General features: G+C 37.5%; 11 protein-coding genes across 19 annotated transcripts in view; 8 read left to right on the plus strand and 3 right to left on the minus strand.

The window, feature by feature from the left end:
* Positions 1-413: 413 nt before the first annotated feature.
* On the plus strand, positions 414-10,609 carry fgf10b (fibroblast growth factor 10b). Its single transcript, XM_056746661.1, has 3 exons — positions 414-936; positions 9,492-9,595; positions 9,943-10,609. Exons 1-3 carry the CDS (start codon positions 633-635, stop codon positions 10,132-10,134), a joined length of 600 nt encoding a protein of 199 aa, XP_056602639.1. The 5' UTR covers positions 414-632; the 3' UTR covers positions 10,135-10,609.
* Positions 10,316-23,118, plus strand: mybbp1a (MYB binding protein (P160) 1a). Its single transcript, XM_056744841.1, has 28 exons — positions 10,316-10,331; positions 12,553-12,800; positions 13,391-13,486; positions 13,573-13,656; positions 13,754-13,828; positions 14,253-14,360; positions 14,484-14,674; positions 14,844-15,011; positions 15,775-15,892; positions 16,580-16,872; positions 17,090-17,200; positions 17,284-17,409; positions 17,536-17,742; positions 18,076-18,184; positions 18,290-18,380; positions 18,460-18,623; positions 18,901-19,044; positions 19,389-19,526; positions 19,600-19,773; positions 20,034-20,191; positions 20,298-20,432; positions 20,707-20,788; positions 20,885-21,016; positions 21,602-21,670; positions 21,765-21,878; positions 21,983-22,081; positions 22,174-22,298; positions 22,532-23,118. Exons 1-28 carry the CDS (start codon positions 10,316-10,318, stop codon positions 22,857-22,859), a joined length of 3,903 nt encoding a protein of 1,300 aa, XP_056600819.1. The 3' UTR covers positions 22,860-23,118.
* A 1,046-nt stretch (positions 23,119-24,164) lies between these two features.
* paip1 (poly(A) binding protein interacting protein 1) lies at positions 24,165-32,105 on the plus strand. Of its 2 annotated transcripts, none has more exons than XM_056747030.1 (11): positions 24,165-24,504; positions 25,593-25,717; positions 25,805-26,002; positions 26,469-26,581; positions 26,781-26,892; positions 26,972-27,097; positions 27,545-27,651; positions 27,790-27,907; positions 28,066-28,120; positions 30,241-30,319; positions 31,264-32,105. In XM_056747030.1, exons 1-11 carry the CDS (start codon positions 24,384-24,386, stop codon positions 31,352-31,354), a joined length of 1,245 nt encoding a protein of 414 aa, XP_056603008.1. In that variant the 5' UTR covers positions 24,165-24,383; the 3' UTR covers positions 31,355-32,105. The 2 variants fall into 2 exon arrangements, with proteins under 2 accessions (XP_056603008.1, XP_056603009.1); XM_056747031.1 differs by having other exon boundaries at positions 24,456-24,582.
* Positions 32,106-32,404: 299 nt separating this feature from the next.
* On the plus strand, positions 32,405-39,843 carry c4h5orf34 (chromosome 4 C5orf34 homolog). 2 transcript variants are annotated; one of them, XM_056747283.1, is made up of 12 exons: positions 32,405-32,809; positions 33,516-33,605; positions 33,700-34,241; positions 34,473-34,571; positions 35,716-35,836; positions 36,172-36,263; positions 36,429-36,498; positions 36,577-36,735; positions 37,357-37,442; positions 37,678-37,800; positions 38,981-39,021; positions 39,112-39,843. In XM_056747283.1, exons 1-12 carry the CDS (start codon positions 32,609-32,611, stop codon positions 39,282-39,284), a joined length of 1,797 nt encoding a protein of 598 aa, XP_056603261.1. In that variant the 5' UTR covers positions 32,405-32,608; the 3' UTR covers positions 39,285-39,843. The 2 variants fall into 2 exon arrangements, with proteins under 2 accessions (XP_056603261.1, XP_056603262.1); XM_056747284.1 differs by having other exon boundaries at positions 36,580-36,735.
* Positions 39,844-39,883: 40 nt separating this feature from the next.
* On the plus strand, positions 39,884-47,678 carry LOC130418760 (FYN-binding protein 1). The gene is made up of 18 exons (XM_056744842.1): positions 39,884-39,922; positions 40,714-41,047; positions 41,508-41,637; positions 41,814-41,878; positions 42,156-42,178; positions 42,460-42,500; positions 43,296-43,455; positions 43,589-43,748; positions 44,405-44,507; positions 44,593-44,603; positions 44,716-44,764; positions 44,872-44,912; positions 45,656-45,716; positions 46,118-46,193; positions 46,269-46,431; positions 46,712-46,742; positions 46,848-46,879; positions 46,966-47,678. Exons 2-18 carry the CDS (start codon positions 40,804-40,806, stop codon positions 46,986-46,988), a joined length of 1,413 nt encoding a protein of 470 aa, XP_056600820.1. The 5' UTR covers positions 39,884-39,922; positions 40,714-40,803; the 3' UTR covers positions 46,989-47,678.
* Positions 47,679-48,079: 401 nt separating this feature from the next.
* On the plus strand, positions 48,080-68,658 carry rictora (RPTOR independent companion of MTOR, complex 2 a). The gene is made up of 38 exons (XM_056745938.1): positions 48,080-48,203; positions 48,325-48,372; positions 49,040-49,137; positions 49,935-49,999; positions 50,171-50,302; positions 50,426-50,489; positions 50,586-50,712; positions 51,610-51,779; positions 52,520-52,587; positions 52,869-52,936; positions 53,028-53,110; positions 53,366-53,453; positions 53,550-53,640; positions 55,152-55,218; positions 55,319-55,399; positions 55,646-55,746; positions 55,881-56,040; positions 57,188-57,289; positions 57,410-57,456; positions 57,552-57,687; positions 57,769-57,968; positions 58,224-58,350; positions 58,977-59,141; positions 60,433-60,509; positions 60,611-60,689; positions 60,770-60,879; positions 60,965-61,052; positions 61,144-61,236; positions 61,315-61,421; positions 61,897-62,126; positions 62,981-63,965; positions 64,591-64,768; positions 64,983-65,067; positions 65,144-65,350; positions 65,431-65,586; positions 65,670-65,793; positions 66,454-66,592; positions 67,293-68,658. The coding sequence occupies exons 1-38, from the start codon at positions 48,134-48,136 to the stop codon at positions 67,359-67,361; spliced, it is 5,085 nt and encodes a 1,694-aa protein (XP_056601916.1). The 5' UTR covers positions 48,080-48,133; the 3' UTR covers positions 67,362-68,658.
* A 9,576-nt stretch (positions 68,659-78,234) lies between these two features.
* LOC130418761 (cystatin-B-like) lies at positions 78,235-79,696 on the minus strand. The gene is made up of 3 exons (XM_056744843.1): positions 79,600-79,696; positions 79,316-79,417; positions 78,235-78,372 (listed from the first exon to the last, which is right to left on the minus strand). The coding sequence occupies exons 1-3, from the start codon at positions 79,669-79,671 to the stop codon at positions 78,235-78,237; spliced, it is 312 nt and encodes a 103-aa protein (XP_056600821.1). The 5' UTR covers positions 79,672-79,696.
* A 3,540-nt stretch (positions 79,697-83,236) lies between these two features.
* LOC130418762 (putative nuclease HARBI1) lies at positions 83,237-84,809 on the plus strand. The gene is made up of 5 exons (XM_056744844.1): positions 83,237-83,672; positions 83,747-83,862; positions 83,968-84,079; positions 84,164-84,444; positions 84,795-84,809. The coding sequence occupies exons 1-5, from the start codon at positions 83,237-83,239 to the stop codon at positions 84,807-84,809; spliced, it is 960 nt and encodes a 319-aa protein (XP_056600822.1).
* Positions 84,810-101,047: 16,238 nt separating this feature from the next.
* Positions 101,048-108,203, minus strand: LOC130419169 (cystatin-B-like). Its single transcript, XM_056745674.1, has 4 exons — positions 108,182-108,203; positions 102,557-102,635; positions 102,304-102,405; positions 101,048-101,463 (listed from the first exon to the last, which is right to left on the minus strand). The coding sequence occupies exons 2-4, from the start codon at positions 102,626-102,628 to the stop codon at positions 101,326-101,328; spliced, it is 312 nt and encodes a 103-aa protein (XP_056601652.1). The 5' UTR covers positions 102,629-102,635; positions 108,182-108,203; the 3' UTR covers positions 101,048-101,325.
* Positions 108,204-112,106: 3,903 nt separating this feature from the next.
* On the minus strand, positions 112,107-135,894 carry LOC130419168 (cytosolic phospholipase A2 gamma-like). 7 transcript variants are annotated; one of them, XM_056745673.1, is made up of 16 exons: positions 130,611-135,756; positions 130,414-130,444; positions 129,858-129,883; positions 129,553-129,673; positions 127,622-127,764; positions 127,241-127,442; positions 126,612-126,714; positions 122,694-122,834; positions 121,135-121,188; positions 120,985-121,041; positions 120,403-120,528; positions 114,419-114,553; positions 113,559-113,636; positions 113,312-113,466; positions 113,064-113,232; positions 112,107-112,986 (listed from the first exon to the last, which is right to left on the minus strand). In XM_056745673.1, the coding sequence occupies exons 3-16, from the start codon at positions 129,881-129,883 to the stop codon at positions 112,832-112,834; spliced, it is 1,665 nt and encodes a 554-aa protein (XP_056601651.1). In that variant the 5' UTR covers positions 130,414-130,444; positions 130,611-135,756; the 3' UTR covers positions 112,107-112,831. The 7 variants fall into 7 exon arrangements, with proteins under 7 accessions (XP_056601651.1, XP_056601648.1, XP_056601649.1 ...); XM_056745670.1 differs by lacking the exons at positions 130,414-130,444; positions 130,611-135,756 and adding an exon at positions 135,813-135,894; XM_056745671.1 differs by lacking the exon at positions 130,414-130,444 and having other exon boundaries at positions 129,553-129,691; positions 130,611-135,757.
* Positions 135,895-139,371: 3,477 nt separating this feature from the next.
* Positions 139,372-143,055, plus strand: part of LOC130418763 (uncharacterized) — a 13,830-nt gene continuing 10,146 nt past the window's right edge. The window contains exons 1-2 of the mRNA XM_056744848.1: positions 139,372-139,395; positions 139,729-139,844. Coding sequence (XP_056600826.1) covers positions 139,372-139,395; positions 139,729-139,844 — 140 coding nt within the window. The remainder of the gene's footprint in view (positions 139,396-139,728; positions 139,845-143,055) is intronic.

Raw genomic sequence — 143,055 nt, forward strand, 5'->3', positions numbered from 1 at the left:
TCCGCAGTTCATCCGTACAAACCGTGAGATCAATGCAAAGGAAAAAGCCGGCTGTGTAAATCACACCGTTCTATCTCAACCCACGGATCGCACATCACGCGAATGCACATTTTCAAAACACGACGATTAGCAAGCTTCTTATCTTCAGACGGGACCAATCAAAGGTGGCCTCCGGTTAGGTCTGTTGGCTTTTTCAGCGTCTAAGCTTTTCTTCTCCTGTCCACTATCAAAGAGTTTCAGATAACAGTCATTCACAAAAGCCCTATCACACAAACCCTGTACCTGCAGACCACAGACGGAGGGAATTCTGGAGGGGGGGGAGGCGAGGAGGGGCGAGCGGTGTGTGCGCGAATAGAGGAAGGCAGTCAGGATGACAGACGGGATCAGGGAGGGGTGAGGAACGCTGTGAGAAACCTCGCTGGAGGTAGATCACATCAAGAGGAGGCATGCCAGGAACCGGCTGGTTTTGACATTCGCCCGTGGAATAACTCACTGGAAATCCGAGAGGAATAAGCACTGTAACGATTCCCAAATGGGATCGGTGAGGTTCCCGCGTGTCTAACCAGAATCTTTATAGTTCGGTTCATGTTTTTTGGGAATCCACGCACGTTTCATGAGCAGCATGTTGTTCCATGTGGAATACCATGAGATGGACAGTGAGTAACGCCGTGTCTGGATGCCGGACGGCGTGTGTCGTTTATCTTCTGCTGGTGTTTGTCGTCCTCTCATCGGGCACCGCGTGTCATCGCAGAGGGAGTCGGGCGAACCGGCCGCACAGGGTCACCAACTCCACCATCTCGGGGCGGCATGTGCGCAGCTACGTTCACCTGCAGGGCGACGTGCGCCAGAGGAAACTCTTCTCCTTCCAGAAATTCTTTCTTAGGATCGGGAAAGACGGGAGAGTCAACGGCACCAAGAGCAAAGACGACCCCTACAGTGAGTTCTTATGAGTTTAGTCATCATTTACAGTTTGGGGTTTGACAATTACATGAGCAAGAAAAATCATTCTGACGTTGAATTTAGAGGAGAGAATGTCTGGAAATGTGGGTGTGCAGATTGTTGCAATTCGCAAAAATGTTAATAAAACCTCAAAATACAAAGCTCAGGATGAAATAAAAAGTGTATTTGCACCTTTTTTCAATTCCGTTCAAATGCATTTTTATGATTTAAACAATTTATATTCCATTTTGCAAAACAGCTTTTCAGTAAATATTAGAAAAATTGTGAACATAAAATAAAAAGAGGAAAGTAATTAATTGAATGATTCAGCATAATTGTCTGTATTGTAAACAGACCACAGTGTCTGTCACAAATAACACAAGAATATTAGTTTGAAATATAAGAGTATAATGAGTTTTTTATGAAGTTTGTATAAAATTATACCATAAACACTTAAACGATTCTTTAATTTAGATTCTTTAAATTAATGTAGTTAATGTACAATCCAATTCAAATATAGGTTTATAAATGTATATATGTTTAATTAACCCATATTTTGTTTGAGGGTACATTCATGAATTCCTATAGCCTAATTCCTATAGACTAATATTGTTGTGAATGTTGAAAGTGTAAGACTGTTATAAACGTTCCTCGATGTAATAGTATTGCAATTCTAAAACATCACTTAAAAAATTTATAACAATGATTTAAAAAACATTTAAAAAAGTCTATTTTTAATGTGAATATATTTGTAAAAAAAAAATCTTGCCATTTCTGTCTGAATCTACATTACAGACTTTAATCATGATTGACTCAGAAGTGTAACCCATTGATGTTATTGGGCATAAAAGGATCTGTCTGGATGTGAGTCGACATGTGGAACCAAACAGGAATAATAATGTTGATGTTTAAACTCCATCAATAAAATGAACTGCGTCAATAAAACAAACAATGAATGGAGCGTCTGAGGAAATGTGCAGTTGGGTGTAAATCTGCTTTATTTTTGTCCTGACTAACACACAGAAATCTCAGAGTCATTAACCCACATACTGTCAGACATTTTTTAGTCGGATACGGCACATAAAACATAAGTGACAATTCATAAACGTATCCTAAAGACTGATGTTTGAGTTTCCAGGATTGTATATACTGTACAGTGTCTGTAATTATAGAAGTAATTTGGTGATGTCTTGTATTTTAGTGAGATGCAGAATGTGTTTTACCCACAAAAGTTTATTAGGCTTTGCTCATATGGAGTCCATGTGCAGATAAGAGTCTTCCTGTTTCCTCTGTGCGTGCTTGTGTATGTGTGTGCGCGTGTGACATCCCTTCCTTTTCCAGGTCATGGCAGGGGGTCATCTCTCTTAGACACATTTATATGTTTCTGGTGCTTAGTAATACTTAGTAATAAGTAATATAAATTAAATTATAAAATAGAATAACATTTTTCCCCATAAGAGTGAATAGAGTGATGAGATAAATGGAAAACAAATTCAGCTTTTGCTCATGTCTCCTGTTCCTTAAATATTTCTCATGTAAAAAGACCCACTTTTCTCTGTAATCACACAAGTATGGTCTATCCAAATTATTGGATACATTTGGGTGAGAAATTGGATATCGATCCAAGGTTTTATCCAAAAGTGACGTCTTAAAAGTGTTCGCTAGACTTTCAGACGCGAGCTCGGCAATGTCTCAAACTTTGCTGAAATATGTGATTATGATATTTGAGCAAATTCTTGAATTAAAGTTTTTTATACAAGAATAAAATGATCTTAATTATGTTATGGATTGGAATGACAGTTTATCGTAAAGAGGAAGTTTATATATTTACCATACAATTTTAAGGAGAAACATTTGACTGTAACACTTTACCCACTGTAACACATTTTTACAGTAATGTTTTTTTACTGTAATACCTTAAAGTGTTACAATTTTAAGGAGTATCATATGAGACAATGAGATTTACTATACAACTTTTTGAGTGTAACACTTTACTCACGGACACACATTTTTACAGTAATGTTTTTTTTACTGTAATACCTTAAAGTGCTATAATTTTAAGGAGCATCACATGAGACAACGAAATTTACTGTAAAACTTTTTGAGTGTAACACTTTACTCACGGAAACACATTTTTACAGTAATGTTTTTTACTGTAATACCTTAAAGTGTTATAATTTTAAGGAGTATCATATGAGACAATGAGATTTACTGTAAAACGTTTAGAGTGTAACACTTTACTCACGAAAACGCATTTTTTCAGTAATGTTTTTTTACTGTAATACCTTAAAGTGTTATAATTTTAAGGAGTATCATATGAGACAATGAGATTTACATTTAAATTTATTCATTTGGCAGACGCTTTTATCCAAAGCAGCTTACAAGTAGGGTGCAGTGGGCAGCTATCACTGCAGAGCAAACAGGGGTAAGGTGCCTTGCTCAAAGGCACTTCAGTCATTTCCTGGTGGCACTGAGAATTGAACCAGCAACTTTCTGGCTATGAGTCGAACTCCCTAACCACTTGACCACAACTGTAAAACTTTTTGACTGTAACACTTAACTCACTGAAACGCATTTTTACTCTAAGTTTTTTACAGTAATTATAAAGAATAACCTTAATAATATAGAGTAACACCTTTTTTACTGTAACACCTTTACGTTTCAATGTGTGTGTTTGTGACAGTGGTTGTGTGACAGAGGAAATATCTATCAGAAACTGTGTGTGTGTGCGTGTGAGTCCGTTTCCTACTGATATCCTAATCTCTGATAACATCACGCACACACTCATTGAGTCTTTTCCAATTTTACAACTCATTTACAGCATTCACAAGCATGTCTCTTATTGAAGTGGTGTACAGCACAGCTGCTTGTTCTTATGTCTATAGGAGTTAACACATGTTTCTGTGAATTTACAAACGTCTGTTTGTGTGTATGAGAATCGGCAGCAAAGACACACGTGTTCTTCATCAGCTGCATTTAACTTTAAGCGTCTCAAAGCGTCTCATGAGAGGCTAAACATCAGATTAAACCGAAGGTCTTTACCGTCAGACTTGAGTCAAATGAATCGTCGTCAGATATTTTGAGGCGGTCGACATTTTGATCCAGAAGGGTAACATTCATGCTCATAGGTTGCTCTTTCAAAGGGAAAATATTGCTTAATCTCATCTGCTTCTCAGATCCTGAGATAGAGGCAGAAATGTTTCAGAAGAGATGTCAACAATGTTTAAAACTGAGCTTGGATTTGTCAAGTCCGCAAGCAAAAGTTCATATTATTGAAAATCTCAATATGAACGCAAACATTTCTCATCACATTTACTGAAATCCAGATTATTTTACCATTGACATTATCGACACATCCGGCCAGAGACAGAGAAGCTTCTGTTAGTGGGCAAGGTTTCATGAATGGCGTGATGTGAATATCACCGCAGACACATCAAAGGTGAGCGTCTATTCACCATCAGCAATGGGATGCGGACAGAAGAATAATGGCGAGCGGGTGAAATTACACGAGTCTTTCTAGCGCAGGTCCAGTGTTTATGGAAATGGATACTGCAGAAGTGATGCTCTCCTCAGGCAAGACATGCTTTGAGATACCTCTGAATGATGTCACACGTTTGAAAGAGCCCCATTGGCTGGAAAAGAGAGAAACAAAGGGTTTTGTGAGGTGAGTGACATCATGCCGATTACCGTGATGCAGAACGAACAGACGATAATTGAATTGATAACACTTTACAATAAGGTTACTTTGTTAACATTAGTTAACTACAGTGAACTAAAAAAGGAAAAATCTGCTTAAAATGATTTATTCATGTCAAACCCGAATTACTTTCTTTCTGCAGACCACACCAGAAGATATTTTGAAGAACGTTGAACCCCTTTGACTTTAATTGCATGAACACAAAACCACTGAGAAATTCTCAAAATATCTTCTTTTGTGTTCCACTGAAGAAAAACTCATATGCAGGTTTACAGCCACAATCTAGAAAATCTATTATACACAGTAATGTTATACAATATCTATGTATGATATCTCAAAATTGTTTCAAATAGCTTTTTTGTGGGATTCTCGCGGAGATAATCATGAATTAAACTTTTTTTCCTGTAAAATTACACTTTCCCCCAGTTTTTCTTGTAAATTTGCTGTCTTTTTTGTAATTGTACAGTTTGGGACGGTATTTCAAAAAATACATTTAAAGTGTGCAATTTTACTGCAGTAAAACTATGGTGAATTGAAGCACTGTCTCAATACCAAATGTGACCCTGAACCACAAAACCAGTCTTAAGTAGCACGGGAACATTTTTAGTAATAGCCAAAATTACGTTTTATGGGTCAAAATTCTAGATTTTTCTTCTATGCCAATAATCATTAGGATATTAAGTAAAGATCATGTTCCATGAAGATATTTTGTAAATTTTCAATGGTAAATATATAAAACTTTATTGATTATGTGGATGCAGCAAAATCGCTAACAAAAATGGCCGGAAACACACCTACAAATTTCCCTCGCTGCTGCCACCTACGCAAGTTTGGTATCTATGTAAAGTTTATAATTTCAGCTTTCAGGTTCATCTATTCTCCACAACGTCATTGCACCAGTAAGCCAAAAGAGAGTGTTAAAATAAACCTGTTTCTTCTTAGTAACAGTCTGCAATGGCGGCTCTGATGGACAGCTTTAAAGGCGATCTTCGCAAGAAATAGATTTTTTGCACACTCAGATTCTAGAGTTTTAAAAAGTTGTATCTAGGCCAAATATTGTCTAATCATACATCAACGAAAAGCTAATTATTCAGCATTCAGGTGATGTAAAAATCTCAATTTTGAAAAATTGACCCTTAAGACTGGTCACAAATTAGGGGGAGGGTGGGTCCAAGGTTATTTTAGTTTACTAAAATTAAAACTTTGAAAAGTTTCTATTCGTTGAAATTAAATAAAGTATTGGCATACAAATTATGAAACTTAACGAAAACAAATTGACTCAGAAATAAACTGAAATAAGTTTAAAGCACCAAAATTATAATATAAACAAAATTTCATATAAAATAAAACTAACTTAAAATGTATTCATCTATTATAGCAGCATAAAAAAAAAAAAAATAGTGAAATGACAAAATCGTAAAACAAAATATATAAAACTTTAACTAAAATGAACATAAAAACAGAATCTAAAAATGAAAGCTAATTTCTGAATATTAATAAAACTAAACAAAGTTAATAACTCTGGGGTTGTTTGTTCTATATCTGATAGGCCAATTTTTTGTATGTGATTCTGTTTTTTCAGAAAGACTGTAAATTGTGACCGCATATATTGACACTTTTTGACAATATTTAGAAATGCACACACAAAATGTCAATCATTGAACAAAACGTGTCAACAAATGTTGAATGCTCTCTTACTTGTAAGTCACTTTCTAAAAAAGCGCCTGGCAAACGAATAAATGTAGTGGAACTCAAATCTTTATCTCATGTTTTAAGGCAACCTTTATTTGTTGCGTCTCAATTATCATGTCCTCAAACATCGTCTTTGTAGTTGTCAGCGCGTCTGGATGCTTCAGGCATGAGCCAGACGTCCAGGAGACCACCAGTACAGAGCGAGACCGCTGCCATGTGTTCCACAGATGGCGTCGCGTCTCCACCGACACAATAAAACAAAAGCAGACTCCCGTGTATCAGTACCAACAGACGTGATGCAACATTGTTTGGTGCTTTGCTACAACTGTTTGTTTTTCATGGCAAAAACAACATTTTCAGGCACCAGACACAGATAGCTATAAAGAATGGTAGATTTTGGCAGAGCGCTGTGGAAAATGCACCTCCACAAAACAACTTGAACCTAACGTTGAGTAACGACGTGCAGCCGAGCGTGGCATGCTCCAGAAAACATGCAGCATGCAAAGAAAAACTGAGCGTTTAATGTTGACCTCCCGCCGTGATTCTCCACATCTGCTGTGATCTCTCTCTCTCTCTCTCTCTCTCTCTCGTGCAGGTGTTTGGATTGTATGTGTTAAATATACATACAGGCGATTACAAACAGGTTTACTGTAATGACTTGGCTTGCTTTCTCTGGCTTGGCTCTCTTGGGGTTTGTTTAGGGTCGAACTTAAAAATAATGGTGTCATGATTCCAGAAGAACCTTTTTTGCTACACAAAAGGTACTTGATAGTAAAAATAACTTCTTTATATTATGAAAAAACGGAAAGTTCTTGTGATCTTTGATGGAGATTTAGTTCTTCTATGGCATCGATGTGAAGAACTTTTATTTGTAAAGTGAAAACTTTGAACCTTTAAAGTTGTATGTAGAGACACCAGTAGTTATTGAAAGTTTAGATACACCTACGTATTCTTTGTATTGCCTTTTCCTCAGTTAGAAACTATGAAATAAAAACTAAAGTTTCTTAGTGACTGAAAAATGTTGATCAAATAAAACCTATAGTTCGTATTTTTATTTCTTTACGTAGTGTACAAATCAACTTCAGGTGCCACTTTTTGAAACGTCTTATTAAAATAAACACAAGTTTTTTGACATACGTGACCCTGGACAACAAATTATTATATATATAAATATAAATAAATAAAAATTTAATTGAGATTCATAACCACCCATTGATACTTTGAGATACACATGAGATACAGCCAAATATTTGAAAATCTGGAATCTGAGTGTGCAAAAAAATGTAAACATTTAGAAAATCACCTTTAAAGTTGTCCGAATGAAATCCTTAGCATAGCATATTACTCACAAAAATAAAGTTTTGATATATTTAGGGTAAATGAACCTGATCTTTACTTAATATCCTAATGATGTTTGGCATAAAAGAAAATTCGATAACTTTGACCCAATCAATGTTTTGTTGGCTATATCACTGAAAAATGTTCCCGTGTTTAAGACGGATTTTGTGGTCGAGGGTCACATATCAATTCCAGTTTGTATAAACACAGTTTTACTGCACATAACATTGATACTGTAATAAACCCACGGTTCATTTGTGCTTACCATGGTTTTTATTTGTAAAAAACTGATGACAGGATTTTAGTCAGTTGTATCCAAATGAGATTTGAATGTGTGTGGTTTTAAACATATGGGAGGCTTGTATGTCAACATCATATTTACACCTGATTTCACCTGAAATTGTTAGCCGTTCTTTCTGTGTGTGTGGGAGAGCTCCATTCATCTGCAGTCTGGTGTCTCTCTGCTCTTTGATCACCGATCATTGAAGCTTCTATAATCCATCTCAATGTCACGCTGTCTGTGTTTCTCGCTCTTTCATGCTTTCATCCTGAGCTGATAGGACACAGAACAGTCAGATAGTTTTACCGTCTCACTTGATACCTGGAACCCGAGACTTCACACACACACTGACAATACATGTGCACCCACACGCACACATTCACTCTTTCACATCCACACATTACAGATTCATGTAAACATTTGTATAAAAGCAACTACCTTATAATTGTTGCGATATCATATATGATAAAAATGAAGATGGTTTATTTCTTTTTTAACAACCTCATCCATTAGAAAATGTAACAAAATTGTTTAAATGCAAATGTAACTGAATCAAACATCATAAGTGGACACAAATGTAGCGGAATCATAAGATAGCACAGATAAGAGGGATAAAAGTTGATTCTGAAGTTATTTAGAAGCGTTTGTGGCTTTATAAACCTCATCCCATAATAGGGGGCAACAGAACTGTTCCGAGCAGCAACTTTAGCTATCATGATAATAATGTCTTTCAACACCATTACACTGATCAAAGAGCAACATCCCCCCTCCAGCCCGAGGGTTCACACCCGTAACCAGAGGGGTTATCAGGCCATCACATGACATCCAGAGAGAGAGAGAGAGAGAGAGAGAGAGAGAGAGAGAGAGAGAGAGAGAGAGAGAGAGAGAGAGAGAGAGAGAGAGAGAGCTGTGTTCCCAGAGGAAGATTTCATTGCTCAGATGTTGCTCTATCATCAGGAGATTTGGTGGAGTTTTGAGTTGTGCTTCTTTTAAGGTGATAGTTCACCCAAAACTAACAAGAATCTGTAATAACTGGGTACATTTCTTTATCCTGCTGAACACAAAAGGAAGATATTTGGAAGAATGTCAGTAACCAAATACAGTAGATCTCATCAATGGGGGATGAGATCTGTTTGGTTGCTGACATTCTTCCAGATATCTTCCATTCGTATTCACCAGGATAAAGAAATTTACCCAGTTTGGAACAATCTAAAGGTTGAGTAAATGATGACAGAATTTTCCTTTTTGGGTGAACTATCACTTTAATTTATTTAGTGTCAGATGTCTCTGCTAAAGTTGCTAGAGAGAAAGAAAAAGAGAAAGAAATGAGAGTGTGATGGTTGAAACACGTGAAGAGCATGGAGGTGTAAATGAACGTACAGTAGGTTGTAGAGGTCAAATATTCTGGATGAGTTTGAGATCTTCAATAATGGAGACATTAGTCTGAAACGTAGATGTGTGACTTGAACAAAAATAATTATTTAATCTCCATTGCATCTGATGTCTAGAAAATGAGAGGATTCTTACGTGTTCGTTGTATTTCAGGTATTCTGGAGATCACATCAGTGGATATCGGGATCGTCGCCATCCGAGGTCTGGGCAGTAACCTCTACCTGGCCATCAGTAAGAAGGGAGAGCTGCATGGGGCGGTGAGGACTCAAAATAATACGAAATCACAGATGAGAGCTCTGTTTGATCTCAAGTACTTCTCCTAGACAACAATGAAAAAATGGAAAGCAAATGAAACTTTATTAGGTCTCGTCTGCATCTCAAATGTTTCTCCTGAGAGACAGAAATGTCACAAATGTCTCCGTCAGTAGAGTTTCAGAAGAGAATATCTCATTATCAGATTTACAAAAAAATCAAGATTATTTGACCTCTACAATCTACGTTCATTTTACACCTCCATCCTCAATAAAAATCTAATTTGAGACTAAGTTGATACTTACGTAAATGAAACTCAACAGAGAACTCCATCTGCTTTGTATATTTCCAGAGAAGCTACGGTGTAAACTGTCGTCTGAAGGAGCGGATCGAGGAGAACGGGTATAACACGTACGCATCTGCCCAGTGGAGGAACAAGAAGCGTCAGATGTTTGTGGGTCTGAGCGCTCACGGCAGGCCTCTCCGCGGAAGAAAGACTCGCAGGAGGAACACGGCAACACACTTCTTGCCCATCGTGGTGTGACTTTCAAAATGCTGCTGAGACAGAGAGAGATCTTATCCAGATCGAAACGAGATTAAAGACTTTGTCTCCTCATAACGTCTGTGCTCATTTGAGATGTTCAGTGTTTGTTTGCACCTTTCTTGCTCTTCGGTTGCTGGCACTAGACATTATACTCTCACACAAATTTATATTGAGTTGTATCATGTACAGGAGAGCAGGTCAACGAACGAGGAAAGATAACCGCAAAACTAAAGTTGTGGATTTTGTGTGCAAGAATTTCCTTTATGCTCTTAATAATAGAATCACATTTCTTAACAGGTCTGTTTACTTTTATTTTTTTATTTAATGGACTGTTGAACATCTTGTAGCTGCACTCAAGCTACACGTACTGCACGAGAGAGAAAGAGAGAGAGAGCGAGAGAGAGAGAGAGAGAGAGAGAGAGAGGAACTGGGGATATGTGAAAACATATGAGAAATTTGTATCTGTTCTGAAGCACTGTTTCGGACTGCTTTAAAGTAAATTATTTATTTGTATTTAAATAAAATACTTTTAAAAACATATTAAATGCATATTAAATGGATAACTTCCTTTAATTCCTGTGAAATAAAATCTATTTTGTTATGCTCCTAGTTCTGTGTTTTCATACTTTTTAATTTGATTGTTCAGGCCAAAAGACATCTTAGACTCTGGATGTAGTTAATGGTGTAAGAAAAATCTAATAAGACATAGGTCACATTTGATCTGAAATCTTAATCAAATAAAATATATATGATAAAAAAAAATGTAATTTAACAAATTATATTACAAAATTATATATAATTTAATTAATTACATTTTAAAAATAATATGTAATTAATCATAAAATGTATTTATAAAAATATAAAAAGTAAACACAAGTTCTTCTTACCCTAAATCTTCCATATGTTTTATTTTTCAATTTTTTTTTCATCATAATTCTCGAAAGTGACCCTCAATACTGTTGTTAAAAAACAATGTAATGATTTGTACATTTAAATCAGTCCAAATAAAATAAATATTATCTAAGTAATGCTTTATTATTAAAATATTATTTAGATAAAACTTATAATATTCAGACTGATTTAGTGCACAAATCTTTATATTGTTTTTTAATAACAGCATTGAGGATCACTTTCGAGAATTATGATTTAAAAAATCATATGTAAAAAATAATATATGAAAATCATTATAAATATTATCTTAATAATATTTTCATAATACATATTATTTAGTTAATATTTATAATATTCAGACTAAAATAAAGTCCATTATATCTTAATGTTTTACAATTAAACATATATAATCTCCATAATAATAATGACCACATTTTTGCATTGCAGTTGTTATCTTGTAAGACTACATGTACATTTTAAGTTGACAGGGTCATGGATGCTACTTGGTTATAAATGATTATGGGACAAACAAGTGTGACCTCAAATAAAACGTCAACATTTAGAAGAATGTTACTAAAACATTCTAATGAATCCCAAAAACCTCATTAAATTTTCCACTCGCTCCTCAGTTCTTATCACAGAATTTGTTAAGTATCACACTTTTTGCATCCACTTGCATAAACATTTGTGTTATTTCCATTACACTCAGCCATTTACAGAAAGAAACAACGCTCTGTAACGGGAAGTTAACCTCTCTATCTTTTATCTAAATAGCTGTTGAAAATTTAGAAGCAAAAGGCACTCAGTCAAATAATGTGATCCAGCTTAGAGAAACATGTGGAAAAAGACTTCAGGCCAATCGTCTAATGAGAAATGCTGACACACGTGCGCACACACACACACTCGGTTAACTAGGGTGGGCAAGCCGCTGTGGCCCCCTGAAGCCTTTTGGGGAGGTCAGACTTGATTTAAACGGCCTTTCCTTATTAGTGGTTGTCATGCTGGTTTACTCAGGATATTTCTAGAGTTTTAGAGACTGAATGACCCCCGCTGTCATCAAACATCAGATATTAATTTGTCTTGACATTCTTGTTAGTACAGTGAATTTCTGATGTATTTGACTCAAGGCCCCCCTGTTGTTTTACAACAAATTTAAAGCTCTTTCCAAAAATAAATTATAGAATTAGGCATAAATCAAAAAGCTTGTTTTGTTATAAAATTACAAAAATCTTTTTTGAAGTAAAGTATCTTTATTTTATATGATTATTTTGTCTTATCCAGAAGCCCCTTAGAATAGATGATTGTATTGGCCTTCTTTTATCAAAATGCATTAGGCAGACATTTTTAGAAAGAAACTTAACAAAAATCAAACCCATGACTTTTGCATTTCTGAAGAGTCCTAGAAAATGATTCCCCCCCATCTATCATCAATAAAAAATCTCGCAATATTCAACTAACCCTTTCAAACAAATTCCCACGTCATTTAAGCTCGAGTGCTTTTATTTTGAAATCGCGCCTATGCGGAAGTGCCGCCGGAAGTACACGCCTTCCCGATCTCTCCCCACGTGTGCCACACTCTCTTGGTCGCAGTGATGCACATAGACATGGGAGAAGTGGATACCGAAACCGTGAGACCTAAAGTGACCGATGCCAAAGGCATTCTTAAACAGAACCGGGAATTTCTCGATTATTTCTGGGACATCGCGAAGCCCGAGCGCGAGATCCGCCTCGCAGCAATCGAGAATCTCGTTGAACACTTGAAGAAGTCTGAGAAGGTATTGGGGCGAAAGTCACGTGTGAACATCTTGATGTCCACTTTACATTATTCTTTATTTAGTTTAACTCTTGTTTGTTGCTGTCTGTAGTGTTTATCTGCTATAATAATTTGTCAATAAAACGACATAGTTACCAGCAGTAAGTTGTCGATGTACCCACGTGGACTGTAAGGATAGATACAAATGTTGAGTGTGTTATATATTATTAGAATCATTCATGTAATATATGTTGCTTTGAAGTTTTTATGTCTGATTCTTTCAAAATTCTTCGTGTTAGAGTGTGACGATTTTTTTATTTGCACTAGATTTAAAATTATGTAATTAATAAGTTAGCTGGCCAATATCCTCCTGTCATTGCCATCATGATAATCCTATTGATGAAAATTGTGCACTTCATTGGCAGGTTGACAGCTTGTAAATCTGAATTCAATGTCAAGAATCACTTACATCTGACATGTCCTGTATGAAAACATCTTAAATCAAAATATCATCCCTTTATTGTCACTCAATCATATACACAAGTGCAAAAGTAGTCATCTGTGGCTTCGAGACAGTCTCCTGTCATTTTCATTTTTATTTTGTTTTCGCAGTCGGATGAGCTGAAATATTCTCTGAAGAGGCTTGTAGACGGTCTGTCTCACACAAGAGAGGATGCACGCTCCGGGTACAGCGTAGCATTGGCTCAGGTAAGCTTTTGTTACATCCACACACCTTTTTTTTACAGGAGAAGTGTGGTTTTAATGTCTTTGACCGTTACTGCTTCCCCATGAAGTTGCTGAGCGTCTTCGAGGAGGTCTCTCTTAAATCAACGCTGGACAGCATCAAAGAAAAGCACAAACCCCAGACAGCCAAGAAGGTGAGGAATACATCTCTCACCTGGGAACATAATATCCCCTTCGTGGTGAATTGTTTTTACATACCCGAGAACACAATGCAAAACTTTTCTTTGACAGAAATTGATCCGAAATGCAGCGTTCGGAAATTTCTTTGGAGTTCTCGCCCTGTCTCAGTCTACACGTCTGCAGAAGGTAAAACTTCATACGGATATTTGAACTCCGATGGCGATGGGGGACGTCCATACCTTTGAATATTTAATTTGACATAAGCGGCATTTGCATAATATCACTTGATATTAACACGTTTTGATTCCTTGTAAGTGTCAGCATCTAAATAAATTCATTTCTATATCCCAAGGTTTGCATTATTGAAGGGTGAGAGAGTTATATCTGATATAACCTCTTTAAAGTCAGCGGTGAAGATCTTAAAATGCTTTAAATCCGCCGTCCTTCCCCTCTTAGTCATATCAACTTAAAAGGAATTACACGAGAGTATTGTAGTTTTATTTTTTTATTTTATAAGTGTGCAATATAAGTCAGTGTGGATCATATGCGTATGGAGTTGGTGGAATAAATCCAGCGACTGCATCTCATCCATCTGTCATGTGACCTTCAGGAGCCGCAGGTTCTGCTGGAGTGTGTGCAGGTGCTACAGAGTCTGTCTCAGTACAGAGAACACCTGAGAGATCTGCCCAGAAAAACCTTAGTGGACATTCTGACACAGGTGAACCTTTCCTTTAATTGGCTTTATTGACCTCATGCGTGTCATCGAATTCTTTTTTTAAAATCAGATGAAATGTCAAGGTGTTTCTTTGAGGTCTGAATTGTGTTTTGGTGTGTTGCGCAGACGTCTACGGAGGTCTTCGAGGAGGTGCTGTTAAAGGCCCTGAAGTCTGACCTCACCTCGGCCCTCAACACGCCTGAGCAGTTAGAGCTCCTCCTCGTGGCCATACACAAGTTTCCCTCAGTCCTCAAACCCCAAAAACTGAAGAAACTGTTGGGAACCACAACCGTCATCACCGGAGAGAGTTTGCCAAAGTCAGTCTTTCTCTTTTATTACATCATAGTCCGGTTTATCTTATTTCCCACGGCTTATTACATGCCCTTTATATTTTCTCTTTGTTATATGACGAGAAAGCACTGAAACTTGTTTGCTTAATGCGTTATAATATCACAGTTTGTCTGACGCGTGTTTGTGTTCTCTCAGGTTGGTGGGTGTGTTGAAGATGGCCGCTCGCTCTGTTAAGAAGGAGGCGGTGTTGCCGCCGGTGGCTTTAGATCTGCTGCAGGCGTCTCTGCGTGAGGAGAACTTTGAGATGTTCTGGACCGAAGCTATCATCAAAGGCATGATGTCTGAGACGCCCGGACACACACAGTGAGTTTAGTGTCTTATATTAAACCAGGTCGACATCACATGAACCAATACGAGTAGATTAGCACCCAGAGAAATGCTCAAACTCACCTGATGCTGATGTTTCCTGTGTACAAATCATTCAGCTGTTAAATTCAGTGAAATGGCCCATTTCATTTCAATCGTTAACATGTTAATATTTGTACATTTGTAAATCAAAGGCGTGTTATTCCACATTAAAAATACTGCATTATGCTTTATTATTTACTGTAATAAGTTGTTGTCATATTCCAAAGTATTGTAGTGTCTTTGCACCTTACCATAGAGAACATTAAAATATACTACAGTATTAACAACAGTCGATCAATTCTTTGCAGTTCTAGTTTTAGGGCTGTCAAATGATTAATCATGATTAATCGCATCAAGAATAAAAGTTTGTGTTTACATAATATATAATACATAATATATGTCTGATATATGTCATAAATAAATGCATGCATAGATTAAAAAAAGTTAAGCAAAAATGTAATAAACTCGTATGTTATTTCAATTATTGATAAATACTAATAAATACATTGAAATGTTTCCTAATTATACATTATATACATGACATGTATGTTTATGTTTTTGTGTTAATGGTTCTAGGATACTCGTACAAAACATTGAAGTATTCCTTGAATTTTTTTATTAATAAGTACAATTTACTACAGTTTAGTATAGTGGAGGCTTAAGAATACTAAACGTACAGTATTGTTTTCACAAATGTTTTATTTTCTCTGTTTCTCAGTTATTTGAGTTTTCGTCTGCTGGGAGCCGCACTGCCGCTGTTGTCCGTCTCTCAGCTTGAGTTTGTTTTGTCCGGTGATGTGATGAAACATTATGGCGGACACGTGCTGTCTGCGCAGGTCTGTCGTCTGTATCATCATCACACTCATTCTCGATGATCTCTTTATCCTTTCTGTTTAATCCACTGTACAGGTTTTATATTTACATTTAGGTATTGGATAATGTAGCCTTTGCATTTTTAGCTTTAAAAATGATTTATATGATTGAGATTTTGATCTCTGCAGTCCAAGCAAGTGCAGGTTATTTGGTTTGATAACAACCTGTAACCTGGATGCTGCAAATCTTTTTGAGCTGGACAGTTTAATATTACATTAAAATGAATTAGAAATACGTCTTTTAATAACATACATGACATTATATTTGAAAATGATTAAACCAATTTGCCTGTTCGTGACGTTTGAACGTCGTTTCTTATTTTAAACCGAAATTAAATGTCTTTTCCTCGCGGACAGCAGCATTCGGTAAAATCTAGCAAATACAATATTTCAAATTTGATGTCCAGTTTTCTGTGGCAAGTAGCCGTGTAATAAGCGGGATAATGTACAAGCAGCCGACAGTTATCACGAAATAAGCCTTAGGGGCTTATTTGATATCGACCGGCTGCCTGTACATTATCCCTTACTTAACCTATGGCAAACCATAGCGATATTTGATATATATAACTTTTCACTATTGAACACAAGTTCGCTCAGTTACTTGTAATTCAAGTATTGTATTGATTGTTTATTGTGTGTGTTTGTCTTCAGTTGCCCGATCGGTTCAAGTTCGCTCCAGAGATGGCGAGATACGTGAGCGAGTTCCTCCAGCGCTGCAGTGATGTTGACAGACAGCTGAGCGTCGTGGTGGGTTTCTCTCGACTCACTAACCGAGGTTTCCCCGTGGTTCCGTCTCACTGGAAGGTGCTCGAGCACATGGATCCGTCCGCACTGCAGCGATACACGGAGTGGCTTATAGAGGAGTTCTGCAATCCACAGCTGGACGCGTGTTTGGATTTCACCACACACAGACAGAAGGGGAACCAGGACACGACTGAAGTCAAGTGAGTTCACCGGTCATCCTTTATTCATGTGCGAATCAAACCCTGTGACAAAAGAAGATATTTTGAGAAATGTCTCTGTGGTTTTGTTTTCAGTCAATGTGGGCTAAATTTGTTTGCTTCCAAGCGTTCTTTAAAATCAAACATTGTAGTAATTGTCATCTTAAAGCATTTTTGCTTCACGTCTGTTTCATATTAAATTTGGTTGTTTTTTCTGTAGGACCGAAGACTGTTTGACCCGCTATCGTAAATGGATCATACAGCGTCTCGCCTTCATCGGTGAAGACCATCAGATTAAGAAAGACGAGGATCTGGTCATGAAGATCACGAGGTGATGCATCTTTCTCTTATGTATGTTGCTCACGTGACCTCTGTTGTTCTGATCCTATGCGATCATGTTGTGTTGTTCTGCAGGTTTATTTTCTTCCATGCATTTTTTGATGTGAAGAAACCCACCTCAGGTATTCCAGAAACGACACGAGCGCTTTCAGTGCCTATAGACAAGCAAACACGAGCCAGCATCGCTTCTGCTTTCTTCAGGTATGACCCGCCGTTCAGTTTAGTTCGAAAATGCATCTTTTTCTAATGCATGTTAAAAGTCGCGTTTGATAAAAACACCTGATAAATGTAATTCATGCTGTCCCCTCACACTTCACGTGTCCTCAGTCTCCTGCAGTGCTTGAACTCGATGCCCGTGTTAGGAGACGCCTCGGAGACGGAGGGTCAGAACTCCAGGAGGATTCTGGGAGTGAAAGCAGATGGTACTTTGTGGATTTATTGTCTGGTGCAGTATGCTGCCACACTCCTCAACCAGAGCAAACACGTCCAGATCATTCAGGGCTTCAGTTCTGAAGAGAGAGAGGGATGGGACAGGTACTCGATCAAATCTTACAATAAATTAGAGATGCTCTTTTTTTTTTCTAATGGAGAACCGATGATCGTTATTAACCATTAACGGAGAAGATTTTAGCATTAAATTGGAATTTTTATAAAAAACATGCTGCGTCTTATAGAAGGTTGTCGTCCGTATGCGACATCCGGAGGATGCAGACTTCAAAATGAGCGCTAAAGTTGACGAGGGTCTGTGACCGGTTATAACAAATACGAAATTGACAGATTTAATTATGTTTTGAGAATTCACGACAATATCATTTAAATGAAATAGTTACAAATCTCTGAAATAACCGTGAACATAACCGTGTGCAGCTTGCTGGAGTCTGTGGAGGCTTTGAGAAAACAATGCAAGAAATCTCCGTCCCCCAAACACGCCGCCTTCCAGCATCTCTTTCTGCTCATCGGCGTTCAGATGTTCAAGGTTTGAGTGATTCGTGTTCTACACGACCATTTGTTTTCAATGTTTAATCCAAATAAGAACTCCAGTGTCGAGTGTTTTGAGAATTGATTTTGACCATGCGTTCAGGATCCGAAGGAGAGCGTTGAGCTGTTGACGGACCTGCGGAGCTGCATGGAAAAGGCTCAGGCTAAGAAACCCAAAAAGAAGAAAGCTACAGGTATGACATCTGAGGATTCAACAGGTACCCACAGTTTGTGGGTAAATACAGCCTCTCTGATGATTGTTGTGTGTTACAGGTAGTGTGAGCTCCGAGGAGGAGCCGCACTGGGTGGAGGTGGTGGTTGAAATCCTCCTCTCACTTCTGTCTCAGCCCAGTCGACTCATTCGTAACGTGTGTCGTATCGTCTTCACCCGAATCTGCCCTGAGGTTAATCAAGGAGCGCTCGACTCTATCCTGAACGTAAGAGAACTTCTAAACATCATCAAACACACAATAACGTCAAGATGAAAATGGGCTTTTACAGGTTTTCGATTGGATCGTGGAAGTTAGCCCGTGTTGCTATTGGTTAGTTTTTGTTCTGTCCCTCCCATGTGCCATTAGTTACATCATCAATATAAAGTTTTGCAGGTGGAGATTTGTATTTTCTTTGGAAATGATGTGTCGCATGAATTGTGCACAAAAGCTGGGTTGTGTATTAGGAAATAAAAACGGTTCATTTTGGGTTCATATTCATCAGGTTTTGGATCCCAACAAAGATGAGGACGAAAGCGGTGTTTCGGTGACCGACGAGAAGGAGAAAGGGAAGAAAAAACACAAAGTTGAGGAGGATGAGGATGAAGATGATGAGGATGAGGATGGGAATGAAGACGGCAAGGATGAGGTAACTTAAGTTTACTAGAACTATTAAACTATTCTTTGTTCATTAAAACTAAATAAAATATTGGCACAAATATAGATTTAAAAAAAATAAACACAGAAATAGATTAAGGCACTAAAATTACCTTAACATATTTTTTTAACCAAGCTAGAACTAGGAATAAAAAACAATTAATAATTTAAATAAAAAAAAAAAAAATTGTGCATTTTCAAACGCCAATTAAAACGAAAAATATTCTTAGAAATTATAATTCTAAATAATAACAAAACTACATAACGGCTCTGGATGAGAGACATGGGAGACTGTCCCACACAACTGTTATTTTAATCTCATTCTTATCTCATCAGGGTGAAGAAGACTCTAATTCCTCAGATGATGATGATGATGAGGAGGAGGATGAAGATGAGGCTATGGAGGAAGGAGAGGAGATGGATCAGAACTTCCGGCTGGAGTTGATGAAGGTTCTGCAGGGTCAGAACGCTCTGGTATGAACATCAACACTTTTGTTGTATGATAAAATGCATCGGCGATGACGGATGTTCTGGTGTTCATTACTAGCCCAAAGAGGAAGACGGGAGCGATGAAGATGAGCTGGATGATGAAGGTATGATGAAGCTGGATGGAAGTTTGGCATCTCTCTTTCTGGAGCAGAAGAAGAGGATGCAAGCCAAAAAGGACGAGAAGGACAGACTGCGAAAGGAAAAGGCCCTCGTACGAGAATTCAAGATTAAAGTAAGTGCTATTGTCCGCTCGACGCTCAGATGTCGCTCTTTTATAGCTCGAGAGATTTCATGGAGTTCTCAGATGTTTCTAATTAAGTCAAAATAAAACAAGTAACAAATGAGATGTAAATTATAAGAATATATGGAGGTGTAAAACAAATGTAGATTGTCGAGGTTAAATAATCTGGATTTGAGTAAATCTGATGAGAAATGTTTGATGTTTAAACGTTTAAATAACATCTGAATCTCGTGTTTTGTGTTTAAATTCAGGTTCTGGATATGGTGGAGATTTTTTTGAATAAACAGGGCAGCAGTTGTCTTGTTCTCGGGCTGGTGGAGCCGCTGCTCAGCGTGATCGAGAACGGCATGAGCTCGGAGGCCAGCCAACAGGAGCAAGACTACCTGCGCAGAGCCGCTGACATTTTCAGGTGACATTTTCAATGTGTTTTTTCAGTTCTTCATTTATTTGCAGATACAGATGTTCTTTTTAACTGGTGCTGTTGAATAAAATCAAGAAATCTTTATGATTGGCAGGAACCAGCTTTGTCGTGGCAAATATTACTGCAGGGACGCTAAAGGACGAGAGGCGGAACTTTATGAGATGCTGGAGCGCCTGATTGGTCGAACTCAAAAAATCACAGACTCATCTGTGTCGCTCTATTACTTCAGGTGAGTGGTTCTGGAATATTTATTAATAAACGGACGGTTCACTCCAAATCTGTATAAATGTCTTTGTTGTGATAAACACAGAGAAAGATATTTGGAAGAATGCTCGTAACCAAACCATTCTTGGTCACCGCTGACTACCATAGTAGAAAAAATGCTGTCCAACATTCTTCAAAATATCTTCTTGCGTGTTCAACATAAAAATTACGTTTTCGATTACGTTGAGTATCTTTTTATTCTTAGTGGTTTTGATTGACCGTTACTTGTTTTTTCTCAGCGCTGCCCTGTATGTAGTGAAAGTGTTAAAAGGTGTGAAAAGCGAACAGGACTCCACAAACGAAAAGTCAGCAGAGTCTGAGGTACGAGACCTTATTTCACATCATGCTTTTAATATTCAGTGAGGATCTATACTGAGGACGACTCTGTTTGTCTGCGTCTGTGTGTGTTGTGTACAGGGTAGCACTATGGGTAATGTGGATGTAGAGAGGGTCACGTCTTGCTTCAGAGATGCTTTGACGTCCTTCATGACACGGAGGAAAAGTTCTCTGACGGGAGCCATGTTCATCGACCTCTTCAGCCGCTTGCCTGTGAGTCCACGTGGCTTCTAAACAATACCATAGTAAATATTATACAGGATTTACTACAGTTCATGAGTTAACTGCTGGATGCGCTGACCTGCCGGACTTTATAACTGTATATGGAAGATGCATGTCTGCGCAGCCGGCAGTGTATAAAGAAGAATGTCTGCGCAGCTAGCGTTGTGTAAAGACGTCCCTTGCTTTAAAACTCTTTTAAAGAATATAAAATCAGAAAAACTGTGGCGCTCTGGTTTATAAAGAGGATGTGCAGTTTGCGCGGACCCGCCTCACTTTATAGCTGTATAAAGAGCATGCGCAGTTTGCGCAGACGGCAGTGTATAAAGATTAAGCGTGTCTGTGCACCTCGCATTGTAAAAACCCTACTAAATTGATTTAACTTCTGAAGAACTTTGGAAGAGTAATATTTTTATTGTGTCATCACATTTTCTTGATGTGTTTATTTGATGAAACTGAATATTTCTGAAATAAATATCTTAAATAAGCCATGGTTTATATTGAAATCTGCTCTTCTTGTGATGTGATATTCTACATGTAGTCGATGCGTCACATGATCTGTTTTTCATGCGTTTGAAGGTTTTGTGTGTGAACCTGTTGGACACTGCGGTGGAAAACATCACCGGTGGACTGAGAGACCATCAACAGGTACATCAAATGCTCTATAAACGGAAATCTTTGGTTGTGTTATTGACATGACGTATAATGCTCACTTTTTTGTCTGACTGGTGGGTTGTTTTAGGGTCAGGCGTGTCTCATGGTGCTCAAAGCCCTGCAGTCGAAAGAAGTGAAGAAGCTCATGTCCGACAGTCAGTGGACTGAACTCTATCAGAAGATTGTGAAACAGATCACTAAGGTACGCTGAAGTTCACGCGTCTCAACAAAGTTCATATGTTTGTAATCAGCTTTCTACCCGGGAGCAGTCTCAATGGGATGAGTGACTTTTTCTCTTTCGTACAGGTTTTTGAGAACGTGCAGGGCAAGAGCAAAGCGCTTCATGAGAAAACGGTCAAAGCTCTGGAACTCTGTCAGTATCTTCTGAAAACCGCTAAGAATCAGGTTATAAATCCGCTTTCATACCGTACAGTTCTCATAATCAGAGATTCAGCATTTGCATTCTGAATAATATTTTTTCTATTTTGTCTGAGCAGAAGATGGCGGTTGATTTGGATGTTCTTCAGAACGTTCTCAAGGCCATGAATGCAGATGGATGTCTGCAGAAAGCAGGACAGCTGGAGGACACGTACTGGAGCGTGATGAGAATATTTGGCGTTCTGTAAGTCATCGTTTTGTTATTTTAATTGTAGCGTCGGTGGTATAACGTTTGCATTTACATTCATGCATTCGGAAGACGCTTTTATCCAAAGCAACTAACAAAGCTTAAAATGTTATTTCAATTTGATAATTGAAAAGACGTCTTTGCATGTGTTTGTTGTTGTAAATTCAGTGCAGTTGCACATATAATCATGAATTTGTATTCCGTCACGTTAACATCTCTATATTATGTAGAAAACCGAAGATAGAGAAGGTGAAGAAAGTCGTGGAGGCAGAGAACACCGAGAAGCCTGCAAATAAGAAAAAGGGATTCCTTCCCGAAACAAAGAAACGCAAGAATCGGATGAAGTCCACGGTACTGGAGGGAATAGAGACGCCCGCCGCCGAAAGTGCTGAAGCAACAGCTGGAGAAGCAGCGAAGAAGAAGAAAAAGAAAAATAAGAACAAGAAACGTAAACGGCAAGAAGAAGAGACGGCAGCTCAGTTGCCTGCTAAAAAGGCCAAAACACAGCAGAATCAAAACAAGAACAAAAAGAAAAAGAAGGGAGGGGATGAGAAATAAGTGGACGGTGTGTGAGGATTACTGGACTGGTGTGATGTTTTTTCTGCTTGCAAAAAGATTCCACATGGATGTTTTTCTGTTTAAAAGTGTTGATAAATCCACTGCTGTATTCACATTTAAGACATCAGCTCTTCTGTTTAATAATCTCAGCCTATGTGAGAAGTCTGTATTGATATTTCATATATCTGTATTTGCCTTTTGAATGATACAGCTTTTGTAAAAAGCAATAGATGAAAGACTAAAAGGCTTTTATTGTTAATATGCAGTGTCTGTGTTTTTACTTACAAACTGATATCTGTGTGTGGCAGTCATTGCATTTCGATTATGTTTTTATTTTAATGAAACTGACTGACTAAGGAATTATAATATCTGTAATTACACCGAAAAAGTAATGAATTACTAGTTACTAATAACATATTCAATTGTGTAATTAGATTACTATACAAGAGACTCACTCCAAAAAAGTATTTCATTACTTTTTAATAATTACTTTCTATATTAACCTTGATTTTAATTTATTCAAGGATAGACATGAAATGGCTTTGTAATTCATTCAAATAAATAATAAATAACCACATAAATGAATCTTGTTTACTGACTAAACAATACACATGTGAGGAGGACACATTAAAACATTTTAAAATTAGACTTATAATTTTGATGTCATTTTTACTTTTAAATATATTACTCTGTATTTAGTTCAATTACATCAGAAGCTAATTACAGAAAAAGAATCCCTTAAATTTACCCTTTCAAGGGGAAAGTAATTAAATTACAGTAACTAATTACCTGTTACACCCAACACTGGCCAAGAATGATAATTATTTTGTAATTTATTAAAATTAACTTTGACTTTTCTGCAGAACACAAAAGAAGATATTTTGAGGAATGTTGATAACCAAACTACATTAGACCCCGTTGACTTTCATTGTGTGAACACAAAACCACCGACACATTTCTCGAAATATCTTCTGGTGTGTTCAACAGAAGAAAAGTCATAATACATAACTACAGTTCTTATTCATACCCGCTGTCATCAATATGATCAGGATAATTATTTTGATCTTTAACTAAAAAATGATTTATATATATATATATATATATATATTTCATACGTGGGAAATGTTATTAAATAAATGTTTTTCTCTAATACACATTGCTTAAAAAAAATAATATTACATTTATGTAACCTTTATGCCAAGATAATTGAGTTTTCGAGACTCAACAGACCTTCATCTTCTCGCTCCTTCTACGGTTTTTTAAAAGTGGAGTAAACGCGATCACCGGTAGGTGGCGGTGTTCGAGTACGCGGGTCTAAATGGAGAACGAGCGAGGAAGAGATCAGGGTGTCCTGTCCAGATGCCAGAAACAGAAATAGTAAACATGAAAGTGAGAAGCAGTGCGAGAGATTAAAGCTGTAAGTGTTTTTAGCATTCAGCGGCCTCCAGACGTTAGAATCAGCGCTGTTGTTCGCGTCTCTTGAGCGGAAGTTCGTATCGGAGCCGTGAGATCAGACGGAGCGTCATGTTCAACAACATCACACCGTCGCTGTCGTCTCCATCTGATGCTGGAGATGTCAGAAGTTCGGCGTTTAATGTGGGCGAACCTCTCCGACAGCCGCGATCTTCTCCTCCGATCAGCGCAGGTGAACTTCACGTCACTGCTAATTAGCACGTCTGCATGCTAGCGGCTAATGACAACAACAGCATGTGTAACACATACGGTGCGAAATAAACACATGAAATTTGCATAGATCTACAATCGCACGATTATTTGACATCTTTAAAGCACATTCGTAAATTTGATAAGTCACCCCCCCCACAATTTGGAAATCTAACAACGGTTTTGTTATTGTGAAATTGCGGTAAACATGTTTTTGGCGAAGTACTATTCAACCTCATTGTTAAACCAAGGTCACTGTGGGAAGTTTGAGTTTTATATATAGACAAATACCACAGTCAAGTTGTGGTTACTCCAGTTAGAGGTTTGAGTTTACCGTGGTTTTACTACAAATCGTGGTTAAAGTATGGTAAGACAATTGTAAACCTTGATTTATGACAAATATTGTGGTTTAACTATACTGTGGTAAAACAGTTTACCATGATTTTACTACGAATACTGTAGTCAAACTGTGGTTACTATAGTGAGATATTTGGGAAGTCTGAGTTGACTATGATTTTACTACAAATATCATTGTTGAACTAAGGTGGCAATGTGGTAAGCTTAGATTTACTACTAATATTTTATTATTATGCTTACTATAGTAAGATAATGGTAAATATAAGTTTACTATAATTTATGACAAGTATCATGGCTGAAGCACGGTTACTATACAATGGTAAAATTAAGGTTAACTATAATCTAACTACAATTACCACAGTTAAACTTGTAAAATAATGGTTCATTTTAGTATGTCTGTATTGTTGTAAAAGGTAATTGATGAATGGTTTTTGTTCTAGATAGATGGTGATGTTTAATGATGTGTTGATGTTTATGTGTATATATTTTGTTTACCTAATTCGTGTTCATTTTGGAGATTTTTTTTCATTTTTTTGGGGTGTTTTACAGAATCAATGTTTTTGTCTGTATAGTTTCGTCCTTAATTGGGAACCAACAGAAAATCATTACGTCATAAGGAAATTGGACCCAAACACTCTACATGTAGAAATAATGTGTTGGTTTTACTGGTAAACAGCTAATGTTTATTGTGCTTCATCTTCTGTTGTTTCATAGCTTCACAATTAGTTCACAACAGCACTAGTGGCACGGCATTAAAATCTCCAGATTCACTGGTGAAAAACTCCAAACTGTCCGCTGCCGCTGCAGAGTTTATCCCCAGCGGTTATGCATCATATCAGGTGAGTCGAGAAAATTCAAAACTTGGTTTATTTCTTTAATAAATATTGATTCAGTCATGATGAATGTCTATGTTCATGTCCACACAGGATGCTGTGTATTCAGATGGATCTGAAGGTCAATACCCTGAAGCCACCCTGGATGATTTTGTGCATGATTTTGTAAGTATTTTGACTTCGTCGCCGGGTTCCTTCGAGTCAGAAATCGATTACATCACCGACACGCTGAACAGCTGGGTCACCACAGAGGAAATTCTGAAGGAGCTGGTGGAGCTCATCTATGTACAGGTGAATTACTCACAACAGATCATAGAACATTTCATACTTTACAGGCTAAGCAAAATAAAAATCTACTGTCAGTCTCGAGGGGGCTAATAGTCTTTTGATTGTATTCAATATTTATTTTGATATTTGATATGAGCAATTATTAATTTCTTAAATCCATTTTTTTTGTAGCAAGGTCAGAGTTTACCGTAAACTTTGTCACCAAATAGATTCTGGGTTTAGTAGTCTGGGTTAAGTAGTCTTAAATCAGGAAACCGTTAAATATAGTGTTTCTACATAAATTGGTACATTTCAAAAAAATGTTTTCACATTTACAATTTTCTTAAGTTGTGTTTTGTGTGCATGAAATGTTTTGTTCAGCTAATATTCAAGGGACTGTGTCAAAACACATCATAGACATCATTTCACATCATTTTCTGTGAATTGAATGCATTCACAGTTCAAAATAAAACGTGTTTGTTCTCCACAGTCCACATCCATCCCTAACTTTGCTTATACGGGAGCTCGGATCTGTAACCATCTTTCTCAACACATCAAAATCAGTCCACGTAACGGAAACTTCCGGCAGCTGCTGTTAGTCAGGTAAACCTCTGTCTGTCAGTCATGCTTGTCAGGAGGTAATAACTTGAATGACACGAAAAACCCTGATATCTTAGAGAGAATCTACACTTTTTCCTCTCATTCTGGATCACTTCACTCCCTCTTAATGAACAACGTCCTTTACTTTTAGTTTTATTTTCAGCTGAATTCTGTGCTGTTGTGTATGTGTGTGTTTGCGTAGGTGTCACACCGAGTTTGACCAGAAAGATCGAGCTGTCAGAGGAGATAAGGAAACTCAAAAAAAGTTTCACTCGTATGTGCTGTTTCTAGGGGAGCTTTACCTGAACCTAGAGGTCAGTTCATTATCAACATGATCACATAGTATGATAAACATGAACAATAAACGCCAGAGATGTAATCCATTTCTTGCAGGTCAAAACCCGTAACGGCACCATGGGGCGAGCTGACGTGTTACTGGGAGCCCTGAAAGATCTCATGAACACACTTTTCTCTCATCCTGACGACCCAAACCTAATCTGTGCTGTCAAATTACTCAAGGTTTACAATATTCCCCTTTTCTAGTTAAACCCGACATGTTTGTTATGGACGATTTCCATTCAGATGATCAGCACCTTCATACAAAGCATATGGAGGTGGTATTTTGCTAAAAATAATCACCTCACTCTCCTGTATATTATTCCGCTTATTACACAGAGATCCACTAAAGATAAAAATTGGACATGAAGAATTGATTTGAGTAAAATGATAATACAATGTTAGACAAGACACGAAACACAAATACTCCTGTAGAGACCTCTAGACTCAGTCTTGATGTAAAGACCATGAAGTTTCTGTGACTATAGAGTCACTTGATGCAATATAAAAATAGCACTAATAGGACATTTTAGTTCGACAGGTACTGTATCAGTAGAAATAAATGAATTGGACACAATACATGGTTGTGTTGACATTTTCACTGTTCTGATCTAATTTAAAATAAAAAAGCTGTGCGGCTCAATTCTGGAGGACACGTGGAAAGAGAGACAAAAACCGGACATGAATGAGATCATCATGAAGATTCAAGAAGTTGTGTTAGATGCCAACTGTAGCAGGTAACTGAATCCGGCGAAAGTAGAATCCGGTTTATAACCATTGAGTTCACAAAAGGATATGAATTTTAGTCTAAATTAGCATTCACACAGATACTGTAGCGATGACACCTTATATTGTGTGTGTGCGTGTGTTTGTAGAGATGTGAGACAGATGCTGTTGAATCTCGTGGAGTTGAGGTCGAGTAACTGGGGACGAGTTCACGCGGCATCTGTGTTGCGTGATGCTACACCTGACAACGACCCCAACTACTTTATGGTGTGTGTACACTGTAAAACACCTGTTCTTTTAAACACAAACAAAACAAATACTGGATGGCACTCAATCAGATTATTGATGCAAGACTTGATTTGTGTTTTTTATGAGTGTGAAGTTTCTACATACTTCAATACAAATGTTATACTTGTGCTTCTCAGAATGAACCGACCTTCTACACGACAGATGGGACTCCGTTCACAGCAGCAGATCCAGGTGAGTGTTATCAATGTCTTGAGTCTTTAAAACTGTGTCAACCAGAGGTGGGGGACTCCAGTCACAATTTTCAGGACTTGGGACTTGCTTGATTGATGTAAGAAAATGACTTGACTTTGACTTGAGAGCAAGTGACTTGAGACTTGACTTGACTTAAAGTGGAAGTCTCGACAATGACTTAAAGTAAAATAAAGTAATACAATTTGTTTTAAAAATAATTATTGTGACTCAGCAGCAGTAATCAGCGCCTGTGCCTTTAACGCTGCACAACTCAAAACGAGCCAAACATGGCAAACAACAGTAGAGATCCACAGATAGTCACGTTCGGCTATAAGGACTTTGAACTTTATTGGACCGTGCCAATTAATAAAGATTTGCCAGATGCAGAGTATGCAACGCAAGAATATCTGACACGACAACCTCAGGGTCAAATTTCATCCGACATTTCAAGAACCACAAGGAAAGATAAGAAAGTAATTTATTAATAGTCAATGTCATAAAACGATTACTAATAATATAATTGGGCCTTGGTTGGTTTTTTATTAGTATTAGAAATGTGATCATCGATCATCACAGCCTACGTCTCATCTCATAGATGTTTTGGGGAATTTGGCTGTAACAGTGGCATTGCCCGAATTTTAATGTTGGGGGTCATTTTAGAACGAAGGGGCTTCTCTATATTACATGTAGGTTAATGTCTATATTAAATGTGCGCATTTTCAAGTGTTGGTGTGGACTGCGTGTGGAAGCTGAATAGCAGCTCGCTTGTATTGCATGACAGGCTGATGGATGCGCCGGTGCGATCACTTCTACTTAAAAAAACTCTTTAAAACCTTTTCGGTCAAACTGACAAGAATAATTCATCATTCATATCGTATAACCGTCTACATTTTTTTGTGTACACTCACAATAACAATATAACGTTTTCTGCTGTAAAATAATGAAACCAGTTCAAATAGAAAACTAATTATATATTACATATGAAACGTGCATATTGCGTGTCCAATGCAGACATGACGATTAAGCTTTATAACTTCATCACTGGGCTATATTAACATACATTAACATTTTATTTATATCCTGCCGAAATGAAAAAGATCTGTTTATTTTGATTAACGAGATTCAAGATCGAAGTCAATAAAATGATCTGAGATTCCCATCACTAGATGTCAATTCCCTACTGTGACCTATAGTGGACAGCACAATTATTACAACATCATCATCATTTCACTCACAATACTTCGTTTATAAGCTTCATAGCCTGTATAAATGCTTAAGTCTTACATTCTGTCAGATACAAGTATTTCCATTTCTGTTTCTATGTAAATATATGAAAATGTGTGACTGCTGTAACCAAACTTTAAGCACACACATAGGCAAATGATCAGCATTTAGAATTAATTTATGTTTACATTTGATTTTCCTTAATATATGTATATAATTTCATCTTTTTTTTTCAAAAATAAACATGTATCGTAAAAATATACCTCTGTTTATTTTAGTACTGAAACGTATTAGTTTAGAAACTTATGAGGACTCGACTTGACTTGCTTAGGGTGAACCCTTGACTTAACTTGCTTGATTTGTCTAAACTGTGACTTGAGATTTGACTCGAAACTTGATGGCTAAGACTTGAGACTTGCTTGGACTTGACCACATGTGACTTGTCCCCACATCTGGTGTCAACCATCCATCCATCCATTTTCTACCGCTTTATCCGAACTACCTCGGGTCACGGGGAGCCTGCGCCTATCTCAGGAGTCATCGGGCATCAAGGCAGGATACACCCTGGATGGAGTGCCAACCCATCGCAGGGCCTGGTGTCAACCGAACATTATAATATATATATTTTTTTTTTTGCTGGACCTGTGTTTTTTTTTGCTTTGTGACTGTAGAATAAAGACCCAGAATAAAGAGCATTTCTTTTTTAGAAAATGATTCATACACATTCATGACAGGATTCCTTGAGAATCAAAAGGCTCTTTATCCTTCATGTTTTCTAGGTGTCTTCCTGTGAGACATCCAAATACACACAATAGTAAAATGGAAGAAAAAGACAATTCTTTAGAAAGTGGTTGTGTCCGTTCAACCAAGTGGTCTTGTGTTTTTCGTCACTACAGACTACTCCGAAAAATATCAGGAGATTCTCGACAGAGAAGACTTTTTCCCTGACACGTGTGAAGAGAACGGAACCGAATCGTGAGTAGACTTTTTTGAATCCCAATATTTCTAGAAGTATATCACGTCATATGTCCGATAAGTTTTTTGCAAACTCTGTTACATGCTGAAGTCTCTGTGAGCAGAGACACGCAGCAGCAGCAGTTAGTGCTCAAACTCCAGTAATTGTTAGTGCTCAAAATCCAGTAATAAAACTCAAATTGTGAGCGGAGTCTACCAGCAGATTTCAGTGAAGTCAGCAGTGTAGGTAGAGAGGGGGACATTAAGGGATGGTTCATCCTATTTTTTTGTCATCCTTTATTCACCCTCGGGTTGTTTCAAACCTGTATAAATGTATTTGTTCTGTTGAACACAAAGATATTTGGAAGAATGTGAGCAATTCTATTTCTGGGTCATCATCCACTACCATAGTGAGAGAAAAGTCAAACAAAATGAGATATTTCGCAGCATTTAGAAGCACCAACAGTTCTGGAGCACTTTGACTACCAGTTCATTTTTCCAAACATGGTAGTCAATGATGTCCCAGAACTGAAAAATTGCTAACATTCTTCCAAAGATCTTTCTTTGTCTTCAGTAGAACAAAGCAATTTATACAGGCATGAATCACAATGGGGGTGAGTAAATGATGACAGAATTTTCATTTTTGGGCAAACCATCCCTTTTAAAAGAACTGACGGATTTGCCGTATATCGAGGGTTCATTTGCATTTATGTTCATTTAGAGCTTTCACACCATTGCTTGATATTCTAAAATAAAATAAAACCTAAACAATGATAAGGAGAGACGAAACAGAAGCTAAATTCAGCAGAACATTTTAAGGTCGGATGCACTAAAAATACAATTTATTTCAATTATTAAGAATTATCCTTCAAAATGTGATGGTTTCCGTGACAGCCTTCGATGAAGAGTTTGGAGTGTTAATACACATTATTTGAAAATGTTGTGTTATTGCTTCTCTATGCCAGTTTTTGCGCTGAGGAGGATGAAATGGATCCTGAGATGGAAGAGGCTTTTGAGAGATTTTGTATGGAATCGGAGTCGAGAGAACGGAAATGAGATCCATGAACCACAAGATCGCCATCATACCATCCAACCAGCTGGAATGTTGGCAGAACCAAAAAGTGTTTGGGTTGATTTTTGTTGTTGTGTTGTTTAATTTTCCAACAAGAACTTCACGGCTACAATGTCATTGTGTTTTATGATAGGGTTAGTTGTTTGACTGTAATGCGACATTTGGCAAGTCCGTCAAGCCACTGGTTTGCCATTTGCCTTGTGTGGTTTATCATTTTTATTTGTGTTCTGATTCGACAACCATCCAAACAAGTTTGCAGTGAGATTTTAATAGAAATAGAGTAGAAGCATCGAGTGAATGACTGCCGTTTGTTTGCAAATTCATTTCTTCATCTGAAATAAATCCCAGGAGACGTGAAGTGTGCAATATCAGTTTGGTTTTATGTTCTAACTAACTTTCTGTTTAGATTGTTGATTTGCCATTCAAATGCTTAACACAACACAGGTAGAAAGACAAAAATGTTTATTACTGTTCTTCCCTTCACAGATTCAGTGCAAACTATTTTACAGTTTTACTGTCATGTAATGCACGAGGTGAGGGTGAAGAGAAGCTTGTTTCACCCAGGAATATGTGTTAACTGTCAATTGCTGAAGAAAAGCTCTGCACAGGTTAAAGAGCACTGTGATTTTCTTCACTAACATCTCACAGATCCCATATAAAAGAATGTTTATTTTAATATAGTTGTAAATATTATTTACTGCTTTGTTTGCCTGCAATAAATCTTCTTTAAAACGATGTCATCGTCTTTGAATGGTGTTTTTTGTTAAATGATTATATTTAAAAAACAACTTTTCTTCATTATGTAATTAAAGGGTGAATTTAACGAAAACAGAATCACTAAAAAAATTTGTCCTAGAGTTTAAAAAACGTCGAAGCACAATATAAAAGCTTATCTTTATTTAATCAAGCATTGTTTCTACTTATTCTGTATTGTTTAACCACAGGGTGGCAGTAAAAGACCGTAAGAGCGCTCATGCTCGTCAAAACCGGCGAAGAAGACAGTCGTCCAATCAGCGTCGTTTTCGTCATCGAGCTTGAATATTTACCTCAATGTAACAGGTGTAGCGACGCTGTGTTTATATGTTGATATGTCAGTCGTGTGTTTGTTGTGAAGTTTATATGTTGATATGTCAGTCGTGTGTTTGTTGTGAAGTTTATATGTTGATATGTCAGTCGTGTGTTTGTTGTGAAGTTTATATGTTGATATGTCAGTCGTGTGTTTGTTGTGAAGTTTGTTAATGATGTGTGCGGTTAGGTTCATGGTGATGTATGTGGATGAATCCGTGGATGTGTTTTATACAGACGGCCGCAGACTGCAGCTCTCACCCTGCGGCTCTGAGTTCATGATAGACAGACACCCGCTGTCAGCCTCTGCTCACCCGCTACACACTAGAGAGAGAGTGAGACAGAGAACACGATTCACCATCAGCGAGTATAAGGTAACACACATGTTTATAAACACACACGTGTTTATCTTATATACAAAAGGGTTATGTTCCAAAATCATGTGTTCTATTATGTTAGTATTTTTTGAGTCATTAAGGCTTAAATCAAAATAAAACCAACTGCTGTTTTATTGATATTAATTGGAATGCACAATAAAAAACATGATGTTTGACATCATTTTGGAACCAAACTCTTTATATGCCAATGAGAACATTTCAAAGACACAACTAGCTTTAAATACTGTTATTTAAACGCACCTTACCCCAAACTCTCAACAATAAAAGAAAGCATTTAAGCAATTTTACAATGAATACTTTTTCATTTGCTTTTACAAATAAGGATCTCCCCAAAGAAATTGGTCGGGTTTTGTTCACTTTTGTGTGCACATTTGTTAAAATATTTAGTTAAGTGTATACTTACGTTTACAATATACAATACAATGTATAATGTGTATATGTGTATTGAATACACATATACACATTTCTACTTCAACACATTGATACACAGACACGCATTTATACACAAATTTATGCTCTTACAGTATTCACAAACTTAATATGCGGACACGTATTCATATCCACATACTGTACATATTTACACACATTCACACACACACGCAAACAAACATACATAGCTGTATATCTGTCTTGTATAAAAAGTAAAATAAACAACATATCATTTGTTTTCCCTTTTTTTCAGACATTGGTGGTTAATGCGCTGGAGTTCAGAAATAAATATTCAACTCTTCCATATTTGCCTGAAGAGCTTATAGCAGTGGAATTTAAAAAGGTTGAGCTTCTGATTTAAGATGAATTAAGGTTAAAGTTTCTTATTTTTATTCCTTTCTCAATCGCTCATATAAATGCTCTACTCTCCCGTCCAGACTTTCAGTGAAGCAGTGACCGAGGTACAGTGGCCCTCATCTGACTCCTGCAACATTGAAGGTGGATCTGAAGGGGAGATCTGTGTCTGCTCTCTAGATGGACATGCTAAACTTATTCTGTCGTCTTCTGGAGAGGAGTTCACGGTGGAGTTCACCTGCAGGTCCAGCCAGAGGGAAGCAGACACACAATATCAGCTGCTTCAGGGGATCCAACACAGAAGCACATGTTTAATTAGTAACCTATCATCAGTTAATGCTGTAAATTTCTCAGGCGCCTCAGAGGATTCTCGCCCACACAGCGCAGAAAGTGTGAAATCCAGAAATCTGTACACCAGAACAATCCAGCAGTTTTCTCGAACATCTCACCCACAATCATGGCACTATCCTCTACTGTTAGCTGTCAGGCATCTGGAATCTCAAAAAACTGAAAGAACCGCTGGACAACGAAGAACAAATCATGCAGATTTACAAGACAGACACGTTCCGACGTCTAAACTGCCTGATGCTTTGCCTGTCAAATGTCCTTCTCCTCATCAGCACAGGTGATACACAACCAGAGCGATGCTGTTTACAGTGCACCTCAGTTATTCAAATGTTTATGTTTTAATGAGAATTGCTGGGCTGTGATTAAAATAATTTCATTTTAATTTGATTTTTGGGTGAAACGTGACCTTAACATGTTTACATCAGATTGATCGGTATATTATCTCTCAGTATTTTGTGTTTGGTGCAGCCAGTATGTGGTTCAGTAATATTGATCATGTGATGCTCAGGTGGAGGTACGAGAGAGTGAATCCCGATTCACTGGAGCAGGAAGTGGAAGTCACCACAGAGCTGGTAAAAGTGGTCTGGTGTAACGGCGTCATATACCGGTGATAATCTTATTTCATCTATATTAGCAAATAAAAAATAAAGGCATAAAAAGATTCAAAATAATTTGACTTGTCTTTAGCATAAATCAATTTTTTTTTGTCTTGAGCATTTGTTCACTTCACAGAACTCATTTCTGAACTCATTCTCATTTGTTCTTCTCAACAGCAATTGAGCCTTTTCTATAAAGAAATGAAACAGTTATTTAGTTTTTTCTTTTTTTTTCTTTAAAAAAGGTTTGTCTTTAAAGGCCACGTTTCTGTTATTAGTGTTAATTAATATAACCGGTCTGATCCCATTCGGTCCGGTGTCATTTCCATCGCCATAGTAGGAAACAAATGTGCGATCTATAACAAAGATTGACGTTTGAACATGCACTAGCAGACCTCAATTACACTTTGATGGATCAGCATGTTTTTAACTGATAAAGTTGATGCCATTGTTACTGTTTATTGCTTAAAGCCAAACTTTATTAACACACGTGCACTGAGAGGGAGACCGACCAATCACAACAGCCTGAGATGCGGAAGCTCGCTGATATGTAATGGGTGGGACATCTTCACAAACACACTCTAAGCGGGGAACCAATCACGACAGACCTGGTCAGCTTTACCAATCAGAGCGTTTGGGAAGGAAGGACTTTATATAGACCGGAAGAAATCCAGTCGTTTTGTTAAAAGAGGTACAGCAGTGAACAATAGACTTAAAATATGTGTGTTTTTTTATTAGAAACATGAACATCCATTGTTAACCACCCAAAAATCATAACCAAAGCCTCTAAAACAGAAGACTGGCTCTTTTAAGAATCTGTTCTTAAGACAAAATCTTAGATTGTTCTTAAGATAAATTAAGGGAAGTTCGTAAGCAAATGTGATTCTCAAACATTTCTCAAAAAGTGGTCAAAAAAGACCATCTTAATTTTTGTCGTAAGGATAAATCGATATGTTTTGTCAATGATTACACTCGCTTGTTTGGTCATAAGCATTCTTCCAATGTTAAGAAATGATGACAGAAATTAAATTTTTGGGTGAACTGTCCCTTTAAGAAGAATGTTCTTCTTAAGAACGTTTTGGGAATCCGGCCCCAGCTAAACAATGCGTTTGATACTGTATTTTTTATTTGATATTTTAAATGTTTTTTCCCCAGTATAATTGATGGAGTGACAGCAGTGGTTGAGGTCTCACCTGGTGACGGTTCACTCATCCGATCTAACGGAGCTCTAGCCAATTACTTCACACATCACAAATCTAAAGCTGCTCACAGAGATGTAAGGACCTACTTTAATCTCTCTCATCACGCTTGGTGAATCAGGTAACTTCTCAAATGTATGGCTACGAAAAAAGTACTTCTGACATACATAACCGGTGATGTCACCGGCCCAGGAAGAGCTGTTTTCAATAACATAAGGGTACATGGTGGTGGAAATAGGGAGGGGTACATGACCAGCTGAATATCTTTTACTCTTGTGTAACCCACAAAATATCAATGCTGTTAGTTGCAGAATAATTTCAGCAAGGGTGAGACCTTTTGGACGGTTGCTCTTGTTTGTTCATGAGTCTACTATACAAAAGGTTGTGTGTAAGGATTCTTGTGTGTTTGCAGACTATGGAGTGTGTGTATTACCTGAGTGGTCTTCCACCTGATGTACCTGGGCAGCTGTATTCTGTCAGATCGGTGGTCACACGGGCCAGCAGGTGAGACGCAGACACAATCATTCAGATAAAGCTGAAGTCATTCTTTTACAAAGTGCAAATGCTTTAAACCAGATGTGATCCGCAATATTATGAAGAATGCTAATAGTTAAGCTTGCTTTTGAGTACACAACACGAGTATGAGAGAAGTGACGTGTGATTCTTTAGGATTCTGGAATGCTATATCCAGGCTAGAACGTCGCTAAGGACGCAGGTCTCTGCTTCCTGTTGGAAGAAGGTGAGTGTCACATTTGTTTAATGTTTGGTGTACAGATGTGTGTTGATGAGACAGGAGTTTGTATTCTTGTGTTTTCAGCAGGCGGCAGCGTGTGATTGTGTGAACGTGGTTCACGAGGTGAACGTGGTCGGTACGGGACATTTTAAAGCTCTCTCAGATGGAACTGCTGAGGTTTTGTTTGTGAATGGGGTCAGAGCTCAGATGACGTGGACTTCAGACAAATACACACCTGCACAGGTCTCATTTTTAGCATCATTTTTATCAAAGTCAACTAGGGCTGTCAAACGATTAATCGTGATTAATCGCATCCAGAATAAAGATTTTTGTTTACATAATATATATCTGTGTATATTAATTTTGCATTTATAAACACAAAACATAAACTTGTCCATATGTTTAGGAGATAGTTAAATGTGTTAATTTAATATTGACCAATAATTGAATAAAATAATTTTAAATAAAAGTTAATTACTTGTTATATTTTAGTTTTTCTTTAAAATATGCATTTATGTGTTCATAAACTTTTTTCTGGATCTGATTGTTCACAATTAAAACATTTTTAAACAAGAATGAACATATATTTAAACAATCACGTATTGATTAATAGTGAATGTATACAACATTGAATATTGACTTCCCATCAATTATTTAATGAATTTACCAAAAATATTGTTACTAATATGTATAGATACTATAATAATAATAATAATAATACAACACGTTAAACAACCTGAGCCAACAAACAATTCGGACAGTGGTGATGATTTTACAAGATTACTGCATTCATTTTATAGTTTAGAATATAAGGTAAAAAAATTTGCATTCAGTTTCTCTGCTTTATATTCCTTATGTACGCAGAGAGCTTCTGAAAGATGGTGTCAGATCAGTCTGCCCGACGGCCATCAGAAGCTCGTCCAGGTGGACACAGACACAACTTATCAAAGGTAAAGACCTTACCACATAAAGGTAAACACGTAACTCTGACAATGACAATTCAATGCAGTGGCTATAATAAATAACATAAAAGGTGTAATGAACAATCTTTGGTCATAACAGAAAAAAAACAAGAGAAGACAAGAATCTTTTTTAAATGTATATTTTCTGTTTTCTATCATTTCAATATTTTAGAGTTCAGGTTGTTTGGGCACTGCTGTAAAATGAGTGTTTTCTCCGTCACAGGAGTGTTTCAGCGTTAGTGGAGTGGTGTGATTGGGTTAAGCAGACAGAACAGAGCAAAAGTGCAGAGGGTGTGGCCATCTCAGACTCCGCCCATTCTATTACACATCAGCCAATAACCTGCAGGTATAATGGGACTGTTATTTGCTGCTGCATTTATTTCGCTTCAATTTTTACATTTTCTTTATTAAGTTTAAAATGCTGAATTTGAAAACCATGTTAAAATGTTTTACCATCCACTGTCCTCAAAAAAAAATCTAAAAAACATATTTATACATTTCTGTATTATTACTCGTATGCAGAAATTATGAGGTACTGGCAAAATATTGTGCTCAAAACAACAGTTTACTAAAAATGAGTTGTCCAAAACTTCACGAGTGTACATTTGATGGTTTTTGTCTTTAATGACAAATTTTGTCCTCATGAAACCAATTTCCTGACGTTGTCACCCCTCATCGCTTCATCCTACCTTCCCTGTGCTACAGACATTTCTAGAATTTCTGACGGTGGCAATTGGAGAATACATTTTAAAATATGTGAAAATGTATGATATGATTAATGAATAAACTCAAAATGTACTGAGCTAAGTATCAGGGTGTCCGTTTAAAAGTATTCTTTAGAGAAAATCAAGGGCCTTAAGAAGTCTTAAATACCATTTTACAAGGTATTCGATTGTGTATCATCGTTTCATATTCGTCCAGAGACATATCCTAAAGTTTGTCTGAATGTAATCATTGCGTAGGTGAATAGTGGGTGGTCCATTCACACCCGTTGTTAAACAACATCGTTGACCAATGGAGAAATGCAAGTTTCACGCAAGTGGTTGGAGGATAAAGAGTTGGAACTATGACTGAAGGTCTCTGGGAATAACCGTTAGGCGTAATGCTCTGTGAAGGCGATTAGCGTAGCCTCGTTTGTCTTTCTAATGAACCTTGCATTGGGTTAGTCACTCAATTAATTCTCTAGGGACGTCATTCCGAGCCTTCTCTGAATTATGGTGAATTAATTAGCAGTTATCAAAAACGAACTTAGTTGTCTTACAATCAAAATACCATAAATGTAAGTTAAAGTGTCGCTAATGTACGATCTTGACATAAAGTGGTGATGAGGTCTTAAAATGTATGGAATGAGCCTTAACAAGTTTTCAATTTAGCTCCATGATGTCTGTATATACACCAAAACATGAATGCTACACGAAAACAAATATGACCCCGATAATGAGCTATAATAAGGTTGAGCGTTACGTTACAGTGTGTAATCGTTCATGTGGATTGTTTGTGCTTAATTCTGTCTTTCACCCTTGCAGATCTGTCGTTTCTGAACTGGAAAAGATAAAAAGGTTTAACTGTATCCTTTATCTGTGAAACGTATGTAAATGTGCCCGTGTTGTTTCATTCATACGTCATTCACAGTTTTTCTTTAATTTGGCCATATCAGTCTTGCTGGAGAACAGCCCTGTCTTGCGTTCTACCGGACGACCTTTGAGAGACGAGCGTTCCTCTGACCTCCAGGAGATCGTACTCACAGAGAACTGTATCTCTGACGCTTTGCAGAAAACATCTCGAGCCATACGGGACATTAACACACTCTTATCTGAACAAGAGTTCTGAAGAAGACGAAACTAAATGATATCAGAAAGTCATTCTGGCATCTACCTGAATCTAATTTTATACTAATGCACATGTTTGAATTACACAGCATATCATTTATTTGCATTAATAAATAATAATTTATCAGTTTTCTACTAATAAATGTTTCTGAATTATTGGATCGTTAACATAAGGCATTTTAAGAGGAAGAAGCAGCGCTGTGGCAGATATTTCACCATCAGTTCTGCTTGTGTTGTCACCCCATTCACAGACAAATTCACAACTTTTTTATCAGTTTACTGATCTATTTATACGCTTTAATAACACCAGTTAATCTGAACACTGTAGATGCTTTCTCCTTGTATATGGTCAAATCAGCCAATGAGAAGATCATGATTCTTTACAGCTTCTTTAAATGAAAATGAGCTGTTCTCGAGTCCCTGACCACTGAATTGTTTCTTGTACATCTTGGCGTTCCGTATGATAAGAAAACGATAAACCTGACATCAGATCAGGCTGTGGCACATTGTGAGAGTGAAACCCTGGTCACACCTCTTTCTTATTAAAGTGATGGAAACATGTATTTCCCCTTTGTCTATTTGAGATTCTCAGCAGCTTCACACACACTTTTCCGTCGCTATTATCTGACTGCTGTGTGGGTGAGTAGGCAGAGCCATTCTTCTTTGTGATGTTTTTGCATCTTTATTTTCTTCAATATTGCTGAAGTGAAGTCAGATTTGTTTCTATAAAGTGTTTTTCACGGTGCTTTACAGAAAATAATCATGCAGGACTATCTGTATGTGCAGATTTGCTTTTGCAAGAAGACATACTGCTTTCAGAATCTGTAAAAGCTTTACGCACTTAAATAACTCGCGTATCAAATTATTTCAACTCATGCTTGGGTAAAATATGGACAAACCCATCCATTGGGATTAAATTAATCAACATGTACGTTGGGTTTCAACCTGGGGTTATAGGTTATAGGTTTCTACATTTTAAGATTTGACCCAACCATGTGCTGACACGACTTCATTCTAAAGGTAACCTGCAAAACATACACCCTAAAAATTTGATTTATTTTTATTGTTTTATGTTTTAATCTAGACATTATACACATGACTGGATTTTTTAGAGTTTCAGATAGAAACACACTAACTGATCAAATCTGCAGACTGCACAGACTTTCCACAACAAGTCCGGACTGAAAATCTGAGCAAAAGTCTTGTAGTGTGTTTTAGCCTCTAGTTACAAACGTTTAGTTTTACTAGCAAATGAAACAGAATCCTGTGAGAATCTCATTGTAGCTCTGAGAAAACAAGTTAAATTCTGGTCTTCGTCCTATTCTGATCCAAAGAAAGGCAAAATACTTCATCAATTAAATTGAAAACTCAAACCTTTGTTCTCCACTTAAACTGTATCGAACGTTGTGTTTTAACCACCTTTCCTGTAGAGACATCATTATAGGTGTGTAAACACCTATAGGCTGCTGTATAACTACACAAACTGACTTCACAAGATCTCGCACTGTCCACCCTTTGACATGGCATCGATCGGAACAAGACAGCCGGGTCTTCCCATACCGCCCATTCCATGGAAAACTGGTTTTCAGGAAGATATGAACACACCCATGAAGCTCTCCGGCCGGCCGCAGAATGCTTTATTAATGCCAAAAAGAAAACCTCTCCCCAGTGTGTTTGCTTTGGGAAAGTGTCCTCCTAAACCCCAGAGACCTACGCATATCAACTGTGATGTGTTCAGAAGAAACGCTACGAAATCATGTCCAAGTAAGTTTAAAAAGTGCTTTTTATTATTTATACACATTAAATATCTGGATTAATCAGGAGTACAACAGTGTCTTCTGTAAAGTTACTGTAAATACCTGTAAATAGGTATTGACGATGACCATGATTTTATGAACCGTTATTATTGACGTTGTGTTATAAACAGAGATATCAAAGCAGGCAATTTAATTATTTTAAGCAAATTTTCTCAACCAAACATCGAGCAGCAAGAAGTTAATTGATAAGACCATTGATGGTGTTAAAAACAGAGAAAGACCTACAGTAAGCAAAGTTTCTGGTCGATCTAAAACTAAAACCAGCGATTCTTCTTGACCTGAAGGTCTCTAAAAACTTTCCTGTGGCCACTGTGATCCATAACTCAACTTTTGCACATTAGATGATCAATTAATTTAGCTGTAACAAAAGTCTGTGTGGTTAACACGCGTCACTGCTCTGTGTCCAGCTTTATCAGAAACCAACAATACAGAATTATTCCTATTCCCACCACCACCTCCTCTTGATCTCCTGTCAATCACATCTGAGACTCCTCCTCCGCCAGATGACTTTACATTTCCTCCTGCGCCTCCTTCATTGTGAGTGTATTTAATATTGTACACAATACTGTAACACTTGTCAAATATATTATGCTACAACGGAACATTTCATTTTATGGTCATAGAAGGTTTGGATTTAAGTGTCTGCTAAATGTAAATAAGTTTAGACATGTCATAGTACGATTCATGTCTTTAACCCGTCTGCTGTAAAACAGGGATCCGGATCTTCTTGAGGATTATGACGATGTGGAATTCATGAACACAACACAACCTTCATTAGGTCATCATCTGTTCCTGCATTCACAGAGAAGTTCTTCAAACTAATGCTTGATATGTGCAGCACATTGACATAAAAAGTAACCGTTGTTAAAAACACTTGAATGTCTTAACAACTGAGATGTATTTTAAACGTGACTTCCAAAAAGTTGAAGTGAGTTCTGAACTTATTTTGGTGTATTATTTTGTTGTCTGATTCAATGACGTTTAGACATCAGACTTCACGTGTTCAACCGTTAGCAATGCTTGACTCTGAATTAATCGTCTCTTTTGTGTTTCAGGTAAAAGCAGCAGTGATCTTCAGGTAAAGATAAAACCTTAACTTCATTTACTTCACTGTACAGCTGCATGTCCCCGCTTTGTGAGACTTAGTAAAAATAGTCAGAGAAGAAGCAAACATGTGAACAGGAAGTGACATCATCAACAACATTCAGTTTGATTATGCAGAAAACCAATGAATGACTGTCGACTCTGTTATTGAACTCTGTTTTTGTTTAGTTTTTAATGATTTTATTAGTTGATTTTTATGTCTGGTATACTGTGAAGTTAATGTTCTTACTGAGTTATGTTTCGTGGCTGTTGTAGGAGTCGAATGAAGAAACGTATGATGATTGTGACAGCTGCCGGTGAGATCCACTCGCACTTCAGCTTACAGCTAATTCAAACCTTTTAGTACTTTAGATGAGCGTTCTATAAGTGACAACCAAATACAGTGAAAATGTATTTCTGAAACGCCTGATGATTCAAACCATCTGGACTCAAAAAAAAAAACTTAATTAAATTAAGGAAGACTTAATATAATAATTTTTTGTAAACGATTAATTATAATCTTGTTGTGTGAACTTTTTCTGTTGCATTTTTTTTATATTATACATTTTTAACATGAACAAGACATTATTCCATTTAACTTCAATAAGAATATATTGAGTCAATAGATCTCAACTACTTGGCAAATAAAGGATTGTAACCGGCCACGACCTAACCAAAAGCAACGCCTATCTGAACAATGGAATCCACAAAACTCAAAAATATAAACTCTTGAAAACCTTAAAGATACATGAACATTTAACACTAACAAGTGTTTTTTTTTCTGAAAAATGCTTAAAATAACCCTTATTGAAGAAATTAACTCTCAAAATGCAGTTAAGCGCAAAGCATGCTGGGAAATATAAGTCCTCTGCACAATTATTAAAATATGTATGGTAACACAACACAACTTCTTTATGTTGTCCCAACATGAATGGATTCAATTTTATGACTAAACTTAGGACTTTTTTTGAAAAAATCATGTTGTGACCAAGTTGTGTTGATTTAACTTAAGCAAGTAAAGTAAATTGAACAAGCAGCAAAGTGTGGGCTTCATTTAATTTAAAATCGGTTCAGAAGAGATTATGTGAAAACCACGCTCTCTACCCACACAGGCCCGAACCCGACAATGAATCCAGCGAGAAAACGAAAACGAACGATTCGAAAGCAGTCAAGAAAAGACTTGATAAAGACGAGAAGAAACGCTTGGAACAGGAGAAGAAAGAGAAGAAACTGCAGGAGAAGCGAGAGCAGGAGGCCAGGAAAAAGTTTAAAGTGATTATGAGCCTTATAAGAGAACATCGAGAACATTTCATCACACCCAAATCAAAAGAAAAACGAAATAATGCTATGTTATTTGTGTTGATCGTGTGTTACGATGTTACATTCCTGTGTTTCTGTGCCACAGATCAAAGGTCCAATCATGGCGGTTTCAACAGTGAAAGCTAACATAGACCGCAAGAGAGGTAAGAACAAGCTTCCGCTGAAAAGAGGCGAGACTATGGACATCATTCGCAAAACTGAAAACCCAAAGAGCTACTGGCTGGCCAGAAACAGAGAAGGCCACTGTGAGTCTGTCTTTTACATGTCAAATACTCCATGTGTATGTTGTTATGCTGCTTGAAAATACACAGATGATGACAGAATTTTCATTTGTTGGTTACTGTCCCTTTAAGTTACCTGAAGATCTCCAAATATGGGTTGGAAACTTCAAAGGGAGCGTGGCACGATGTGCCTAACCCTACACACCTACTCTTGGGGTTTAGGAATTTTAAGATCTCAAGTCTGCTGTTTTATCACCTTGAACTCAACACTAGTCAAGATGAAACATTTTCAGCTGTAATGACTTGTATAACTATCGTGAGATTCGGCTGTATCGAGTGATTTTGAATTAAAATAAATATACTCTATATGAAAAGTCCCTTAAGAAACAAACTCCCTAAATTATAGTCTTCAATCATATTTCTCAACATAACACTAACAGACATTTTTATCTAAAGTGGAGAGCATTTAACATTTTGTCTGACAATACTTGCAGTAGATAAAGCCTTGTTTAAAATCAAGACTTAAATTGAACATCAACGTGTAGCACTTCACATATGTGACAGATATATTTCCTGTGGTTCTCTACTGCAGCATCGGTTTATTTATTCTTCAAACTTCCTTTCTGCTTTAACCTTTGCCGTGATGCTATTTTCACTTTGTGCGTGTGTGTTTGTTACAGATGGTTTTGTAAAGCCTGACACGGTAGATGAGTGCACTGAAATAATCACAGACAATGTACTGTATGTTCACAATAACACAGGAACACATGATCACCTCCAAAAGTAAGAAAGCAACCTGGACACTCCTCAGATTATTTGCATCCCATTCTTTATTGAATTATTCATTGAATATTGTCTTTTTTTTCAGTCTACCTGCTGGTAAGCCACAACTATCACTTTCTTTATGTAGGAAATGCGAATGGACCATTGCGATATTTCAGCATGTATTAATAGAAGGAAATGCAAATGAGCGTGATTTTGTTTTTAACAGTAGATGAAAGTGAGTCTGATGTGTATGAATGTGTGGAAGAGGATTTCAGGTGAGTATTTTTTTTAAACATCCGTGCAACGGATTTGAAAGCAATCTTACTAAAGGCTCACTTGCAACCTGTCTCATCTCTACTGTAATTTTACCGTGATTTGGCAGCTTCCCCCCACCACCCCCTGACCTTACATTTAATAGTGAAGGTGAGTCAAATGCACTTTATATCAGGCGAATAAAGTTGTAAATCTTGGATTTTTTTCTTTTGTAACGTACACTGTAAAATCTAATAGTTGTCCTTACTTACAAATTATTTGTTAACTTTACTCAGTTGTCAAAATGTATACATTTTACTAGTTTTTATTAAGATTTCTTGCAGGGGAAATAAAACAACTTACTTTTCGCCTTTAGTATATTTTACTTAAATCAAGCAAGTAGCGGCATGCAAAGCAATTACTTTACTACACCAGCGAGAGGCAGTGGAGAGCAGATCCTACATGAACGCAGAAAAGCAGAGCATAGTCTGTGCATACAGTTCTGAGATAAGTCTCCTCTTGCTCATTTTGTGTTGCACAAGTCAAGGTGTTTGATTTATGCATTTTTAGAATAATATTTATGTGAAGTAAAAAATTTTTTTAGTGAATTTAAACTCCAATGATGGATGCAATAAATCCAATGGAAATTCTTAAATTGGTAAAAAAAAAAGGTAATTCTGAGTACTCCAAACTAAGACACAAGTACATCTGAACTTATATTTTAAGTTACTTGAACTCAACAATACCATTTCACTTTACTTAGTTTTTTAAGGCAATCGGTTTTGCTAGCTTTTTTTAAGTAAGATCAACTAATTAGATTTTACAGTGTAATAAACCGACAAACTTTTAGATATGAGACATGACATAATGATGTATTTACTTTTAAGTTGTATTTAAACCATGTAATTATCCAGTAGGTGACACGGATGATGTTGTGAGTTCAACACACCTCCATCCACCACCCTCTTCTGACAAGTGAGTTCACACACGCTACAAAATATATTGTTTTGTATTACAAATGTATTGTTTTTATTTTGATTTGTCTCATGTTTGTTGCACAATGCATTCTGTAAAGCTGCTTTGCAACAAAAGTTTTACAAAATAAATCTAAATAAATCTAAATGTTTCTTTATAATATATGAATACATAAAAAGATTTGTATTTATTTATTTGGATCTATTATTGTGTGTGTGCGTGTTTGTGTGTGTGTCTTCTTGTGTGCATGCATGCGTGTGTGTTTGCTTAAAAACAAACTGTATTTACAGTACATTGTGAATATTTTCTGCATCCGGGAATGAAACTTTTCATTTTATATTTGATAATGTTCATTTATTATTTAACTTATTTCCCATTCACTCCGATATTCCAAAATTAAGATCGACACGCAGTATGGATGAGACCTCAAAGAAATGTTTTGAAAAGGAAGAGAAAGATTTCAGGAAGCAGTTTAAGGTAAGATGTCTCAAGATAAGAGGATAGTTTTCTGATTATGAACGGAGTCAGTGAGATGATTGTCTCTTTCTGCAGTATAAAGGAAAGATCAGAGTCCTTTATCAAGCTACTGTCCTGCCATCATTGCCTATAAAAATGTTTGGTAATAAAGATTTGGTTGTCAAACCAGGAGAGATCATTGATGTGATAGATCATCCAGCTGGAGACAAAATCATCGGCCGGAACAGCAAAGGCAAATGTAAGTTATGGATACATTATGTTTAATGTTGTGCCCATGTTTTATATATCAAACTAATATGGTATTTTTTGGTGATCAGAAATGTTTTTTCTACCATCGGGGAGAAAGAAACTGTATTTTACATATGGTAACAGGATTGAAAACAGGGTTGAGGGCGGTAACGGGGTTGACGAGGAATTAAACACTAAATATAAATAAAAAGCAGCTCATATAGTTGAAGTTAAATGAAGTTTAATTTATGTAAAGGATATTTTACAATACATCTTTATTTGTCTTCCAGTTGGTTATGTGTCCACTGCTAATATAGAAGAGTAAGTCGAGTTTCATTGATTTCTTTTTGGAAAAATTGTTTGTTGTTTTTGCAAGCTCACCGAGTTCACAACTTTACACAAGTCTCATTTCCCCGCCTGTCTTAGGGACAATTCTGTTTATGATGATGTTGGAGAAGGTCAGTTTGAATATCCTATGTCGATAAATGTGTGCGTCTGTGTTGTTGTTGTTTGCTGTAAATCATGTTTTGTTTGTTTGTTACAGAGTGTATCTATGACAACGACTAAGCGAGGATGAACATGCAGCGTACTTTAACCTTATTGGATATTGAACATTACATGGTCTCGTCTTGTGTCTCGGAGCAGACCATTGTCATGTTCAGCTTCATTGCTTTTATTTATGTGATAATGTGAAATTACCAAAAAATGTTGCGAGATGAACATCTAGTTTTAAAAGTGGAAGGGGAGTGTTTAGAAACGGACTGCTGCCTGTGACCTGAAAATTAAACATTTTCAGTAATATGAATGTTAAAGGTGCAGTTTGTAACAGTTTTGCGGTAAAATATCTAAAAACAACTAGGCCAGAGTTTTCTTCAGCTTAATACTCGCAATATGTCAAATGTTTCCAAATACTTCTAAATCGCCATTCTAAACAGTGACACGGGCTGTGCAGTCGCCTGTCAATAGTTGCCACCTTCACTGACGTAGAAACCGGACAATGCGGAAGTAGCGTCTAGCAAACCACTGGATTATGGACCACAATTACACGCAACATTATAAAACTTTATAACTTTACCTCATCCACAAACAAGTCTCGTTCCCGTCTGATTGATGGCCATCAGCGGTGGAGTTGAAGACCACCGATCCCATAATTCCACTCTCCTTCACAGCGCCATGAAGCGACGCCATTGTTGTTGTTTTGAACGTGCGCCCTCTAGCGGCGTATTTATAAACTGTACCTTAAAATGAGCATTACAGATCGACGAGCACTTCAACAAAAGCAGAGATCTGTAAACTAGTTTTTATATGATATTAAAGTAGTTTATCAAATGATGCCTCCAAATGAAGTTAAGCCTAAGTGAAATGTATTATTTTATATTTTTAAACAAATTTCGTTACATTACAGGATTTCTTGTGATCATTACTGTCGGTATTATTTACTGAATATTGACGTATTAAATTGCTTTCATTTTATAAACATTAGTGCTGTCCTCGCACCAGTGCTGAGGCCGAAAGATGTTTCACATATGAAAAACACAAATATATAAAAACGATAAAAGCAAACTTATAGCATATCATTTACTGTTAATCGCTTTTGAGAAAAAATAATCTGCCAAATGTGTAAAAAGGTAGATAAGAATTTCCTGAGGTTGCATCTGAAAAGAGCACTTTTCACAAACATCGCGAGAGTTTGCGAGAGTTCCGGTGTTGTGATGATGAACGTCCCTGCCAACATGGCGGTCAGCATCCGCGGCCGTCAGACCCGGAGTGTACGGATGCGAGGCAAGTGAACACCACCCACAAGCCGGCTACCTTTAACAGCCTGCGTTTTTAATAAAACCTCCCCTTTGTGTCGTTGTAGAGGCTCGCGAATCTTTATTATGTCACTGTGTGTGTTTACCAGGTCGGAATGACAGCGGGGAGGAGAATGTACCGCTGGATCTCACGCGGGGTGAGTCCCCCTAAAGACAATAAACAACACTCCCAATCACCTTTAACATCATCGTAGTGGCTCCCAATATCCAAGCAGTCATCAAATCTAACGTTATTACATCACCGCTTTCATTTTTCATCTCAATCTGTGGCCTGCAGAGAAATAAGAACATGTTTGTATGAGATGTTTGTGTCTTAAACATAACACACTGCTTGAATAGACAACATCTGGGATGCATCATGTATGCTGTCATCTCTGTGTCATGCACATACATCAAAGTACTTCAGTATTTTCTCTATTAACATTCATAGATGATGTTATAGTGTTTTAAAACCTTACACTATTACAGTACATATTGCAGTTTATCAATGGTTAATACTAACGTGTAGGTGTTTTAATATTATATTGTTATATAAAGAACATCATATTGTCACCTTGGTATTAAGGTGCCTTGATGCTTTCTTGTACCCCCACGTGATTTATACCGCGATCAAAAAAGTGCCCTATTTTGTGTAAAGACGAAATCGGGATCACAGAATATTGGTCATAATATCGAATATGTGACACATGATCCTAAATGTTTAATAACATATTTCCTTTTGATGGTGTGCATGGACATGCGCTGCTGGTTAAAATCTCTCCTGATGTATCAGGATCTTCATCTTGTGATTACTGCTTTCCACAGAACCCTCCGATAACATGCGTGAGATCCTGCAGAACATCGCAAAACCTCACGGGGTCTCAAACATGAGAAAGCTTGGCCATCTGAACAACTTTGTGAAGGTAACGGAGCTTCAGTGAATGTTGCCGGAGATCACGAACGGGCCCAGACAACATCGACAGGATTTTATTTCCTTTTTTTGTGCTGTTTTGCTGGGAAGTCTGCATAGGTTCTGGTTAGGTTTAGGGTCTGAGTCTCTTGACGTGAGAAGACTTTCTTTTACTGTTGTTCACACTTAAGCCAAGACTAAGTGTGAAACGTTTTCACATACATGCAATGTGACAATACACACCCTAGCTTTGTGATACCTTTAGTCTAGATTCGGTGTGAGGTTTATGCAGACTTTAGAAAGAGCTATTAATGTAATATTATTCTGTTTGTTGATTCTTTTACTCTGGGCAGATCTGTGGTATACAACCACAGGCAGTTTGTGTTTAGTTTCATGTGTGTCTGTACATGTTTGAAATACACACACTATATATTATATATGTCTTGTTCATCTTCTGGTTAGTGAACACTGTGTGTGTGTGTGTGTGTGCGTGCGCGCATGTTTGTTATTTTAAGGCGGCTGACATACAGGAGATCTAATCCTCTCACGGGGTCACATGAGCCCCTGTGACTGCCTGAGGTCTGACATCATCACAAACATGTGCACATGCATATCGGCCTGCTAAGGTCATCATGCAGCTTCACCATTACACGCAAAAACAACAGTTTGTGTTCCTCTTGTTTTTGGAGTTTAGAGCTTTGAGAGATTTTATAGATAAACAGTGCGTGAACATAAACAGATAAAATGATAAACTTGATAACAAATGGAGATCTGTACGTTTTATTAAGATGAACTGTCTCTCTTTTTCAGCTCCTAAACAGTGTCAATCATTGTGAAGAAAAGCTGGGATTTACATACGAGGAAATCATCATTTGGTGAGCGTCACGAATAACATTTAAACGCTCTGTTGTATCAGAGTAGAAACACTGTCAGATTGAAGTTTATCTGAATCACTTTAGTTTTTCTTATCTGAACTCATTTTTAGAAAATAATGTGGATGTAAATGATGTGTTTTTGTGATCCTCTCACGTTTTTCGTGATGTTAGTTTGCGCGTGGCATTGCTGAATGAAGTTAAAGAGGTTCGGGCAGCGGGTTTGAGAGTGTTGCGCTATCTGATCCGAGAGAGCAGCGTCCTTCAGAAAGTTCTTCGGCTGCAGGTGGATTACCTCATCTCCAGGTAAACCTGCCCACCAGCTTCCTCCATATTTCACAAACCATAGCGTCTGTTGCTTTAACAGATAAGTGATGTGTGGATGCTCCAGTATGTCTTCTTTTCTGAGATTTACAAGTTTGCGTTCAGGTGTGTTGACATCCAGCAGAGTAATGAGGTGGAAAGAACTCAAGCCCTCCGATTGGTCAGAAAGGTACGACATTTGACCTTAGGCTCGATTCTCTTTTTAAAGGTTTGTGTATTGAATGTCATCTTTCTCTGTGGTCAATCTCTTATTTTTCCCATTCAGATGATAACGGTGAATGCGCAGCTCTTCCCGAGGTCGGTGACCAATTCTTTGATCGCCGTGGGAAACGATGGACTGCAGGAGAGAGATCGGATGGTGCGAGCGTGTATCGCCACTATTTGTGAACTTGGTAAGAGTGTCGTTATTTTGACATTTTTTCCCCACTGTTTTGTATTCTCTAATTGTGTTTAAAAATGCATTCAACCAATTGACCAAAATGTTCGTCTTAAAATATATTACATTTGTCACTGGCAGCGTGCTCCAGACTTTAAGGCCTGTCCTCACAGGGACGAAAATTGCACGTTTTCTGGCGTTCATACCCAAACGATTTTCACTTGCGACGAGCCAAGTGAATGTGCAAATTGACTTCTGGTACACAAGGTGGCGCTGCGCAACTTTATGCTTCTGACACTCGCTTGTCACACAGAAGAAGAATTCATCTTGCTTCCTAGAGATGTAACGATTCTCCGTCAGACGGTTGAAAATCAATTATAATGTGTGACGATTTTTCTATTATTAATTTGTTTTAAAATTGCAGATTTTATTAGACAAAGAAACATGAAGCATTTAAGAAATAATGCAAGGGAAACTAATTTTTTTCAACTCATTTTGTAAAAATAAATCTTAAGTAAATCGTGAATAAATCGCATTGTGAGATCAGAATCTTGAATCTTATTGCATCGTGAGCTGAGTGAATCGTTTCGGCCAGTTTGTAATGCTGCGCAAAAAAAAAAACGTGCCAGATGCGTTTAAAAACAACATCGGTGTGCACCCTCACATTGGCGCCCTTTGTTTAGTGACGAAGCGTTAAACGTCGATGATAAACGCATGCGATAATCGTCCCCGGTGTGGACAGGCCATTCCTCTTACAGCACTTGTAATGTCAGTGTACGCACTAGATATTTCTTATATCAGATTCAAAACCAGCATTGTTTCCACTGCTATTTCTATTGTGTGTCGTGAGCTCTATCACTGTTTAACGTATGTCTTTGATATTCACTGTGAAAGGTTTTTTGTTCTCTTTCAGCGTTGAGAAACCCAGAGGTGGTGGCCCTGCAGGGAGGTCTGAGCACCATTCTAAAGAACGTTCTGGACTGTCAGCTGAGCCGCATCAACGAAGCTCTGATCACCACCATACTGCACCTGCTCAATCACCCCCAAACACGACAATACCTGCGCGCTGATGTTGAACTAGAGGTACACACACACAACACCAAACACACAAACTGATGCATGAAGAGTGTGACATGCAGAACTCCAAAATCAAATGTGTTAGAGCGGCACGATTAATCGTTATCAGATGGCGATCTCGATTCGAACACCCATACGCCCATCTCAGTAATGAAAATCAACCGTTCTCCTGTGTCTCCTAAAATCATAACACTCCTGTTTGTGTTGAGCGAGCAAGCATTTCTTCCATTCATTGCTTAAATAACTAAATTCGGTGTGTCGTCGAATTTAAGGCAGCGGTTCATATGATTGCATCCTCTCTTTACAGCTAATTTTGTGATATTTTGTTGTTATTCTGTGTCTTAAATGTAAAATAACCTGATCCTGTTTGATCAAGCTACGCGATTGTTCTGTTTCAATATACCCAAGTGCGTTTAAAGTTTAATATACAGGTTTGTGACTCTTTGCGAAATTAAGTTGGGGTCACAATAGTGCGCATGCGCAGTAACGTTTGTGTATTTCGTTAAAGTGAAACCGTCTATATATAATATGTTATATTAACTAAACTAAAAAAACATTTGAATCTCCTCTCTCTCTCTCTCTCTCTCTCTCTCTCTCACTCTCCCCCCAAGTAGTATCCTGTCCTGTATCTCTCCACCATTCATGTCTTTAAAAGAAAGATTTTACAAGTCAAATAAAACTGAAGTTATTTTTTTTTCTAGTTATCATTTTTTTCAAGTTGTTGAAGTTGTATCTATCTTTTCCAGCAAATTCTCGCACCTTACACAGACTTTCACTACAGACACAACCCCGACACAGCGGAGGCACAGATCAAGTGAGTACTTTCTTCATATGTACATATTCGATGTTTTATCTTAGTGCAAATCAATTATACACTAATTTACTGATCGCCTTCAATCCTTCCGTTCACATCACACATTTTTCAGTCTTCTTTATAACAAGCTCAATTTTCCGTTTCGGGTTTGTTTATTTTCAAGTTTTTTTGGCACTCAGTCGCCCTCATTTACTCACATACTACTGTATGCTTAGATTAGAAAAATCTGTTGCGTATGACTTCATAAGTGTGTTTTACTCGCGCTGTGTGATTTTTCATAGAGAGGACAGAGAGAGTCGTTTTTTATCCAGTAAAATGGCCATCGTGGCTGCGTTCCGCTCATGGTCAGGTATGACGTCCACTTCAGTTTGCGTCTGAATGAAAAGTGCCGCCTCACGCATCTCACCTGTCATGTGGTCTGCTCATGTGTTCTCCTGCAGGTATCATCAATCTGTGTAAAGCTGGAAACTCGGGCGTTCAGTCTTTGATCGGTCTGCTCTGTATACCGAACATGGAAGTCAGGGTGAGTCTTAAACACTTCACAAATCTTTTCAATCATCGAAGTGGTTTAGATAACGAATGCAATTTTAATATTTTCAAGAGAAGATTCAGATAAGCAAGAACTTGAATCATTGAATCTTTTATAAACTGATTTGTTGTAATGCACAGTTCGAGCTGCAGGAATCTAGTTCACCTGTGAATGAAAATGTCTTTTCTCACCGTCATGTTGTTTCGAACCCATCTGCTGTTATGATCAGATATGCGTCTGTTTCTACAGAAAGCTTTGTTAGAGGTCATGTATGACATCTTCAGATTGCCTGCTCCCATGGTGACGGATGATTTTGAGGAAGCTCTGCACAGTGTGGGTGAGAATCACAGACTGAAACTGATAGTTAATGTGTTCTGTCATTCCTGTCCTTTAGTGTGTATGTTTGTGTGATGTGTGTCATTGTGACCTTCAGACCCCAGCAGGTTTCAGGACGGCTGGAGGTTATCTGATGGATTTGTAGCAGCCGAGGGTAAAGTCATATTGCCTCACAGAGCACGATCCAGGTAAATATACACTACATAAAGCATTTCACCGTTTTATTACAGATGGCAAAAAATCACATGTTTGTTTTTGCTTCTAACACGAATGGGACCCACTTTTTCCCATGACCATCGAGCCGCCATATATATTATATGTAGTTTGTTTAAAAGAATGAGCGACTAATACTAAAATACTAACAAAAATGTGTGTTTCCTCCCATAGTAGGAAAAATAACTTTTTATAATTTTTTGTTCTGTTGAAGAAAAGACATTTTGAAGAACGTAGGACAGCAAACAGTTCTGCGTCACTTTTGACTACCATTGTTTTTTTTCTACTATTGGAGTCAATGGGTGTCGAGATCTGTTTGGTTATAAGCATTCTTCCAAATATCTTTCTCTGTGTTTCTTCGGAACAAAGACATTTATAAACATTTCGAAGGTGAGAAAATAATGACAGAATTTTCATTTTTGGGTGAAGTACCCGTTCAAGGTTAGGCTATTTAATAACACTAGTTTGTTAATAAACCTGTTGGTTTGAGCAACTTCCTTAATATAAACATATATAAAATAACATGACGAAAATAATATGGTGTTTGCGGCACCATGGTGAAAACACGATACTAACACAAACTGTTAATGAAAGATGAATATCGTACCTTCATGTAAATCCTCCCCAGCTAACACACGAAATTCCAGTTATGTGATTGTTAGGTACTCTAGTTTATTTCACGTTACATTCCATGCTCGTAGTTTCTTTTGAGCTTGAGTGGAAACCACGCACGCCGCCGCATTTGCGTGAGTATAGCACTGTATAACGTCTGACAGGACAGGATTGTTCGTTCGATGAAAGACTTTTATTTTGTAACAATAACGATAGAATAATGACACTAGCTGCGTCAGAATTCGCTCACTCATTCACTATTCCCTATATAGCGATTTTAAAATAGTCCACTATATGGGGAAGAAGTGAATGAAAATGACTGAACAATTTCGAACACTGACGTAAAATATTCTGCGTCTGACAGTACTGTCATGGATATTCATCATTACACCTGTGTGGCTTTATGTATTTTTTTGTAAAATGGATAAGTTCACTTCTACATTATTTGTCATGCTTTTATGTGTTCATTTTCAATATAGAGAACAAAACATTTTTTTGACACGTTTATTTACTATTACCGTTATAAATTTTAATAAAATTACTTGATATATTTCTCATAAAACACTGCCATATATAACATTTATTTAATCTGTTTATTCAAAAAAATTCAGCTACAGACGTTCAGTCCGACAACATCTTGCCTAAACGCAGATATTGAAATGGGACTGCGAGCGCTCACTCGCTCAGGCATCTGCCAACACCTCTAACTCACGTCTTTCAAAATAAAAGTCTCTAACATTAAGAATGACGTTTTAATTGGTGATGTTGTGTCTGAGACCAGTTGAGAAACACTTTTCTAAACATCTCACATGTAAGAAATAAATGTTTCTTCTGTCGTGTAAAGCTGTTCGGGATGTGATTTTTGTTTTTCCAGACCAGATCTGATGGATAACTATCTGGCTTTGCTGCTGTCAGCCTTTATCAACAGTGGACTGCTGGAGGTAGAAAAAGATTTCATCCGTTGATTTGATTCTCGTTCTTTAACCATGGAACATGATGGCTTTGATATCTTTCACGCTTATTGTGTGTGTTTTGGTTCAGGGTCTGGTGGAGGTGGTGACGGGCAGTGATGGACAGATATCAGTCAGAGCTACAGTACTTCTCGGAGAGCTTCTGCACATGGTACGACGGTGTCTTTGCTTGCAACTCCAATTGACTTGAAGTGCTCACGCATACATTCTGTTTGTGATGTCTCGTGTTCTACAGTTCTACATTACCGATATGAATTGCTTCAAACACAGCGACACGCCAGAAACTTGTTTTTCACCACATCCTTATAAACACATAGTTTATACCATACCGCAGGAGTCACATCAGACTACAATAATCAAAAACAAACATGTTTGTGTGTCGTCCTCTCTCTTTCAGGCCAATACGATTCTTCCTCACTCTCACAGTCATCATTTACACTGTTTACCAACGCTGATCAACATGGCAGCTTCATTTGACATCGATCAGGAGAAACAATTGTGAGTACAACGCAAGTGACGTCGTTTCATACGTTTCCACTGACGTTTTCATGTACCTGTAAACAGCTTAACATTTCCAGCAGCGCTGTGCTTTTATCTTCGCTGTTAATCTTCGTAATCTGGTGTTTCTTCAGACGAGCCAGCGCAGCTGTTAACCACCTGAAGCGCTTCCACGAAAAGAAACGGCGAGGGCCCAGCCCGTACAGTCTTTACCTGGATCACATTCTGCGCAGGACGGCCACATCCACACACAAGAAAGATCAACGGTCACACATAGACGCCTATATCACGAAGGTATTACGTCTGTGACGTTAAAGGAGTAGTTCACTATAAAATAAAAATGTCACCATAAGTCACTCAGCCACATGTCAAACAAGTCGTCTGTGAGTTTATTCTGTCAAAAAACAAATTGAGGTTTATGAGGAATGCTTTCCAGAGTTCTTCTCCATATAATGCACTTGAACGGGGGCCGTTGGTGGTTACGGTCAAAATTTCAGTTTCATCGCAGCTGCAATAGGTTCGAAATATCTCTGCGAAACGATTGGTCATTTTCCAAGAAAACAAAGCTTCTTAAACATACTTACACGGCTTGCACTGCGTCTGCTATGCACGACCACGACTTCCGTGTTACGCGATCAGGTTGGAAATGTCACGCGTGATGTAGATTTCACAATATTTAAACATGCCTGATATGCACACGAACTGACCATTTTAAAGTGGTCATATGGCGCGAATACATAGGGATGAACCAAATGTTCGGCCATCGCAAATGTTCGGACAAAAATGTGAAATTGCTGAATACATTTTACCGAACATGACTCATGATGAGAGAGGGAGAGAGGATTTCAAATATATTTTTAGTTATTATAGCATATTATAAAAAGACGGTTTCATCTTAACGAAATACACAAACGTTACTGCGCATACGCACTTTTGTGACCCCAATTTAATTTACGGTACACATTAACAAAAAAAAGAGCACCTGTAGATTATTTCTGATAACAATCAAAATAAACTGAAAAGAACCATTGCTTGGCTAAACTTGTCTGTCAAATATTTTGAATTTAGACTGCGATACCAAGCTCAACCACTAGATGTCTATGTACCATTCGGTTTCTTTAAACGGCACCAAAATACAGGTCCCATTCAACAAATTGTTTGAGAGAGAGAGAGAGACGTATATTGTCACTACAAATTATTCTTTTGCACAATAAAATACAGAAAGTCGCTTTTGAGCCAATCCTTGTTTTCAATCCAAAACATGTTCTTACTTAGTCATTATTAAAGATATCAATGTTCTTTACATGACGTAGATTTGTGTAGAAAACGGTGATGTACAATAAATATGTTTTTTCACCTGCTCCAACATTTTATAGATAGCTTTAACGTGATGTAAAACTTCTATTGAACAAGTTGTCTCTGGCTCGGCGTGTGTGTGTAGGACACTGAGGAGGCGCTGATGATGAATCTGAGGGACAGTCAGATTCTCAGTCACAAACAGAATCTGGAGTGGAACTGGGTTCTTATCATCACTATACTGAAGGTAGAATCATCCTCACAGTCGCTTGTTTATAATGTCTTGGATTGGTCACATGACCTTCACTATTCCTACTCTGGGTAAGGATGCTGTGTTTGTGACCGGTTGCTTTGTTTTCTCCTCTAGTGGCCGAACGTGAACCTTAAAAACAACAAAGACGAACAAATGCACAAGTAAGACCTGCGTGGCCCGTCATCACACACACACACACACACCACACGTGCAGCGTTTTGTCTCGTGATCTACACTGATGTTCATGTGTGTGTAGGTTTGTGAGGAGGTTGCTGTATTTCTATAAGCCCAGCAGTAAGCTGTACTCAACTCTGGAGCTGGATCACAGTAAATCCAGGCAGCTGACGGTAGCCGGATGTCAGTTCGTGCAGTTCCTCTTGGATTCTGAGGAGGTGAGAGACTCGCACATCCCTCGCTGAGCAAGATACTCTCGTCTCGACTGCAACCCGACGTTCTCAGTTTATGTCTTGTAGGACGGTCATATGTATTTAGAGGAGCTGGTGAAGGATGTCGCACAGTGGCTCACTTCCTCCTCGGGGTTCAAATCTGAACGCGGTCTCCATAGCAACGGCCTCCTCAAAACACTCAGTCAGCACTACTTCCTGTTTGTGGGTACCCTGTCGTCACAGCCGGCCGGAGTCAAGATGCTGGAGAAATGTGGCGTATTTCAGTGGTGAGAGAAGCAATGCTGTCGGATGGTCATGCGGTGGTACTTTGCTGATACTGTGGTAGTAAATAATGATCATTTATATATGTATAGTTTTTACATAACTTACGTTACTTTAGGGAACAGCACTACATTGAACTTGGAGAGAAACTATGAGTATAGTAAACATGGTAAATTCATAGTATGTCTAGTAGACATTAGCATGTTTATCAGCTCAGTCTTAGTGTATTGATGTTGTTGTTGTTGTTGTTTTTCGTGCAGTCTGTTAAACATGTGCTTAATGAAAAACCAAGATCATCTGTTGAAGTTGACAGTGTCGACGCTGGACTACAGCAGAGATGGACTCTCTCGAGTCATCCTGTCCAAGATCCTCACCGCAGCCACTGACGTAAGACATCCCGTACGAACAAAAAATGTGTTACGATTACACAAAATGATACTGAAATGATGCGAGACCTGAATGGGTCACAGCAGGGAAAACAGCGAAAAATCAAACTAGACCAGTTTTCTATGAAGCTTTGCTTCGTAAGTTCTTCATAAAATGTGAAAACCTGACGTGTGTGTTTGCCACATGACATGTTAGGGATGCTTGAGGCCGGCCCACCTCATGACGCTTCACAATTCTGATCTGATTCTGATTGGTCAGAGGGTCTTGTCTGCTGTGATTGGTGTACCGCGTCCAGTGTCGCTAATGGAACGTACAGTAGGCAGGTGACGCAAATCTGACCATGAACGGAAATTAGACGGCAGACGACTCTTTCGCGTGATTCATAGTCGACTCCTTTTTTCCCGACCCAATAACTTTGTTATTCATTCACTTTCCACTTTACTACTTTTACAACTTTTACGACTTTACATTCACACACAGGAACACACTTTTTAAAGACATTGTAATAGTTCCTACTGGGCATTTCTGATTTGTATATCGAAACGGACATGTTAACGATGTTTTTTAGATGAAACACACCATGTATAGATGCATAACTGCTGATCTCCGTGTTTGTCTTGTGACAGAACTGTCGTCTGTACGGCACCAAACATCTGCGTGTGCTGCTGCGAGCTAACGTTGAGTTCTTCAGTAACTGGGGGATGGAGTTACTGGTCACGCAGCTCCACGACCACAACAAAACCATCTCGATGGAAGCGCTGGACATCCTGGATGAAGCCTGTGAGGACAAGGTGAAGCCCACGGCTAACATCATTTGTCATTAACAATCTTGATAAATGTGATCATGGGTCTTTTATTAGACAGTTGATATTAGGGATGTAATTGTTCACTGTAAGCCTGCTGAAAATAGATTTGGTTGATCTGTTAAATGTATCGCAATACATGTTTTGAACACCAGCGGGTAGTGTGTTCACGGCAAACATGAATATGTTGATTTTTCTCAAAACATGTAAAACAAATCCATTATAGGAAAAGCACAGACAAAGTCTTAGTTTGATTATATTAGGGACGTCAAAGGTAACGCCTTGACGCATGCGATAATTTTTTTCCAGATTAGCTCCATTATAAAACATTTAACGCAATTAATGCGGCATTTGTTTATTTAGTTATCCTTTTTTCTATTGTTACATTATATAATCACGCTCTCGTTCATTTAAAGGTTTCTGAACCATTTAAGTGTGATTTGAAACAGTTGCTTTAAGATACTACTTATGGGATGCTTCAGAATGCGACAGCGGTCCCGTCTGGTGTATACAGTCACGGGCTAAAGGCTGCGTCAGTGAATCTCTGTCAGAGAGCGCAGCATCAGTATTAAGTTCTCTTTCGCACAAGATTATTCCAGAAAGCCGTTTTGTAAAAACAAAGATTTCAACGTCTTAAATTAAATCTTAAATGAATGCAAAGTGTTGTGAAAATGGGAGTAGTGAGTAGGGTTCTATAAGTAGTACGCCTTCAAAAAGGCTCATTTGTGAGTGTTATGTGTTCGACTTTATGTGCGTGTTGCGCAGATCTGCTTATGTTATCAAAACAACACGAGAGCAATTAATCAAAGATGCTTTGTGCTTTTCTGTCTGTGCAGCGCTACACGATGTAAAGGAAACAAAATATATCTTATATAATATATATATTTACCATCAAATACCAAACAAAACTATTTTAATTGCTTGAAGTTTCTATGTTATGCATTTGAATCTACACTCCAGCGCAGTTGGCAATCACACGTACTCCAAACATTTTTCTAAATAACCTTAATACCGAAAATAAAGGAAATATAATTTCCCGTTAAAAACTTTTAATGTGAGACTGTTCTGTAGTTTATTCAAAGTTGAGTAATTCTGAACTTTTCTCGTGTTTTTACTCTTCACAAACCCTCGGGTGTCGCCACGGACACTACATCCATATTTATACAGTCTATGGTATCGTATCACATTGTGAGCTGAAGGAATGGTTTCATCTCTAGTTGGTACAGATCTAGCCAGAATGCTCATGTTTCTCTCCGATATGTTTGTTTGATGAGCACAGGCGAACCTCCACACTTTGATTCACATGAGACCAGCGCTGTCTCATCTGGGAGATAAAGGACTTCTGCTGCTGTTGAGGTCAAACTCATTGAACTTTATGTGAATGTGTTGATTTATTACTGGAGTCTTTTATCCTCTCACTGACCTCTGTTTGTTGTCTTCGGTCTTCTCTCGTGCAGGTTTCTGTCCATCCCGAAAGGCTTCACATACCTGAATGAAAGAGGTTACGTCGACAAACAGCTGGAAATATGGCAGAAGGTAATCACCTCGAATCCCTCGTACTCAATTCATTGTTTTACATCTAGTTTTGTCTTTAGCGAATGCTTTTCTTTTTGCAGGAGTATAATTTAAAGTATGTGGACATGATCGAAGAGCAGCTGAACGAAGCGCTTACGACATATCGCAAACCTGTCGACGGAGACAACTACGTCCGTCGCAGCAACCAAAGGTTTGCAAAGGTTTCTCATCATGTTATTAAAGAAATTTATATTGCACTTGATCATTTTAACCATGACATCTCGTTCTCACGTCAGGTCACAGAGGCCGAATGTCTTTCTTCCGGTTCATTTGTACGGGCAGCTGGTTCACGATAAGACCGGCTGTCTTCTGTTAGAAGCACAGGTGTGTGTATTCATTCACATGCTTCTCGTCCGATCATGTGACGTACCGGTGTTTTACGATTTTTATTTTTAAATGTGTATGTGTTTGTTAGGGTGTAGTTCAGGATCTCTGCCACACGGTTCGATCTCCAATTTTGGATAAATGGGAAGGCATTAAACGCTTGAAAGCTGTGCTCTGGGCTCTGGTCAGTAGCGTTCTTTGAGGATTTCTCTAGATGTGTCATTTTGTTCACGAGGAATGAAAACGTCGTCCTTGTTTTCAGGGACACATCGGCAGCTCAAACTGGGGACTCAACCTGCTGCAGGAGGAGAACCTGTTGCCAGACATTATCGCACTGGCACAACACTGCGAGGTTCTGTCTGTACGAGGGTAATATTGTGATAGACGTCTTTAATATCTGAAGTATTTTTCCTAGACATCGGCGAGATTAAATGGAGAGAAATCTGAAACTTCTTTTGAGAGAAAAAGTCTGAAATCTCACAAATGTGTCTGTCATTTGAGTTTGAGAAGCAAACAACGAGCTCAGATCTGTCAAGTCTGCAATCGAAAGTTTGTATTATTGAAGATCTTAAATGAACTCCAACATTTCTTATAAATTGACCCAAATCCAGATTATTTCACCTTTACAACCTACATAAATAAACGTAGACAACCGTTAATGAAACGCAATATAAAAATCCATCAAATCTCTTGAAAGAGAAACATCGAAGCAATTTAATTTTCCACTGAGTGCTTAAAGTAACACAAATGTATTATTATATTTTAACCTTTTGAACTACATGGATCTAAAATAGCAGAATGAATGACTAGTGTGTTAATCGTGTGTTGTGTGTGTTGTGTGCAGTACATGTGTGTATGTGTTGGGTGTGATCAGCCGGACGAGACAGGGCGGTGATGTGCTGAAGGTGTTAGGATGGGATTCGGTACGTCACAGCAGAAGACAGCAGTGGCCTGTCGTCCCTGATGAGTTGGACGCTCCACTGCCCAGTGAACTGTCGTCTGTACCCAGCACGCTCTCTCTCACCTCTGAATCAATCAGCTCACGACACAACAGTGAGAGCGAAAGTCAGCCGAGTGAGTCCAACATCACTGTTTACTGTCTTACGAAATGACACTTTGGTTACTTTTTGTGAAATCTCAACACAAATATGATCTTTTAACTCTTTTCTGGTCATCCGTAAGATTTTCAGTCATATCTCTTCGTAGTCTACGAAGAGCCGCGTACCCCACGACGTAACCTGACGCGCACCTCTAAAAAATGTAACAACGCGTCAACTCAAAGCAGACCTTACGCAGACCACAAACGTTGTCTTTGTTTTGTTTGAACCACTCCCTCAGGTCAAAAAACTCTGCGATAGCATCATGTTTACTCAAACGAATTCCTAATGAATTATCCAAGTAAATGATTTGTTCTTCTGTATTTAACATCTCAAGCTGCAACAAAAGTGACCGTTTACTTGCCGCTATCACTGCTAATGCTTCTCAAACGAGCTTATTCTTCTTCAGCTCTTGTTTTGGTTACACAAGTATCAACCGAGTGGGCACTGACGCCAAGTGGTCATTGCCTTTCTACGCGGACAACAGAGAAGTGTAAATTAAAACCGACACGTAACCTACCGCGTAGGTCCCACGCTCGACCATAACTTAGCCCTTAGAAGGAATCATCCTCCTGAATCTGTTCTGAATCAAATCTTTGAACTTGATTTTTTTTAAACCTACCCACATTAAAGTGTTAAAAAATTCACGAAGTTAGAATAAAATTTGTATAAAAATGTATAAAACGTTTCATATATAATTTTTTTGTTGAGAAGGTTCATGATTTATGAATTGGTGGATGGGTGACTTCAATATAATATCAGTTCATTTTGACATACTTTATTAAAGTGTGTGACCTAAAAGTGTTATCTTGGATATGTGTGTGTTGTCAGGTTTGTACTTCATGGATGATGATCGTGAAGGGTTGGACATGTACGATGACTCTTCTCTCTTCGGACACACGAAACCTCAGAAAGACCGAAGCCCATTCACCATCCTGACGCCGTCACACCTCAGAAACCGTTTCCTGAACTCTCTGTCTCTCTCCACTAAGAAGGGTCGGAGCGACTCCAAAGGCACTAATGTGGGAAAATCACCCGAGGATCTGAGGCTCATGCGCCGGAACCAAACAACGACAGAATCTTCAAACTGCTCGCTTGGTCACTCGGGAGAGGGAGACGTGTTTTATAACGGCAGTCGTGTGTCTTGCAGCCCGACAGTCAACCTGGAGACGTCTTTCGTGCTCATAAACACTCTGTCAGATGAAAACTCAGATTCAGACGTCGGAGGTCAGCATAAGGCCGTGACCCCGGGTGATGGTGAGCCGAGTAGTAGGGAGCAACTGACGCGTGACCGCTCCTCCGTGCTGCCAGACGGCGGCACATTTAAAAGTCGCAGTCAGAGCTTCAACACAGACACCACCACTAGCGGCATCAGTTCCATGAGCTCCTCCCCTTCTCGAGAGATGGCTGTCACCATGGATACGGACTGCGCCAGCCTCAATACGGTGGTGAGCGCCAAGACCGTGAAAATGCAAAACTCGCTCAGCCCCCATTCCGCTCGCGGCCACATCCCGTTGTCAAAATCCAATTCCACATCTCTTATTCCGCCCGGGTCGTCACACACACTCCCTCGCAGGGCCCAGTCGCTGAGATCTCCCTCCGTGAACACCATCAATAGCCTCGTGGACTGCAGTTTTATGTACACGAGTCCACGTGACGCTTTGGGATACGACGTGTTAAAGCGTCTGCAGCAGCAGAGGATTCATTCATCTCTTTCCCACAGTGAAGCTCTTTCTTCTCCCGCTAAAGACGTGCTGTATACAGACACCATCACGATGAAAACACGCAGCCTCGACATACGGCTCACACCACGGGGGTACACTAACTTTCATTTTCTGAATTTATTTTTGCTAGTTCCATGTAATCTGTTTGAAAATGTTGTTTCACGCCCCAAAAAATGGTAAAATTACATTAAATAATTTTAATTGTCTGGAATTTTTTTTATAAATATTTGGAGTGCTGTTTGTGTTATTCACTTGTTTGGTGAGAATGACCTTGAGTTCAAAACACCACATTTAGCTTCTCTTATAAATTGACTGTTGTGTAAGAAATTGTAGGTTTTTTTTTTCTTGGCTGGTCTTCAGGTGTTCTTGTAAAAGGTTCAGCTACTCTGGGCCATTCAGTTGCGGTCGCAGAATTTCCAGAACTCTGGTACCATGGTGGGTGGGACGGTTCTAGAATAGGTTTCCCCTCATTAGATGAGATCCGCTGTAGCGTTTCCATCATAGAAGACTGTTGACGTAGTCAAACTCTACACGTTGTCATGTAGAAATACTTAGGCTGGACCCTCAAATAGCCATGAACTAGTGTGTTGTGTAGAACAGGGTCTCCTGAAGTTCCTACTCGTTTATGTGAACTCTAAACAAAAGTTGTGCAGATTTTAGAGTCTACGTGTAGTAGAGATATTGGCCTATAAAGCTGATGTTTGTGTTGACTCGCAGGTTTTTGAAAGCTTTGAGTTTTGCGTCACTGGATAAAGAGGACTTGTTGAGTCCGATCAATCACTCGACCCTGCAGCGTTCATCGTCTCTGCGCTCTATGGTCTCCAGCGCCACCTTTGGCTGCAGTGAGGATTACATCGGCCTCGCATTGCCCATGGACATCAACCATCTGTTCCAGGTACACATCAGTACTGTTCCATTAGCATCGCAATATGCACATTTGTAATATTTCAATCATTTCTTTATTGTGCAGCCCTCACTCTGACGAAAAGTGTTTTTGCGTGAAACTAACCAAGCTTAAAAACTTGATAATTCCCCAAAACAAATAGTTTATCATGCATTATGCAGATATATCCGTCACTGTTTCAAATGCTTATTTATTTATTGTTTAGATTAAAGAAACGTCATATTTCCAGAAGAGAACAAGCCCACCTGCCGGAGAAAACTCTCCCCAATTTATTTTTGGAGAAACTGATGGTAAAGGACAATATTTTTCATGTCGTATGAATGATTTTTAGCAGCGATACATCATTTAAATCTGTGTGTTTTTTAGAGTCTTGTCGCGGTCCCGCTCTGAAGCAGCAGGTCAGTATTACAGAGCTGTTGAACAGCAGTCGTTCGGATCAGCATCATCTGTTGGGTGATGATGAGACGTCAGGTTTACAGGAACACACGGAGGAGAACTGTCTGTACTGCAGCGCTCTCACTGTACTCGACTCGGACACACACAACCATCTGAACAACACACACACTCGCACAGGTGAGTCTATAGACATTTTTTTATTGACTTTGTTTTGTGATGATGCAATAAGAAGAGTTTCTATCATCACTTGTTGTCAGATCTGACGGATGGCTTCTCTCAGTGGCACAGACAGCCATCCCATAATCACCTGGAGGTGATCGCGCATTCAAAGTACTCGGGAGTTTCAGGCTGCAGTGACGCAGCTGTGAGTCAGGGCTCGGCCAGCAGCACTCCCAGTACAGAACTCATACTGGGTGAGAAAGACACCCCAAATATCCACCCATAGATGGTTATATTATAGCAGTGGTAAAGTATATACTGGTGTATATGTGTTTAGATGGTAAAGCAATATCTGAGGACGGACATGCCTGTAAAGTCCTGTTGAGAAAAGAGGTTCTGCGTTTGGTCATCAATCTCAGTTCATCCGTCGGTACCAAAGGTCATGAAACGGGACTGCTCAAGTAAGGCCAAATGGCAAATGATGTGCGAGTGTGTGTGATATCAAATGTGTCTTTTTATTTTGTCTGTTTGTTGTCACTACAGTAAGACATCAGTAATGTTTTTACATTTAAAGTGATCTCAAAAATTAAAATTCTGTAATTTTTCATTCGCCATCAGATTTTTCCAAATATGCATCAATTACTTCGTTCTGCTGAACACAAAGGAAGATATTTGTAAGAATGTAGGTAACCAAAGAGATTTCATCCCTCTTCCTACTATGGCAGTAAATGGGGGATGAGATCTGTTTGGTTACTGACATTCTTTCAAACATCTCCCTTTGTGTTTAGCAGAACAAAGACATTGATACAGGTTTGGAATGATCTGATGGTGAGTAAATAATGACAGAATTTTCCTTTTAGGGTGAACTGTTCCTTTAAGATTGTTGGGAATCATTTGTTGGGTTTTTGTTCGTTAACAAAGAAAAAAGTATTTTGTAATGCCTGTTTGCTCAGACAGTTGATTTATTACGTGTTATTAGATGGACGAGTCCTGTAGGACCTTTGGTGTGAATCAGATTCATTTATGCAGAAGAGCAGTGGCACTTTGATTAAAGTAGCTTTTGTGTTTTAGCCACAGATATTGATGTTACAGTGTTCTCATGTGATGTTTGTGTATCACAGGATAAAAGAGAAGTTTCCATATGCATTCGATGACATCTGCCTTTACTCAGAGGTCTCCTTCCTGTTAGCCAACTGCACGTTTCGTCTGGCTTCACGACGCTTCATTCAGGAGCTCTTCCAGGACGTGCAGTTCAGTTCAGTATGTTTTCCTTCATTTCTGTTCAGTCACGCTGCAACCGTCTAAAGTCGTTTTTTTGACTCTAAAATTATACAGAAATTTTAAAACAAGTTTGCCAGTGACAGTGACAGATTTGATCACATATTGGGGCTGTTTCCCGGACAGGCCTTAAGCCTAGTCTCAGACTAATTTAAATGTGAGCTGTGTTTTGGTTGAAAACAACTTGCACTGGCATATCTTAAATATATCAGTACGACTGTTTTGTCTCAAGATGCACTACAGAAATGTTTCTTTGTAAAGTATGTCTTTAAAAACGACTTGGGTATTCTAATTTAACTAAAGCCTAGTTCTGGTTTAAGATAATCCCTGTCCTGGAAAACCGCCGCTTAATGTCATGTACCTCCAGAGATCATATGAAGCTCATCTGAAGCTCACAGCTTCAACAGTTTGTCTCGAGATATGTTTCCATCCAAAGCTGTAAATGTCACTTATAGTGAAAAAAATTCACTATTCGCATCTTTGCATTAACTTTGTATGTAATTTACTCGTGCAAAACACTTAATTCACCTTTGGTGTGAACACAGCATTAGAAATAATGCATACCTTAGCCTGTCCATCCAGTGTTTCTAATGCATTATCGCAAAGAAATGCACATAAAACAGGTTGATGGAAACATGTAATGGTGTTTGTGTTTCTGTCTGATGATGTTTGTCGTCTCCAGCTGTATGATGAAGCTGAAGCCGTGTTGGCGAAGCCAAAATCTGCTCCAGTGGAGACGTCAGAGTCTTGATATCTCCTACAAACTTTCTGAAACACCTGTTACTCTCATTCCTCCGCTTCATCTTCCATTGTCTCACATGCACGACAACAGGACGGAGAAAACGCTGACGTAGCGCTGAAGTGGATGAGAGCATGAAGGAACGAGAACACCACGGTGAAGGAACAGGAGAAACACGCCCCTGGACTTTCCATTGCGTGTCTGAACGAGGGACGATTTACCAAATAATGTCTTCAGACTGTGAATCAGAGCTAAAGACTAGAACAATTTAAATAAATAAAATGCTGTTTACACTTTAAGAGCGCCGGATGTACAGATGAGATGAAAGGTCACGTGACGCATACACGCTGATGTATCAGTCATGTAAACACCACAGAAAACTCTCCTGAACTGAGAAGATCAATTACGTTTATACTATTTATTTTTCTTCTTTTTTTGTACATGTGTGTGTGGGTTTGTATGACCTCCAGACGATCAGAATTCAGTATTTTTGAGAACCGCATTGTAACTCATATGGTGTTTTTTGGGGGATCTGTCATGTGCTTGACATCTTATTTTCTTGTGAAATGTATTTATTAGCAGCTCTGTTTAAGACGCAGAAATGGAAATAGGATTTTCTTTACATCGTGATGAAAACTTTAGAGTGAATGTTCTTAAATGTCCTAAATGTGACTTTTTATGTTAACACAGAGTAATAGTTAATTTGACAGGTTTAGTACGAGTGATTATCAGCTGGACCTGTTCTGGGTTTATTACCTGTTAAATTCTATTTAAAACTGTTGATCTTATTTTGACTCATTTCACGTTTACAAACAACAAATGTTTATTTTTCACGTGGGAAAATTCACCCAAAGATTTAAATTCTTTCGTCATTTATTCACTTTAACTGGATGTCATTCATAATCGGAAACTTTTCTTTTGTGAAAGTTAATGGTTAATGTTGTTTGGTTATTCAAAACATCTTTCTTTTGTGTTCTGCATAAGAAAGTCATACAGGTTTGGACTGACGTGAGGTCAGTAAATGATGACACAATTTTATTTTATTTGGGTGAACTGTCACTTTAAAATACAAGTCTGTGAGGTCTACAGGTGACCCATATGTTGTGTGTAAAGAATAAAGACAAAAGTTATATTTTAGGGCAATTAAGACTCATTTGTCCTAATGAAACTTAAGCCCAGTTGGACAATTAAGTTTTATCATCACAATGGAAAATATACCCGGTTTGTCTTTACTGTATTTAATGAGGATCATCATTCATGAAAAAATAAATTCCACATGAGAATTGTAATAAAAATGCCACACTTACCAGTTTGGGTCTTAAAATAACGTTGTTTTCATTTTGTAGGCTATGTTTTTTATCTTTTAATTTTGGGGTTAAAGAGTTTTCAAACGATACAGGTGCTATTGAAAAAATGCTTGTAATTATCTTGAAAAATTCTTTAAAATGAACCAACTAATCCAATATATTGACTTTGTTTAACCTGGAGCAAATATCTGGTGTTTAATACTTTATCAACCTGCACTGAATCTTTACAGATACTGAAACACTGTCAGAAATGTACAAAACATGTAAATGGACATCTTGATGAGGTGATTTCTGAGTATTTGTTCAGTTCGCACACAGCACTGACTCCTCTCTCTCGTTGTTTCGAATGCACACTGAATGGACACAAATCTACTTGTGTATTTAATACCTGCAAAACTTTTCGTTTATATGTGTGTGTGTATTGTTGAGGGAGAAAACGATCTTGCAGCTCAAAAAATCTCAGACAAAGAAGGTCCAGATGTCAAAGACTTAACTTTAGTTGCTCGACTCAAACAAAGTGAGATGTTCCAAGTCATCTGACAACCGAGCGTTTTCCAGCCTACAGTTATAGTAAAACTTCTGAAAGGTTGTCCCTTCTACAACCAATCAGGTAATTTCCTGTTATCTCTTATTTTTTATTAAACAATTGTTGTTTTTCTGCAACAAATAAATCCTAGGCAACAAGGTACGTATTTAATAGTGGTACGCTTGCTATTACATCATTTTTTAATACATTTGTGTACAATGGTAAAAACTAATATACAATGGATACCCGAAATCATCAAGAACTACTGAATCATGTCCGTATATTCAACAAGGAATAGTGTCTGGACTCTCAGTTCAGATTACCTGTTCGTTTTGAATTTGAATTTTCCATTTGTCAATACTCTACTGCTTATGTTTGAGATTATAAATGTTAACTCTTTAAATTCACTTTTAACAAGGTTACCTTGAGTTTCAGAACTTCCATTTAGCGCTTGGTCTTAAATATTATTGGATCAAATTTGTTACAAGTAAGTGTTCATAATGTTCATAATGTATGCAACAATATAAGAACTCTACTGTTAGATAATTGTATATTCTCAATCATAATCTCAACAGCCTTCTACCACCGAGTTGATCTGCAGCCACAATTGTTTCTTATTAACGGTACCAGGAGAACCCAACTAGAGACACAGAAGTGCTACTCCGTTGATTCTTGGTTTGTTATCTGACCTGTCCATACAGCCTTAGGAACTGGTATGATGTGGTTTGGGTAAGGAACAGACAATTTTTCCCACTAGATATCAGAACAGAAAGTAAAGTGTACTGACAGCAAAAAGTATGTGTAAAGGTTATTAGACAAACAACAGCTCAGCATTGAAATGATAAGAACCACAAAATATTTATGGTTTTAAAACTAATGGCTTTTTGTTTTCTACAAGATGTTGGAAGAGGAGTCATACCCCAAAGGTGCACAGGCCCTTAGAATCTTCCCGCTTTCGACAGAAACGTGCAGAAAATAAAAGAATGCGTCTATCATTCATGGGCAAACAGCTTAAGTTAAAGAGGCTTGCTTCTTTTTGCAATAACAAAACTGCAAAACTGCTTTTAGTACTGAGCTTGATTTGTCAGTAGTGATGGGAGAAACGAAGCTTTGAATCGTTTTCGAAGCGTTCGAAACACTGCGTGCTGGCGCTACATATTGGTGAAAGTGTTGAAAAGCATTGAGATCACAAGCCAAACATTATGACAGCTTCACAAACAACGAAACAATTGCTAAAGTTTTCTTAAAAATGGAAGGTTTTAAGGTCAATTATAAATCCATTAGTTTCATTACATATAAGTGTCTGCGTTTAGTTTTAAGTTGGATTTAAATATAATCAGAGAAACACAATACTGCTTTCACCTTTAAATTATACACCTGTTTGCCATTAAAGCAGGTAAAGTACAGTTAGTTTTATAAATCTGGATTTTAAACTGTGTCAGTGTTATACAAAGATAGCTTTATCTTTATTTCTAGATATTAAGAACTCAACATGATGTTATTTTAAATTTAGTTTTAAACCACGCAGGCACAAAATAAACTATGATGAGATTAAAACAAGATAGAAACATCATGCATTTTTATTTAAGAAAATAAGTTGCTGTAATGTTTTGGCACTTACAGTAATAATTTTTTTCCTCTTTCATTCTCTTATGAAAAAAATCCCCCGAAGCATCATCTACTGCCACTCAAAATGGCTTTAATTATTTAATCATCTCAACTAAAGCCTCATAGACATCCATTGGTCTGCTAAAAAAAAGAGATTCATGTATTCTGTGTGCATTTTGTAAATATTTATAGTGTGCAGTTTTTAAGACTTGAGGGCTTAACATTTCTTTAATCAGATCATTGCCTTCTTTTTTAATTTATATTTGTAAGATGTCCAGAAGATGCAGCGTGAAACACATACATAACTTGTCTATGACATCATCTCCATCAGGTCACCCATCTAATACACCAGGTGTTGGGAGTGCATGTGTTTCAACATTGATGAGGTGGTTGCTGATCACAAATCATACATCTCAAAAACTTGACTAGATCATGTATTAACATTTTACATTTATGTATTCGGCATACGCTTTGGATAAAAGCGACTTACATTTATCCTATACTTGTATAATTCGGTATCTACAATCCCCTGGGATCGAACCCACAACCTTGCATTGTTAAACAATGCTCTTACCACTGAGCTACAGGAAAGCTTTTGCCTACTCAGTCTTGTTTGTGTACAATCGTTACATGTGTGTCACGTGTTTATAGTTTCATGTCAGGTAGTAGCCTTTTTAGGCATCTTAAGATGATAACTGACCACAGATTTCTACAAACATAATGATTCATATTTGACTGATTGTCTACATAGTAAAAATTGAAGAGTGTTTGATAATAAAATTGTAAGTTAAGGTTGAGGTGAACGACTGGCAACGTAACTAAACAGACCTGATGGGCATTGTCCCTCCCACCATTGATCAGTGATGTTATATATAAACATTAAATAAAAATGTTATTATATTATTGATTTTAATGGAATTACAAAAAAATCAATAAACAAATAAATCAAATGTATTTTTGGATAATGTTTGATTGGCATCTGTTATCAATAGTCAGCCAGTGAGTTTTTGGCTGTCTGCCCAGTCAAACTTTTCCAGTTGGCTATACTTAAGTGTAAGAAAATGTGACTTTTGGATGGCAGGGAACTCAATAAAACATCACTTAAATCAACTCTCATTGACCTGGAAGAGAAGCTCTCCATCTTCCAACAGAGAGCAGCTCAAGAGCAGGGGTATTCCAGAAAACAGATGATGTGACATACCCGGGTAAATTACAGGGTTAGTTCATTGATAACCTCAACTTTCGGTCCCAAAAACAGAGATAACATTCAGGGTATGTTAGTAACCATAGCTACTTACTCTCTGAATATGTTCCAGGGTTGGTTCATTTTAAGGAAACGTTACTTCAGGGATTGTGTGCGCAAGCGCTTGCTTTGGTGATCGTCAAGTGGCCTTGACAGCACAGATGACATATAATATAATTTTTACAGCAATATCAGGAGTACATTTCCAATCCCGTTCCAATCTCCCATTCACAACTCATTGTATGATTAACTTTATTATTTAACCTTTTAAAATGAAATCATTTTTAGTAGTAAGATTGAATACTCTATATATTTTGAACGAGGGTTAATAACACATTTCCAAATATCACTGGGTGTATGCACACTTAACAATTTCCAACAGTTCAAGGATTTTAACAGTGAATTATTTTAACTGTAGAACATTAAATTGCATATCATTAGTCGTGTACTCTGTCTAGTGAGCATGTTGTGTGTGTTTTCTAAAGAGGATGAAATTCTGACTGGAGAGTAAAGACATACATTTAGTGTTGTATTTAATTTCTTATTTCCTTATCCTTATTATTCGTTATTATTATTCATTACTATTTTTTCTATATAATTAGTTTATTAGTTCTGGATTATATTAATTTCTTTTTACGTATATTCTAAATTGGATGCTGCATTTGTATTGTCAAGTATACATGACTTTCAAATGGTCTCATTCTCAAGGTTCATAATAATGTCATGAGACCATGCTGTGAAGCAGTAATTTCAGACTGTCTGTGTTGGTATAATAACACCTGCTCAATGTGTCTCTAGTCAGACGAAGTCAGACGTAGTTAGAATGAGCGACGGAACTCCAGGCGGAGTTCAAGACGTAGTTCTAGACAGAGTTAGAATGGGCATCTAAACCCAACTATGATTTTATTTCACAATCAAAACTTTGAGCTTCTTAAACATTTCCATGGTGACTCGTGAAATCTGTGATCCATTGTCTTCATGTTGTTCCCGTGAGCGCACGTTAACACGTCTGCTTTCTGGAATACACATCAGTAAGTTTATATACTACAAATACTTTATTTGCCGACTTAATATTAATACACAAATAAGTGAACTCAACTTCTTACATTTCACAGTGGGACAGAGCAGTACACATATACTTAAACTATATTTTAAACACAATATAAGAAATAACATGCTGTATAAAGTGGGTTCAAAATGTCACTCAAAAGTTCAACAAACTCATTTAATATTAACTTAATCTATGATATTTGAATTTAAAGTGGGTAAAACTGTAAGGCCCATAGATGAATCCTTTTCTGTAAATTTTCAGCATTTAACTGTACACCCGTTGGCGCCTGAAATTTTGATTTTCACAGTTTAAAAGAAAGTAAGAAAGTTGATCCATGTTTGAGTTTTGTTTGTAAAAAACATTGTTAGCTTTGTTGGCACTAAATAAGTGGATGAGTGCTTGCAGTCTGGGTAAAGAGTGATATTTGTTTAATACATTTATTAAAAGCTATGGGTATGTGTTTTCATTATTGAAATGATGTCTTTGACTGAGTAAAATGAAAAAAACACACGACAGCAGCGCATCTTGTGGAACAGCAGACTCATCTCCAGTCAAACACAGACTCCCTGAAGCTATTTTATTTCATTATTTAACATTTTTCTAAAAGGTCATTGTACTTTTGTACAATTTCAACTGAATCTGTAACAATTACAAAATGATGTGTTTCTTATTGGTCTTGTCTGTACTGTAGTGTGCCTAATATCAGTTTTAGATCCAAAAGCATGTTGTAGTTATTTGGCATGATACTGACACCATATTTCAAACATTCCAGGTACTTGATCTTGGATTCTTTGATACAGCGACTCTTATACTGAAAACTTTGTAGTGATGGTCTTCCGTCGCTTACGAATGTTACTCTCGCAAAAAGCAATGGGATCTGTTACCAAAATCTTACTCAAGTTAAGTCACTATTTAAAAAATGAATCAAGTAAAAGTAAAAAGAATGCAATGAAAAAACTCCTCAAGATGCTAGTTACATAGTCACTTTGTATCTGATTATATAATATCATTTTTATTTTATTATACAAAATGTATATTAAAGCCAACATTTAAAATTATATTTTAATCAATATTTTTAATTATAATTATTATCATATCTTTGCAATATACACACAGAGACTAAAGAATAGACAAAGACAGAAGAGACAAGCATTTCTGTCAATTTCATCTAGTCCCAATGTCAATGTAACCACGCAACTACATCTTATGTAGAATAATATAGAACATTTCAAACTAAAGTGAACCTGGTTTTACATTTACATTTAGTCATTTGGCAGACGCTTTTATCCAAAGCGACTTACAGTGCACTTATTACAGGGACAATCCCCTGGAGCAACATGGAGTAAAGTGTCTTGCTCAAGGACACACTGGTGGTGGATTCTGGGATCGAACCAGCAACCTTTGATTTACCAGTTCAGCGGTTTAACCCACTATCTCCATATGGTTTTGCGTTTACAATGCATTTAACTAAACGCAGCATTTCCTAAGATGATCTAGATTCTAGAAGATCTGAAGTGTTCTCTTGTATGAAATGCAAAATGATTTTAATCAAAACTCATGTTTTCTCATGTTTTGTGTGTTGTGAAAAGCTCTTACTTGTAAACTTGTAAAACAATATGATGCATTTGCAGTTTTGGTTTGATAGATATAGATTCATATCCACTTCATCCAACGCTCGTTGTGTTCTGCATGTTCTTAAGTGTCCCGAGGAGTGAGTATCGTGCTGCGAACTGAACAAATCATTTGAACTGATTCATGAACCTATTTGGATGGTTTTGAACATCCGTCTCTTCAACACAGGTGAACTGTGGAGGCAAGTTCAAATCTTCCAGTCGACTGAATCATCTCAAGTCCTGAATGAAACTGATGTTATTTGTGTTTCTGTTTCAGCAGATAAAATTGAGGAGTGGAGAGAGAAATATTTCACCTTTCAATTTCCCTGCAGCGCTGAACTGATCGATCCTCTTGTTGAAGTCTCTGGCAAAAACATCACAAACAACAAAGAGAAACTGGTGAAAGAGATTCAAAAGATCATCCACAGAAAGCACAACTAAACCAATTTGATGCCAATCGGTATAAATATTAGTCATTTCATCATCATTCCAGCCTTCATCAGTACTTCATGAATACCTTACTTTTTCTTTATAAGGAGATGTAGTTTTTCACTATAAGATCAAAATGTTTAAAATTGTTAAAACTGTTTCTGCATGTTCTACTGTTTCATTTTAAGCACTAAGAAATTGATGACTATAGACTCTTAAACTTAATTCATGCTAATTGTTGGCACTACTAAATTTAATGCATTGTTGTAGGTCAAATATTTATTGATTAAGGAATCGTTTTAAGTCTGAGACTCTATTTGATTAGTTGTGCTGTCTTAATAATGTCTAAAATCACATTGCATCAACTTAATATTGTGTGTAATTCTATAAACCAATGTACTCTATTACGATTAGTGATTTCAGGAAAATAAAGCTGCTCAGGATGATTCTGGCAGAGTTTTCCACTTGCGCGTTAGGGCGCCACCTGCTGGATGCCAAAACTAGCTCGTGTGGCTGCAATTGCGAGTGGGGTCTGATTGCTACATACTATTAAGGCATAAAATGAAAAAGGTGATCTTGCCAACATCTCATTTTTGATATCTCGCATTGTCCCGTGTGATTTGGACAATTACAGGTTCCGCCCATTACAAGTTCCGCCCATTACCAGTTACGCCTCTGTCTTGCACTCCGCAATCAGACACTATTGGCAATTGCACACCATCACTTGCAAAATGAGAGTGTGTGCGAACTTGTGTCAGAGACTCGCAGCAGCAGATTCAAGTTGTTTGTGCTAGAATAAAACCTTTAATTTGTGAAGAAATCTTTTACAAGCATTCAACTCTCACATACAGTTCTGTGAGCGCACGTCTTTTAGTGCAGGTGTGTGAATGTGTTTTGCACTATATTTACCGCAGCGTTTGTAGCAAAAATGTAAGTGCACTCATGTGAGTGTCTCAGTTTGTGATTTGTAGGATTGGATCTGTGCACTTGCACTGAAGGATTCAAGAAGGTGTAACTGTTGTGTTGTGTTTGTGGGAGAATTTTTTTTGCAACTTTAAATCAATAAAAGTCAATTTACTGATACACACATGCGTGGCCAACATCTACAACTACAAACTGCACTCTCACAGGTGCTCAGTAGTTTTGCACCAAAAATACCTTCATACAGATCAGCCTGACCTCTTAGTCAGACACGCGAAGCTTCTCTAATGGTGTCTAATTGTAAATTAACTGATCAGAGATGATTTATTGAATAAACAGGTAACTAGATTTTCTTTAACTTTGTTGCTTGCTGAAATTGTTTGCTGTGCCAGTGTGCCACAGCTAGGATGACTGCACCCTTCCCTGTCGATCGGGTGGCCATCCTCTCATGTCAACTCGGCGAACAAAACGTCACCAAAACGTAGTTAACGTTGTGGCTTTGAAACTTTTTTTCTGTGTTTAGCCTATAGTTTGTGAGTAGCGTGTTAAAATAAAAATAAAAATATTAGCAAATCATAAAACGTATAATTTAACCATAATACATTTTAAAAGAGACACTCTTTTGCATTTTTTGTTTGTTCTTTATTCCTTTAGCGGTTTAAAGATCTTTAAAGTGAACAACATCATAACTCCGAGTCTGATCTGCGCTCAAAATTGAAAGAGACAGTGACCCATAAATTAATATCGCAATTAAAATTGTTTTATGTTATATAATATTTTATTGATGTCTTTATTGTGTTGTAGTTGGAATGGACTAAATAACCACTTATTTCTGTAAGTAAAACAAATATACAAATGTTTTTATTCCGTTTCATTCACAGTACAGTGTTTTTCATTGATGTCCCACATCCCACACAAACGGATTACCTGTCTCACATTTAGTTTGTTGGGTGGTGGTCACCCTAGCCACAGTAATCCAGGAAGACTAACATTAGGTCTCTTGCTGCTGGTGTCACCGAGTGTAAGTCCGTCAGATATTGATACTCTCTTTCTTTTCTTAGCTTCCTCCGACAAAACCCTCTCTGTTTTTTGAGGACTCTGCCTTGGTGATGTTTTGGTTGGCTAATTTCTCCCAGGCTACGAGTAACAAGTGACGTATGCCATAAAGCAAGAGATAGGCGGGGCTTGTACCGGCCCAAACACTAAAGTTACAAGTGCAGTTACAGCCGATAGGAGGCTGCTTAGGTAGCAACGGCAGTAATATTTGTCCAGTTAAAAGCCGTCCTAACACTTAACTAATTTTACAGACGTTATTTTAAGGTCAAAAACTTGCTCGTTGTTGCTTTAACGTAGCATTTTATGACACACTTGAGGGGAAAACCTCAATGCATCTCAAAGCTTCATTTCACCATCACTAGTGGTAAAAACACTTATATGTTGAAGAAGCTTAATGAAAGAGATGTCTGACAAAAGTTAATTTGTGGTCATTTGCTTCTATAATATTAACTGTGAGTCTGATTCAGAACAAGAGGAGGTTTGCAACTGGTGCAACAGTATATTCTGAACGAACAATATTGCAATTGAGTTTGAAAGTTCCCAAGCATGTCCAAATCGATGTTTCTTATTTGTTTTTATTTTAAAGATTATTGTTTAAGTTCTTGCTAGCTCAATTCATGCGTTAAAGCGTTGTTACTTTTAGTTATCTGTTGTGTTTAGAGTTTTTATCATGAATGATGGTTTTTGATTGTTGCCATGGTTGAGGTTTGTGTTCAATGTTGAGTTGTATGAATAACACATTTTAAATTGTGATTATTTATTATATTATTATACACTAATTGTTATTTGATCAAAATAGTGCCGCACAACATATACAATACACCACAATCCACTTCAAAGTCCATCAAAACTTTATTTCAGGAGATTTATGATTCAACAGACAATCCATTCTCAATCTACATCATTTCTATGTGATGTGGTGAGTTTTTGTAGTTTATTTCATTGATAAAATGCTCCAAATGAAAAATGAACCTTAATAAAACACATTTGATGAATGATAAGAGTGTTTACAACGATGTGACATCATGACATGTAAAACATATCACAATATTGTTGAAAGGAATCATGTGAAACGTTTGAGCTGTTTGTTTTTAAGTGTGTAGAAGAAAGTGTCTGAGAATCTGTTACATCTTAAAATGGTGTTATAATGTCTGCTTTAGTTTTGGGGTACTGGTCTCCGAGGAACTCCAGTTTCCCTCCATCACACGGCAGAGCGTGAGACACCTTCACATGTATGCACTCATCAGCTCCTGCATATCCAACATATACCTGAGAGAGAGAGAGAGAGAGAGAGAAAGAGAGGGAGAGAGAGAGAGAGAGAGAGAGAGAGAAAGAGAGGGAGAGAGAGAGAGAGAGGGGGAGAGAGAGAGAGAGAGAGAGAGAGAGTCAAGTTAAAGTCTTGCTATTACAAAAGAGCATCAGCACAACAAAACACACAAACTGACATTACATGATTATGGGGACCAAACGAGTCAATGGGAGAAGTAATAAAGCATTTCATTGTTTAATAATTCATTTGACAATAAAAATAGACATTAATACATTTGTTTACAACTAATTTATCCAAAAATAAATAGGCGAAATGACAATGACAATGTAATTTATTATTTAATTTTATAATGGGCAATAAAATGGGTAGTTTTTAAAATATTTAATAAATGAAATATAAATCCATCAATAAATACTTCAAATTAAAATTTGTATTTAAAAAATTACATTAAACACTCAATAAGTACATCATTTTAAAGTGCGATAATGAATTCCTAAATAAAAAGTGGAATTTCAAAATGTATTGATTTAAAATATTTGATTTATAAAGAGGAATAAATAATTGGATTTACAAGTTAAGCTACAAATACAGGTATTAATCAGTCGTTTAAAAGCGTCTGCCAAATGAATAACTATAAATATACTTTTAAAATGCGATTCCTTTGACCATTTTCATTTCCCCGCTGCATTTACTTTTCTGATTTGCTATTTAATTCACTTAGTCATTTACCTTTTCCCTTCAGCCTCTCTATTAAGCATTTCTCTGACCCTTTGGTCCTTGCATTGGTACAGAGGTTAAGTATTGCAAATGAGCTGTCTTAAATACTGTAAGATTTGTTTTTGTGTACTTCATTGACAAGTCAAGGATCTTTATTTTATAAAATACAATTTAATAAAACGTAACGTTTTAATCCACATTAGATATCTTAAAAATATGACTCACCTTGACTATGTAGTTTGTTCCAGAAACGATTTGTTTGATAAAACTTATGGGAATGAAGGTATGAAATTTCTGATCAGCTTTCTTCTCCACATCTGGTCTAACCTAAATTAACACAAATGATATATACAAGGATATCAAACAGAACAATTTTTTAAAACAAATGTTAAAATTTCATAAATTAAAAGATATTTGTTGTTGACCATTTTATGTCATTATATATTTCAATTATTTCACTTCCACAAATAGCTGAATGTCCATACACTAGAATCTGAATAATCTCTCACCTTCTCACAGATGCTGTGTATCTCTGGATGTAGATTTGTGATGTCACCGTAACCTCCGACAGGTCTGGACATCTTTGTGCTGGTTATGAAATGAGAGATGAATCAGAAATACTCGATCAGATCTGGTGCAACTTTCACAAAACGTCACTATTTATACAGTCAAGTGTAAATCATCACCAGGACACGTCATGCGACCTCAACAATTAAGGTGTTTCTTAATAAAGAGCTTTTATCAACAATTCCTCCAAACCGTCTCTCACTAATCCATGAGGGTTTGAGTCTGACGTAATCACTGGGGTTGGGTATCGTCTCGATATTGATACTCTTAAAACGGTACCGACGTCTAATTCGATACTTTTAAAAAACATCCACAAAACCCTGATGGATGACATTAAAGAACAAACAATTATGAAACATTTTTTTAACTTACTCAACAAATTCACAATTAAAGTTTTAAGTGAATGTGAAATGAGCGAGCTCACTAACATGCCTAGAAAGATTTAAAATTTTTAATGTTTACTTAATTATGTTGCATATAGGAATGTATATTCTGTTCAAGACTTGACCTGTGTTTCTCTCTCCTTTATCTTAAATGTTTCTCATTTATAACCACTGTACGTTTGTGTGCGTCACGTAAATGTGTGTACGTGTGTGTGTCTGTGTGTACACGAGTGTGAACATGTCTTGTATGTGCGGAGTGGTTTGCACATGGGTGTGTGTGTGTGTCTCTCTTCTGTGTTTTCACCTTATTTTGTTTTTACAGGAATAACATTACTGTAAACTTTTACTTATAGTCAATATGTTTCTTCTACAGCTGCTTTGAAACAATGAAAATTTAAAAAAGTGCTATTTAAATAAAGATGACTTGACTCTACTGTTGGTCAGTAACGTATAAACACAAACACCTCTTTGACCGGACAGGTTTTTATCATCGCTTCCTTGTCATTTCATTAATAAATCACAGATTCTTGATTCTAGATTCTCTTTTTGAGTGTACGTGTGAACTCAAACTAACAAGTCAAACCCATCAGACATAAAATCTCGAACACAAATGTATATAATATACAGTATATATATATATTCATAAGTGTATGTTGAACAGTGGAGTCATTTCGTAAAAAGATTGTCAACATTTTCTATCGCTTTGGATAAAAGCAGCAGGCCAGAAACTGAAGTGGTAGAACAATTCGATATTTTTATATATATATAAAATACAGTTTTTTATTTTACACTTTAAATGGAAAGATGATAATTTTAAATATTGTTTTTTATTTATTCATAAAAATATTCTCTTACATTTTGAATGATTTTTAAGACGTAATAGTTATAATTATGGTCTTATAATGGTAATAGCTTGTTAAAACATGATCTGTTCTGTAGGCGGTTCTCAGTAAGATTAGAATGTCAATCAATCACATACCGAACACAAAAAGATTTAGGACGAAACGTAACAGTAACTGACTCAATTCCTGTTAAATGTGCTCAATAAATTCCAGAGAGGCAAGAATATGTGACCACCCCCATGCCCTCAACCCCCTAATTCCAAGTTAAAATGTTTTAACACAAATGTTTTACCTCCAAACTGTTTAAATCTGAATCATTTCTGATCCATTGAAGATGTTTGGTTGATTCCATGAACTCAATGAATGACTGTCACAGTTGTTGTATGTTTTGTTTAGTTTTTTCCTCCCCTGGTTTATTTCATTATTAGTTAATTAGTTTTCACAAGTGTCTCATGATTAGTTTATCCCCAGCACCTGTTGATCCCTCGTTATATGTTGTATTTAAATTCTCCTCTAGAGTGTTTTCCTTGTTTGCTATTGTTAATGTTACCAAGTGCTGTGCTCGTGGGTCCCTGTTTTCCTTTTGGTTTTGTACTTAAAGTACCTTTTTGATTCATATCCTGTTGTCACACGCAACCGTGACAGAATAGCAGACCATTAATGAAGTATGGATTATCTGCGGCTCAACGTCTCTCCAGAGGACAATTTGAAATATCACTTCAGCCAAGATGGCCGTCCTCTGGAGAGATATGTGGAGGAATTCCTCGTTTTGAGTCGCGAGGTGAGTTGGAATGATTGCTTGATTAATACGTGATTTAATAAATCATTTACTATCACTTTAATATCACGTTACAGCAAACATGCAGTTGTGCACGCGGTCTCTCATAATAGCACCCAGGGTGAGCACCCCCTTCTGGTCTCACCTGCAACTGTTCCAGCAGCAACCTAGCTACACCAGGGCCCAGTTTTTCAAAAAATGTAATCTGGATCAAATTGATCTGGATTTGGAAATCCTATGTTTTGCTATCCAGGATCATGTGATCCATCTTACTTTCATGCCAGTTTTTTAAAAGAACATTGGATTGGATCACTGTGATCTAAATACCAAATTTCAGGATTATCAAATCCTGTTTACCAGAGCGTTAAAAGAAACCAACAGTGTAGCATACTGGTTTAGCAACATGTAGGCAAAATACAGGTGGCCACAAATAGCCATAGTTTTTTTAATTGTGAGAAACGGAAACACTGTGATAAACAGAAACATTTTACATTCCTTATTTTGTTAAAAAGTTAAAAAACAAAAATAACACTATCCAATATTTTATTATAATAAAATACTTTACAGGACAGATAGCAGCTCTTTCCATCTCTGCCTTTAGATGTATTTCCATCTGCACCTGTTTTTTTTATCAAATAGATCCCAAACAGAGTTTAAAGTTTTGAAAAACTCGATCACATGTAAAATCGGATTACATGATCTGATTTTAGTTCAGAATCCCTCTTTTGTTTTTGAAAAACCCATTTCCAAGATTTGATCCAATCTGCGATCCGAAATCCCACAGGATTACTTCTGAAAAACTGGGCCAAGAAGATCTCTCATCCAGGTACTGACCAGACTCAGCTTCAGTGGACGACCAGTCTCAGGCTACAGGGTGATATGGCTGCTGGATGAGATTAAACTTAAATTGTGAAGTCTACTGAATGTTGTGTTTACTATGAATGAGCTTGATTCAGAAATACACATTAAAATAATGTTTGACACATATCTTTAAATACAGTCACTGGCCTTACAGAAATATACACTCTGTATAGTGCAGCTTCTGTGTTATACTTGTTCATTTACACCTTGTGTTATATTTACAGTTATTTGCATTGTGCTGGTCTTTGTTTCTCTACCTCATCACCACCTTCTATTGAACAGGTTTGACTACTTTAGTCATTTCTGTGAGAACAAATCTTACAACATATTATGATATTCTAGAGAATTGCGTGCCAGTAATCTTTGATTTTGTTTTTGTTCAGTAGAGAAACGTGGGAAAAGAAGTCAAACTTTTGTTCTGCTCCGATCAAAGAAACCATTTTAATTATATCGTAAAATAAAAGAGTTTGTCCACATTTATCCTGAAGAGAGCTGGGGCCCGTTCTTCGTACGTCGCTAACTCGGTTAGCTGGATTTGATTGTTGACGATTTGGCATGATCTTGGATTGTTTGGTTCTTCGAAGCTCATCCTGGACTTGCTGTCATAGCAACAGGTCCGTAAGCTTGAACCTGCTCGGGAGCAGGCTTACTTCATGTAAACAGGATTAGATCGCGGCTTTATAAGCGGAGGTGATATGGGAAGTCTTTCGCAGACATGTCTTGTCCATTTGTACGACAGCAACCTGTTGCGGAAGGTGCAAGAATAATTCGAAGAGCTTTTCGAATTAATCGCGTATTGCGGGATAGACAGGATCCTTTAGCGCAGCGCGATAGCGTCATTGTTGAGAGATACCGGTTTTCTCGTGAGGGTGTTATTTACATCATTCATTTGTTGGAACCACACATTACGTGTTCAACACGGAGGAGCCGGGCTTTAACAACAGCACAGACTGTGTGCATTGGCCTGACATTCTTTGCGAGTGGCACGTTCCTTTACACTATTGGAGATGCAGAGAACTTGGGGAAAAGTGCTGTCTGTCGTGCCATTCGCAAAGTTTACCTGGCGCTCAAGCAGTTTTTAGGGGTTTTTGTGGTATTTCCAAGCCATTTAAGACCACAGGTTGTAAAACAGAATTTTTTTGCTATTGCAGGTACATTTATAATTGTTAATGACATGCAATCATGACCATACCAATAAGTATGACTAACAGTATGTGTCCTTCAGGCTTCCCTAACGTGATTGGTGCCATAGACTGCACACACGTCCCCATCAAGGCCCCACCAGGCCCCAATGAGGGGGATTTTGTGAACCGAAAGGGATTTCACAGTTTAAATGTGCAGGTAAATTACGATTACAATTTATAATATTCATGATTAGTAATATATTACTTGAAACAAAAGTAATGAAATCAAAAAGTATGCAGTTGACTGACTAAAATCTCTTAGATGGTGTGTGACTCTATGTTCCATATCACCAATGTTGAAGCAAAATGGCCAGGATCAGTGCATGACTCAAGAATTTTCAGAGAGTCACATTTATGCACATTATTTGAACGTGGTAAGGGAACATACATTTCAAGCTCACAGTATTATACACAGCATTATGCTGAGCCTAACAGAACTGCATTTTTCCATTATACAGGGGATTTTGACGGGATCCTGCTTGGAGACAGGGGCTATGCCTGCAGGCAGTATTTTATGACGCCCTTCCCTGAGCCAAACCCTGGACCTCAAACCCGTTACAATGCAGCTCTAGCCAGGACAAGGGCACGCATTGAAATGACCTTTGGGCAACTAAAGGGAAGATTTCAGTGTCTGAAAAGTCTGAGGGTTGCACCTGACAGGGCCTGTGACATAATTGTTGCATGTGCCATATTGCATAACATTGCCACCATCAGAAAGGAAAAGACCCCTGTGGTGGGGGTGCAGCCTGATGATGACCTCCAGCCAGTGCACTTGGACCAACCTAGTGGCAGAGCTGCACGTGACAGAATTGTAGAACACCATTTTTCAATATAATAAAAGACAAGACAAATATGCTTCGTTCCTTGAGTTTTATTTAAAATATTCTTTATAAAGAAAAGCCAGCAAGTCATCTTTTGCCTGCGATAAGAGAAAGTTATGTTAAGTCAGAAATACTACTATGTTTGAAATAGGAGCAACTTTTGAAGCAACTCTCTCCAGTGCAATTTTTCTCTTCAAGTTGTCGAGTTCTATTTCTCCTCTTAATTTCTCTTTTTTTTCAACTCAAAATACTCAATTTTGTGTTTAAGATGCCGTTTATATAGGCTACGGATGTCACCCTGTGTAATTTCGTGAAAAAAAGGGTCAGAACATGCCTCATGCAACAAAAGTAAAAGTACAACACTGCCCCACCTCTGTGTCAGCAGTTCTTTGTGCAGACTGTTCTGGATGCTTTTCTGTAGGCCTTTCTCTAGGTGTGGACTCCTGCAACTCATGTTGCAGACAGAAAGAATAGGTACACAAGTATATACAAATGAGGGTAAAGTTATTTATGCACTTACAGGTTCTTCCAAAGGACAATCTGAGAGGGTTTCTTCACTGTCCTGTGCAATGGAAATAAATGGGTATTACAAAGTGTTGCACTCTTTCCTTGTGATGTAAAAGTTAAAAAAACACAACTTACTGCATATGCTTCAGCCACCACTTGCTTGGGAACAGGTAAAAGTGTTGGTGTATTATCTAAAACTGCACAAAAGAGGGGGGGGATAATGTCATTACAATTTACTATACTAAACGAAATTGTGATTAATAACTCATGGCAACATATTTTATATGAACTAAAAGTTTAGAAGTTTTCACTTTCACAAACATTTCAAATGACTGTACCAGCCATTTGGATTATACTTTTAATGCAGCAACAAACCATTTTACAGTGTACTAGGAGAAATGAAAGCTCATTTAGCCTACCAGTAATGAAGGTGTGGCTGCTACTGGTCCCTGGCTTTGGGTCTAAGGAAGAGCTGCCCCCAGGGATGCCCTCCACAATGGGTCGGTTTGAATTCAACCCAAGGGCCAGCTCTTCTGCTGGGGTATATTGTGGGGGTGCAGGACCACCACCTGTTTTTTTTCTTTCAGCCTTTTTCTTGGTGGCTGTTATAGACAAACATATCATTTAACAGTGGCTTTTAAGAGGAAAAAAGTGGCTTTTTAAAATAAGGACTGTATAAGAAGTAAAGGATACCATTTTGTAGAATATTTTTGTACTTCACTTTTACTTGTTCCCATGATCTAGTGACTCCCGTGGTGGCTCTGACAGAAAAGATCAAAGTTTATGAAATAAAAAAAAATACATACAGTAGAAAGTGATAGAAACATCTAACATGGAACACTTACGCATTTAATGTGTCTGCTACTTTTTGCCAGCCCTCTCGCCTGGCTTTTGCAGACTTTGAGGTGTTCCCTGGTGTTTTAATTAAATTTTCAAATTCGGCATAACCTTCTATTAAAAGCTCTTGTTCTGCTTGGGAGAAAAACTGGGCGCGTTCTTTAGCCATGATGAGCAGCCAATAGCAGCGCTGCTGATCATTGTTTCTACTATCGATACATATCCCCTTTTAAACAAGCGCATGAACGCGCAATTATCTCAGATAACTCAATCCAGTGATACTAATCATATCCGGCAGGTGTTTTCGAAGAACCCAATTAGCCGGATCATGATTAGCAGGATGATATCATCTCGGATGTGTCATTTGATCTCGGATGTAATAAGCGACGTACGAAGAACGGGCCCCTGGAGGCATAACAGATAAATAAAGTCTGACAGATTTGTAAATGTAAACAAAGCAGCTTTACAGAAACTGTAATGGTAGAAGAATATATACTTTAAATATGTATATATTATATATATAAAATATTTTTTATTTTACACTTTAAATGGAAAGATGATAATTTAAATATAGTTTTTTATTTATTCATAAAAATATTCTCATTTAGAACGATTTTTAAGAATTTACAGTTATAATTATGGCCATATAATGGTAATAGTGTGATAAATCACTATCTGTTCTGTAGGCGGTGTCAGTAAGATTAGAATGTCCACAGATCCACAGTGTGTTGTGGAATATTTTGTTTATACACTAGACATGTAATAATCATGACCTGAGAGTTCTGTAAGCCAGTCACCATCACACATACAACACACAAAACATCACAATCCACTTCAAAGTTCATCTTATCTTTATTTTAGGACATTATGTTGTAAAATTGATTCAACATTCTGAAGACATTTAACTTCCAAATATCAATCATTGAGAACAATCCATTCTCTACAGCTATTCTACAAAGATTGGTTGTTTAAGAGAGAAGGAGACGTCTGCAATTCAGAATGTGAATCTGTCTGAGTGTTTACATGGACACAAAGGGTCTTATAGGGGCAGAGAGTTGATATCCACGCAAATTCAGGCTAGAAGTTTCAGCAATCATTCGATTCACCGTGACAAGCATGTACTCATCTTGTCCTAAATATACCTGAGAGAGAGGGAGAGATAGAGGGAGAGATAGAGATAGAGGGAGCGAGAGAGAGAGAGAGAGAGAGATAGTGAGAGAGAGATAGATAGTGAGATAGGGGGAGAGGGGGAGAGGGGGAGAGAGAAATACTTATTTCAATTTGATCATCAGTTTAACTGATCTGTTATTGAATAAGATAAATAGCTCACCTTGATCACATAGTGTGTTCCACCACAAAGAAACAGACGAATAAAGGATATGGCTTTGAATTCAGCAAAATTCTTTCCAAGTTTTCCCTCTAGAGCTGACTTTACCTAAATAATCATAAATACAGTATATAAGGGGATATGATACCAATCAAAACAATATTTCACAACAAATACTCAACTGTATGAAAGATATTAGTTGTTTCTGATGATTGACGGGTCAATATATTGCTGCCGTATACATTTGACTGATTTCATTTGTTTTACTCAAATCAAAATATTCTCCTTTTATATTTTGTGTCTCACCTTATTACAGACGTCCTGGATCTCTTGAGTTGCTGATTCTTCAGGACTCCATTCATTCATTTTTTCCATGGTTGTCATGTTCTGGTGCTGATGAGCGAGAGATGAGTTAGAAATACTTGATCAGGTCTGCTGTAACTATTTGACGCGACTGCACTATTTATATAGTCTAGAGGATCATGTCACCTGAGTCATCATCAGATCATGTCACGTGACCTAAGTATGTTTTTTTATATATATATTTTCATATATAAAATGCAAACAAAACAATACTGCCACATATTATAACTGCATTTAGTTAAAACTACATATTAAACAGCTGTAATTCTTAACCCTTCGCTTTTTTCTCATTTAAAACTGTTAGACATTTAAGAAATTTAAGAAACACAGCAATCGAGAAAAATGATCACATTTGGAGGACATTGACCTGTTAAAGCTGTAACTGCAAAGATTTGAACATAAATGTAAGTATTAGGAGAGTTGTGTACTTCATTACATTCATGCAGTTGGCAGATGCTTTTATCAAAAACTGTGTAAATATAGACAAAGCAGCTTTACATAAACTGTAGTGGTAGAAGATGTTATAAATAAAATATATATATATATATATATATATATCATATGTTTTACACTTTAAATGGAAAGATAATAATTTTAAATATTGTTTTTTATTTATTCATAAAACTATTCTCTAACATTTAGAACGATTTTTAAGACGTAATAGTTATAATTATGGTCTTATAATGGTAATAGCTTGTTAAAACATGATCTGTTCTGTAGGCGGTTGTCAGTAAGATTAGAATGTCAATCAATCACATAATGAACACAAAAAGTTTTAGGACGAAACGTAACAGTAACTGACTCAATTCCTGTTAAATTTGCTCAATAAATTCCAGAGAGGCAACAATGTGTGACCACCCCCATGCCCACAACCCCTTAATTCCAAGTTAAAACAGTTTTAACACAAATGTTTTACCTCCAAACTGTTTTAATCTGAATCATTTCTGATCCATTTTAGATGTTTGGTTGATTCCGTGACCTCAATGAATGACAAGTGGATGATCATTATTTTATTGACACAAATGATGTCAATTCCTGTATATTGTGACATCCCTTATATCAATAAGAAATATGAAATACTTTGATTTCCTCTTTACAATGTATATCTAACATGCTTTTCTGTATCTCTGTGGCAAAAGCGTGGGCAAGATCATGGGTTTGATCCTGGGGATTGAACATACTTAGAAACAATTGTGTAGTATAATGTAATGTAAGTAGCTTCTGATAAAAGCGTCTGCCAAATGCTCAAATGAAATGCTTTCCTCTAACACATTTCCCCCGACAGGACTCCAGACTGCCACTAAAACAGACGCATTGGCGACAAAAATATGAATTTGCGAGTGATGTTTTTTGTAGAGATCACCACTGGTGAACATGCAAATAAAAAAAAAAAAAATGTTTCCAACACAAGCGCCTCACTTCATAAACATGAGTGTACAGAATGTCAAGGGGAGAGAGATCTGTGCAGATAAACCTCACTTTCTGACGCCAAGCTCTTCTGAAAGAAGAGCATCAGTGTTTGAAGAACTGTGTGAATATGATTTATCCAAAAATATAACATTATGATAAATGTGTTTGCAACAGAAGACATATGTTTTCTTTTGTGATATTTTTAATGTAGTGCTTCATTTTGCAAGAGATTTGAGGCATTTGCATTTTGTCTGTGCAATTCTTAGATTTGTGTGTAAAGTTTTGAAAAAAGAGTCAAATGCTTGAAAATGTTTGTAAGGAGTTATTAAAAAACTGTAATAGCAATTTTGGCCAAAACCAAATTCAGGAGAGCCGTGCGTCTCTTGCTCTTCAGTGAACATGTGAACTCGCCCACCATGAAACCTTCACCTTTTCACTCATTAGAAGATTCAGGAACAGTGTGAGTTTATGTCATAAACTGTAACATAATAAACTACTTTATACAATATGTGACCCTGGATCACAAAACCAGTCTCAAGTAGCACGGGAACATTTTACGTTAATGCCAAAAGTTATTTTATGCCAAAAATCATTAGGATAATAAGTAAAGATCATGTTCCATGAAGATACTTTGTAAATTTCCTACTGTTAATATATAAAAACTTTATTTTTGTGAGTGGATGACCAGTAACAGTGCCTCTTATTAACAACCTCAAAGGCAACATTCTCAATATTTTGATTCATTTGCACCCTCAGATTCCAGAGATTTAAACAATTGTATCTTTATCAGATATGATCATATCATAACAACCCAAGATGTAAAAATCTTGATTTCGAAAATTTGACCCATAAGACTGGTTTTGTTGGTCACATATATGGTCAGAATGTCTGTTGTACGGTTTGAGAACCCACCAACTGTGACCAATGCAGTGCACTGTAGTAAATAAACACAAGGGTTCTACTGTAAATGAAATGTATTATAGCCTGCTGTTTGTTATGCTGAAATATCTATTACAGTATGTGTACATTAGAACATGTGTACATAACAGTAGATTGTTATTCTCATTTCTAAATGCATGATAAATTCCCGTCACTGTATATTGACTCACATGAGACTGGACTCTCTGTACAGTCTCTCACGTTGTCAATGTTAACCGTGGTTTATCACGTGATCAATGACTGTGGCCCTAATCTCAGTCGAGACCACTCTTCTTGTTCCTCGTCCTCTTCCTCCTCTTAATCCCCTTCCAACTCATCCTCCTCTAATGGAACTCTACCTCGTCCTCTAGCTCTTCCTCCAACTCCTCTCACTCTGTCTGCTTTGTTTGCACCATTGTTTTAAACCTATAACTTGACCCATGACCTATCTATAGACCTCTTCTAAAGTCATGATTGGTTGGTGTTCAGTAAAGCAGTGTGTGTTTGCACATGTGAGGCATTGATGAATAAATGTGGTAATTTGATGGTTGTGTTTGAAAAAGGAAATCAATATACTTCCTGTAAGATTTTTGTGTGTTACATAGAGAATTGTGTGTTGTGTTTTGCAGATTTTGTGTGTGGTTCTGGTGTTTGAGTGATGGGTTTCAGAAATCGTGTGACAAGTAAACATTTTGTGTGTAAGCAGTTGAAAAAAACTGTAAATCTACTTTTTTACTTTTGATGAGTTTTAGTGTAGAAGGATTAATTAGATTTTCCAAAAAGTCAGAGAAAAGTTTTTAATTTATGATATTATAACACAAACAATGGAGAGAAACTTGACCATCTCACAACCATTGCATGAACTTCATTCTCCCAAACTGAGAAATATTGTTTTAAACACGGTTAAATCGTTGGCTTAGTGAGGTCATCAGTAATTAGTTTTTTTGGTAATTTCTTATTTTTATCTAAAAAAAGCCTGTATTTGATGACCAAAAATCCTTCTTTTCCCATACAGTGTAATAGGACCACACTCTCACACTCCAAAAGTGTTTTTGCAACTAGTCATTGTTTCATGATCCAGATCCAGTGTGATGTGGAATATTTTGTTTATACACTAGAAATGTAATAATCATGACCTGAGAGTTCTGTAAGCCAATCACCATCACACATAATATCAACAATACACAACAACAAACAAGACATCACAATCCACTTCAAAGTTCATCTAATCTTTATTTTAGGACATTTAGTTGTACAATAGATTCAACATTCTGAAGACATTTAACTTCCAAATATCAATCATTGAGAACAATCCATTCTCTACAGCAATTCTACAAAGATTGGTTGTTTAAGAGAGAAGGAGACGTCTGCAATTCAGAATGTGAATCTGTCTGAGTGTTTACATAGACACAAAGGGTCTTATAGGGGCAGAGAGTTGATATCCACACAACTGCAGTGCAGAGTTTTGTGCAAAACCTTGAATCACCTTGACATGTATGTACTCATCTTGTCCTAAATATACCTGAGAGAGAGAGAGAGAGAGAGAGAGAGAGAGAGAGAGAGAGAGAGAGAGAGAGAGGGAAATACTTATTTTCAACTTTATGTGGTGTAATTTGATCATTAGCTTCAATGATCTGTTATTGAACAAAATAAATAGCTCACCTTGATCACATAGTGTGTTCCACCACAAAGAAACAGACGAATAAAGGATATGGCTTTGAATTGAGCAAAATTCTTTCCAAGTTTTCCCTCTAGAGCTGACTTTACCTAAATAATCATACATACAGTATATAAGGGGATATGATACCAATCAAAACAATATTTCACAACAAATACTCAACTGTATGAAAGATATTAGTTGTTTCTGATGATTGACGTGTCAATATATTGCTATTGTATACGTTTGTCTCTTTACATTTGCTTTACTCAAATAAAAATATTACTTCTTTTATATTTTGTGTCTCACCTCATTACAGATGTTCTGGATCTCTTGAGTTGCTGATTCTTCAGGACTCCATTCATTCATTTTTTCCATGGTCGTCCTGTTCTGGTGCAGATGAGCGAGAGATGAGTTAGAAATACTTGATCAGGTCTGCTGTAACTATTTTTCACGACTGCACTATTTATACAGTCTAGAGGATCATGTCACCTGAGTCATCATCAGATCATGTCACGTGACCTAAGTATGTTTTTTTTTTAAATATATATTTTCATATATAAAATGCAAATAAAACAATACTGCCACATATTATAACTGCATTTAGGTAAAATGCTGAAGTCTGTCAAAATGTCCTTTCGTCATTAGAGTCACACTTATTATCTGGATTTTATGAGCAAATTTAACAGGATTTATTTTCCTTTAGTGATTTTGATATAAAGACAATCATGTCGACATGTCGCCCATAACCCTGATTGTATATCTTACATTTAAGGGTTAGGGTTTGTTTAAAGAATAATTGTTAGTATTTAAATCACCTCAGTTGGTTCTTTATAAACTCCGTCAGATGCAGGTTTTTATTAATACAACCAAATGTATGATATGAAATTAAAACAACATTAGAATATTTCTCAATATGCAAGAAATCACAATTTAAAGAATTTTGTGTGTACATGTGATCTCAAACTAACAAGTCAAACCCATCAGAGATGAAATCTGACAGATTGGACACAAATTTATATAATATACAGTATATAAATTTATAAGTGTATGTTGAACAGTGGAGACATTTCATTTCATCAAAATTTTCTATCGCTTTGGATAAAAGCGGCGGCTAAGGGTGTAAATGAAAACAAAGCAGCTTTACAGAAACTGTAGTGGTAGAAGAATATATAAATTAAATATATATATATATATTTATTTTACACTTAAGATTGAAAGATGATAACTTTAAATATTGATTTTTATTTATAAAACTATTCTCTAACATTTAGAATGATTTTTAAGACGTAATAGTTATAATTATGGTCTTATAATGGTAATAGCTTGTTAAAACATGATCTGTTCTGTAGGCGGTTCTCAGTAAGATTAGAATGTCAATCAATCACATAACGAACACAAAAAGTTTTAGGACGAAACGTAACAGTAACTGACTCAATTCCTGTTAAATTTGCTCAATAAATTCCAGAGAGGCAACAATGTGTGACCACCCCCATGCCCACAACCCCTTAATTCCAAGTTAAAACAGTTTTAACACAAATGTTTTACCTCCAAACTGTTTAAATCTGAATAATTTCTGATCCATTTTAGATGTTTGGTTGATTCCATGAACTCAATGAATGACAAGTGGATGATCATTATTTTATTGGCACAAATGATGTCAATTCCTGTATATTGTGACATCCCTAATATCAATAAGAAATATGAAATACTTTGATTTCCTCTTTACAATGTATATCTAACATGCTTTTCTGTATCTCTGTGGCAAAAGCGTGGGCAAGATCATGGGTTTGATCCTGGGGATTGAACATACTTAGAAACAATTGTGTAGTATAATGTAATGTAGGTAGCTTCTGATAAAAGCGTCTGCCAAATGCTCAAATGAAATGCTTTCCCCTTACACATTTCCCCCAACAGGACTCCAGACTGCGACTAAAACAGACGCGTTGGCGACAAAAATATGAATTTGTGAGTGATATTTTTTGTAGAGATCGCCACTGGTGAACATGCAAATTTAAAAAAAAAAAAATTGTTTCCAACACAAGCGCCTCACTTCATAAACATGAGTGTACAGAATGTCAAGGGGAGAGAGATCTGTGCAAGTAAACCTCACTTCCTGACGCCAAGCTCTTCTGAAAGAAGAGCATCAGTGTTTGAAGAACTTTGTGAATATGATTTATCCAAAAATATAACATTATGGTAAATGTGTTTGCAACAGAAGACATATGTTTTCTTTTGTGATATTTTTAATGTAGTGCTTCATTTTGCAAGAGATTTGAGGCATTTGCCTTTTGTCTGTGCAATTCTTAGATTTGTGTGTAAAGTTTTGAAAAAAGAGTCAAATGTTTGAAAATGTTTGTAAGGAGTTATTAAAAAAGTGTAATAGCAATTTTGGCCAAAACCAAATTCAGGAGAGGCGTGCGTCTCTTGCTCTTCAGTGAACATGTGAACTCGCCCACCATGAAACCTTCGGCTTTTCACTCAGTAGAAGATTCAGGAACAGTGTGAGAATGACTGTGCCCCTATCTCAGTCGAGACCACTCTTCTTGTTCCACGTCCCATGTAAGATTATTGTGTGTTACATAGAGAATTGTGTGTTGTGTTTTGCTGATTTTGTGTGTGCTTCTGGTGTCTGAGTGTCAGGTTTCAGAAATCGTGTGACAAATAAACATTTTGTATGGAAGTAAATGAAAAAAACTGTAAATCTACTTTTCTACTTGATGAGTTTTAGGGTAAAAGGATTAATTAGATTTTCCAAAAAGTCAAAGAAAAGTTTTTATCGTCTGATTTAATGTATCAGACGATACGTTATCGTCTTTTATACGTTAAAAATTTATACGTATTATTTTATACGTATTATACGATTATACGTTATAATAATGTATATTATAACACAAACAATTGAAAGAAACTTGACCATCTCACAACCATTGCATGAACTTCATTCTCCCAAACTGAGAAATATTGTTTTGAACACGATTATTTCGTTGGCTTAGTGAGGTTATCGGTAATTACATTTTTTTGGTAATTTCTTATTTTTTATCTAAAAAAGCCTGTATTTGATGACCAAAAATCCTTCTTTTCCCATACAGTGTAATAGGACCACACTCTCACACTCCAAAAACGTTTTTTGCAACTAATCATTGTTTCATCCACAGTTGGTTGTAGAGAATATTTTGTTTATAAAAAATATAACTACAACACATTTATATTAAGCGATACAGAACTAAACTTAACCATTTATGTACCACAAATTGCGCAATTTTACAAAGCTCGGTTCTAAATCTATGTTTATATTTTCTATGAAATTATTCCTGGATAATTACATTTTCAATAATATAAATTAGTAATATGTAAAAAACACAAGACATGGAAGGACATCAGTCGTTATTTACTGTATGTATCCGAGCCCCGTATCAGGCCAAGATAACTGACTACGCCACCAGGGTCAATCGCCTTTAGAAATATGAATAAGACACACGGATTCGACAACTTGGTGGTGAAAATGAAAACAGAGGCGTGACCTTTAAGTTAATTGTTTTATTTAACTTATAACGAAGACAATTGAGATCGGTATGAAAAATATATTTAATTTAGAGACACTTCGTTAAAAGATTCTTCAGAGAAAACTTCAAAGAACACATTTCACATTTAAAACTCGTACAGACCAGGTGTAACTGAATGACACATAAACCCCAGGAGGAACCAGACCTGTGAGAAAGAGGAGAAATTGAAGTGCAGATCAGCAGGTCTCACACCAGCATGTGAACACACAACACTAAAAAAATAGATCAGTGCAGTCAATCATTCAATTCTCACTACTAGTAATCCATGCAGCGAAGTCTTCATATCTAGTCATACATAAATAATATATCATTGCATCACTGCCACATTGATATTAAAGCTGATGAAAAAATCTGGATGGCTTTATTCTAAGCGTTGAAAATTAGAATCGCATTAAACTGATGTGCAAAGTCTTCAAAACTCACTGTTCTTGTATCGTCCTCTACAACGCTGTCACTAATACAACAGTTTTCTCTTTCACTGTACAGAAGATTCTCTTTAATAGGGTTCAGAGACTTGATGAATCATTTATTTATGACCAAGAGAACATCTGCAGAACACAGATACCAGTAAAATCTGAAGGGATGTGTGCACTGGCTCCAGCTCACTTCATTAAAATAAATTGCAAACTGGTATGCCACAGAATTCGTACATAAAATACCAGCGTAATATGATTAACATTCGTGTATTTATGACCATAACTTGGGAGCGGTCGTTCTTTTGAAATTCATGTTCGCTTGTTAAAAACACATCAAATAATGCTAATTTAAGCTTGAATCATAAATGTACATTTCGTGGCCTTCCTGTGAATACATTTCTACACTATCAAACTCATTTTTTAAGTTTTTCTTATTTTGGGTTTCTAGGATTTTGGGTTGTTGTACTGACTCCCTAAAGTTTAGATAACTTACATAATTATGTCAAATCAAATGGATTGGACAAATAAATTGCTCTGAAAAAATAATGAATTACTAGTTACTTATTACATATTCAATAGTGTAATTAGATTACTATACAAATTACTCTGTCCAAAAAGTATTTAGTTACTCATTACTATTTACTTTCTATATCCTACATCGACCTTGATTAGTAAAGTAATTCAAGGATAGACATGAAACGGCTTATTTAATTCATTCAAATAAATAATATTATTAACCTGGCCAAAGTATTACAAATGTGAGAATTATACATTAAAGCACAGATTTTAAAGTTAGACTTTGAATTTTGATGTCAATACACTATTGCACATGCATGTATTGCACAAAGTATTGAGTTTAATTTAGTGGTGGGCATAGATTAATTTTTTTAATCTAGATTAATCTAGATTAATTCCAAGATTAATCTAGATTAATCTAGATTAAAATGGCTCATTTGAATTCTGCCGAAGGCATTCAGAATATGTGTGCTACCCAAATATTGACTAAAAGTAAGTCTTTGAGAACGGGTTTCTCAAGCCAGGTGGCGCATTAGACCAGGGGCTCATCTCCTGTTTCCAAAATGCATCACAAACTGCTTGAGAAAGCTGTTCTACTATGATAATTGTGATGAAAATAAATTATGTTCAATAAAATGTACTTGTGTTTACTTTCGAATTAGCTAAGGGATGATTTGCGTTTAGGTGGTACTTGAGACTGGAAGAGCTCCTACAGTACATTTACATTTAGTCATTTAGCAGACGCTTTTATCCAAAGCGACTTACAAAGAGTGAGGGAGCAACAAGCGATATGTCATACAGGAGCCATAATACATCAGATCTCAATATAAAGTTACTGGTTTCAACTAAAGCTAGACCAGAACCTGTTTAGAGAAAGTGTTTTTTTAAACCAATTCCGCATTGCACAAGGTGCAAACAACCTTAGTCTTGTCGATGTTTCTATTGGGAAGCTTCTTAAAAATGTATTTTCCCTGAAGCAAACCCGGCGGCTTCATAGCATGTTAGCACGTCACGTTTGATGCGGTAATTTCACAGTAACGTTATGTTGTGTTCAGACCAAACGCGAATGGCGTGTCAAGCGCGAGTGATTTATGTGTTAATGCAAAGAGCCAATAGACCTACTTGCTGCTTGAATCGCGCGAATGAATCCCTGGTTATGAGATGATGAGGCGGCTTCTGCTTCACGCGAGTTGAAAAATCTCGTTCTCGCCTCGTATAGTGCAGTTAAGCTGGTATACATCCGCGCTAAAATATCAAGGTGAAAGTCATCATAGCTTGCGTAGTATAGACCCAGCTCCCAACCCAACTTTGAGAATAGATTAACGGCGACATTTTTTTTAACGCGCGATAATAGTCTCACTGCGTTAACGCCGTTTACGGCCCACCACTAGTTTAATTACATCAAAAGTAACTGTAATGAAATTACAGAAGAAATAAGAGTAATCCCTTACTTTACTTTTTCAAGGGGAAAGTAATTAAAATACAGTAACTAATTACTTAGTAACTAGTTACACCCAACATTGCAGACAGCATGCAAAAATGTATGATGATTACCAACTCACAGCTGTTCTCTTCTCCCCTCTTCTCTCCAAATGAACTCAGAGCACTTCAAAGCTCACCAATGAACTGGATATAACAAATACCATATTTTATATGAATAAAGATTCTTCATATTCGTGTTTTGTATCATTTGAAATATCTCTGTGCGATTGATACAACGGTCTCATATCCACAGCAGTGGAACAGATCATAACATACGTTTGAGGCTTTAAAGATATTCTGCTCACGGTTGTGTCTTCATGCAAATGGCCATTTGTGGCCTGATCAGATCCAGGACAGAGTCCTTTGCACAATTATATAAGGTATAAATAAATATATTTTTCACAATAGACAGTGCAATTTTTAATGATAAAGGGATATATGCCCACTGGAGGGTGTGAAAGTTTGCCTGTGCAGATCTAGTGATAGTCCTGCAGGCAAGCATTGGAGACTTGAATCTGATACGGGCCTCAACCGGTAGCCAGTGGAGTGAGATGAAGAGAGGTTTCACATGAGCCCTTTTGGGCTGTTGGAATATGAGGCATGCTGCTGCGTTCTGAGATACATACTAGACCAAAGCACTAATGTCCTCGTTTGGTGTGTTTGTAGTATGACTACCCAACTGTTAAGCTTGTGAGGTCAGTGAAGTTACCATGCTGCGCTCTCTCTCTCTAGTGTAATAACATGGCGGAAATATTTTCGCGAGATCTGGCAGCGATCTCACGTTACCTGAGGAGTGAAAACCTGCTACCATGTCCCAGCTATCTAGCTGTGTGTTTTTTATTGCATTTTGATGAATAAGCAAATCAGAATTTATATAGTTTTAATGTTGTGAATGACAGTAAAAATGATCTGCGTGGGCGACTAAAAGATTTATACACTTTAACACATTGGCTACACTAGTCCAAATCAAGGCTACAGCCAAGACGTTAATATTATACCATAAATGGCCTCGATTTCGTATGGTGGACTAAAAGCCCATTCAATTTATGGCTAAATCGTGACTACAGCTCGACCATGTAATGAAATAGCATTTAAATCTTGCTGATATTTTTTAAACATGATGAGATACAACAACAATATCTGCACTAACAGGCCAAAGAACGATGATGAACCAGTCTTGACTACACGTGGGCTTCAATAAGCCGATCTGAATTGAGCTGGCTATGCACAAAACATGTCAAAGTAATTCAACGAAACGCAGCAAAAGTGGTAAATAATAAAGAGATAGCCTTGCACTGTTGAACACGTCCTGTTTCTTAATAGAAATCTTTGGATTTTTCTTTTTGCCACAAAATAAAATGTTAAAGTCCACAATTCACAATCATGTAACAGTTATAAAATGTTTTTTGTCATGTTTGTCTTCATGAGCCTCGACTATGAGGACCAAGACAAACTTTTCCGTGAATAACTGCATATGTTGATAGAAGCACATTCATAATAATGTTGTTTTGTTCCATTTACGGATGCTTTTTAAATTCAGTCATAGACTCAATATTTCAGACAGACTAGCCTAGCCCTATAACGGCTACATTAACACTAATACATGATAAGCTGGTTGTTATTTTTTATTTATGTGAAGAGGCATATTACATGAAATATTCAAAAATATAAATGGACATAAGGCAGCATTTCCCCACTTTGATCACAAGATGGCGCTAGTGTGCACAGTTTTAAAAAGCTTCAAGTAACAAACCATTTTATGATTGAGGGGAAAACCTCAATGCTTCGCAAAGCTTCATTTCACCATCACTAGTTTAAAAACACTTATACGTTGAAGAATCCTAATGAAAGAGATGTTTGACAAAAGTTCATTTGAAGTCGTTTGCTTGTATAATATTATCTGGATTCTGGAATCAATAAACAGTCACACAGTCAAACAGTCTGATTCAGAAAAAGTGGGGGTTTGCTTTTTGCAAATGGTGCTATAGTGTATTCTGAACAAACAATATTGCAAGAGTTTGAAAGTTCACAAGATGCATTGCAGCATTGTCCAAATCTGTGTTTCTAATTTATTTTTCTTTTTAAGATTATTGTTTTAGTTCTTGCTGGCTCAAAGTTATCGTTGTTACTGTTATCTGTTGTGTTTAGAGTTTTCTAAATGAATGACGGAAAATGTTGGTCTGTTTGAAGAGGAAAACATGTCCTACTGTCAAAAAAGACAAACATACTGTATTTGTTTAGTTGATAATAATTATTCCTTATTTATGTTCAAACAACAAAAAATATTTTGTTCTGTTGTTCATCAGCTGAACTAGAATGACAGAGAAGTTTTGGCATGAAACTCTAGGGGGTGTTTCCAGGACAGGAACAAAGTCTAGTCTCAGATTAAATGTGAGAGATGCCTTGATGGAAAACAACTTGCACTGACATATCTGAAAATGTATCACTGTGATTGTTTTCTCTCAAGATTATTTAAATAAACTTTTTTCCATTCCATTTTCTACCGCTTATCCGAACTACCTCGGGTCACGGGGAGCCTGTGCCTATCTCAGGAGTCATCGGGAATCAAGGCAGGATACACCCTGGATGGAGTGCCAACCCATCGCAGGGCACACACACTCATTCATTCACTCACGCACACACTCACGCACACACTCACACCCTACGGACAATTTTTCCCGAGATGCCAATCAACCTACCATGCATGTGTTTGGACCAGGGGAGGAAACCGGAGTACCCGGAGGAAACCCCCGAGGCACAGGGAGAACATGCAAACTCCACACACACAAGTCGGAAGCGGGAATCGAACCCCCAACCCTGGAGGTGTGAGGTGTGAGGCAAACATGCTAACCACTATGCCAGCATACCCCCCTATTTAAAACAACTTTATTATCCTAATTTAACTAAAGCCTCTTCCTGGTTTAAGATGATCCTTGTCTGGGAAACCAGCCCTATATGGCACATTCCTGAAGTCTCAATCAATCTGACACAACCACTTTACTACATGGGGCAGCTGATTGGTTCCTTCCATATCAGCAGCCAATGAGCTTGCTCCACGTTTAATTCTGGGCTAAGTTTAGCAGGTTTATTCATTTATGTTATATGTGCAGCCGCAGCATGTTGTGTTTGTATTGGCAGTAGCAACAAGTCTCCGTACTTGCTCCACCGCAGCAGAGAAGCAGATCTATTCTGCAAAGAACAAATATATTTATATGTCATGTACACTATCATTCCAAACCCTCTGAGAGTTGTCATGACAGAACTATGTTGTGACAACTAATTAGCCTAAACATGCATTTTTAAGTTGGGTGAACTTCAGTCTCTGTGTGTTGAGTTAACTTAAAAACGTGCTTGTGATGGATTGCCTTATTATTTTAAGTTGACTCAACAACCTTTTTAGTGTGCAAACTTCAAACTTATTCAGATAAACAGATCAACTGATTCACAATTTCTAATAATATGACAGCCACACAGCTTTAACCTCACAATGTAGTGCCACATAACATCCACAATACACAACAATCCACTTTAAAGTCCATCAAAACTTTATTTATGATTTAACAGACAATCCATTCTCTACGTAATTTCCAGCTGTTGTGGTAAGTTTTTGTAGTTTATTTCAAATCTCCAAATGAATTATGAAACCTAATAAAACACATTTGATGAATGATAAGACTGTTACAACAATGTGACATTATGACATGTAAATCATATCACAATATTGTAGAAAGAATGAATCTTGTGAAGCATTGGAGTGTGTAGAAGAGAGTCTGTTATGCTGGATGTAAATCTATTACATCTTAAAATGATTTTAAAATGTCTGCTTTAGTTTTTGGGTACTGGTGTCCATTAAGAGTCAGTTTCCCTCCATTACACGCCAGAGCTTGGAAAACTTTCACATGTATGCACTCATCCTCTCCTGCAAGTCCAACATATATCTGAGAGAGAGAGAGAGAAAGAGAGAGAGAGAGAGAGAATGAGAGAGAGAGACAAGTGTCATGTCCTGACATTAAAAAAGAGCGATCAGCACAACAAAGCACAACTGGGAAACAAGAGTCAACGGGAGAAGTATTTCATTGTTTAAAAACTAATTTTACAATAAAAATAGGCATTAATACATTTTTTTACAACTAATTAGCCAAAAATAAATAGGTGAAATGACAATGTCATTTGCCATTTAATATTATAATGGGCAATAAAATGAGTAGTTTTTAAAATATTTAATAAATGAAATATAAATCTGTCAATAAATACTTCAAATTAAAAGGGGATTTAAAAAAGTACATTAAACACTCAATAAGTACATAATTTTAAAGTGCATTAATGATTTCCTAAATAAAAAGTGGAATTTCAAAATGTATTTGAAAATTGGATTTATTTAAAAGAGGAATAAATAATTGGATTTACAAATCAGTCATTTAAAAGCGTCTGCCAAATGAATAAATGTACATTTAAAAGGTGATTCCTTTGACCATTTCTATTTCCCCACAACATTTACTTTTCTGATTTGCTATTTAATTCACTTAATCATTTGGTTTTTCCCTTCAGCCTCTCTATTTAACATTTCTCTGACCCTTTGGTCCTTGTACTGGATAACCGAGGTTAATCAAGTGCAAATTAGATGTCAGAAATATTGTAAGATTTGATTTTTATTATTATAACTGTATTTAATTGGTTGTACTTCATTGAGAAGTCAAGGATTTTTCTTTTATAAAATACAATTTAATTATTTAATTAATCATTTTAACATTACCTCACTTAAAAAAGAACTGACTCACCTTGATAATATAGTTTATTCCAGCAACAATTCCTTGCATAAAACTTATGGGAATGAAGGTAGGAAATTTCTGCTCAGCTTTCTTCTCCACATCTGCTTTTATCTGAATTAACAATTTTTAGAAAGCAAATTTTTACACTTTCGTAAATTAAGATAAAATAAATTCTGACCATTTTATGTCATTATATATTTAAAATTGTTGAGTGTCCAAACATTTGAGTGATTATTTTACTAGAATCTGAATAATCTCTCACCTTCTCACAGATGCTGTGTATCTCTGGATATAGACTTGTGATGTCACCGTAACCTCCGACAGGTCTGGACATCTTTGTGCTGGTTATGAATTGAGAGATGAATCAGAAATACTCGATCAGATTTGGTGCAACTTTCACAAAACGTCACTATTTATACAGTCAAGTGTAAATCATCACCAGGACACGTCATGTGACCTCAACAATTAAGGTGTTTCTTAATAAAGAGCTTTTATCAACAATTCCTCCAAACCGTCTCTCACTAATCCATGAGGGTTTGAGTCTGACGTAATCACTGGGGTTGGGTATCGTTTTTTCTTTCTTTCTCAAGCTGATCCTCTTAAAATGGTACCTATAACTAATATGATACTTTTAAAAAAGATCCACAAAATCCCGGTGGACATTAAAGAACAAACATATATTCGATATTTTTTGAATTACTCATCAAATTCACAATTCAAGTTTTAAGTGAATGTGATATGAGCATATGCTCACTAACAGGCCTAGAAAGATGTTAAAGTGTTTACTGTTTACTCTTCAGCTTCAACTAATACTCACAATAGTTGTATGAAATATGGACAGAAAATGTGCTGAATATATGAACAGATTAAGTTCATATAGAGAGAGCCTTCTACATGATATGTACATTAAAACACACAGTATGTTTGTGAATAAGTATAATTTCATGCCTAAACATGCAGTTAGAGTTAAAAGAGTGACTGCATGTGTGTGTCTCACTCGTCTTTCTTCCTCCTAAACTTCATCCTCCCTTTATTAAACTACACATCACACACCACAGAAACAACTGCAAGTTAGTCATTAAAACAGAATACATGACTAAATACTTTGAGAACAGATAGCGACAATGCCTACAAACAGAAATATTTTGCTTAAAATTCTCACTAGTTTAAAGAAATCTGGGTAACACTTTCCTTGAAGCATTTATGTATAATGCATTATAAAGAGTTTTTAAAGGGTTAAATACATTATAATTCTTCATATGTGTGTTGTAATGCATTATACGTAGTAGTAAAGAAGTATTACCAAATTAAAATGTGTAGTGTAACAATGAATTGCTAAGTGTTATAATGCATTATAAGGTGCATTACAATGCTTTAAACTACTTTAATAATGCATTATACATACATGCTTAAAGGAAAGTGTTACCAAAATCTTAGAAGCAATTAGTAAGGCCGGTCAGTGCGATGGGTCGGGGGGCATCCTGCCCAGAAGAAAAAATAGTCTTTTTAAAAAATGCATTCTGGTACACTGATAAGAAAAAAAGCATTATTTGACTTTAGTAGCACGGGAACATTTTGTATGGATAAAGATGATCGATTTTTCTTTTATGCCAAAAACAATCATAAGGATATGAAGTAAAGATCATGTTCCATGAAGATATTTTGTCATATATAAAAACTTTCTTTTTGTGAGTGGATGGCGGGTCACAGTGCCCCTGATGAATAACTTCAAACGCAATTTTCTCAATAACATTTTTTTTTCACTGTCAGATTCCTGAGTTTTAAACAGATGTATCTCAGCCAGATATTGTCATATTCTAACAACGCATACATCACTAGAAATCTTATTTATTCAACTTTCAGATTATGTAAAATAAAAATTTCGAAAATTGTTGTCAATTTGGTTCAATAAAAGAAGAACTGTCACAATTGGTAAAAATGTCTTCAGTCTTTTTGCCTGAACAAGTATTTCAAGTGAACTGCATGCATCACATTCTCTGCATCTGTATATACAGTTGTGTTCAAAATTATTCAACCCCCACTGAAATTGATTGTTTTGGTCGGTTTGACATTGATTATGATCATTCAGTCATCCTGCTTACAATTAAATCAAAGAGGCACATGTAGGTCATACAAATATAACATAACATTTATAATGAAATAACCACAAATGTCTTTTCTGAGCTCACATCATTATCAGTTTTATTCAACCCCCAAGTGACATTCAATCTTAGTACTTAGTACAACATCCTTTTACAGTTATAACAGCTTTTAAACGTGAAGCATAGCTTGACACAAGTGTCTTGCAGCGATGTACGGGTATCTTCGCTCATTCATCATGGGCAAAACCTCCAGTTCAGTCACATTCTTAGGCTTGCGCACTGCAACTGCTTTCTTTAAGTCCCACCAGAGGTTCTCAATCGGATTTAAGTCTGGTGACTGCGATGGCCACTTCAAAATGTTCCAGCCTTTAATCTGCAACCATGCTCTAGTGGACTTGGAGGTATGCTTGGAATTATTGTCCTGTTGAAAGGTCCAACGTCTTCCAAGCCTCAGGTTTGTGACGGACTGCATCACATTGTCATCCAATATCTCCTGGTACTGAAGAGAATTCATGGTACCTTGCACACGCTGAAGCTTCCCAGTACCTGCAGAAGCAAAACAGCCCCAAAGCATGATTGACCCCCCGCCATGCTTCACAGTAGGCAAAGTGTTCTTGCCTTGTTCTTCCTCCTCCAAACATAGCGTTGATCCATGGGCCCAAACAGTTCTAATTTTGTTTCATCAGTCCACAGAACACTATCCCAAAACTTCTGTGGTTTGTCCACATGACTTTTGGCATACTGCAGTCGACTCTTCTTATTCTATGGGGACAGCAAGGGGGTGCGCCTGGGAGTTCTGGCATGGAGGACTTCATTACGCAGGGTGCGCCATATTGTCTGAGCAGAAACTTCAGTACCCACATCTGACAAATCTTTTCTCAGTTCCTTAGCAGTCACACGGGGACTTTTCTCCACTCTACGCTTCAGGTAGCGCACAGCAGTCGAAGTCAGCATCTTCTTTCTGCCACGACCAGGTAGCGTTTCAACAGTGCCCTTTGCCTTGAATTTGCGAATGATGTTTCCTATGGTGTCTCTTGGTATGTTTAACATCTTTGCAATCTTCTTATAGCCATTGCCCTTCCTGTGAAGAGTAATCACCTGTTCTCTTGTCTTCCTGGACCATTCTCTTGACCTCACCATGTTTGTAACCACACCAGTAAATGTCTAGAAGGAGCTGAGTATCACAGTCATTTTAAAGCTGCCTAATTGGTGCTTATTAGGCTTTATTGCTGCTCCCTGATATCCACAGGTGTTTTCAATACCTGATTGAAAACACTTCATTGAACCTCTGTTCTTCAGAGTGGTAGTCTTTAAGGGGTTGAATAATTATGTCAATGAAGAATTCACAAAAGAAACATTTACTACTGTATTACAAAACTAATTGATGTCATTTTAGTTGCATATGGTTCTTTAAGAAGTCCTTGTAGGATTTCATTCTGAATACAATTACAAATGTACACTAAATTCCCTAAAACCATTTACAGCATTGGGGGTTGAATAATTTTGAACACAACTGTATTATTCATGATATCAAGACTAGATTATTGTAACGCACTTTTAGGTGGTTGCACTGTAGGCTTATAACAAAAACTTCAGCTAGTTCAAAACACAGCAGCTCAAGTTCTTACACAAACAAAAAAGTGTGATTATATTAGACCTGTTCTGTCAACATTGCACTCATCACCTATTAAGCAACACATTAACTTTAAAATCTTGTATATTATGACTAAGAATTATAATTTATTTTCATAATTATTTATAAATTATTTATAATTACATGATTCCGTGTAAGTAGGTCAAGTGCACATTATGAACACTTGTGCCTCTTCCAGTGATTGGTGAGGAGAGGAGGGTGTTCATAATGTGCACTTGATCTACTTACACACTTCTTCTCCTGCCTCACCCCTTCTGCGCAGACCTCGCTGAACCTCGCCCCCCCTTGCCATAGATATTTATTGTATATAAACAACCATTTTTAAATTAAAACATTAAACATATGTAGTATAACAGTTAAAATGCATGCTCACAAATAACACTTTACATTCGCAGTCTTTGCTTAAGCTACATATTATTTCAAAATAATGGGATTTTTCAGCAAAATTGTGCATTCTTTCTAAAATGTTTTTGTGTTAACTTTAAATGTAGCCTATAATAAACACCAAAATAAATTGGTGTCACTAATAGTATTTCTCACATTTTCTCTCATCCTTCTCATCGAGGTTAACAGAAATTGAACAATTAATACACAAAGATATGTTGAGTTTATTCAAATTAATAAACCAATTTCACAGACAGAGTTTAGTTTATGCCAGGACATGGCTATATTAGAAAACTTAGGCAAATTTCAGCAAAATGTGATATCAGTTAAAATAAGCAATGTGAGAATGATCTCAATACTAAAATTAAAAGAATCATTGACATTGAACAAAACAACACACATACAGACTGCTTTATATATGCGTAAGCACCACTCTTCTAAATAATATTAAATACAAAATTAAAAAATATAACAAACTCTTGAAAATATCCAGGATCAATAAACGTTTTGAACTAAATCTTTTCTAAAAAAATATGTAATAACACAAGGGGGCACGGTGGGTAAGCACGTTCGCCTCACACCTCCAAAGTTGGGGGTTCGATTCCCGCTTCCGACTTGTGTGTGTGGAGTTTGCATGTTCTCCCCGTGCCTCGGGGGTTTCCTCCCCTGGTCCAAACACATGCATGGTAGGTTGATTGGCATCTCTGGAAAAATTGTCCATAGGGTGTGAGTGCGTGAGTGCGTGAGTGAATGAGTGAATGAGTGAGTGTGTGTGCCCTGCGATGGGTTGGCACTCCATCCAGGGTGTATCCTGCCTTGATTCCCGATGACTCCTGAGATAGGCACAGGCTCCCCGTGACCCGAGGTAGTTCGGATAAGCGGTAGAAAATGGAATGGAATGGAATGTAATAACACATCATTTCAGAGTTTACTATCCTAACAATTTAAAGCTTAAAGCATGAAGGGAATTAAAAATCCCTTTCAACCAATTATTTTGTTAACATTGAGTTAATGCACCTCAAAAGAATAAGATTTCTTTAAAATTCTTTACATATTTATTTATTATACGTATTCTTAAAATATTTAAGTACATATTTAATGTGCAAACTGGATAAGTTGAGTTCATTTAAATTTTCTAAGGCAATCGGTTGCCTAAATTTGTAAGTATTGTGTTTGATAACTTTGAATGAACTGAACGTAAAATGTCCAGCTCATCCAACATTTAAAACGTCCTGCACAAATCACAAGTAGATTGAACTAATGTAAATAATGAAACAATGAGTAACATCAACTGCTCTGTGGAACTGTGTAATGTAATCATTTGACTTTACTTTTAAAAATGTGTCTACTGATTGCAATTAAATCTCTAAGTAAAGTTGTGTATTCATTTTAAGTCAGTCAAACTTAATAACATATTTGTAGTCTTAACTTACTGCTTAAGTGTAATTAAGTACAGCTGACAGATCAACTGCAATGCATGCTGGGAGTCATGAATGAGTTTTGTACTATGATGTCACCCAGGATGCATTGCAGTATGAAGCTTTCTTTTGTTGATTGTTACCATTGTTGAGTTTCATATTCTGATTCTTGATGTCTTTATCAGTCTGATTGTGAATATATTTGTTTATTTAACATCATACTCTGGTATAACAGGACAAAACTAACACATCAATAACACAACACAGTGATGAACACTGATCAAAACAACGCTATCTTGAACACATTCATATGTTATGTGTTACCTTACCTCACTGCTCCTGGGGCCGTTCCTCGTACCTTCAATGTTCATCATGGACTTTCTGTCATAGCAACAGGTCAGCATGCTTAAACCTGCTCGGGAGTAGTCTCATTTACTGTAAACAGGATTATAATAATATAATCATAAGCGGAGGTGGTACGGGAAGTCTGTTGTGAATAAATTAATCCAATCTTTATATCATTAGGTGTGGTGCTGTTAGCCAGTCACGTATAAACACAAACACCTCTGTGACCGGACAGGTTTTTATCATCGCTTCCTTAACATTTAATTAAGAAATCACTGATTGTTGAAAAGAGGAACAACACAGGGTTTGTTTAAAGAATATTTGTTTGTATTGAAATCACCTCAGTTGGTTCATTTTCAATTCGTCAGATGTAGGTTTTGTATGAATACAACCGATAATATAGAATTAAAACAAGATAGAATATTTCTCAATATGCAAGTGTAACGAGGAGGGCGATACAGCTGATTCCCACTATCACTTACGACACTGGCCCCACCTCATTGGCCCGCGGCTCTGGCCCCGCCCTCCTCGTTACAGCAAGATATCACAATATAAAGAGTTTTTCTCTAAGTGTGAACTCTAACTAACAAGTCAAACCCATCAGAGATCAAATCTGACAGAGTGGACAAAAATAGATGCAATATATATATATATATTCATAAGTGTTTATTAAACAGTGGAGACATTTAGCTTTTATTCTCATTTGAAACTGTGTTGAATATAACAGAAATATAAACATTTAAGTCAAAACAATCAACAATAATTATCACATTGGGACGACATTGACCTGTTAAAGCTGTGAGTCCAAAGATTTTTCACATAAATGTAAAGGATTAGACGAGTTGTGTATTTCATTAGGAACATGACAGTATCACATAATACATTAGGTGCAAAAAAGCTAGACCACTACCTGTTGAGAGAAAGGGTTAGTGTATTTTTTTTTTCATTTGTCTGTCAGATATTCACAGAAGAGATGGGTTTTAAGTAGTTTTTTAAATGTTGTGAGAGATGTGGTTGAACGGACAGAGTTAGGAAGAATGTTCCACCAGGAAGGGGTTGTGAATAAGAACGAGCGGAAGAGCGATTTACTGCCCTTATGGGAAGGCAATACGAGTACTTTTTACAATTGTTACAACCAGTGTTCGTATTGTGTCAAGGGCAGGCTCTTGGGGGTCCCCTAACCAGTTCTCCAAAAAAAAAATGACGGAGCTGCCAGTACAAGCAAAAGTCACATAATAGTTTGGATCATTTTAGTAATTTGACCACATTACACGCATAAATGTCCTGTGGAGATGGTGGTCTAGTGGGTTAAACCACTGAACTGATAAATCAAAAGGTTGCTGGTTCGATCCCAGCATCCACCACCAGTGTGTCCTTGAGCAAGACACTTTACTCCATGTTGCTCCAGGGGGATTGTCCCTGTAATAAGTGCACTGTAAGTTGCTTTGGATAAAAGCGTCTGCTAAATGTCCTTAACATGTTGATAATCCATTAAAAGAGATCCACATGAGGGAGAGATTAAAATACATATTTCTTTGTTTTTTTTTGCACTAACCATTGTATCGATCTTGCTGTTAATTGTTTTTACTTTGCATTGTTGCCTATATGATAACATTTTCCTTACTATTTGAGATTTTCCCGTCCTCCTATTACCTATAAACTGCAACTGGTTCAAAACGCGGCAGCTCGAGTTCTTACATGTACAAAAAAGTTTGAGCATATAACCCCGGTTCTGTCAACCTTGCACTGGTTACCTATAAAGCATCGCATTAACTTTAAGATCTTGCTTATTACCTATAAAGCCCTACATGGTCTACATGGTGGAGTTTTGGGTTCCTCGCCACCGTTTGCATATTGTTTTGCACTATTTGCCTGGCCGGGGGGGCTGCTTTAGAATTCAGAAGTTAGAATTCTATTGTATTTAAGATATTGCATTTAAGAATTTATAGTCCGTTTAGTATTTGACCTGTGGTTCTCTCTCCTTTATCTCAAATGTGTGCTTTCATTGTGTGTGTGTGTTTGTGTGTGTGTGCGTCTATGTCAATGTGTGTAAGTATGCATGCATATTGTGTGTGTGGAGCATTTGTATGTCTGTCTTTGTTGTTTTCAAACGTGATTCATCTCCTGATAACGTAGATCATGTATATAAAAATAATCAGTATGAACCAATGCAGAATAAAAAAAAACAAATGTTATTCATTTGGGCAAAAGAAGAAGCCTTTTCGTCAAAGCAGTGCTCATGTTCTAAATAATGAGTGCTAAATAATCTCTAGGGAATGCAAAAGTTTTCCGTGTGAAATAATTTTTTTCCACATCCTGTATGTCCCTTTAGTGGCTCAGCACCTTAAAGAAAGACTTGCATATTAAAATTATAGCCTAACTGTAAAGTTTAAAGATAAACTTTTTTCATATGAGAGGATCCGTCTTGCTGCGTCATCGCCATACATGTCTTCATTGAACACTGTGTGGTGCACTTTTACATGCATTGATTTTTCAGATAGAATTACATTTTAGTTTAATGAAATTTGTACAAATAATGGACAAAGGTGTTTTGTTTTAGCATGATAATTTGATAATGAACCTTGTTGTTCATTTCTCAAAGGTGTCAAGGCAGCTCTGCCCTCCTTGCCCCTCTACTATCCCTGTATGGGATCTTCCCACTGTGTTGAGAGCTCTGAAGAGCTCTCCCTTCGAGCCTCTGCAGTCTGTGTACTTTCGTTCCCTGATGCTAAAAAACGCTCTGCTGCTAGCGCTAGCATTGGTTAAACACATGGGCGATTTACAGGCGCTCTCTGTGAGCCCTGCCAGTCTTGAATTTGGGCCTGACGACTCTAGGGTGATGCTTAAACCAAGACATGGCTACGTACCGATGGTTCACTCTACCCCCACAGCTAGTGACACTTTCTGCGCTCCCCTCCACCGAGCAGGACCCTTGCTATACCTGCTCTGCCCCGTCAGAACACTGAAGCTTTACATAGAGCGTTCCGCCCCCTTCAGGCGCTCGGAAAAGCTCTTTGTTTGCTTCGGCTACCGCACCAAAGGGTCTCAGGTCACGAAGCAGAGACTTTCTATATGGAAAGTTGAGGCTATTGTGCTAGTATATTTTTCCTTCGGCCTTCAAAGCCCCATGGGAGTTAGAGCCCACTCTAGAGGTGTCGCCTCTCCCTGGGCTTGGTCTAGTGGTGCGTCTATAGCGGAGATTTGTGCGGCGGCCTGCTGGGCTTTGCGGTCTACATTTTTCAGGTTATATAGTCTTGATGTCCCAACCTTAAAGGCTCAGGTCCTCTCTGCTTAAGGGACTTACACTAGGTCGCTGGACAGTGGTTGCTCCCAACTGTTCCGGCACTAGGCAGACTATCGTGGGACGATTACTGGACTGGGTCACCTTTAAGCTTGACCCTATCCACTCGGAAGGGTTTCCCTGCTCCATACTGGCCCCTGAGCCTAGCTCCGGGGTAGTCTATCATTATCGTTCCTCTTATAGCACTGTGGGATTGTATTAGTTCCCCATAGCGTCCTGCTACACAGTCCGAGTAAAGTATCGAACGTACTCTGTTACTTAAGTAACCCCGGTTCCCTGAAATACAGCCAGGAACGAGTACTACGTTCCTGGCTGTGCTTACGTGGTGACGCAGTACTCGTTCCCGTATCTCAGGGAACATAGATTACATAAGCAGCTGAGTATGTTTCACCTGTTGAGTAGAAGAGCGATGTAAATTAATATGGACATTATCCTCCAGTTTAAAACACAAAAATAGTTGAATCGGAATCAGGCAAAAACATTTTAGAATTTTGCAACTCGATTACTGTACGATTATTACTTTTTGTCTAGGTAGAAGGTTGAAGAGTCTAGTCGATGGAACACACAAGTTTCGGTTCCAGGGAACAAGAATGACACAGACACACAAGAGCAGTCCAATGTTTAATAAGGACAGGTCCAATATATGAGAATAAATGAGGAAGTGAGGTAATGCTCTGATTCAGACACTTGGTTACATGGAAAATTACAAGACCTCAACGTTAGTATTTTCTGCTAAGGTTAGCACTACGTTAGTTCCTTGTTCTTAACATCTGGAACATACTGATATCGGGTACAAACACTTCAAATCGTAATTCTCAGCTTATACGTGATGAACATAATAAGCAGGATATAATGCATTAAACAGTGTGGGACACTAGGTGTGGGACACAGGCAAACCTAAATTCTCACTGTTATCATATATTCATTGTGTTTTATTGTGTAAATTAGCTGTATTTTTGAAGATTCTTATGGTTTAAATCAAAACAAACCAACTAAAGTTTGATTGATATTAATGCACATAAAAAAAACATGATTTTCCATCTCATTTTGGAACCAATCTCTTCATATTTACATTTAGTTAAGTTCCCTGTTAGGTGTTACAGCGGACACTGGCTTTAGTTGGTAAAAAGAAATACAGGGACTGCTGACCACAATACTTTTACTGAGCAAATCTTTTTTAACACATCATTTAAACATTAAGTTTTAAATGTTACATTTTACTTTTTCAATAAAACACAGCCATGTGCTGATATAATGATTATAAAATGACTGTTGTATATTCAGATGAGTCTATATTTAGACTGTCATCAGTTGTGTATTAAATGTAATCGTGTTAACGCTTCATGATCTTTCGAATCTCTTCCAACAGTTTCTCTTTGTTGTTTGTTATGTTTTTGCCAGCAACTTCAAGAAGAGGATCGATCAGTTCAGCCCTGTAGGAAAGTTGAAAGGTGGTATATTTCTTTCTCCACTCCTCAACTTTATCTGCTGAAACGGAAACACAAATCACATCAGTTTCATTCAGGACTTGAGATGATTCAGTCGACTGAAAGATTTGAACTTGCCTCCACAGTTCACTGTGTTGAAGAGAGGGATGTGTATCACGGTCGGTGCTTTCGTATATCCTTCAAACACATAGAAGTCCTTCGGCATTATAATGTCCCCACTGGGTACAATGACTTCAGGAAAAGGGATGTTCTGACGCTTGCATATCTTAGCAATGTCCTTCACTGTCTGTGATGGAGAATTAGAGCGTCACTGAGAGAAACACTTCATTTAGTTAGAGTTATTTTTTTAAAGGTGTGTACAAAACCATGAAAGGATCTCCGTCACTGAAGTCCAGAGAAATGATGAGGTCAATGTCTCTCTCTTGTCTCAGCACTGACATGTAGGGTGAGTTGAGCAACAGACCGGCATCTTCATAGTCTCTCTTTTCACTTTCCACAAGAATAGAAGGCAGTCTTCCATCTGATCAGCGGTCACAGAATGACATGAATCACAAACTTCATTCACTAAGTCAAAGTATTTTTAACACTGAATTACCAACAGGTCAATCTCACCTTTCATATTGTAGAGACAATTGTATTTTCTTCCCCAGATCCATTGAACCACGCACTTACAGATGGCGTAACACATATCTGTTTATTTAAAAAGCAAACACACTTCTCAAAATAAAACAACAATAGAATGTTCATCCACTGTTCTACTCTAGTTTCTAGAACAGGGGTCTCCAACGCGTCGCTCGTGAGCTACCAGTAGCTCTTGGCTTGATTGCTGGTATCTTGAAAAGACATACATTACATACAATGAGAAAGAGCTAACATAAGGCATCCCTTTTTTGGATTTACATTCCTGTGTAAAGCAGAATTTTCTGATATGAATGTGATTAAGTGTAAATTCAGAACAAGACTGACAGATGAACATTTAAATGATTGAATAAGAGTGAAGCTAAATTCTTACACACCAGCATACACCTCTGTTGTTGAAACAATTCAGTGTCATTCAGCTCATTGACTGTAAAAGTGTGAATGCAAAATATTTGTTGCCTGTATTTTAGGTGTATTTGGTCATTTAAGAGTTATGATAATATGTCAAGAATTGTTTCAATGAATTATCTCTGATTCTGTTCTCCAAATGTAAAGCTTAAAATCTCTTAAGTATATTTCAGGTGAATTTGTTAATTTGAAAGTCATGATAATATGAAAAATAACTGTATTCTACAATTCTGTTCTTTCAAAAGGCAACAGCAAAGAGCAACATCCGTTCAACAATTTCAGTATTTTTAAATGAAAGTTATGTATGAAGAGTTTTAAATGTTGTGTGAGTTTCAATTTTTTCAAAAGCTCTCAACTGAAAAACGTTTGTAGACCGCTGTTCTAGAAGATAAAGTGATTGTGTGTATAGAGAGACTCCAACTTACCAAATGGCCAGAAACTGACGGTAACCCCCATATTGTCACAAACATCCAGGGTGAACTGCTTCATATACAGTTTAGTTTCTGACTTATCCGGCTTTTCCACTGGAAAAATCAACTGCGTTTTACCTCCGGACAATTCTGTAAAATAAGACAGATCCTTAACATTACTTTCTTTCATTTTTATATTTCTGCACTTGTACGCCTACAATCATTGTTTGATATTTGTGACGTGTATGTTGCCATGTGGGGGGCACGGTGGCTTAGTGGTTAGCACGTTCGCCTCACACCTCCAGGGTTGGGGGTTCGACTCCCGCTTCCGACCTGTGTGTGTGGAGTTTGCATGTTCTCCCCGTGCCTCGGGGGTTTCCTCCCCTGGTCCAAAGACATGCATGGTAGGTTGATTGGCATCTCTGGAAAAATTGTCCGTAGGGTGTGAGTGCGTGAGTGAATGAGTGAGTGTGTGTGTGTGCCCTGCGATGGGTTGGCACTCCATCCAGAGTGTATCCTGCCTTGATGCCCGATGACTCCTGAGATAGGCGCAGGCTCCCCGTGACCCGAGGTAGTTCGGATAAGCGGTAGAAAATGGATGGATGGATGTTGCCATGTTTGTTATTTGATGAATTGTCATGTTTATCATAAAAAGCCATTTAATAGACTAATACACACAAGAATGATACATGGGCGTAAATTTCATTTAACAGTAGGGACAAAAAACATACAATTCCTCAAGAGCAATTTTTGAAGGGGACACAAATAATAGTCAAAACTATAATTATAAAGATATGTGAACACAGAGAAAAGCCTCACTCCTATCATTATTGTAGCATGGAAACTGCTTCAATATGGTTATTTTCATAGTTTTGCTCTGGTTCAATGAAAAAGCTGATTTTTCTTCAAAACTATTTATTGCAAAGTTGTTTACAATCAAGCCATCAATGTTCATGTTCGTGTACCCAAACAGTCAGTAACAGTTACAGATGCTTAAATTCTGTGTCGTACTTATTGATGAGTAGCCTAAGTTTCAGTCAACTGTTTAGCTTTTAGCCAATAGACACAAACTGTTTAGCAAATAGATGCTGAGAAAACAAGCTTTTCCAACTAGATGAAAGGTGTTCATCTGAAATACGCTATATATAATGCCGAAGTCACTAAATTGTCACCAGTATGTGCGCAACTGTGTGTGACACGGGACCTAAATGGCACGGATCGGTGGCTTATTGTGGCCGTTATACCATTATAACATTATACCAGGTTGCCACAAATAAAACAATGCATGGGAAAGGCTTTGGTGTGTTAGTTGCAGTGTGTGACGCACTACGAAACAAGCTATTGCAAACAAGCTAACGTTAAATAGCTAAGTAACCTTTTAATCGCTAACATAGCAGATTCATAGAAAAATACATCTGTAATCAGCATTTTTTTGCCACAACTAATTTACTAATAGTTCAGCATCAACTTCATTAAAGAGAATCACTTCATTTAAAGTGAATAAAATAGCCTACCGACGCATGAGGGAGAGATGCTACATATATTGTGGAAAACAAAGCCATTTAAGATCCAACTGTCCCGAGTTAATGGGAAAGACAACTCTGATCCAACGGCGGCTTCTGGCATCTCACTCAATGTCTCTTTTTATTGAGACAACCAACGTCACAAAGGTATGGCCTTTCTTGACTCTGTGGCTTCTGGGAATCATACGGACTATGCCTTGGCCAAACACTTGAGAATTCAACCCCTCACTCTCCAAGAACCACTGACCATAACCACATGGATGGATAGGGACAGATTCCAATTCCTCTTCTCTAGACTTCAAAGGAGGTTCAGGGGGGAATACTTGGCTACTCACCAAAGTGAGAAACCATATGGCCCCAGAGACTGAAAACCTCAAATTCTTCCTAAAGAATTTCTCTTTCTCTCCTTAGCCACAAAAGAAGGGTCTTAATGTGTATACACGTATATCTCCACGTTGCATGCTTGTCCTCATGTTATTCTGCCTCACCTATAACCTCAAAGGCAAGTGTGCTTAGTTGTATTCTGTTTATATTTACATTCTTGTTCAAACTACAGGTCAAGGTACTTATAATCCTTTCATGTTTCATATCAAATGTTTCCAACTTCATTCCTTTAAAGATGGTGAATAGCACAGTAATATGTTTTATACCATACTATGTTTTTCGTATTCTATTACTATTACAGCTCCAAACTTCTAGGTGACAATAAATTCAAATGAGCCGGAAAGAAATATGTTTTTGCGCCCAAAATCATTTCATCACATTGATTCCGCCCACCTTGGAGGGCTGTGACGCCCTAAGGCTTAAAACATCTTTGCACAGAGGAAATCATGCTCTCTCGTGTTCATTCACTTCTCAAGACATGTCTCTCTCCTTGCGGCAGTTTTCTTCTGCAAAGTGGGTTCTACCTATATATGCCAATCCAGCTCTAAGAAAGAATCTGACGGACTCACCCACTTGCTTTGAACCCATCAGGACTTTGAAACCTTTTTCACGCGCACCAGAACTTGTCACCACACACCCAAGAAGCCAATGCCAGCATCTATTTCTAAATAGCTGTGCTTTAGCTTTGCCCATTTTAAATAAGAAGTGTGAACTGGATGGTTTATGCAGATGCGAATAGCTGATGTACTGCCACTCTTTGCTTTGTCTATTTCTTTCATTCTTTACTGCTTTTATGTTTCATGTGCTGTTTTTTTAGCGTTTGTTATTTGTTAGTTAGTGGGTTTGTTTCCCCTTCAGTGTAGTCAATAAACCCGAATTTGCATCCATACTTAAATCGTTTCTGTGCTTACTTATCACATATTAACATCACTTAAACAGCTTGATTTCGTTATGATTTCTGAAGCTGTACTGTACTACAGTAAGAGTATTGTGTTTCCAAGGCCAGGAAAGTAATATTTCATTGAGTTGATATACACTCTGACTCTCGCTCGACGAGTGCATTTAGTATGTCACTATTATTAATTCTACTGCATTAGGTAAAGTGTAAAAAATTGGGTATGGTTAATCACCATTAATTATACATATTTTACTGTGGTTACACTATAGAAGACATCCACTGACTCTCCACCCATCGTTTCCAAGTCATTGCCGATTCCTCTCTAGCCAACAGCCCAATTCACAGAGGTGCTAACTATTCCCAAGCTTAAACCTGTGGCCTCCAGTATCCTAGTGCCTCCTTCCCAGTTGTCACCAGTTCCCACAGAATATAAAGACCTTAGTAAAGTCTTCAGCAAGAACCATGCAGCTTCCCTGACACCCCATTTACCATATGAGACTTTACTCTCTCTCTTGCTCCTGAAAGAGCTGCTATGGAGGAATATATCAATGAAGCTCTGAACAGCGGGATCATCCGGCCATTGACTTCACTGGCAGGGGCTGGGTTTTTCTTTGTGGCCAAAAAATATGTTGGTTTAAGGCCTTGCATAGATTACCGGGACTTAGTGGTATCACTATAAATAACTGCTTCCCTTAGCCTCTGATGACTACGGCCTTTGAACTCATACAGGGGGCGACTGGATCTTCAAAATGCCTATCACCTTGTTAGGATTAGAGAAGGAGATGGGTGGAAGACTGCTTTTAACAGCCCCAATGGCAACTATGAGTATCAGGTAATGTAATCAATGCTGCAGCTATCTACGAGTCATCCTAAATAAATTTGTATTTATATATATCTTTATGACATCCTAATATTCTCTCGTTGTCTTAAGAACATGTTCAACATTGTCCGAATGGTCTCGTCACATCTGCTGAAGAATGTACTCATCGTCAAACTTCAGAAGAGTGCATTTCACGTCCCTACAGTCTCTTCTTTTGGTTTCATAATCTCAAGTGGCATCGTCCAGATGGATCTCAGCAAGATTCATGCAGTTCTGAACTGGCCCCAACCATGCTTTGTCAATGAGGTACAACACTTCCATGGTTTGCTAATTTTGATAGAAGGTTCATTAGGAACTATAGCTCTATTGCAGAACACCCCAACCGCTCTTACCAAGAAGACAGTGAGCACATTTAAGTGGACAGAGAAGGCTGCTGCTGTAGAGGACTGGACGTCGGCTGCTGCTGCACCACACTGGACGCCGGGTGCTGCTGCACCAGACTGGACGCTGGATTGGACAGTGCCCCCCTCCTTGGCTTCTTCTTCTTCGACCGACCCATGGGACCATGGAAGCGTGGGGGCATGACTTGCTCCGTGTTGGAGAAGTCGGACTGGGAGTCTCACAACTCTCTCCGTCCGATGACCCCGATCTGCATGATGCGATCCTCTGGGATCGCGGGCAGGGGAGATGGGTAAGCTGGGCTGCGACCCTGGACTCCGGCCGGTTCATGGCGTACCTCACCGTGCACTCAAGTCCAGTCTTCTCAGCATCCTCATCTCCGCCGGAGACATAGGGTCCCTGGGGCCACCGTTGAACAGAACCGTGAGTTCCGCGTCCCCAAAAACACCTTCTCCCTAAACATCGCCTCCTCTGCAGCCCCTAGGAACCGGTCAACATAAACCATAATGTTGACTTCCCCTGATGGTGACTGCAGAGGAGGTGAGTCTGGAGGGATTGTTTGGTCTTCGTGCTGCCTGCTGGGTTCTGTGTTGGCTCGTTCTTTCTGTCAGGGATCCACGAGGGAAGAACCTAGATCCAGGCAGATGGGGGTGAAGGGCTTAAACAAGAATTTATCACACAAAGACACTATACAAAAAGGTAAAACCAAAACCCACAAGGGAGAAAACAAGACGAGATAAACAATAAATGCCAACAAGGACACTGACTAACTAAACTAAGAAAACAAAACACTTGACATAAACTACACTGACTTACATAGTGAGATGAATTGAAGGCTAGGGTGACTAGCAAGACAAGGCAAATAAGCTCACACCCACAAGGCACAGGTTGGTACAAACAGGTTGGACTGGAGAGAGAGTATAGCAAGCCGATAGGATCACTATCTCTCCCTCTACACACAACCTAAGGCTATGCCATGACTCCGCCCCAAGACTAGGAATAGACATTACATGATGGAAGAATCATGATACCCATTCCCACACGCCCCTTGGATCATTGATGGTCAGCCAGACAACACTGTGCGCCAATATAATGTGAATTCACTGTTTGTTTCAGTGTTAGTTTCTGCAAGAGAAGCTGTCCTCAGAGACAAGCCCCGGTACTCTCAGGTTTTATGTTGCAGACATTTTGGCCTGCCGCGCCTTGATTGTTGGGGTTTCTGTGGTAAAACACCCTTTTGTCGCCCGCTTCATTCGTGTAGCGAGGCGGCTCATGCCTCCTTCTAGACAGGCAGTTCCCTCATGGGTCTGATTAGCGCCCCTTTCGAACCTATGGAGTCAGCGCCTGTCAGGCTTCTGACCTTTAAAACGTTTTTTGTCTCGGGTTACGTGGCTGTAAGCCTGTTCCCTGAAAAAGCGGGAACGAGATGCTGCGGCTCAATGCCGCAATGTAGGCGTGCCCGGACATCCTTTCAGACGAAGTTGAAACCTGAGAGTACCGGGGCTTGTCGAAAGACCCTTCTCCCATAGCGTTTGAAACACAGCATCAAGTGTAGCTTTTGATAGGGGACATGGATTATATGCCTTGAAAATATCTCGCAATAACTCTGCTACTAGATTTAGTTATGCTGTGATCATCTTTGTCTGCATTTTCATTGAGTTCGTCTATATTGACTAGTCTGTTGTACGCTTGCGCCTTTCTGAAAAGTTTAGATTTTTTTCAACTTGATTCGGCCCCCTATTTCCGTGCGGCTGCCGTACGTCTACATTTAAAATAATGAATATGGGCGCAGAAAAGACCCAAAACAAGAATCGGGCCTTAATGAGGTCCATACTGTCAATGTGAGCTTTTTAGTACAAAATGATGGTAACAACAAAATCTTTGTAAAGAAATTAATATAAAAAAATGAAACAATGATCGAGAAGTGACAACTAGCCCTATGTGTTTTCTCTGTAGGAATTGCAGCACACCTTACCCAACAGTTTTGTTCTTATGGTTTTATCGAGATCAGAAGTGTCTTTGCCTTTCAATGTCAAGAGATTCATTTCCACAAGATCCATGAGAATCTGACCGGCATCATCTATAGATGAAGAGGGGATCTCTATAAAAAACACACAGATTAAACAAACATGAAAAATCATTGATGTATTATATACAGATATGTGTTATGGCATTTTACTTCATCCTGGGCCCCGTAGAAATGTGAGCGCTCTGAATGCATCTTTACTCTTACAAATAAAGGTGCTTCACAATGCCATAGAAGAACCATTTTGGTCAAAATGGCTCAATAAAGAATCTTTAACATCCGCGGAACTTTTCTGCTTCACAAAAGTTTTTTGTGTTGATAAAAACATTTTAAAATGTTAAGAAAGAGAGAAGAGAAAATGCTCTTATATGGCTTCGCTGTGAAGAATCTTTTAAGCCCATTAGTTTTAAGAGTGTACTGAATAATTGAGCCTCAGGATTTGTGAATGCATGTGATTCACCCTGATTCACACAGGCGAAAAAATATGTGAATACATGAAACAGATCAATAAATAAAAGCAAGGGGCTTTACCGTTCCACACTTCCACCAAATTCTCTTCTTTTCTTTGAAACAAGTTTTTGAAGAAATCTGAAAGAAATTAAAAGGAACCAGACATGACATTATATTGATTTGTCCTGATGTTTTCTTTAAAACAGATGATGTAAAGGTTACAACTGATACCTTTAATCGCTTCCCATATGTTTTGTTCATCTGCCAGAGCACTGCCACACAGAGCTACAACAAAACACACAAATAATTTCTATTTATTTGTCCAATAAATTCCTGACATACAGTGAGGGAAATAATTATTTGATCCCCTACTGATTTTGTTAGTTTGCCTGCATGCTTAGAAAGAAATGAAGGGTCTATAATTGAATGGTAGGTTTATTTTAACTGATAGAAACCGAATATCAACCAAATGTGGGAAGGGAATACAAATATATAATTTTCAGTAATTATGAATTTATTGTATAAATTTTCGCTCCATAGATTGGTTATGTGCCTATATGGACCCCAGATTAGTCCTATCACTTTAAGAGAGTACTCCTAAATCAGATTGTTATGTACATGAAAGATGCCTGCCAACAGAATCTGTACCTTCCAATAAACCTCTTCACCATGGTCCAGACCAAATAGGTTTTAAAGGATGTCAGGGACAAGATTGTAGACCTGCACAAACCTGGAATAGGCTACAGACAGAAGCTTGGTGAGAAGGAGACAACTGTTGGTGTGATTATTTGGAAATAGAAATAATACTTAATAACTATCAATTGCTCTTGGTCTGGAGCTCTCTGCAGGATTTCTCCAATGGGGTAAAGATGATCATGAGAAAAGTTAAAAATCAGCCCAGAACTACAAGGAAGAAGCTTGTTAATGATTTCAAGACAGTTGGGACCAAAGTTAGCAAGCAGACCATTGGTGACACGCTATAAAACAATTTATTAAAATCCTGAAGCACCTGCAAGGTTCTCCTGCCCAAGAAGGCCCACGTGGCTCGTCAGAACTTTGGCTCGTCTGAACTTTGACAATGAACATCAAGATGATTCAGAAAAGGTTTGGAGAACGTGCTGTGAGACAAAAAATTTATCCTGTTTTTGGAGGGAGAGAAATGTTGACTCTGAGCCCAAGAACACCAACCCAACAGTGTTGGCAACATTCTGCTTTAGGACTTTTTCTCTGCTGCGGGTACTGGATGACTTCACCGCATTGAGGGCCTGAGGGACGGGCCAGTGTACAGAAATTTGGTCGAGAACCTTCTCCCCTTAACTATAACACTGAAGATGGGTCGTGGATGTGCCTTTAACAAGCACATTTCATGTCCTAGCCAGTCTCTAGACCCTAGTCCTATAGAACATCTGTAAAGGAGGCTAAAACTCCTATATGCTGAGTGACACCCAAGAAACAAGTAAAATGTATCTTGACACATGTACAAACCTGGTGAGCAACTATCAGAAATGTTTTACCTCTGTGCTTGCCAACAAGGGTTTCTCCACCAAGAACAAAGTTATGTTTTGCTCGGGGATCAAATACTTATTTCACTGATTGAATTATAACCTTTAGATTACATTTTTTCCCCTGAATTTTTATATTTTGTCTTTGTCATTTTTATTGTAGGTTTATTTTAAAAGATAGACCATTCAATTATTTGGAAGCAGACAAACTTACTAAATCAGCAGGGGATCAAATTATTAATTCCTGCACTTAACCATATACACACATAAAAGACTGGAGTGTGTTACATTGCAGGTAGAGCATGTCCACCTCAGGCTGGTCCTTTATCTTAGAGCCTTTCTCAAACTGACTGCCAAATCTTGAGACGTCCACAAACGCTCCAGTGAGAGAATAACCGGCTTCATATGGTGTTATCTCAACCCAGGGATCTGCAGACAGACAAATGGATGCATTTAAAAGATAATCAGTCTGAAGAAAATAAAAAACAGCAGTGAAGAATGTATATACAACACAACTCATTTATCATCTTTTTTTTTGTTATTAAGCAATAATCAAGTAGACTTTCATTGTTTATGTTCAGTGCTGACTAGACAGTTTTTTCACGGTAATTGAGAGAGGTGATCTTCATCTTCAGAGAGGACCAAAACTACAGTAAAAATATAATTTTTATAATTTTTTTAAGAGTTTAAAATGTAAATACTATTTGTAATGAAATATTAAAGCAATTAAACAATGTTTGAGATGTCATAAAAAAACGATTTTCTATATAATAAAAATATTTTGTAAAATATTTTTCATCATTTAATAGGGGCAAATTCAAATCGGACGTTAATATTCCTGTGCCCTTCTCACATCGAAGATCAGAGCTCTTGATATATCAACTTTGCAAAAACGCCGTTTGGAATTCGCCTAGTGTTTGTTTGAATTCATGCAACGCTCGCCGACTGATCAATGTATGACAGGGCTATACAATTAGTTTGTCATGGGGGCCAGTTTATGAAAAGCATCCCAAATGAGGGGCCGGAAGAATATGGCTTGCAATATGAGGGATAATAACATCAACAAGAGATCCGTTTTTTTATTTACATTTTTTATGAATTCTGTCTTTTACATCCTTTGCTAATCAATAGTACTATATGGCAGTCGTGGGCTAATGGTTAGAGAGTGGGACTAGTGACCAGAAGGTTGCCGGTTTGATTCTCAGGGTCATTTAAAAAAGCTGTTTTCTCCCAAATAAATATGTACAAGTAAAAAATAAGAATAAACTAGTGTATGTACAAGGGATATGCTATATACAGAAGAATGAAATATTATTACAGAAAAAGTTGTATAAAAAGAGATGGTGTATAATCTGGAGGATATAATTAATATTGCACTTAATTATTATTGCACAGAGTTATTAAATTGCACAGTGGGTAAAAAACATTAAACTTTTCAAGAGGTAGATGGCCTGAGGGAAGACGCTGTTTTAATTCTGGTTGTTTTGTTGCCCAGTGCTCTGTAGCGCCGACCAGACTACAGCATTGTGAAGAGATGATGGCTTGGATATGAAAGGTCCAGGTTGAATTTTTTTGCCATTTTCCTCATTGTGGCTATATACACGATACACTTTGCCATTATACATGATAGACTTTGCCGTTATATTAAAATATAATATTTATTTTAAATATTATATATATATATATATATATATATATACTTGTCATACTTTATTTAAATTTTAAAATAAAATAATACAAAGATATAATCCTTTTTGGAGTTCTGATAAATTGTCCGGTTTATTTGTGTCGATTTGCATGTGACATCACAGGAATCAAAGATATAGGAGAGTGCAGGTCTGAGAGTGCAAGTCTGAGAGTGCAAGTGCAATTCTGCAGCCAGATGCTATTGGATGGGCCTGTTGTCAATAACAGATGTAATCTCAGTAACAAGGGCATTTCAGTTATGACATTTATATTATATTTGCGTGAATACGATTCCCTCTTATATAACAAAAGCTTGGGTTAAAATTATGATTTTAATTCATCACTGCTTTAATGTTTTGTCCTTAAATGAACACAAAATGTCTTGTTTTTAACACAACTGCTTTTAGAGTGTATAACGTTAAAAGCAAACTGCATAGTATGTGAAAAAGACAAATGACAGGTGTAAATCTACATCATCTTAAATATTTTCAGCAATTTAAAGGGATACTTCACCCAATAATGAAAATTCGGTCATCATTTACTCACCCTCAGATTGATCCAAACCGGTTTACTTTCCTAGAGATTCTAAAGATTTTTAAAGATATTTGGAAGAATGTCAGATCTCATTCCCATTGACTCCCATGGTATTTATTTTCCCTAGTATGGACGTAAAGGGATTATCGAAATTGTTTGATTGGTGGCAGTCGCCCATTTGTTGCGGCTCCCATAGCATATGAAAAACTGCTCTGATTTACGACCCGGTCTAGTGCGGTGGACCTAAGTCTGACGAGCACGTACTGGACACAGTCGGACGGCGAGGTCGACAGCGCCTGCAAATCTCTGATTCGCTGAAGAGAGGTGATTGCATTTTAAGAAACATTTTGAAGGTGAGAAGCCTGACAGGCACTGACTCCATAGGTTCGAAAGGGGCGCTAACCAGACCCTCGAGCACTATGGCTTAGACCCATGAAGGGACTGTCTGTCTGGAAGGAGGCATTAGTCCCCTCGCTCCATGAATGAAGCTCCCGCGACTGAGCTAAAACCACCCAGTCGTCTATGTAATTCAAATGTGGATGCCCTGGAGTTGCAGGGGAGCCATCCATGCATTTCGTTTATGTGCAGGGTGACAAGGCAATGCCGAATGGAAGAACCCGATACTGGTAAGCTTCGCCCTTGAAAGCGAACCTCAGGAATTTCCAGTGTTGTGGCCGGATCTCTATATGAAAGTATGCATCTTTCAGATCGATCGTCATGAACCAGTCGTGGGACTGAATGTGAGACATAATTATCTTGATTGTAAACATTCTGAACATGTGCGTCTTCGGATGCAATCCCCCAACCCTTTTGAGAACTAAGAAAATACCGACTGTAGTAACCTGTTTCTTTGTCTGTTAGAGCAACACGTTCTATGGCCCCTTTAACCAGCAGAGCTTGTAATTCTTGTGCCAACAGATGTGCCTGCTCCGGTTCGACGGACGTGAAGACCATGCTGTTCGCGGAGGGTGATATGCAAATTCAATCCTGTAGCCCTGGTCTATGGTTCTTTCTACCCATGGCGAGATACCTGGCAGTAGTTTCCACACTGCCTGCTTCTCCGAAAGGGGTATCAATTGTGGAATTTTTGACCTGCTTTCTGAAAAGCCTTCCCCAAAAGTGCAGATATAAGTCTGCAAGGCTCGGTGGGGAGAGAAAGAAAGAAAGCCGAGCACGGAGAACCCGGATGCCGAGCGCATCACAGAGTTTGCACTCTCCCTCTAGACCCAGGGTAGCATGTTCAGCCCCCAAACACTCAGAGCAGAATTCATGTCGATCCAGATGGGAGAGGAACCTCTCACAAGGAGGAACACATCTCCTCTCTGAATCAGACATGACTTATATAAGTAAACTTTTTTTTTAATTATAAGATAAGGCTAAGTCACAGCGCTCAGACACTTTAACTCTACATAATTTGTTTACTGTCATATTCAAACTCCGAACTAATTCAAATTTTTGTCTTCTCCATTTAAAAGTATTTATGAACAAGGCATTAAGGTGATTTTAATGCAGTTAGTGTACGGTTTTGGTTGGGCAAGGCTTAACAGACGATATTGCACTTTCCGCCATATTGCTTGTCTTGATGTCATACAAAGCACATGTGTAAGCACTCTACCTCCTATTTTGCATACGGGCAGGAGAGCCGAAGCTCAGTGCGTTTTCCATTGCAGCCACAAATGGCCATGTTTAACATATTGTACTGAAAGATATGTGATGTATTTTGAGCTGAAACTTTACAGAGACATTCTGGGGATACCACTGATTATATTTACATTTCAGAAAACACCTGGATTTGCGGCCCTTTAATAATTAAATGAGAGGAAAGAGGAAAATTATGCCAGCTGGCCACATTTTGTTTGCATGGTACCGATTTACACATTCAAATAAAAAAAAATGATGTGGTATCTCCGTGCACAAAACACATTGAATTTCTCTTACACGCACAAACACAAACACACACACACTCTCTCACACACACATGCTCACCTTCTTTCTTAAGCTGTTTGCATTCCTTGTCAATCACTGTGAAAATAGGAAATGGGTCTTTTTCATTGTGTCCCTGCTTCTCTGAAATTGTGCGTTCATCTATCTGAAGAGAGAACATTTTGCAGTGTGTTATACTGGTGAGACCTGATAACACATAAAGAAGTGTCACCGAAATGCTTTTAACAAGAAAAGGTTTAAAAAATGGTATAAAGTGATGAATTAGATGTCCGAAGCTTTGATTTCTTATGAATGTAAAAAAAATGTTTGCAGATGTTTATTTTCTTTTATTTATTTAAGGTCTCAGACTTTCGGATCTCACAGCATTTGATGAAGAATATTATAGATCTGTGATATTTTGTGAGTTAAATATTAAAAAAAAAACTTTACAACTGCAACTTGTTAGGAATACTACATTTGTTGCCAAAATGTTTATTTTACAGTAAATACCCATGTGCTTTAAGCATTACTAGTATATCTTATTTTTTCCTCATTTGTAAGTCACTTTGGATAAAAGCGTCTGCTAAATGGACATATGTAAATGTAATAAAGGACACGATAAAATATGCAACATGTCATGCCTTTAAAGACGGGAAGTGATCATGTCTACTGAGGGATTTTATGTCACAAACCTCTTTCACAAATGAAGTGACGATCAGCACCGCCCAAACATCAGTTAAACTGAAGAGGTCTTTCTCATGGTAATATTTTTTCAGTTTAGAGAACGTTTCACTCCAGCTCACAGCAGGACCCTTGAGTCTCTGGATGATCTTCTCTCTCACTGAGTCCAGTTTAGTGGACCAGTCTGAGTCCTGATATAAAGACGCCATACACCTTCATAGAAACAACACACAACTGATGGATTATCTCATTTATGACACTCATCTGTGTGTCTGTGTGTGTGTGTGTGTGTGTGTGTGTGTGTGTGTGTGTGTGTGTGTGTGTGTGTGAGTGTGTGAGTGTCTGTCTGTGTGTGTGTCTGCGTGTGTGTGTGTGGGTGTATGTGTGTGTACCAGGTGGATCCAGAGACTCCGCTCAGATAGAGAACACAGTCCAGAAGACCCGTCTCTTTAAATCCATCCAGAGATCCCAGTAAACCCAGCATGGCTCGTTCTCCTCCTCCAGAACCCAACAGTGCGATCTTTGGCACTTTATCCTAAAACCCGGCCATGAACAACATTCACCGGGGCGTAAACATACTTTAGTTGAGCTCAAGCATTAAAAACTATTTCAATCCGATTATCTTTAATACAAGCAAGTTTTAGAGGGTCTTGGTTTAAGAAAGCAAAACTTTTAATTTTTGATTAATGTTAAATAAAAATTCTGTCTGACAGTCACTCTGACTCGAAATAAACCATTTTATTATATTACTCAGTTAGTCACAGTACTAAACTGAAGTGGTTGAAGAGGCAACTTATGAGCAGCTGATTCTGACTGTATACTAAACCGAGTGTCGTTTCCTTCGGAGACGTTCGATTGAGAACTGATGATACTGTGCATGCGTGTAATTTCTAAAGCGAATAAAAAGCTTTTAGTACAATATTTTATCAAACATCAGAGGTGTGATACTATAAAACACATTGGATATATCTTTAGGAGTTTATTACTGCCTTATCACTGTATGTACACCGATCTGCAGCGGCGTTTACGTTCGTGCCACTGCTAGAGTGGTTCTCGTTCTCAAGTCAAGAACCGGTTGCAACAGCTTTCGATTCAGCAGTACACGGAACCGAGAGCCATTTCCTTTGGACACATTCGATTGAGAAGCGATGAGCTGCGTGATTCACTGAGCATGCGTTATTCACCCTGAGGCTATCGAACAGTGTGGACAACTGATGCTGTCCTAATGCTACGAGCTCACGTGAACCGAGCACGTGAATAATATTATGGAGCAATCTGGCAAAAAGTAAGTTTATATGATAACAAATAAATTACATTGGATTGTGCATGGATCAAATCGTTTCTGTTAAATGCTGATGTAGATTAATTATGTACTTCATGTCTTTAAGACTTATAAATATCATAGTTTGCTGCACATAACTGTCCCAGTATTTTTGGGTGCTTTAGATGCAAAACGGTAAGAAACGTGTCATCATGATGATGATTTGTTAACTGATAGAAGTTATGATTGATGATTTATAAATTTTGTGCTGAGCCTTTTCATCCCAGCCAACCGGGATGATACGTTACGCTAGGGTGAGTGATGTCATCACGTCAGGGCGTTAAAGAATCGGTGGAACGGTCTTCTGAACCGGTTCATTGAATCGAACTGTCTGAAAGACCCAGTCAAAACGCCGGACTTCCCTTCACTAATGTAAGTCTGAACACAATGAGCAAATAAGATGAGATGCCTCTCAGCACTGGCATTAGCACAGTTAAAGCTCATTGAATGATGCAATTGACATCACAGGCACGCATAAACTTCTCACAGCCTAAGTATATGTACTCTCTTCAAAACAAACGGCAATCCTAAAACTAAAAAATACAACAAACTCTTTTAAACCTCAAAGATAAATGAACCTTAAGCACAAACAAGTCTTTTTTCTTTACAGAATAACAATTCAAATAACACTAAATGTCAAAATTTACTGCCTAAATGCAGTTTTATGATGCTAGGAACTGAAAATCCCCCTATACCAGTCATGTTGAATTAACTTGTTTATGTTAAGTATACTCAACAATAGGTCCAATATTATGGGGTTTTGCGTACTACTCAACAATGTTAAGTTGACCAGTCAAACACTTGTTAAGTAAAGCTGACAGATCTACATTTTTTGTATAAATAACATAGTTAACTTATTTTACTTCAGTTACTTGGATTCTTTATGTACTGTGAACAAGGATGGGTTAAGTAAAACTAACAGCAGCGACAGTTCATTTCTTTGAGTGAGTCAGACAGATATATGACTAATATCAACAGATATAACTGAATGAACCATATTACCTGACATGGTATCCCAAGCGTCTTCAGGCTTTCTTGAACAGTCTGTTCTCTTCGGGCTATAAACTCTTTCTCCTCTGTGTTCAGTGAATGTCCGATTCTCACCTCACTGCTGCAGGAACCACTAACGCAGATACAGTCACTAATATAATAAAATCTTTCATTTGAAAAATCCCCATTCGTGTTTGACACATTTGCACATAAAATATTCTAGATTTGAATATGCTTTAGTTTGCATTTAATTCTATAGTTAGTGACTCAGTACTTATGTGATCTGGATGTTTTCTGACAATCTGTGGTGGATTTACCTCTCCTGGAGTTTAAATGCTTTCATCTAGAAAACAGTAAACAGTCACTTGTGTATCAAACCGTAGAAAGTGCTTTTAGAAATACAATTTTCCAATAAAAGATCAATTCGGAGTTAAGTTTATATTTTAGCAGAATTTAGTGAATTCAAAAGAAAAGACACTCTCTCTCCAGACAACAGACAAGAGAGGAAAAAAGTCTACATTGTAAATGGAAACTTCAATCTTTACTCAAAGCCCCTGCAGGCAATTAAATGCAGTAGTGCAGCCAAACATATCAATTACACACAGAATACACAGTACATACTAATAAATGTGCACATTGAAAATATAAAAAAAATACAAGAGAGAACCTTAAGAAATGTAGTAAGACATTGAGCATGTGATGTGATGATATAAAAATCTTATCCAAATTTTTTGAAACTATTATCAAGTTATAAATCCTTTTGAATATGTAATAAATGGCCATTCAAGTTATCAGTTTATAGATCCGAAGATTATTTCTCCAGATTTACCATATTTAAAGCATTTTATACTGTAAACATAAAGGCAAACCCACCTCACAACTTTTATTCTGTAATAGCGAATGCCTAAAAAAAACATTTAGTAATGACATCATTGATATTAATGTTTCTAGCAAACTCTGGAAGCTTTATTTATATAAATTTTGTCATTTAAATTGACATTTAGACTTGAAATTACCCTGCCTGAAGTCAGTTACAATAAAATGATGTTCTTGGAAATCAAAATACTCACTGTTCCTGTAGAATCCTGAAACCTCAACAGCAAAGAAATCAACAATAACGATACAAATCACTGCGACTGAACTTGAGACACTTTATAGAGTTCTAAAAGTGAATAAATCATGACAATTTTTACATCATCATTGGGTGTGGTGCTGTTGGCCAGTCAAACACAAACACCACAGTGACGTCGAAGGTTTTTACTTTCCTTCCTTGTTAATTCAGTAATAAATAACAGATTCTTAAGAAGAGGAATAAGGAAGGTTTTGTTTGATTGTGGAGATTTTGTTTGTATACAATCAAATAAATATTTTGACCTAACAAGTCAAATGTTAACATTGGTATAGTTAAGATATAAAGACATATTAAAGGAGTTGTATATTTCTGTAGTAACAGTAAAAAATGTGTTTCAGATGAAATGTTAACGTCACTTTATGTATAAAAGCACTATTTAAAACAACAGCTGTTGAAAAATGTGCTGTACAATTAAGCAATACGATCAGACATGTTAAGGCAGGCTAGAAGAGAGTCCAAACAGTGTTTATCTTATTTTACGGGGAGGTAGATGTGAGTGTCATCTGCATAGCAGTGAATTTAAATGTTCTATTTCTTGACAATTGAACCTAATGGCAGCATATAGATGGAAAATAAAATTGGAGACAAAATGTGACCCTGGGGGATTCCACTCGTAAGTGGCACTGTTGTCATGATTCTGCCTCATCATGACCTGTTTTTCTTGGTCTTTTGGCAAAGTCATGACAAAGCCTTTGGTTTTGAGTGGAGAGAAAAATACTATTGTCGATCATGACTTAATATGCGTTCTCTCTGGTCTCGTCTTTGGTCCCGCTCCTCTCATTCCTCGTATAGCTTTCCACCTGTGTCTCATTACCCACACCCGCCCATTGTTATCCTCCTTTGTTAGTCTCCCTGTATAATATCCTAATGTCAATTGTCCTGTGCTCGTTTGTTGTGCTTACTTGTGCTTGTATGCATGTTCGCCTTTTTTCTTGCTATTGCCCTGCTCGTGTTCCTGTTACCCTTCATTGTTGATTACCTTGCCCCTTGTCTGGATGTTAATTAGGTGTGCTTTGTAAAAGCATCAGTATTATTGTTGTGCATACTTCTATTCTCCTGCTTCTTCTTCTTTTTCTGCCAAAATTTCGGCACGGTACTTGTCCCGAAGCTTTTGTTGTAGGCCGACAGATGAGGGCTCAAATCGACCGGCCTATACGGGAATAATGTGCTATGACTTTTATAAGCGATCGGGGGGGAATTTCGATTTTCGGGGCAAAAAAACACCAAAACAAGAGTGTTACCACATTTCAGGAGCATATCAGCCTCTGTAAGAACATCATCACATTGGGGTGTAAGTTGTTCCCCTGGGGTGTAAGAGCCCCCAAAAGTTCCCCATTGACTTAACATTGGGCAGGAAGCATGGCCATATAAGTCATCACAACTATCATAACTGTCCTGTATTGAATATCACCACAGTACAATCACACAACTAGAGACAAAGGGGAGGGCTTATTTGACTCAGGCAACAAATCAGTATCACAATGTCATCATGACGCTATGATGCCACGCCCCTAGCAACCATTTACAGCAACCTAGCAACCGTCCCATTATAATGAACCAGGTGGATATCTCTGCAGCATAGTGTCATAGAGACAAGGGGATTGGGCGGAGTGACTTAGTCAACCAATCAGTATCCCAGGAACTTCATTACGTTACGAAGGCATCCAAACAGGTTAGCCTTGCAACCGTTTAGAAATACCTATATTTTAGCATCACAACATCGTAGAGACATGGGGGTTGGTTCATTTCACTCATAGCCTAGCGTATCTAAACTGGCAGCTGCTAAGCTACTCCCATAGCAACCAAACATGTTAGCCTAGAAACCGTTTAGCAATACCTATATCTAAGCCTCAGAACATCGTAGAGACATTAGGATTGGTTAATTTCACTCATAGCCTAGAGCAGTGGTCACCAATCCTGCTCCTGGAGATCGACTCTTTCTTGCCTTCATGTGTCATCACCCTAGTGAGTGCCCAGTTCCGCAGTTTGGCACGAAGCACCACTCACATTTTCTTCAGAAAATGTACATTTCTAGTTGTGAGTGTTACTATTGACCTTGTCCTTATGTTTTGCCCCCACGTGGGAAGTGTTTTGTTTTATTGTACACTGCCTTAGTTTAGTTTTCCCTCATCGTGGGTGATTTGTTTATTATTATATTAAAGTCTTGCTTGTTACCCCTTCTCTACTGCCTGCACCTGGGTTCTCTCTTCCCGTATCCTGACAACTGTACAAGTTACAGATTTCCCATTGTTCACTTAGAAAGTTCTATTTTCAAGGAAGGACTGAAACCAGTTTAAGGCTTTCCCTTTGACACCAGCGCATTTCTCCAAACGGGACAACAGGACAGAATGATCAACTGTGTCAAAGGCAGCGCTTAAAGGAGTCATTTGCCGGAAGTACTTGATATTCTTTGTCTTTTGTGTGTTATAAGTTTCCCATGCATGTATTAGACACGTGAAATTGTAAAAATGTAAGTGTCGGAACAAAGTATGTATTTTATCTAGAAGCGAATGCTCACCCAGACCTGCCTGAAACACCTCTTGTAACCACAACTTGATGTCAGCTCGTGGAGTGATTTGACTAGTAATGTGCGCGGTCTTGTAAATCTCATTGTACCGTCGCCGGCATAGCCTGATGTTCCGAAAATATTTGAAGAGGAGTTACATTTCCGTGCAGTTTTCGACCAATCACTTCACACTAGTGACCTGGCCAATCATAGCACTCCTCGCTTTTCAGAGCATTGAGCTTTGTAAAATATCAGCGTGTTTCAAAGAGGCAGAGCAAAGAGGAGATACAAACATGCACGGTATGATGAAAATACAACGTTTTTTAACCTTAAATTATGTATACATATTGTATTAGATCTAAAGCAAACAATAATATTTGTTTTAGCCGAGTCAAATGACCCCTTTAAATCCAAGAGCACAAGGACGACCAAACTCCGGTATCCACAGTTCTCAGGACGTAATTTATCACTGACGAGAACAATCCACCCGTACACTGGTTCATGGGAACGCCAGCAAATACTCAGATTTCCAACAATTTCCCGGCTAAAAGATTGCTGCTCCCACTGAGCCCTCGACACTAGTTTGAGTTTGACGGCCACACCACCTCGCTTTCCACGCCCTCTTCGACGCCTCAGCCCAGGTAGACTACGAGGCCTCCGGCGAAGATATGCAGGGATCGATCCAGGTAAGGACGGGGGAGCATAGTATATCCTTGTTGAATTCCATTTTGGAATTTATTTCAAAGTGCTTGTCGATCATAAACAGGCAGTGATAAAACTCCTTGAATTAAAATACAAATCAAACCTAGCGAAAAACAAAAACGCATAGACAAAACAGACTGCCAAAACCAACTGATTGTCTGTTTTGAGGGACAGCACAAGGGGAAGGCTGTCTCCAAACAAAGATTGCCCCACTGGATTGTGGATGCCATTGCTTTGGCACACCGGTCCATGGATTGCCCATGCCCGCTTGCAGTGAGAGCCCACTCCACTGGAGGTATAGCCTTCTCGTGGGCACTAGCTCAAGGCACCTCTCTGGCAGACATATATATAGTCCTGCGGGTTTGGCTACGCCCAGTACCTTTGCGGGGTTTTATAATCTCCACGTGGAAACAGTGTCACCCTGTGTCTTACACACCACCGGCATATAAGGTCGTTAACTCAGTTGGGCGTACGCCTGCTAAAGCGCCTTCTCGCCTCTCCAGGCTATTCTAGCGTTCTATTTTAGTTTCCCTACTTCCCCCCGTAGGGCGAAGAATAGGCATTCCATTCTTCACTAAGCATTGGCAATTGTGGTTAAAGACCGGGCGGATTGGTCTGTTTCAACCAAGCGGATTGGTCTGTTTCAACCAAGCCCAGTACTGCTAGAGTTGCCCCTGCTCAGGTTGAACTCTATGCTCGGATTGTTGCCCCATACGTAGTGACATCCCTGCAGGGTCATCCCGTATGTTGAATTCCTCACTCTTGGTTCCCCTGTCGATGAACCTGTGACCTCCCCTCCGTTGAGCTCCCCACCTGGGTTCTGTCCCCCCACTCGGGCTGACGCATTTTTTCACATGTTGTTCTCCCCACCATTGAGACCATGTTGGTGTCTCCACAGGTAACCTCCCCTTGTGGTAGGATGTGGCCTCCATAACACACTCTTCAACGAGGAGAGCATTGTTTCCCCAGTGTTCCTTACGGCACCAGGCGGCGTCTCGCTAATAGAGAGGAATGCCACTGTCCGTGACAGCCGTCACTACTATCCTCTCAGGGTATTCTTCTAATTATTGATTATACTGGATGATTCCACTCGCAGTAGCGCACACTTGTGACTCGCTTGTCTAATCAGTGTCGCTCCTCTTGAGGTTGTGATATGGCTCAGCGCCGTGGCGTGTAAAGATAAGTCCCCATTCTGTCTCTCAACAAAACGTTGAGAGACCGACAGAAGGGGAACGTCTTGGTTACAACTGTAAAATCCGTTCCTTGATGTAGGGAACTAGACATTGTGTCTTCATGCCACAACGCTTCGCCGACCTGCTGCAACGATCAGGAGATATCTCTCAGGTTCCTCAGCCTTAAGGATGAGTGAATGGCCATTGCCACATCCCTTTTATACCTGTATGCACGGTAATAATTTGTAACAGGAATTGGTTTAAGTCAACACCGTCAGACATAAAATCTGACAAAGTTGGAACTCATATGTGTATTTCTTTCATAACAGTGTACAGTGGAGAAATCTCTCTTTCTCCTCAGTTGCAGCTGCCTTAAAGATAATAGGAATTTATTTTGTGCTGGGCAGATGCAGAAAGTATAACTTTCCTTTCTTAACCTCAGAACACTGGTGAGTCATGTTTCCCATTCTTTCCCACCCCTGACTAACCCTTGTGTGGTGTTCAAATTTTTGTTACTTGGGTGGTCTAGTGGACCCGCTGCAGGTTTGGGTTTTTAATTCAACACAATCAAACACTTCATGTTAAAATAATTAAAATATGTTTACTTCATCTCATTTACAAGCAGTCTAAATAGCATTAATGGTTAACTCACTTACACACACTCTCAAACACTTTCTCTCTCTCTCATACACACACAAACAAACATACTAAAAGGAGGCCCAGGCATGAAGAGCACACAATAAAGATACACAGAACTTACAGTTTCCACAATTTTATAAGCCCTGGGTCCAGTTGACCTGAACATCCTGTATGTAATATAAATGTGTAGGGGGGTGATATCTTGAGATATCTCTCAGGTTCCTCAGCCAAAAGGATGAGTGAATGGCCGTTGCCACATCCCTCTCATACCTGTATGCACGGGGCGGGGACTTTCTGAGATACATATTAACAGGAAATTATTTTCTGCTCCAACAAAGGTTTTAACTTTCCTTCCTTGTCATTTTATTAATAAATCACAGATTCTTGAGAAAAGGAACAAGACAGGTATTAGTATATTAATCTGTTTTAAACTCAGTATATTCTTTTTGATTCTGTACTTACTGTTCCTGTAGAATCCTGAAACCTCAACAGCAATGAAATCAACAATAACGATACAAATCACTTCGACTGAACTTGACACACTTTATAGAGTTCTGAAAGTGAATTTATCAAGCCAATTTTTACATCATCATTAGGTGTGGTGCTGTTGGCCAGTCAAACACAAACACCACAGTGACCTTGAAGGTTTTAACTTTCCTTCCTTGTCAATTCAGTAATAAATAACAGATTCTTATGAAAATGAACAAGGGAAGGTTGTGTTAAAACAATAATTCACATTTTAATCTGTTGTCACCTCAGTTGATTCTTTTCCAACTCCGTCAGATGGAGATTTGGTGTGAAAACAACAAAATAAATCTGTAATTAAAATCATGAAACAACATTAAAATAATGTGACTTGAAAAAAAACCTGTGACTAAAGATGTTAAACACTCTTAATTAAAATAAAAAGATGTTTTAGAGGAGTTGTGTGTTTCATTAAGATGACAGTATCAGTAAAGAACTTGTTTCAGATGAAATAGTGAATACAGGGTAACACTTCAATATAGGGGGCAATTCTCAATATGAACTAGCTGTTATTAGTATGCCTATTATTGGCATATTGGCTGTTATTAGTACTTATAAATCACATATTCTGAATGACCATATTCTACATCCCTAATCCTACCTAATACCTAAACCTAACAACTACCTTAATAACTATTAATAAACAACAAGTTAAGAGTTAATTGTGGGAGAAGTTGTAGTTAATGGTTTGTTAATAGCGAGAATTGCCCCCTATACTAAAGTGAGACAGAATGCGGGTTTTTTTGTACTTCTTGCAATAGAGCATGTAACAAAGAAGCTTTCCAGAAACTTTTAGAACAATATATACATTTAAAAATATAATAAAAACATATATAAAACATAAAAGACACGACACATGAAAGATGATTGAGTAAAATATAGTTTTTTATTCATTCATAAAATATTCTTACAAACGTTAAAAGTGATTTGTAGTTATCTTTAGTTATAGAGTTTTTTAGATAACATTATGGTCAATAGTGTGATAAAACATGTCTATCTGGTCTGCACAGACAGTAAGATAACCAGAATATCAATCTCTAAAAACCAAAAAAGAAGAGGAAAATAAAAACTGAAAAATATCTTTTGGAAAAAACAAACAAGCTTTACTTTGTCGGAAGTGGATGTTATTTTGACTTTATTCCAGAGATACAGAGACCTTCTGGCAACTGAACTATAGTCAAGTGACAGCGTGTTTGTTTTCACAAGGTTTTCAGCAGTTATGAGTACATTTCCACTGTTGACTCACTTTCTGAGATAATTAGTAACAGGAATTAGTCAACACCGTCAGACATAAAATCTGACAAAGTTGGAACTCATATGTGTATTTCTTTCATAACTGTGTACAGTGGAGAAATCTCTCTTTCTCCTCAGTTGCAGCTGCCTTAAAAATTATAAGAATTTATTCTTTGGGCAGATGTAGAAAGTATAACTTTCCTTTCTTAACCTCAGAACACTGGTGAGTCATGTTTCCCATTCTTTCCCACCCCTGACTAACCCTTGTGTGGTGTTCAAATTTTTGTTACTTGGGTGGTCTAGTGGACTCGCTGCAGGTTTGGGTTTTTAATTCAACACAATCAAACACTTCATGTTAAAATAATTAAAATATGTTTACTTCATCTCATTTACAAGCAGTCTAAATAGCATTAATGGTTAACTCACTTACACACACTCTCAAACACTTTCTCTCTCTCTCATACACACACAAACAAACATACTAAAAGGAGGCCCAGGCATGAAGAGCACACAATAAAGATACACAGAACTTACAGTTTCCACAATTTTATAAGCCCTGGGTCCAGTTGACCTGAACATCCTGTATGTAATATAAATGTGTAGGGGGGTGATATCTTGAGATATCTCTCAGGTTCCTCAGCCAAAAGGATGAGTGAATGGCCGTTGCCACATCCCTCTCACACCTGTATGCACGGGGCGGGGACTTTCTGAGATACATATTAACAGGAAATTATTTTCTGCTCCAACAAAGGTTTTAACTTTCCTTCCTTGTCATTTTATTAATAAATCACAGATTCTTGAGAAAAGGAACAAGACAGGTATTAGTATATTAATCTGTTTTAAACTCAGTATATTCTTTTTGATTCTGTACTTACTGTTCCTGTAGAATCCTGAAACCTCAACAGCAATGAAATCAACAATAACGATACAAATCACTGCGACTGAACACACTTTATAGAGTTCTGAAAGTGAATAAATCAAGCCAATTTTTACATCATCATTAGGTGTGGTGCTGTTGGCCAGTCAAACACAAACACCACAGTGACCTTGAAGGTTTTAACTTTCCTTCCTTGTCAATTCAGTAATAAATAACAGATTCTTATGAAAATGAACAAGGGAAGGTTGTGTTAAAACAATAATTCACATTTTAATCTGTTGTCACCTCAGTTGATTCTTTTCCAACTCCGTCAGATGGAGATTTGGTGTGAAAACAACAAAATAAATCTGTAATTAAAATCATGAAACAACATTAAAATAATGTGACTTGAAAAAAAACCTGTGACTAAAGATGTTAAACACTCTTAATTAAAATAAAAAGATGTTTTAGAGGAGTTGTGTGTTTCATTAAGATGACAGTATCAGTAAAGAACTTGTTTCAGATGAAATAGTGAATACAGGGTAACACCTCAATATAGGGGGCAATTCTCAATATGAACTAGCTGTTATTAGTATGCCTATTATTGGCATATTGGCTGTTATTAGTACTTATAAATCACATATTCTGAATGACCATATTCTACATCCCTAATCCTACCTAATACCCAAACCTAACAACTACCTTAATAACTATTAATAAACAACAAGTTAAGAGTTAATTGTGGGAGAAGTTGTAGTTAATGGTTTGTTAATAGCGAGAATTGCCCCCTATACTAAAGTGAGACAGAATGCGGTTTTTTTTGTACTTCTTGCAATAGAGCATGTAACAAAGAAGCTTTCCAGAAACTTTTAGAACAATATATACATTTAAAAATATAATAAAAACATATATAAAACATAAAAGACACGACACATGAAAGATGATTGAGTAAAATATAGTTTTTTATTCATTCATAAAATATTCTTACAAACGTTAAAAGTGATTTGTAGTTATCTTTAGTTATAGAGTTTTTTAGATAACATTATGGTCAATAGTGTGATAAAACATGTCTATCTGGTCTGCACAGACAGTAAGATAACCAGAATATCAATCTCTAAAAACCAAAAAAGAAGAGGAAAATAAAAACTGAAAAATATCTTTTGGAAAAAACAAACAAGCTTTACTTTGTCGGAAGTGGATGTTATTTTGACTTTATTCCAGAGATACAGAGACCTTCTGGCAACTGAACTATAGTCAAGTGACAGCGTGTTTGTTTTCACAAGGTTTTCAGCAGTTATGAGTACATTTCCACTGTTGACTCACTTTCTGAGATAATTAGTAACAGGAATTAGTCAACACCGTCAGACATAAAATCTGACAAAGTTGGAACTCATATGTGTATTTCTTTCATAACTGTGTACAGTGTACAGTGGAGAAATCTCTCTTTCTCCTCAGTTGCAGCTGCCTTAAAATTATAGGAATTTATTCTTTGGGCAGATGTAGAAAGTATAACTTTCCTTTCTTAACCTCAGAACACTGGTGAGTCATGTTTCCCATTCTTTCCCACCCCTGACTAACCCTTGTGTGGTGTTCAAATTTTTGTTACTTGGGTGGTCTAGTGGACCCGCTGCAGGTTTGGGTTTTTAATTCAACACAATCAAACACTTCATGTTAAAATAATTAAATATAGGGATGCTCCGATCCGATATTCGTATCGGAAATCGGCGTCGATACTGAATAAAATTCTAGATCGGGTATCGGTGAAAAAATTGCACCGATACCCGATCTAGCTTACATAAAATTTCTGCTAGGCGATGTAAAAGTTCCTGGAGACACCGGCGCTTAAACTCTCTCGTGGCTGTGCTTTGCGAAGCGTGTGACATCATACGCTAGCAACGTGCTCTTTACGTAGTGTGCGTGAACAAGCGAACATAGCTTACATTGAGCAGCGAACAGCATGGAGCGACAAAAAATATCTGCCATTTAGATTTACTTTAGAACAGCTTCGCCAACAAGTTACACCGCTGTTTGCAATACATGAGAAGTAAATGTTCCGAGGGGTTGTGATAAAGCTGTTCATTATAATACTACTAATTTAAGCACGCCGAGTTCAATAAGCTGAAGAAACTAAAACGAGACGGTACGAAGCAGCTAACTTTGGAGGAGACAGCGGAAAGAATTCAGAAATTTCCATCTAGTAGTGTGAAAGCAGCGAAAATCATTGAAAGCATTTTGAATTTCATGGTAATGGATTTGCAACCGCTGTCCGTCGTTGCGAACAATGGCTTCAGACTCCTTATAAACCACCTGGAGCCGCGGTACGACATTGTGAAGCGTAACTGAGACCTGAACTGTACCAAAAAGTCTGCAAACATGTATACGAAAAAAATAAAGATGTCAATGCGCTGAGTTTTGTGGATAATTTGACTTTGAATTTCTATTTGCACCGACTAAACTATTATATCTTTTTCCGTTTATTTTTACATGTGCAGCACAAGCTAGGGAAGCTAGTGTTTTATCTATCTTTCGGTGTTGGATGTTAAATTTGATTTCCACTAAACTTTAGCTTAGTTTAGTGGACTTTGCTTTAATGACTAAAGCATTAAAAAGAACTGATTCCTGTTTGAATATCTAAAGCAGTGAAGCTATTGCTTTTTTGCTCAATTTCAGCTGCTTTATTGTTTATTGTGCATTGATTTTTTTAAATTATATTTGCACATAACAGTTATTCAGAGATTTTGTTTCCATTTATTAATACTTGTCTATCAAGCTAGTGAAGCTGTTGTTTTATTCAGCTGCTTAATTTGCACTTTAATTTTGAATTTCAAGTTTAAGATAGTGAACATTTTGTTTTATTTTGCTGGTTTAATAAATAATTCACAAAATTTGTGAATCATTTGTTTGTTATTTTGTTTTACGGGGTCAGGAAATTAATGTTAAGTCGAGCATGATGCCTTGCACAGCAATGCACACAGTTTATTAAGTAATTGTGCACTTTAAAAATGTTACCTTAGTATCGGATCGGTACTCGGTATCGGCCAATACTGAATCTCAGGTATCGGAATCGGTATCGGAAGCAAAAAAGGTGTATCGGAGCATCCCTAATTAAATATGTTTACCTCACCCCAATTACAAGCGTTCTAAACAGCATTAATGGTTAACTCACTTACACACACTCTCAAACACTCTCTCTCACACACACTCACACACACACACACACATACACACACAAACACACACTGTGACAAATCTTGTTAACTCTGTCAAGGGGAATTTCCCAGATAGTTTTTGTATCCAAGCGAATTTAGGTGGAGAATCAATTGCTTTTAAATATGGTCATTTGCTGAATTTTAGTAATACATTTGATGATTTGACCCATCAACTAAAAATCTTAATTTATGTAAATTATTGACATAAAATCCATACATATTTGGAGTTGATAGAATTATTGATGCATGAGGAGGTGAATGGTGATGATTTCTTTCTTTCTTCACATAGAAACCTCATGTTTTTGAAATACAAGTAACTACAGATTATGAAATTATTTTTAAAGCACATACATCAAATGAATCTGTTGCAGTACGAAAAAGTGTGACGTTTAAAAGGTAATGCTAATTAAGTTAATTAAGAGTGTGGAAAACGATGAAAGGCTAAATCTATGCTACCTCTGGGGAGAGAAAAGGTTTGAGTGACGTATGACGCTAGGAACGATGTGAAGTGACCACGAGTAAGCATGGGGCAGTGACGTAATGGCGCAGTGGCAGTGGCGCTGTAATGTTGGCGTGTAGCGACATTCACATCCGAGGGTTTTCCCCCCTCAATCAATTAAACTCACATTCTCTATTGTCATTAATATATTTAAGTAAGCTAATTTTGTAATTAGAAGAAAAAACAAACGCAAAAATTGCGTTTTAAGTTTAGAAACTGAAATTAATGTCCTGTAAATGCTGATGATGCATAATATTTATGTGATATGATGTGTTGAAGTAAAACATAACCTAATTCCTTCAAGATCCTTCAGGAGGGCAGTCAAAGTCTGAGCTGGAGTGTGTCTGAGCAGAGTACTGGCAGTGTAAGCGTCAGTAAAAAAATCTGAAATGTTGATGATATATAAGAAGCTATCTATGAGAATAACTAAATTAACTTAATCGAGCAGATGAGTGGACTGTGTGGCAAACATATAAAGAGTATCTGCATTTCTTGCTTTGATCTAAATCAGAACCGACTTGCACCACCTGCTGGTGAAGCGGTCAGGCAGCAGGAAGAGATCATGCATTTGTAGAATCGGCGCTCTATTGCTTTTCCTGGGATTCCCGAATGTGAAACTTTGAATTTCAAGCCTAATTTGAATCCCTGAATTTGTGACGCGAAATATTTTACTTCCATAGCCCTTGGACATCAGGGAGGAAGACGAAGAGGTGGAGGAAGAGAATGAAGAAGGGCACTATTGCTCGACTGCCAAATTCATAAATGTAATTGTAAATGTTTTATAGATGTTGGTGTACGCAGAGATTATATGTATGCGCGAAAAAATGTTCATGCATGTATTACTAACATAAGATTGGTATTTGTTTCACATTACTGCGCACATGTATGTCATATGTGTTTGCTTGAACATCCAAAAGTGTAGATGTATATGTAAGCAAAGTGTATTATGTGTATGCACGCTGTTATATATGTATTCATAAGCGCAGTTTGATTTAAACCCTATACGTACGCATCTGTCAGGGCATGTTTTGTGCGTACGCAA

This window comes from Triplophysa dalaica, chromosome 4, assembly GCF_015846415.1.
Source record: "Triplophysa dalaica isolate WHDGS20190420 chromosome 4, ASM1584641v1, whole genome shotgun sequence".
NCBI classification, from domain to species: domain Eukaryota; kingdom Metazoa; phylum Chordata; class Actinopteri; order Cypriniformes; family Nemacheilidae; genus Triplophysa; species Triplophysa dalaica.

Excerpts from the sequence above, each read along its gene's own strand:
- mybbp1a (XM_056744841.1), top strand. Across the intron at positions 17,201-17,283 it reads CTGGTCATGAAGATCACGAG|GTTTATTTTCTTCCATGCAT; the intron begins GTGATGCATCTT and ends GTTGTTCTGCAG. Across the intron at positions 19,527-19,599 it reads TGCAGGGTCAGAACGCTCTG|CCCAAAGAGGAAGACGGGAG; the intron begins GTATGAACATCA and ends GTTCATTACTAG.
- LOC130419169 (XM_056745674.1), bottom strand. The coding sequence starts at position 102,628 with ATGTCCAGACCTGTCGGAGGTTACGGTGACATCACAAGTCTATATCCA. Across the intron at positions 102,406-102,556 it reads TACACAGCATCTGTGAGAAG|ATAAAAGCAGATGTGGAGAA; the intron begins GTGAGAGATTAT and ends TTGTTAATTCAG. Across the intron at positions 101,464-102,303 it reads GAATAAACTATATTATCAAG|ATATATGTTGGACTTGCAGG; the intron begins GTGAGTCAGTTC and ends TCTCTCTCTCAG.
- LOC130419168 (XM_056745666.1), bottom strand. The coding sequence starts at position 130,473 with ATGATGTCATTACTAAATGTTTTTTTTAGGCATTCGCTATTACAGAAT. Across the intron at positions 129,692-129,857 it reads GCATTTAAACTCCAGGAGAG|TGACTGTATCTGCGTTAGTG; the intron begins GTAAATCCACCA and ends TTATTATATTAG. Across the intron at positions 112,987-113,063 it reads CAACACAGTGAACTGTGGAG|CAGATAAAGTTGAGGAGTGG; the intron begins GCAAGTTCAAAT and ends TTTCCGTTTCAG.
- rictora (XM_056745938.1), top strand. The coding sequence starts at position 48,134 with ATGATGAACGTCCCTGCCAACATGGCGGTCAGCATCCGCGGCCGTCAG. Across the intron at positions 59,142-60,432 it reads ATGAAGCCTGTGAGGACAAG|GCGAACCTCCACACTTTGAT; the intron begins GTGAAGCCCACG and ends TGATGAGCACAG. Across the intron at positions 62,127-62,980 it reads TGAGAGCGAAAGTCAGCCGA|GTTTGTACTTCATGGATGAT; the intron begins GTGAGTCCAACA and ends GTGTGTTGTCAG.
- LOC130418760 (XM_056744842.1), top strand. The coding sequence starts at position 40,804 with ATGGCATCGATCGGAACAAGACAGCCGGGTCTTCCCATACCGCCCATT. Across the intron at positions 43,456-43,588 it reads AGGCCAGGAAAAAGTTTAAA|ATCAAAGGTCCAATCATGGC; the intron begins GTGATTATGAGC and ends TCTGTGCCACAG. Across the intron at positions 44,765-44,871 it reads TGTGTGGAAGAGGATTTCAG|CTTCCCCCCACCACCCCCTG; the intron begins GTGAGTATTTTT and ends GTGATTTGGCAG.
- LOC130418762 (XM_056744844.1), top strand. The coding sequence starts at position 83,237 with ATGTCTTGTCCATTTGTACGACAGCAACCTGTTGCGGAAGGTGCAAGA. Across the intron at positions 83,863-83,967 it reads TTCACAGTTTAAATGTGCAG|ATGGTGTGTGACTCTATGTT; the intron begins GTAAATTACGAT and ends AAAATCTCTTAG. Across the intron at positions 84,080-84,163 it reads ATGCACATTATTTGAACGTG|GGGATTTTGACGGGATCCTG; the intron begins GTAAGGGAACAT and ends TCCATTATACAG.
- paip1 (XM_056747030.1), top strand. The coding sequence starts at position 24,384 with ATGTTCAACAACATCACACCGTCGCTGTCGTCTCCATCTGATGCTGGA. Across the intron at positions 26,582-26,780 it reads CGGCAGCTGCTGTTAGTCAG|GTGTCACACCGAGTTTGACC; the intron begins GTAAACCTCTGT and ends GTGTTTGCGTAG. Across the intron at positions 27,098-27,544 it reads GTGCTGTCAAATTACTCAAG|CTGTGCGGCTCAATTCTGGA; the intron begins GTTTACAATATT and ends AAAATAAAAAAG.
- c4h5orf34 (XM_056747283.1), top strand. The coding sequence starts at position 32,609 with ATGATGTGTGCGGTTAGGTTCATGGTGATGTATGTGGATGAATCCGTG. Across the intron at positions 34,242-34,472 it reads CCTTCTCCTCATCAGCACAG|GTGGAGGTACGAGAGAGTGA; the intron begins GTGATACACAAC and ends TGTGATGCTCAG. Across the intron at positions 35,837-36,171 it reads CTAAAGCTGCTCACAGAGAT|ACTATGGAGTGTGTGTATTA; the intron begins GTAAGGACCTAC and ends GTGTGTTTGCAG.
- LOC130418761 (XM_056744843.1), bottom strand. The coding sequence starts at position 79,671 with ATGTCCAGACCTGTCGGAGGTTACGGTGACATCACAAATCTACATCCA. Across the intron at positions 79,418-79,599 it reads TACACAGCATCTGTGAGAAG|GTTAGACCAGATGTGGAGAA; the intron begins GTGAGAGATTAT and ends GTGTTAATTTAG. Across the intron at positions 78,373-79,315 it reads GAACAAACTACATAGTCAAG|GTATATGTTGGATATGCAGG; the intron begins GTGAGTCATATT and ends TCTCTCTCTCAG.
- fgf10b (XM_056746661.1), top strand. The coding sequence starts at position 633 with ATGTGGAATACCATGAGATGGACAGTGAGTAACGCCGTGTCTGGATGC. Across the intron at positions 937-9,491 it reads GAGCAAAGACGACCCCTACA|GTATTCTGGAGATCACATCA; the intron begins GTGAGTTCTTAT and ends GTTGTATTTCAG. Across the intron at positions 9,596-9,942 it reads AGGGAGAGCTGCATGGGGCG|AGAAGCTACGGTGTAAACTG; the intron begins GTGAGGACTCAA and ends GTATATTTCCAG.